The sequence below is a fragment of the Pongo pygmaeus genome, chromosome 4, assembly GCF_028885625.2.
Source record: "Pongo pygmaeus isolate AG05252 chromosome 4, NHGRI_mPonPyg2-v2.0_pri, whole genome shotgun sequence".
NCBI classification, from domain to species: domain Eukaryota; kingdom Metazoa; phylum Chordata; class Mammalia; order Primates; family Hominidae; genus Pongo; species Pongo pygmaeus.
Window position 1 is genome coordinate 154891544 of NC_072377.2, and position 103502 is coordinate 154995045.

The 103502-nt window shown below is 54.1% G+C and overlaps 3 protein-coding genes across 5 annotated transcripts; 2 read left to right on the plus strand and 1 right to left on the minus strand.

Moving 5' to 3' along the window:
* Positions 1 to 677: 677 nt before the first annotated feature.
* Positions 678 to 42614, minus strand: PDGFRB (platelet derived growth factor receptor beta). Of its 3 annotated transcripts, none has more exons than XM_054488417.2 (23): positions 41984 to 42614; positions 23690 to 23735; positions 22237 to 22560; positions 21432 to 21698; positions 20564 to 20691; positions 20269 to 20443; positions 19518 to 19710; positions 18746 to 18861; positions 17313 to 17436; positions 16529 to 16740; positions 13298 to 13392; positions 12224 to 12356; positions 11509 to 11613; positions 11032 to 11142; positions 9825 to 9984; positions 8700 to 8860; positions 8028 to 8146; positions 7712 to 7834; positions 6837 to 6948; positions 6292 to 6391; positions 5572 to 5677; positions 4439 to 4671; positions 678 to 2787 (listed from the first exon to the last, which is right to left on the minus strand). In XM_054488417.2, exons 2-23 carry the CDS (start codon positions 23727 to 23729, stop codon positions 2604 to 2606), a joined length of 3321 nt encoding a protein of 1106 aa, XP_054344392.1. In that variant the 5' UTR covers positions 23730 to 23735; positions 41984 to 42614; the 3' UTR covers positions 678 to 2603. The 3 variants fall into 3 exon arrangements, with proteins under 3 accessions (XP_054344392.1, XP_054344395.1, XP_054344396.1); XM_054488420.2 differs by having other exon boundaries at positions 21398 to 21505; positions 41984 to 42489; XM_054488421.2 differs by lacking the exons at positions 22237 to 22560; positions 23690 to 23735; positions 41984 to 42614 and having other exon boundaries at positions 21398 to 21692.
* Positions 42615 to 53355: 10741 nt separating this feature from the next.
* On the plus strand, positions 53356 to 71265 carry CDX1 (caudal type homeobox 1). Its single transcript, XM_054488422.2, has 3 exons — positions 53356 to 53899; positions 69454 to 69599; positions 70160 to 71265. Exons 1-3 carry the CDS (start codon positions 53455 to 53457, stop codon positions 70364 to 70366), a joined length of 798 nt encoding a protein of 265 aa, XP_054344397.1. The 5' UTR covers positions 53356 to 53454; the 3' UTR covers positions 70367 to 71265.
* A 5503-nt stretch (positions 71266 to 76768) lies between these two features.
* On the plus strand, positions 76769 to 97777 carry SLC6A7 (solute carrier family 6 member 7). The gene is made up of 14 exons (XM_054489190.1): positions 76769 to 77067; positions 81441 to 81624; positions 83428 to 83559; positions 83754 to 83988; positions 85957 to 86095; positions 87832 to 87966; positions 89090 to 89193; positions 89322 to 89446; positions 90358 to 90470; positions 90575 to 90706; positions 91196 to 91295; positions 91491 to 91591; positions 92124 to 92291; positions 96102 to 97777. The coding sequence occupies exons 1-14, from the start codon at positions 77035 to 77037 to the stop codon at positions 96309 to 96311; spliced, it is 1911 nt and encodes a 636-aa protein (XP_054345165.1). The 5' UTR covers positions 76769 to 77034; the 3' UTR covers positions 96312 to 97777.
* The last annotated feature ends 5725 nt before the right edge of the window (positions 97778 to 103502 follow it).

Sequence of the window (103502 nt, forward strand, 5' to 3'; positions counted from 1 at the left end):
CCTAGGCTGCTGCAACCGTGAGGGGTCTGGGTCCTGCCAGGTCTACACCCCTCTGCCCTCAAAGCCACAGCCTGGTCGCCACCCTATTCCCTCCCCTGTCCTTACCCTGGCCGCAGTTCCCTCCGCTTCCTCTCTTCCTCTTCCTCTTCTCTCTTCTCCACCTTCTCCTCACTTCGTGCTCTCACGCTTTTGGACACTCTGTCTGCCCTTCTCCTACCTGGGGCCTGATCATGACTCACCTGGACCTGGAATCTGGGCTGTAGCAGCTGCCTGTCACAGAGCACACTGGCCTCAATCCGGGCCTGTGGGCGGAGTGGAGGGGAGGGTGTCCCAGCTGATAGCCAAAGCCAAAGCACATGGTGGGGGCAGTGAGGCGCCTCAGCACCAGAGCCTTGGAGCAGCCCTGCAGCCCCACACCCTCCTGCCCGACTCAAGGCCAGGCTCTGCAGAGCCAGAAAAGCCTGCTCGCTTTCCACCTTGGGAAACCAAGCCCAAGGTCTAGGCCCCCCAGCTTCCAGAGAGGGGTGGGAGAGCGAAAATCCCCACTTTACAGATGAATGAAATGAGACTCAGAGCTGAAGGGACCTGTCTGGGGGTCTGCGTCTGGGTGAGCCCCATGTGCCCCACTCCACACTCCCCACGGGCAGGAACCCAAACCCGAGAGAGACCACAAAGTCTGTGAGTGAGAAGCACCAGGTTTAATATTAAAATCTTTCCCTTAAAAAAAAGTACACAGATAGAAAAACTTAACAGCATACAAAATAGCACTTCTGCTGTATAAATGTGAGTTAACGTGAGTCCTAAAAATATTTGTAAACCTAGGTGATTATATCTTTGGTACCGTATTGAGAGCCCACTCTCCCTCCTTGGACCAACTCTGGGGATCCCAGGGAAGTAAGGTGCCAACCTGCAATGCAGGGCTGGTGCCCAGAAGGGTTGAGCTTCCTGCACCCCCTTCCCAACCCTCCCCGTGCTGGGGCGTCTTGGCTACAACCTTGACTCCCCTGGCACCTCCAATGCCCACTGGGCTAGGGACAATGAGATGTCACTCCTAGGTCTGGGCAGTGACAAAACCATACCCCCATGGAGCGCTGCCTCAGGGATGGGGCAGCTGGTGGGTGAGGAGCAAACCTCCAAAGCGCCCACCTCTCATATCCTTCTTGGGGTACCCATCTGAAGCTTCTTGTCTTTTACAAGACATAACTGTCCTCACTGTCCATTCTGTCTTCGACGCAGACCTCGGTGCAGGTGCTGGAGTGCTGGGCTGCAGGAGGTGATCTCATTTGCCCTCTTTGTCCCTTTTGCCCAGGATACCCCCAGAGGTCATCGTGGGTAGTGAAAGAGGTCCCGTGGTCTTCCCATGTCCCTGGGGCAGCTGCTGGGGGCTTTCCAGCACACCGGCTGTCACTCTAAGTCAAGGCCTGGGCAGCTGCGTTCTTGAGACTTGCTGGGGGCCTGGGGAAGGGGCGTGGTTCCTGAGTCCCCAGAGAGTGATGTGTGATCTGGAATCTCCCAGGAGCCCAGCTGACCCCCAGGATGGAAGTTTAGGATATATGGCCTTGCTTCATCTGGACAAATGTGCAACCACCTGGAATATTCTAGAATGTTAGTGCTGGCAAGGCACTGGGAGTTAATAAGTCCGACTTGTTCACTTTTTGAAGGGGAAAACTGAGGCCCAGAGAGGGTGAGGGATTCCTCCAAAGCCTCATAGCAGGTCCAACGCAGAGCCAGGGCCATATACTGGCACACACATGTGGCCACTCCACACTGGCACATTTACATTCTCATCACAGATGCAGGGCCCGTCTGGCCTTCCAGACTCTGGTGGATGGATTAAGACTGAGGGTGATAAAGAAAAAGCCCCAGGACTGATGAGCCTGAAGTACAGGGACACGGGCACTTGCTATGGCCACGTGTGCTCCAAGTACCCTGGGCAAGGGCTGCAGGCTGGGGGTGTCCTGTACTTGGCTCAGCCTCCAGCATTAATTAGGCTGCCTAGTGGCCCCAGACCAGCTCGGGCCAGGGAAAGCAGGGACTGGCATCATAGGGAGGAGACTGGCTTTCTTCTGGATGAGGCAACACTGCCCAAGGCTAGGTCCTAGCTCAGCCAGCAGCCAGGGATGCTAGGGTCTCTTCCCTAGCTCCTGGGTGGATAAAAGTGCGAGGAGAGAGCTATGATTCCTTGAGGGGTAGCTGGCTGAACAGAAAAAAGTTAATTTACCACCTCAATAACTCCAAGAATCTTCCCAGGGAGGGATTCAGCCTCCCCACCTGACAGCCAGGGAGAGAATCCTAGATTCTGGGTCATCAAGCCCAACTTTCCCATCTTACACATGGGAAAACTGAGTTCCCTGGGGGGAACCCTGGCTCAGAGTCAGTTGGCCTCCCTGGAGGCAGAGGACTGGTCATGGCCCCTGCAGTTTTCTTGCCTCCTAAGCCAGCCCCAGGGTTTGGGGCACAACAAGTCAGGAGCAGAAAGCTTCCAGAAGGGGACAGCTGATAAGGGCAGCCTGGCTGACAGGAAGCCCGGCCAGGCCAGGCCAGGAGATGCTGGGTGCTGGCAGAGGGGGAGCTTCGGGCAGGGCAGGGTAGGGGCCAGCCCCCTACAGGAAGCTGTCCTCTGCTTCCACCCGAGGCGCAGGGCACCCTGAATCCGGCAGCTGTTCCAGCTCCGGCTCTGGCTCCACCTGGAGCTCAAGCTGGGGCTCTGGCTCTGGTTCATCCTGGGGCTCCAGGGGGCTGTCACAGGAGATGGTTGAGGAGGTGTTGACTTCATTCAGGGTGGAGCTAGAGGAAAGAGGCAGTGAGTGAGGGGCTAGGAAGGAGCCCAGGAGGATTCCAGCAGCAGTCATGACGAGCCTTCGGTGTGTCCGCCCCTGCACCGTAGGCTTCACACACTCCGGCTCATTTAACTCCTGTGAAAACTATGCAAGGCCTGCACCGCAAGGGAAGTGTGGCTCAGAGAGGTTATATCACTGCCCCACTTCACACAGCAGAGAAGTGCAGGAGCTGGAACTTCGGAGCAGGGTCAGCTGGCTCCAAAGCTCATTTCTCACCCACCAGCATCTCCCTCCTCTGCACTCCTAAAGGTGTATGCTATCTCATTTAATCCTTGCAATGACCGCCTAATAGAAGTACTTTAACTGTTTGTATTTTACAGAAGAGGACACTGGCCGGGCGTGGTGGCTCACACCTGTAATCCCAGCACTTTGGGAGGCCGAGGCAGGCGGATCACCTGAGGTCAGGAGGTGGAGACCAGCCTCAACATGGAGAAACTCCATCTCTACTAAAAATACAAAATTAGCCAGGCGTGGTGCTGCATGCCTGTAATCCCAGCTACTCAGGAGGCTGAGGCAGGAGAATTGCTTGAACCTGGGAGGTGGAGGTTGCAGTGAGCCGAGATCGCGCCATTGCACTCCAGCCTGGGCAACAAGAGCGAAACTCCGTCTCCAAAAAATAAATAAATAAATAAAAATAATAAAAAAAAAGAAGAGGACACCAATGTTTAGACAGTGAAGCAGCTTGTCTGAGGGCACAAAACAGAGTGAGCATTCACACCTCAAGCTGTGCGAGCGCTGCACTTCACTCCTCTGCTCCATCCACTGGGACTCTTGGATGGTTCGCCTCTTCAACAGTTAGAGCAATGAGGGCCTTTGGAGCCTTCTAAGGCCTGTGTGCGCTCCTGGCACATATGGAGAAACTGAGGCTCGCAGAGGAGAAACCTTCCCAGGTCTCAGCGGCTAGTGGCAGAGTTGGGACAGTACCCCAGCCTGGGGCTCCAGCCACTTCACCTTGGGCTGGATCTTGCTTTGGAGGTGGGCGTGGCCTCATGGGGAGCCCTTCTCTCCAGTTAAGGGGAGATCCTGTGCGGACATCAAGTCTCCGCAACAGCAGGGTCCTCCTATAAAGCCCCCTCTGACCTGTAACTTCACCACTTCCCAAGGCAAAATAAAACCACGAATCTCCTTCCCAGTCTGAATTCTGTCCTGAATTCCTGTAGGCACCTCTGACTCCTACAACCCAGCAGGCTCTCTCTGGCCCCAGGGCAGGGTGCTGAAGAACAGAACATAGGCCTCAGGCTGGCCATGAGTAACAACTGAAGTGCTGGGGATGCTAAGTAGGTTTGCTTCTTCTCCTTGGGGCTAGGACAGGACCTAGAGATGAGAGAGTATAGATAACCTCCGAGGGCTCCCTTAAAGGAAATAGCTACCTTGCAAATAAGTCCCAGCCCATACTTTTGTTTTTACTAGCCTGCCCTTTCCACCTCAGGGCATCAAAGTTCAAATGAGTTCCATTCTCTCTTCTGTTCATTGGTAGGGATAAGTACTTACCCTAGGTAACTTACCTCTGAGGCAAACCTGACAGCACACACACACACACACACACACACACACACACACTGCACACAATTTCCTTGGCCCCAGGCCAGGGTGACTACCTGGCTAGGCTGGGGGAACCCTCCAGTGGGCCCTCGTCAGCAACCTCGGGTTTGGGGTCAGGCAGGGGGATGATATAGTCGTTGTCACCCTCATTGGGCTGCACGGCAGTATAGAGGACGGAGCTGGTGTCCAGGGGAGATCGGAGGCCATGGAACCCGGGCAAGCGGGCCTGGGACCGAAGGATGGCTGGGTGGTCACTCCTCAGAAACTCCTCATCCACCTGCTGGTACTTCTGCTCCCGGGGCAGGGAGAACCAAAGAAACAGGGATGGTCAGGCCAGAAATGCCTTCAGGGATCTTCTAACCGGGCCCATCCCCCTTTGTATAAATAAGACCCCCGCTGCTCAGAGGGGAAAGGGATTTGCCCAAGCCACACGGTTGAGCTGCCCTCCTACCTCACATAGAATCTTACAAGGCATGGTGAGCTCAGGACCACCCAGGGAGGGACAGTTATCAGACCAGCACCCAGGACTCTAACTGTTCCCCGACTTCAGAGAAGACAGGCACAGGCTCTCATGCTGCCTCAGCCTCCTTCCTCAGGGCCTCAGTTTCCTTTGCTGTGAAGTGGTGATGACCTTACTCCATCTCCCAGGTCCCTGGGACCATCCCCGGGGGGCAGTGAGGGTGAGAAATGGACCCAAAGAAGGAGCTGCCTCTGTGTCAAAGGCCATGTGTATTTCCTCCTCACTTGGACCCTTGTTGTTGGATGGGGCAGGGTTTCAGGGCCCTACTGGCTCTTTGGGCCTTGGATAGACAATCCTGTGGCAGGATCCAAGTGGTCAGGCGGTTCACGGTCATGTAACCTGGGGTTATTCACACTTCTGAAGGAGCCCCACGGTTCGGTATGGATGTAAAGGCCTGAGGGAGGCAGCAGGACAGACAGGGCTCTAGGCCCCCTCCCTGCATCTAATCGATCAGCTTCCATGTAGGATTCCATTTCATAAAGCTCTGTGCTGCTAAAATAAACTCATAGCGCCAGCCCATCCCCTCCTAGAATCAGCAGGGAAACTGAGGCCCAGAGAGGACAAAGGGTGGTCCCCTAAATGCCAGCCCATCACACAGAACCTTGTACTCAGTGTCTGACTTCTGTACCAGAGCTCTCTGTGCTCCACCCCTACCCTGCCTCAACATACCTTTTTGTAACCTTCGCCCAACAGTCTCTCGAGAAGCAGCACCAGCTGGGAGAAGGGGGGCCGAATCTCAAACTTCTCTTCCCAGCACTTCTGCATGATCTCATAGCTGGGGATGAGGAGAAGGGTCAGGGTCTCTGGCCCAGGGTTTAGGGGACAAGGCAGGGCTGGGGGAGCAGGAGGCTGCTGCCTCTCAGAACAAGGTGAGCCGTGGAAAGGAGCTGGAGGGAAGTGGTGGCTGGGTGTATCCAGAGGTCCTGCCTCTGGATATTCCCTTGGGAGGCCCTCTGAGAGCCCCCATTCCACATGGTTCCACAGGTTGACTACGCCCGGGTGAGCACAGGACCCAAGCTTGGCTAATAGTTTTCAGCCCTGCAGCTTCCGCGGTTGGTTCTTGATGGCATGTGACCCCACCTGAGCCCTTGAAGGTCAGCTCTGGGACTTTTGCTGGCACTATGGAGCAAGCAGTAGGACATGAGGCTGGCACTGCTGGTAGCCATTTTGGCAATGCTGGCCTGAAAATGAGGCCACACAGAGCAAAGCAGAGCTCAGGGCTAGAACAAAAGTTTCCTGATGCCATCCTTTGAATGGCTGGATCCAGTTACACCAAGGCTTTCTAGATCTCTGAGCTAACAAATCTCTCATCTTTGGCTTAAGCCAGTAGAGTTGGATATCTATTGTTTGCAGCACAAAATCCTCCCAAATGCACGAGGCTCCACTCACATCTCATCGGAGGCATGGGCAGGCTGGGCCATGCGGTAACCCCGTTTGATGGCATTGTAGAACTGTTCATTCATGGGCAGCTCTGGGTAAGGGGTGCCACCTGTTGGGGAGCAGAGACAAGAGATATACAGGCTCAGGGGTGGAAAAGTGGCAGGGCACCCTCTTCTACAGGACAAGGAGAGCCATGCTGGCCCTGGTATGGGTAAGGGGACAGTGCCCCTGGCATCTGGAAGTGTGGGCTCCTTCATGGGCTCTGAACAGAGACCGCAACCCTCCCCAGGATAGACAGCCAGAATGTGAGAGCCAAGCAGGCTTTCTGATGTCACTGTTCAAACCTGTCAATACTCAGACAGGGAGATAAAGAGACCCAGAGAGGGCAAAGAATTTTCTAACATCACACAGCAGGGAGAAGGTAGCAGAGCTGGGACCTGAACCAGGATCCCCGTATCAGGGCTCATCCCATAGCCCCACCAGGCCAGAGGCGTGAGTGGTCGAGGTAGACACCAGGCCAGGATGCTGAGGGCTAGAGGAGGAAGCAAGCGTACCCAAGGTGAAGATCTCCCAGAGCAGGATCCCGAAGGACCACACGTCGCTCAGGGTGGTGTAGAGGCTGTTGAAGATGCTCTCCGGAGCCATCCACTTCAAAGGCAAAAAGGTCTGTAGGGAGGTTAGGACAGGTGCTGAGTGCAAGGAAGGACCTCAGCCCCACTCTGCACCTGGGACGGGAGGAGGGTACCTGGCAGCTCCCACCCACAACCACTTCTCCCTCCCATTCCCTGTGAGGGCCCTGGTCTCTGCACAGCACAGTTCCCATGTCCATCCCAGTGCTGGCCAGAGGACCAGAGGCTGTTTCTTTTCTCACTAGCTGGGGACAAGGCAGCCCCTGTCCCTGGGGAAAAGCCCCAGGGTCTGAGTAGTGAAGTCTGGGAGCCAGGGACTTGTCAAGGCACCCCCTCAAACTCTTATCCTGGCTGCCTTTGATCTCTGGGCCTAGCGTCCCTCCATCTGGGGTTTGCTAAAAAGTGGGGAGATGAGAGACAGGCAGGATGATCACGTTTTAACCAGACCAATCCCTGCTACCGCGTGTGACCTGCTCATCTTTCTTGCCCTGTCACCTGGGCTTCTTCTTCTGCCCACCACCGCTGGAACAACATTTGGCCTGTTCCCCCTTCCCCCACCCTGGACCCATTACAGCCAGCCCTCCCTGCTGCTATACTTGCTCCATGCACTCCTGGGCGGCTCCCGTTCCTGTCCCTGCACACATAGCTGGGCAGGCACAGCCCATCACCGCTGTTAGGGCAGGCCACGAGGAGCCCCACACAGATTTCCTATGAGCTGCAGCCACACTGGTCAGGGGGGAATCTGTTCCTGCGGTCACAGGCACTGTGACTGCCCTGCAGGGACCAGGGAAGGTACTCACGCTGCCTTTGGAGATGTAATTCGAGTCCCGCATGATGTCTCGAGCCAGGCCAAAGTCACAGATCTTGACCAGCTTGCCTTCACAGATGAGCACGTTCCTAGCCGCCAGGTCTCTGTGGACACACTGGGTTTGGAGAGAGGGGAGCTGAGGCCTTGGGGACAATTGTGGGGAAAGACCCTCCATGTCAAGGGCTTTGGGAAAATACAACACTGGCCACATGCGAGAGGCCACCCTGGTGTGCTCTTGGAGGATGCTGGCTAGCTGGGTGACCCACCTCCCCACAGCCCCCACTCTGCCCCACCAAAACCACACGTACGTTCTTGGAGGCCAGAAACTCCATGCCATTGGCCACCTGGTAGCTGAAGCCCACGAGGTCCATGTAGCTTAGCACTGGAGACTCGTTGATCAAAGTTGCCCGACAGGTCCTCTCAGGGGCTAGAGGAGAAGCAGAGGGTCACCTGCTATCTTATGTCTCCTTCTGGCCCACAGGACCCCTGCCCTTTGGCTCCTGGGAGACTGAATGTCTAAGACAAGTGGCTACTGATCGTCTAGGTCTCCCCTAAAAGGGGAATGATTTCTTAATATCAAACTCAAAGTTCTCCTGCTTTATCGGTGCCCTCATTGGCCTTTTGGCATTAGCCCTTGGGCCACTTTTGCCCAGCCTGGCCTGCCTGCCTCTCAGGGACACTAGACCAGCCTGGGGCTGAAGCTGAGTAGATCACTTTCCCTAGCACGACAAAAGGCCAGGTCCTCCCACATCCCTGCTCTCTCCCTCCCTGAGGGTTCTATGCATGTTTCCGGATCCATAAACAGGGCTTCCGTTTAGGGGTCCACTACAGATCAGTTTTGGCCAGGTGGCTGGCCTCAATTTCTACATCTATGAAATGGGCACTAAGCTCCCTTCTTCTCAGGGTTTTTGGCAAGGCTAGGCATGTGAAGAGCATCAGCCTGTGTGGGTGTGGGGTACTATGTCACTGTGTCCACCCACCAGAGGGAACGTAGTTATCGTAAGGGGCCATGTAATTGGAGGACTCGATGTCTGCATATTTGACGTCTCCTTTCATGTCCAGCATGGGTACGTAGTCCACCGACTCGTCCTTGCTCATGTCCATGTAGCCACCGTCGCTCTCCCCAGTCAAGGACACATGGCTGGGGGTAAAGGAGCATCACAGGAGAGCCTGCAGGCTTTGCCTTCCCCTCCCCTCCTGAATTTCTTCTCTCACTCACACACTCACTCATCTTCCTTCAGTCTATCCCCGTAGGAAAGCCCGTGCATCGAGCCTTTTCAACCAACCTGCTGGGCCAAGCTGGGCACTGAGGCTACCAAAATGACAGTTAGAACCCAGAGAGCTCACACCCAGAGGCAATTACAGCACCCCAGGGAAAAGGTCACAAGATGGGTGTGTTCAGAGGCGCCTTTCTGTGTCCTCCCCAGCGCCACCTGGCCATGGGAGTGCCTGGCTGCAATCCAGCATAGGCAGCCAGGATTCACCCCGATACCTATGCCTGTAGCATCAGCTCCCCAAAGAGCTGTGGGGCTCTACACACATCTGTCTCTATGGGCAGGAAAAAGATGGGAAGGAAATTGATCAAAACATCGGAGAGGGCAGGAGTGAGTTTTAGGTCTTTTACGCTTTTCTGAAGCTACTCTTGTCTTTGTTTTTGTAATCAGCAAAAGAACTAAGAAATGTTCTTTTTGGAAAAGAGGAAGACAGGAGTTGAGCTCCCTGAGAGGCAGTGTGGAGGCTGATGTGTAGAGGCTGCAGAGAGGAACACAGCCTGGAGCACCACTGTGCAAATTGGGAGGCTTGGCTCTCGTCTCACCACAGCCTCTGACCCCTCCTCCATCACTGCATGCCCTGGACTGAAGGGCAAACACCCACGACACACAGATGGCATGTCACATCTGTAGAGGGCTTAGCAGCACAGGGCCTGGCATTACTGTTATTCCCTCATCTGGGGTGGACCATCTTGTGGAACAGCCCTAGCTCCAGGAGTGATTCTGTCCCCTGCCCTGTCACAGCCTCAGCTTCTCCTCCTGGACAAAAGGAGGGGAAGGAGCAGTGCTCCTCAGGTATCCCAAAGATTCAGTCCCTGGCCTCCCTCCTGGTACCTGGGCAGGGGGAGCCCAACGGGCAGTGCATTGCTGTAGAGCTCCGCGCTGGGCGGGCGGCGCTTGTCAGAGTGGTGCTGCAGGAAGGTGTGTTTGTTGCGGTGCAGGTAGTCCACCAGGTCTCCGTAGCGGCAGTACTCAGTGATGATATAGATGGGTCCTGCGGAGGGACAGGCTCAGGGACAGTCCCTACAGAGGCCTCAGGCGTCCCCTCAAGGCCACGAGGCTAATCAGGGGCTGGATGTGGGAGAGACTTTGGCATGACAGCTAGGAGGCTTTAGTGCCTTGCAAATCCGGATTCTTTTCCTGCCTGTGTGGTGGAGAGCAAGGTGCTTAGTCTCCCTGAGCCTTACCTTCCCCAGCTGTTAAGTGGGGCTAATTAAACCCACCACAAAGCGCTGTCATGAGGATTAATGGATGATGTCTTTACTGGCTGGGCACGTGGCAAGCCCGCAGTGTTGGCTCTTATTGATATGTTTTCAAACTAAAGCTTACTTTGGAGCTCAGTATAGAAAGCAGATAAAGGCCACTGTTTACAATGATCACTTTAGTAGTTAAATTCAACTACAATGCATTTACTTAAAGTTAATCAGTGAGAACTCGAAGATATCTACGAAAACGAAAATGTTGAAATGAGTGATCATTGCAAACGTGAATAAGTCTATGTACCCAACATACTTCCGTATTTTATTTTGGTTGCATAATGCTGAGGAAAATCCCAAATCTCACAATAAGCAGCTGCAAATGGTGATAACATTTTTTTTTTCAGCCTAACTGGTAATCAGAGCTTCAAATAGACCCAGCTGGCCACAGAGACTTTCTTCTATGATCAAATGAAGGTAGCTCCCAAGTAGCAAGCTGGTGGTCTCCAATGGCGGGCGTATAACTCATCTTAATGTCATGTGAGCTGTTATTTATTGGTTTTCAAAATGTATTGGGAAAATAAAAAAGTGTCAGGCAACACCATGGTCTGGAAGCTGCTGGGACTGGTGACCTGACTAATCCTTCAGCCGTGAAGGTATTGTGATTTTGTGAGTTTCTAAACCCCACCGCCCTCTGGGACAGTGCGGTGAGGGCGCTGGAGCGGGTGGGCACAGACCCTCCAGCAGGAGTGTGCTGTTGTGCGAGGCCTGAGGAAGGGGTAGGCGGGGCCTGGCCTTGGTGGTGGGCACTTTCCCTGAGTCCTCTGGGGCAGTGGGTTTGGTACCTCCTTTGGTGCAGGCCCCCAACAGGTTGACCACGTTCAGGTGGGGCCCAAGGTGACTCATGATCTTCAGCTCCGACATAAGGGCTTGCTTCTCACTGCTGCGGGCTGTGGCTGAGGAAAATGGGGGCCCCAGGCCAGGTCCAGTCATGGAGGCTCCATGGAGACCCCACCACAGGAGCCTACTCTGACTCTTCTGCCCCGTCCTGTGCTGCAAGACCCAGGCAGCCCAGCGGGGGTGAGCACCCACACTCTGAGGAGGGGAAGAGGCCAGGGCAGGGGAAGGCAGGCTGAGGAGGCCAGGGTGAGGAACCCTTTTTCCCAAACCAGACCCAGACTCGGGAGCAGTGCCTGCTGCAGTGTGATGGCCCCTCTAGTGCCTGCAAATCAGCATCAGGCCACCCTGGGAGAGGCTAAGTGTGTGGGGAGGGGCAGGGAGAGGTGAGGGCCCAGATGTGGAGGGCTCCAAGGACTACTCACATTTAAGCATCTTGACGGCCACTTTCATCGTGGCCTGAGAATGGCTCAGGCCATGAGCCGTGGCCTCCACCACCTGCCCAAAGGCCCCAGAGCCGAGGGTGCGTCCTGGTGCAGAGATGATCCATTAGCTCCTGGCCTACCAGGAAGCTGTACCGCTCCCCCAGCTGCCCCCCTCCCCCCACTCTCCTCCCCCTGGCCGCTATCACCCTTCCTGCCCAGTGAGAGGAAAGAGCCACTCTCTTAGGTCAACCTAGACATTACTTAAACCACCTTGGACTCAGGGTATTCCCTAAACACACTCCTGCAACCACAATGCCTCCCTGTCTTTCTTGGTATCTCATCTAAGTCCTGCCTGCTTTCTGCCCCATCTTTAATCTCTGGAAAGTTTCTTCCCTCCCCAAGGGAGCTCGCTTCTCTGTACCTCCTCAGCTTCCCCAGCCAGACCAGGCCTGCTACTCAGCCTGTCCTCAATCCTTCCGCTTTTGCCACATAGGGATCCCGTCTCACAGGGTCACAGGATCATAGAGCCTCAATGCTAGGCAGTTCCTGGGGGATGATCTTGCTCTTATTGTACATAGTAGGAGATGGAGGGCCAGAGAAGGCAAGACACCAGCCCTAGGTCTCATAGCTAGTCATGGCAAGGCTGGGACCAGACCTCAGTCTTCCCACCCAACTTGAGTCCCCACACTGCCACATGAGGCCTCCCAGGACTGACCCAGCACAAGCTGGTCCCGCGGCAGCTCCCACGTGGAGTCATAGGGCAGCTGCATGGGGTCCACGTAGATGTACTCATGGCCGTCAGAGCTCACAGACTCAATCACCTTCCATCGGATCTCGTAACGTGGCTTCTGGAGGACCAACCCGAGGAGTTAGTTATCAGAGGGAGTCTCAGGCCTTGAGGCCCGTTAGCTTCATCCGTCTAGGACACATGGGGCAGGAGACCCTGAAGCCCAGAGAAGGGCAGGGGCATATTTGAAGTCACACAGCAAGTGCTCAACTGAGCCAAGGTCTTCATGGGCTCGGAGGGAACAGGGACCAAGGGGCCCCAGAGGAGGCTTCAAGACTTGGCAGACTGAGGAGCAACTGGCAGCTGAGGGCCTGGCTCATGAGAACCTCCTCTCTAGCTTCTCTCCCAGCCTTAGCTGCTCCTCAGATGGAAGTGGTAGAGCAGATGACCCCAGAAAGTGACACCAGGTAGGGTACTCGGCTGGATGCGGATGGCCATCCCAATGCTGGGCAAGTCAGAAAGATGTAAGCTTAGAATGTTGACATCTTAAGATGTAGGAACCACAGGACTGGAATTTTAGAATGATGGGATCATGAGGTGCTGCAATCCTGATTCACGAAGCTTAAAATGTTGGAATCACAGAATGGTAAAATCTCAAAGCAGAACACTGAAATTACAGACTAATGGGATCAGAATGCATTTCAGTAGAATCACAGGTTCTCCATGGGTGAGAGCTGGAAGAATCCTGGAGCCCATGCAGTCCACCTCAAAGGTCCCACGCTCCATGGCTAGGATGAGAGGAATGGTGTCTCAGCAGGACCCGGGGACTTAGTGACACAGTAGGGGAAGGGAATCCTGGATAGCTCGGGCCAGGCTCAGGTTGGCCCAGACTGCTGGGGGTGGAGGAAGCTCGGACAGCCAGCGTCACAAGTCCCCACCTGAGTTCCATGCTGAGCTCTGCATGTGGTCAGATCACGCAGCATTCAAGGAGGGCAGAGGGGTGGAATTCATGCAAAATAATGATGTGCCAGTCTTCACCCACTGGGCCAGGGAGGGGCTTACCTTCTGCCAAAGCATGATGAGGATGATAAGGGAGATGATGGTGAGCACCACCAGGGCCAGGATGGCTGAGATCACCACCACCTTAAAGGGCAAGGCTGGAGGCAGAGATGAGAGCAGGCCATGAGCAAACTGGGCAGCTGCCCTCCCCTCACCCCATCTCTGGCATCATAGATCCCTCCGTACACATCCTGTCCAGAATAGAAGCGCCCACCTCCCCATCAGCCTGCAGTGTCAGACCCTCAGCCTCTCACTCTAGGCCACTTGTTCTGACTGTCCTGTAAATACCCCATCCCCTCAGTAACTATCCCCACTCAGATCACTGCTGGCCTCCATGTCCCTTCAGCCCTGCCAGTCAGTCTGGCTTTGCTGCCAGAGCTCTGGACGGGGTACAAATCCTGTTCTGGGTTCCTGTCCATTGCCTGGACCTCCCATTAGCCCTGGAGCCCCTGAGGGCTGGGTTGTGGCTTACCTCTCCCCTGAGTCCACACCCTTGCTGGGGATGCCACAGCTCCGTCAGACTCCAAGCTCCATGCCTGACCGAGTGGCCAGTGGACTGAGTGAGTGGCCACTGAGGGAGCAATGGCTGAGACCCCCAGCCTGATGAATCCAGACCTCAGCATGGAGGCTGCTTCCTCCCCACTTCACCCAAAGGGCCCAGCTGGGGTTGGGGTGGTGACGGTAGTTAACAAAGTGGGGCTCACACTGGCCCTTACAAGCCTCGAGTCTCCTCCACCCTCAAGGCCTCAGCCTCTTCGCTGTACAGCTTCCCACTCTCCCCATCCAGCCCTGCCAGACCTGTTTCTCCCCTGCCCTGCCCTGCTGGCCACCTATGAGGTCCCAAGGAACTCATTCCCTCCTCTTCTGTCCCCAGTCTGTGCTTCTTTGCTCCCCAGGAAGTCCTGTCCCACCTCCTCCTCCCCATCCATTGCTATAACCTTAGCCCCTAAAACCACACCTGGCACATAGTAGGTACCCGGTACTATTTGTTGAATTACTAAGTGAATGCCATTCTTATGCTTAAGATCTTTGAATGCAGGCTGGGCATGGTGGCTCATGCCTGTAATCCCAGCACTTTGAGAGGCCGAGGTGAGCGGATCACGAGGTCAGGAGTTCAAGACCAGCCTGGCCAATATGGTGAAACCCTGTCTCTACTAAAAATACAAAAAATAGCTGGGCATGGTGGTGGACTCCTGTCATCCCAGCTATTCGGGAGGCTGAGGCAGGAGAATTGTTTGAACCCGGGAGGCGGAGCTTGCAGTGAGCCAAGATCACACCACTGCACTCCAGCCTGGGCAACAGAGCCAGACTCCATCTCAAGAAAAAAAAAAAAAAAAACTTTGGATGGTTCCCCATGTTATCAGTAAAGGAAAAAGGCCAAACTCCTAAAATGGCACGTAAGGCAGAGGCTTCATGACTCTACCTCTGCTTCCCTCTCCAACTTCGTCTCTCACCCCTTATCCATTCTCCCTTACCCTTACCCATCCTCACCATGCCTTCCTCCTCAGGGTCCCAGACCAACATCCCTCTTCTCCTCCCTCCTCCCGCTCATCACACATCTCGGTCCTGGGAAGGAAGCCTGCATCTTCTAGGCAGCCATTGCTGGAGGCATGAAGGAGCCCTCTTGCAGCCATCCTAGGCCCTGTGTGCTGGTGCTCAGCTTCCCGCTCAGGCTTTAGTCACACAAAAGTGTCACATCTGCCTTGGCTCAGAGCTGGTCTTCCACTCAGGCTGTCCACACTGTCTGCCCAGATACCCACTTGCTCAGAGAATGTGTATGCATGTGTGGGAGCACGGGTGAAATGAGGGGATGAAAGAAGCCCACCCATCCACCACAGGGCAGGGGACAGGAGGCAGCTCTAGACAGGCACGTGCATTAACACGCCCAAGGACCTGCATACACAGAGACCAAGACGCCTCACATGGCCTTTGGAGCCCTGCCTGCTCTAGATCTGCCGACCCCTGTAGCTCCATCCCACAGCACTTCCTTCCCCTTTATCTGCCGCCCTTCCAGCCCCTAAGTGTCCACACACTCAATCCTCCAGCCAGATTGAGTTGAATTCTTTTCATTTCTAGGAACTCATTTTGCCTCTGGGCTTTTACACAGGCCATTCCCTCTGAGTGGGACACCATTCCTTACCAGGCTAACTCCTAGTCATTTTTTAGGTTTTCACCTAAAGGTACCTTTTCTAGAATACTTTCCTGAATCCCATAGCTGGGCATGGGACCCCTTTTCCCTCCAGGCTTTGCCCCTAATGTGGTGATCCCAGGGGGAATTGCCAAGTTCCTTGTCTGCCTTCTCTCTCTGGACTATGGGTACTAGGAGGTCCAGGCAGGGCTGAGCCCTTTGACCTTTATACTTCAATGAGAAATTGGGTCCTCATATTTAAGGAATGAAGAAGAAAGGTGAATAAATGAAGCACACTCATACAGGTGCATGTATGCTTAAGGGTGGGCAGGTAGATACACAAAAGCATCAAGACACTGGTAGGCATTGCTCATACACACAGAAATTACACATGTATGTGTACCTGCTAACAGATGTACATTGTACAGCAGGCACATGTGTATGGGAATTATGCTTGTACACTTTTCTAGAAAGGTATGCTCCAATTATATGCTTACTGACATGCACTATGCCAGTTTGCATGCATGCAAAGGAATTGTACATGCATTGCTTGTACACATGTATAGGAATTGTGTACCCACAGGTACATGCATACAGACATACACTGTGAGTTTAAACAGATGTCTGGGGATTAGGCATGCTCATGTACATGGCTTACAAACACGTGGTGGGTTTACACACATGGACAGGCATAGTGCACATGTGTATGCTTATATACATACACTCTAGCTTTACAGGAGTGACTGGAGATTGGGCATTCTTTAGTACATGATTTACATATCTACACACAGAGGATTTGCACCTATGTTCAAGGAACAAGCATGCTCATGTACATGGCTTACAATATACATGTAGTATATGTACACCACACTGAAGGGTATTCATATCCATGGTTTATAGACTTGTGTTTGTACACGTGTGTACCCATATTGTGTATGCTGGAACGTGTTCCTATGCATGTACACAACAGGGTTTCACAATGCTCCTGTCTGCCCCTGGGCATGCTAACTCCTTTGGCCTGCTGTGGGTACATGGGCACAGTACCAATCAGGCAGGGTTAAGGTAGGGGTTGGGATCGTCAGGGGCCACCGAGGCTGAGGACTCACAGTGTGGCACCACGATGACCTCCTGCGTGTCCTGGCCCACAGCGTTGCGCAGCGTGCAGCGCACCGACAGCGGCCGATCCACGTGCTGCAGACGCAGTGTGCTCACCACCTCAAACTCCTGCTCCTCCTCCCAGTACGTCACGTTCGTCTCCAGCTGGCTCTCCTCTTCGGAACTGTTCCCCAGCAGCGTGGGCGGCAGCTCGCGTGGACACCTGCCAGGAGAGCCGGTAGGGTTGGCTGCCAGCCCCTTCCCCTTGCAGACCGCGAAACTGAGGAGAAACTGGTGGAAGGAGGCAGGACGTGTCCAGTTCCTATGTCCCACTGCCTGTTTCCGAGCGGGCTCCTCCTGTGCTCCCTCTACTGGTCAGCAGGGGGTGCTCCCACCCCAGAACTGACAAGGCTGATGGCAAAATCCATTCTTATTTGACCCACGGGGTCACACAGTGTATGCGGTAGAGGCAGAACCTGCACTGAATCCTGCCTCTGTCCACTACATTAGAATCAACCTGGCCAGGAGTGCAGAACTGATCTACAGGGCGGGTAAGGTCTCTGGGGCTCAGACCCTGCAATTTGCTGGGCCAAACTGCCCAGGGGTAAAGGTAAGGAAAAGGGACCATTTAGGTCATACAGAGTAGGACCAAGGAGGTGGTGACCTGGCCTCCTAGGATGCAACTCTATGCCTGGAACAATATGCCAAGAAGTACGGGCGGGACTAGATAACCTTCACGAGCTTTTTCTAGCCAGCTGGGGGGACACTGGGAGACTGAGGCCCGGGTCTGCTCACCTTTTGAGGTCTCTGCAGGCGGACCAGATGATGTTCGGCTGGGGCATGCCCCGGCCACGACAGCGGACTGTCTGTTCCCCGCTGTCAGGGTGGCTCTCACTTAGCTCCAGCACTCGGACAGGGACTGCATGGAGAGGGCACTGGGTCAGGAGGCAGGAGGGTCAGGACAGTTAACAGGACAGGTCCTCAGGGAGGACCTGGCGCAGAGTCTCTCTTGGGGGAGGAGGGCTGTAGACTGCAGGTGAACATTAAATACCAGGAATCGGTGTGAAAACCAATGGCTTCCCTTCTGGGTACTTCAAAGGGAACGCCTCAGCAGGGGGCTAGTCTGTCTTTAACACCTCTCTGAGACTTGCTAATCTTCCCTTTTAACAAAGGGAGGCCTCAAGCTCAGAGCCCTGGGCCACCAAGCTCGTGAAGCCAGCATTTAATAGCATTGTTTGGTCTTCTCTGAGTTTATTTTAGTGGCTGCTTTATATTTATGACATGTGATGCTGATTTTCCACCTACAATAGAGAGGTTACATTTTGTCTTTCAAAATGAATTTGTTTTTAGAAAGTCAATTGACAAAACATTAAGTCATTATCATGTCATTCCTCTGCTCAAAACCCTGCCATGGCTCTTCACTTCGGTTATAGTAAAAGCCAAAGTCTGCACCAGGCCCACAAAGACCTATGGGATTTGCCCTTCTCCCAGCCCCCACTGCCCTATCCCCTTTCTGACTTCGTCTCCCACCACTCTCGCCACCAGCCCTGTTCCAACCACACAAGCCTTTCAGCGATTGCTCTGGCCTTTGCACTGCCCGAGGTACCCTTTCCCCAAATATCCACCGAGCTAATGTCCTCACCTTCTTCAAGTCTTCATGCAAATGTCGCTTCTTCAGCCCTGATCACTGTATCAAAAATGCAACTCTCACCATCACTCTGCGCCCAGCACTCTCAACTTCCCTACCGGGCCCCTGTTTTTCCTCTCCCGAAGTGTTAGTTACCTTCTAACCTATGTAATTCGCTGGGGTTTTCCTCCCTACTGTTAGTGTTTGTCTTCCCCTACTCGGATGCAAGCTGCACAAAGGCAGGGAGGGAAGTTCAAGAACCTTGAATAGACAGGCATATGGTAGTTGCTCAATAAATACCTATCGAGTTAATAGTACAGTATAAGTGGAATGTGAGAAGGGAAAATCATGGCCTTGGTACCTAAGTGCCTGAAGTTTTGGAAACACCAATCTAGCCAGATGGCCTCCTTATACGGCTGGGGAAACTGAGGCCCAGAGGCCAGGTTCACACGGCAGTGGGTCAGTGGCCTAGAATCCACCTCCTGAGCTGCAGGCTCCCTCTCCCACTCCTCCCATGGAAGGGTGGACAGTGCAGGAAGGGAGAGGGGATGGGGGCAGGGAGGGGAAGGAGAAGGGACATGGGGAGGGGCGTGCTCATCACCATTGATCTGTAGCTGGAAGGAGAGCTGGACCTCAGCGTCCTCATGGAAGGCCCGCATGGTGTAGTGGCCAGCCTCTGCCACCTTCACGCGAACCAGTGTCAGCTCTGACACATACCTGGGGAGCAGGAAAGGCAGCAGTCAGAGTCGGAAGGACTCTTACAGTTCTCCCCACCCTCCTAGTATAAACAGGAACAAGGCCCAGGGAGGGGAAGGGCTTGCCAAGGTCATCTCGGCATTGGTAGCAGAGCCAGGACTCAAACCAGGTCTCGTAAATCCTCACCCATAGGCAGTTCCCCTAGGCCAAGAGGGAGGGTTGAGATGAACTGTTGGTGGGGGTGGGGGGCATTGAAGGGAAAGTCCTATTTCTCTCCCCTTCAGAAAGGTGGACACTGCTCCATCCTAACCTATCACAGTCTCTGTCAGCCAGCAAATCTCCAGCCTCAGGGATATCGCAGGCCACGAGTGGCCTGCCTGGCACCCTCTTCCCCAGTCATCTGCCCGTTTACTTCTTGGCTGCTACTGCTGGCCCCACCCATCACAAGGACAACTAAACATCTGGGTGATCATCTGACCGGCGTCTGTTTCCTCCACTAGACTAGAAACTCTAGGAGGGATGAACTGTCAGCTCTGGTCGCTGCAGCATCCCCAGCACCTGGCATCTAATATGCTCTCAGAAAGCTGGGCCTAGGTTTGTGGCTGAAAGCCAAGGGCTGCCTGGCGGCTGCAAAGAAAAATAACTTCAAGAATGGGGTGGGAGAGCGAGCTGCTCACCGGGTCTCCGACACGTTGCGCGTGGACAGGGCGATCTCGCCAGCGCTGGAGTCGCCCAGGGTGCGGTTGTCTTTAAACCACAGGACGGTGGGCGGTGGGTAGGCCTCGAATACTACCTGCAGTGTCCGGCTCCGATGCAGCTCAGCAAATTGCAGTGTGCCCACTTCTCCCAGGAGCCGCACGTAGCCGCTCTCTGCAAGGGGTGACCGTCAGGGGCGGGGCCCTGGGGGCAGGGCACCAACTGCATCCCAAAGGAGGCCAGCTGTGGGGTGGGGCTTCAGCCTGGGGATGCTGCCGGCCATGGAGTTTCTGGAGCTGAGGTTGAAATTGGGCTGGGGACGGGGCCTGGAGAAGGGGCCAAATTTGGGGCTAATGTGGATGTTGGGGCCGGCTCCCAGGTTGGGACCAGAGTTGTACTAACAGTTCTCTGTTCTAGGTCAGTATTGTGGCTGATTCTGGGACTAGTGATAAGGTTGAATTTGGGGATGGGGCTTCCCGGACCTGGGATGGCAGTTGGGCTTGGAAGTCAGGTTGGGGCTGGGGCTCTGGCTAGTCAGAAAGTCTAGGTTGAGATAGGGTTGGATTTGGGGCTGACACTGCATTTTGGTTTGGGTTTATCCTGGAATTGGGGTTTTGGTTGGCACAGAGGCTAGCTAGGGCTGCACTGGAGTGTGGCTGACTATACCCCGGGGCTGTGACAGGCACTGGGTCCATCTCAGACTGGGGATTGGGCTGAGCCCAAGGCACGCACCAACCACGGTGATGTTGATGGCCTTTTCATCCTGATGGTCATTCACACTCTCCGTCACATTGCAGGTGTAGGTCCCCGAGTCTTCTAACTCGGCACTGGGGATGTGCAGGATGGAGCGGATGTGGTAAGGCATATCCAAGAGGAAGTCGGTCACCGGCTCCACCAGCCGCCCACTCTGCAGCAACAGGTTGGGCAGGCCCCCCGAATCAGGAGGGGCCGGGGAGAAATCAGTCTGCAAGCCAGATATCCACCCATTCCTGGCCCCTCCTCCGACCCCTGCCTGGCCCCACATTACTTCTTTGCGGGGGTATGTCCACTCGAAGTTGACCACCTCATTCCCGATCACAATGCACATGAGGGTGATGTTCTCACCCTGGCGGACCACAGTCTGCACTGCGTTCACAGAGACGTTGATAGATGACACTGGTAGAGAGAGATTGGCTTAGGTCTGGGGAAGTCACCACCAGACACTAGCACTTCAGCTTGGGGATAGGGTAGGGGGCTAGAGAGGGAAAGGATGACTGATGTAGAAGATTCATTCATTCAACAAATATTTACTGAATACCTACTACATGCCAAGTACTATTCTGGACACTGGAGCAACAGTAGTGAACAAAGTGGACAAAATCTCTGTTCTTATGGAGCTGACGTTCTAGAAGGGATAACAGTCTGGAAATCAAAGTACCCTCTGGAGATCTATGTACGGGAGAAATGTATTGAGCACATACCATGTGCCAGGTACTCTCCATCTTTTATTTAATCTTCACAATTGATCCTATGAGGTAGGCAGCCATTGTTATCCCCACATCACAAGAGGGGAAGCAGGCTCAGAGAGATTATGTGCTTTGTGTAAAGTCTCTCAGACAGGAAATAGCAAAGCTGGGATTTCGACCCAGCTGGCGCTGAAGCTCGTGCCCTCACCGACCATGTTACACAGGCCAGCTCTGCCACTATCGAATTCTGCGACAGGGGACAAACTCCATCCTCTCTCTGCGTCTGAGTTTCCTCATCTGTAACATGGGGAAAACACTATCTTCCTTCGAAGGCTGTGGTGAGAATCCACTGGGAAGTGGAGTCGCACACTTTGTAAATTGTAAAGGGCTATTCCTCTGTGGAGGGTTATACTTGCCTCTGCTGAGCATCAGGCCAGAAAGGGGGCTCACCCTGGAGTCTGTAGACATAGTAGGCATCGGAATCCACCTCCCTGTCCCCAATGGTGGTTTTGCAGATGTAGCTTCTGTCCTCAAAGATACCAGAAAAGCCACGTTGGTGATCATAGGGGACAGGCAGTGCAATGTCCCCTTTCTTCTCGTGCAGTGTCACCACCAGCTGTGGGTCTGTTACTCGGCATGGAATGGTGATCTCAGTTATTTCCGTGAGAAAGATGAATAGTTCCTCGGCATCATTAGGGAGGAAGCCCATAGTGGGATCTGCCAGGAGTGGAGCCGTGAATGAGTCAGGGGAACTGGGTTTCTGGCCATCCCCTGAATTGCTGTGTGGCAAGTCATTTGCCATCTCTGGCCCTCTGTCTCCCCATTACAGAATAGGGATGCTCCCAGAAGGGCACAAATCAAATGTTAGAGCTGGTCTCTTCCAGCTCTAATGTCTGATATTGACAGTGCCAGGATAAGAAAGCAGGCAAGTCACAAGTTGAAATGCAGCTGATATCTGGAGCTTGGAGAATGGGGAAGACGGGATGTGGGGTCAAGAGGGAGCAGATTGGAAGCAGCTGAGAATATAGAGTTCTTGGGAGGCAGGAATAGGGGGACTGGCAGGGAGCAGGCAGATCATCCAGACCAAGGCGTGGGGGAGAACACACTCCCGGACTGAGCCAGGCTGGTTCCATGATTGTCTGCTTTTCTAGGATGGCTGCATTTCACAATAAACTAAAGCACTCTCTGGACTTCCCCTGATGCCTCCAGTTGACAAGAGGGGTAAGGAGTGGGCACACAGGCTGGGGGCCTTTACCTGGCACAAAGATGTAGAGCCGTTTCCGCTCATCGGGCTCCAGTCCACGGGAGTCATTGTGGGTGCAAAAGTATTCTCCCGTGTCTAGCCCAGTGAGGTTGGTCAGTGTCAGCACGCTGGAGAAGGTGCCATCCTGGGCCTTGGCCATTTCCTGTGGGGGCTCCTGGGACATCCGTTCCCACACCACCGGAGCTGAACCCGAGCAGGTCAGAACGAAGGTGCTGGAGACATTGAGGACAAGCTCTGGCCCTGGGGGTGTGATGACCAGGCCCTGAGAGACCTGTGGTTCCAGCAGTAACAGGAGGGGCAGCAACAGCAGCTGGCCTTTGGGAGAGGAGGTATCAGACATCAGGGAACAGGGGCTTCAGCACCTCTCCCAAGGCTGAGCCTGCGAGGAGGCCACGTATGCACAGCCCTCAAGTCCTTGAGGAGCACAGCTCCTTTATCCGACAGACTGGGGCTCTCCAGCCATGGCTCTGAGGACCACTCGCTCAGCTCCAGGACCCCAGGGATTCCTCCGGACTGCCTATGTCAGTCCCTTTAGACCCCAGCCTCTGAGTCCTTCAGCAGTGCTGTGTGTAGGCAGTAGGCACCAGAAGGGGCCAGGAAATCCTCGGGAAGCAATTCCCTGGCCTCCAGTTCCTGCATTGCTTCCCAGGTCACTTTCTGAGCCTCTTCCCTACAGCTCCCTGCCCCCTCCCTCGACTGTCCAGGTTCTGCCCAAGGCCCAGAGGTGGCTCTGGGTGGGAGAGAGATGGGAGGGAGGGGCTCAGGTAGCTCAGAGTGGGGCCAGAAAAGATGCTGAGGCCCCTTTTGGCTGGAGGGAACTGGGGTTGGGAGTGTGTGTGTGTCAAGTGATTGGTCCCCCTCCATGACATCCCCTGGAGAAGGATTTTGCAGGCCACACCCTCCATGCCCCCTGGTGATAAAGATCAGGAGGGGAGGTGGGCGGTCAGGCAGCCAGTCCATCTTACAGCCAGCTGCCGGGCAGGCTGCTGGCTGGTCATTAATTGCTGGGTCAGCCGCTCAGCCCCTGCAGAGCTGAAGACATGTCAACGGGCAGGAGTGAGGGGTGGGGTGTGCTGAGAAGCCCAGCAGTGACTTGGAAGCTCCCAGCCAATGAGGGGTCCAAGCCGGGTGCCACAGATCCACCAGACCGAGGATAGGAGGCCAGGGGTGTGTGCCAGAAGGTGGGATGGGGTCTGGAGGGCCAATCAAAGGATTTGAGCTGATGGTTCTGGACAAGCAGGGGCCCACTGACGCTTTCTGAGCTGAAGGGCTGGCAGCTGGAGGCCTCCACAGAGCCCACCGGAAATCCTGGAAACTAAAGCCAAAGAGCAGGGCAGTGTGCCTGGTGCTTCACGCCCTGCCACCAGCACACATCACCCCTGCCAGCTCCAGGGTTCCACTCCGCAGCCCCCCGGCTCCCCTACCTTATCTCCCATCTACCTACCTTTGAGGGCCAGAGCTGGCATCGCACCCAGAAGCCGCATGGTGTCCTGCAGAGTTAAACAGGAGTCAGGGCCCAGGGCAAGTGGAGGCAGCGACAGGGGCTATCTCACCACCTGGCTCCTGCAGAATGAGCCCCAGCTTGGGCCACCCAGCCTTCATGTCCGAGGGGCTGAAGCCAAAAGCCACCACATCCCAAGCCTGAAAGGGCACTCATGACCACAGGCTGTCTCCTCTCCATCCTGGACTCAGCCTTGGGGTCCTGGCCTTTGCTTTGGCTCTGCTTGTGACTCTCATGTGGCCTCGGCTGCGTCCCCAGCCTCTCTCCGGGCCTTAGTTTCCCCATCTGTACAGTGAGGGAGGGGAAGTTGGGCTGGATGGTGTCCAGTAGCCTACCAGCTCTGACAGCCTGTCCTCCGGGTGACAGTTCCAATACCAGGCTCTTATCTGCCAGGACAAATATTTGGGAAAGTGTGATGAAAGGCATGGGAGGAGGAGGGGGGAGGCCAGAACCCAGAGAACTCCCGCAGCTCCACAAGCACAACAGGAAATGGAGGAGGCTGTGGGCTGTGGGAAGGGAAGTGGGGGAGCCGGAGCTGTGGAATGTGGGAGGTGGGCCTGGACACCTTTACTCAGCCCAGAGCATACAGGGAGGCCCAGGGGACAGCGGCTAGGGGCTGGGCCCAAGAGAGGTCCCATCGAGCAGCCAGGCCTCACAGGTCCTTGGAGACCAGTGAAGCCAGGCTCCCCACCCCCACCCCCAGGGTGCAGATGGGGAAACTGAGACTCTGAGAAGGTGAGAAGTTTACCCAAGATTCCACAGCAGAGCCTGTCTGAGAGGGAGACAGAGAGAGAGAGACCTGGAATGATAGAAGTAGAAAGAGACAAAGACACAGAGACAGAGAGGAGGTGCCCAGAGAGACAGCACCAGAGGCACTAAGAGACAGAAGCAAGGACAAAGACAGAGACAGACTGAATGGGGTGGCCCTTGCTCTCCTCTATCTTGGAAGACACACTTCAGGTCCCAAGAGACCACCAGGAGCCAGGTATGCCAAGAGTCTGCCTGCAGCATTGGCAGAAAGGACGCCAGAGGACAGGGGTCGCAAAGCACGAGCTTTGGGAGGTGATGGCGTGATGAGGCAACAAGGATCCTCCTCTGGCTGTGGGGCTGCCCAACCTGGCCTGCCTCTGGAGGCCATGCCCAGCTTGCCCCCACCTCCCCATCTCACCCCTTTTAGTTTTCAGTTTAGGGCTGCGGACCAGGTTCAGGCCCCAGCATCCCAGCTCTTGTGCCATCGCTCTCCCTGTGTCCTAAGTCCCCAGCTCTGGAAGTGGATGATGGTGAGTACCTCACCTACCAGGGCTGCATTCACATGTCAGGGGTGGGACAGAGGCAAGGCTCCTCCCGCCTATGGACCCCCAGTCTTAGCTCTGCCCAACACCCCAAGAAACAGTCTGAGCAAATCAGCTCTTCTCCTCCCTCCTCCCTTTCAGACTGCCTGCCTGAAGGTCTCCTCGTTTCTTCCTCTCCCCTCTCTGAACTGCTCCTGACTCAAAGCCCAGCCCTTCTGACGCCCCCTCCAGCCTCTGCTCCCCACCATCCCTCTGCCCCAGCCCCTCCAGCTGGATGCCAGGCCTCCTTGGTCAGGAGGGAGCAGCGCCAAGGCGGAGCCAGCAGCCCCCACAGAGGCCCATCTGCCCCTCCGTCGGTGCCCCTCTGGCTGCCCCCTTCCTGCTAGAGATCTCAGCCAAAGAAAATCATTAGCAGAGGCTGGGGGAGGGGGTCACTTCAGCCTCCCTGCCCCTCCTCTCCCAGTCTCCCTGGCTGGCCACACTGTTTATTATTCTAAAGGAGGAATTTGGCCGGCTGGCCAGGAGAAGGGAGGTCACTGCAGCGGGGCTGGCCTGGCTCTGGAAGGCTGGGCTGGCCATGTGGGCTGGGCCCTCATGGCATGCAGCCCCCGACCCTCCTCCCATGTGGCACTCCATCCTCTCCCCTTCAGGCTCTCTTCTGCTGGGCCTGGGGCTGGGGGTGGCTTAGAGACTCTGAGCTAGGGCGTATGTGTTTTGAATGGGCAGCAGAGGCCCAGAGAAGGACAGAAGCATGCCCCAGTCACACAGCAAAAAGGCAGATTCAAGCTGTGGGGAGAGGACAGGCAGACAGTGTGGATGCTGTAGGGAGGGTGTAGGCACCCCAGGGATCTCAGACGGGCTTCACTATGAATAGAGCGAACAGCTCCCCTCATAAGTGCCCTGGGACTCACTGTGAGACTAAGCGAGTCTCCAGCCTCTCTGGACTCTGCGTCCCCATCCATACAGAGAGGTTGGCAGGTGTCATCTCAAAGAGCTGTCCCTATGGTGAAGCTCTGCCTTTCTGACAGGCCAAAGAGAAGATTCTAGTCACCATGAATCTTACCGGGGTGTTTTGAGGAGGTGGGGGCTAGTAAGCAGGAGGGGGCTACATTCCTGAGGCTAGAGTCACATAAGAATCCACCAGCCATCTCGCTCCATGAATGGAATTTCCATGACTATTCAGCCACAGACTTGCTGTGCGGGCTTTGATAAGTTGTTTCCCTCTCTGGGCCTCAGTTTCCCCATCTATACAATTAAGAGTTAGACAACAGGCTGGGCACAGTGGCTTGCGCCTGTAATCCCAGCACTTTGGGAGGCCGAGGCAGGCGGATCACGAGGTTGAGAGATCGAGACCATCCTGGCCAACATGGTGAAACCCCGTCTCTACTAAAAATACAAAAATTAGCTGGGCGTGGTGGTGGGCACCTGTAGTCCCAGCTACTCGGAAGGCCGAGGCAGGAGAATTGCTTGAACCCGGGAGGCGGAGGTTGCAGTGAGCTGAGATCGCACCACTACACTCCAGCCTGGTGACAGAGTAAGACTCTGTCTCAAAAAAAAGAGTTAGACAACAGTGTTTCAACAATGTTTCACGGGACTTTCCGCTGGTGATGTGGAACCCCAGGAGGTGGCAAGGAAAGACTGGTAGGGACAAGAGGCTGGAGGGCCAGGGAGGGCAGAGTAGGGCTTAGGGCACCCAGACATGACCTCCCAGGCCATCTTGGATGACTCCCTGATACCCCTCATTGTCCACCCAATGTGTTAGGCCTCTTTGTGCTTCCCAGAGGCTGCTCTGGTTCCAGCCAATCCCAGGGAGGCCCAGGCAGCTGACTTGGTGGTAGTGGGCTTGCCTGTGACAACTTCCCCTCTTTAGGAGGACTGTACTCTAGGGAAGGGCCACCTAGGACAACCTGGATGTCACAGTCAGAGAGCAGGCACTCCCCCCATCTGCTGTACTCTCCTGCCCAGGGAGGCCTCTAGAGCAGAGAGAGGGAGGGGACCCCTAGGTGTCCCCCTTTTGCCCATGAAGAGAGTGCTGTGTGCCAGGAACCCCTCCTGATTCCTCCTATTCTGGCCAGGTGGTAGGCTCAGAGGCCCAAAGTGGAGATCATGCCCAGCTCCTCACGTGACTCAGAGGGACCCCTTAGGGGAGCAGAGTGAGGACCCCAAGTCCAGGGGAGAGGAGTGGGGGGCCCCAAGTCTAGGGGAGCGGAGTAAGGACCCCAAGTCCAGAGGAGCAGACTGGGAACTCCAAGTCAAAAGGAAGCAGAGTGGGGACCCCAAGTCCAAAGGAGCAGAGTAACGACCCCAAGTCCAGGGGAGAGGAGTGGGTGCCCCAAGTCCAGGAGAGCAAGTATGCTTGGGGAGTCATTCTCAGAGCCCCAGACTTCCCTCCTCCCAGCACGTACAATTCTCCACTCCTTTCCCACCGCCTTAATCTAAATAAATCCAGCCCATCTTGGCCACATCCGCCAGCAACGGCTTCCCTCCCTCAGGGTCCTGAGGCTCCCACGACACAGGCAGGCCAGGGAGGGGGCCCTGCATTGCTGCGGGGGTTGATGGGGGGAGCCTGCACATGGTCAGCACATACACACAGCACAGATGCACAGATGCCTGCCTACGCACTTCCTCGCACGCTCCTCTGAAACACATACGTATGCAACAGGCCATGTGGGTGCCAAGCCCTCATGCAAGCACTAAACACGTACACACCCACACAAAACACATGTGCGCAGCTCCCACTGTGCCCAGCACCCGTGGAGATGCACCCGTGTGCAACAGTTCACATGTGTATGCAGCACATACAACATGCACAGAACATGTGCACACAGAACCCCAAATTCACCTGAACACACAGCCATATACATGAACAGACAAGCCAGAAAGCCCGTGTTACTGCACCAGGAACTATTCTGAGCATTTGGCACGTATTGGCTCACTTGATCTTCCGTCAACTCTACGAGGTAGATACAGTGATCATTTCCATTTTACAGTGGGGAAACTGAGGCAGAGAGCATTTAATAACTGGGCCAGGAACGCAGACCCAGAAGGGGTAGAGCAGAGATTATAGTGAAGTGGTGTGACTCCGTGCTCTATGCCACCAGCTCCACCGCATCTCTGACCAACGTGCATGTTTGGTTGGGTCTGGAGAGAAGGCAGTGGGGACTGATAAAAACAGATGGATTTGAGAGTTAACTTAGCTGAGAATCGACAGGACTGGGTGACTTAATATTGAGGGGCTGGAGAGGGAGGTATGCACCTCTGTATCTGGCTTGGAATACTGGGAGGCAGAAGTGTATGTGTGTGTGTGTGTGTGTGTATACACACGCACATGCTGAAGGGACGATGCCGTTTTCTGAGATGAGAATGAGGTCAAAGAGCAGGAGTGAGAGCTGCGACTGAGCAGGTTTAGGATAGGGAGGGTCTGTGGGCACTGAGGGGACAGTGGGATGTTCAGTCTGGAGGCCGGGAACAGGCTGGGTAGAAACAGCAGTGAGATGAGAGAGAGAGGCCGTGCTGCAGGGAGAGGGGGATGCTGGGGGCAGGCAGTCTCAGGCCCGGGATGCTCTGAATAAACCAAATGCCTGAGGGAGGAGGAGGCCTGGCCATGGGGTTATGGGGTCAGAATCTTGGAATGTCAGCACGCCAGAGCCCTCAGGGATCATCTATCTGATCTAACTGCCTTCCTGTGCTCCACTGTGCTCGTGGGGAAACTGAGGCTTAGGGAAGGAAAGCAAGAGGGCCCATTGTTTGGCCTAGACAAGATGAGCTCGGGTGGTCAGTGGGGCTGAAGTTCACCTGCCTGCGCAGCTCCCTGCCTCCAGCCCCTGCTAGGATGTGAGGCTGGTGGCTTAAGGCCCCAAGCTTCAGGCTATAGCTGCCCCTGCCCTCTCCACAGCACACCGCTGTCCTGTCACACATTGACCTTTGTTTCAAAGTCACATTCTCTGCACGGGCCCAGCCAGGCAGGGATTGGCGACTGAGACTCAGAGGAGGTAATTTGCTAAGTTGTTGGGAGAAGTGAGCTATAGACTCCAGGCTCCTGACCCAGTCCAGTCTTTTGTCCTCCGTACCGGGGCACTTTACAGGCCTGGGACAGACTTTGGAGGGGGATTGGGGTGGGAAGTAAGAAGACCTGGCTCTAGTCTCGGCTGTGACACCCACTTATAGGATAGTGGTCCCCCCTATCTGCAGGGAATACATTCCAAGGCCCCAGTAGATGCCTGAAACTTTGGATAAAACCAAACCCCATACATACTATGTTCTTTTCCCTACAAATACATACCTATTATAAAGTTTTATTTATAAATAAGGCACAGTAAGAGATGAACAACAATAATAATAAAATAGAACAATGATAAAAATATACTGTAATAAAAGTCATGTGACTGTGTTCTCTCTCTTAAAATATCTTACTGTATCGTATCACTCTTCTTCTTGTGAAGACATGGAATGACACGGTGCCTACATGATAAGAGGAAGTGAGGTGATGGCGTAGGCATTGTGAAGTAGCATTAGGCTACTACTGACCTCCAGACATTATCAGAAGGATCAGGTCATCTGCTCCAAGTGATCCTGGACCACCGAGCCATGATGGTGTTGATGGCTGGATGTCAGAAGTAGACTTTGTTGATGACTAACAGGAGGGTAGCATATGCGGACAAAGGGATGATTCACTCCTGGGCGGGACAGAGAGGACAGTGCAAGATTTCATCACACTACTCGGAACAGCACAAAATTTAAAGCTTGTAAGTTGTTTATTTCTGGAATTTTCCATTTAATGTTTTTGGACCACAGTTGATCTGGGGTAACTGAAACTTCAGAAAGTGAAACTGCAGCTAAGGGTGAGTACTGTACAGTCCTGACCCTCTCTGAGCCTCAGTTTCCTTATCTGTGCAAAAGGGTGGGCAAGACTGTCTTGGGAGCACTTTCAGGGCTGACAGGCTGTGGCCCTCAGGGCTCCACTCTGGGAAGGCAGCTGTGCTGAGCTGGAATGCTGGGCTCGGGATGGGGGTGCTGGGGAGGGACCCATGTCATGACTCAGCTCGGAGAAGGCTGCCAGTTCCAGGCCTGGGAGTCTGTGGGGGCAAGAGGCATCTGGAGCTGGGGATGGAGTCCTCCCGCCAGCAGCTAAAGAGTAGGAAAGAGATAGCAGCACAGCCTGGGGCTGGCGGTGAGTCTGGCCCATGTGGCTGTCCCCAAGCAGGCTGAGATGTGGGTGTGATCGGGTCATGTGATCAGGGAGCCCCATCCTGGGAGCCAGAGAAGAGAGCAGGATCGGAGGGTGAGGAGACAGTTACAGGCGGAGGGGAGAAACTGAGGAAGTGGCCGAGGCTCCCACCCGCCCCCTTCAATCCTATGCTCGCTCCACTTCCAGTTGTTGGAGAAGGCTCAGTGCTCCACCCCTGCACCATGAACCTTCCCACCAGCCTGGGGATCACTCTAAGGGCTACAGAGAGAGAGCAGCCTAGCGCAGGCCACTCGGTGTTGGAGCCATTCTCTGTGCCACGCTGCTTCTAGGCCCGGGGTCGTCTTTATGTTTCCAGGTACCTACAAAGTCCCCTGAACAAAGCAGCAGAAATCGACTAAGATGGGGCCCGGTGTGTGCTCCCACTGCTCTGGAAGTCCAAACTGGATGGAAATACAGCGCTGGTTCCCTGGAAGGCTGCTAAGCCCCCTGCACCCACCCCTCCAGCACCGGCTCGGCTGCCTCTGGCTGTCCCACCGCCAATCTCCTCACCTCCAATCTGTCCCCTCCACCTGTTCTCACACCCCAGCCAGAGGGACCTTTCTGAAATACCTATGTGACCTCTCCGGCCCTCCTCTGCTCTCCAACCCCCTCAGGCAAAAGCTGGCTTCTCTGCCCAGCCTTTCAGAATCTTCCGGCCCTGGCCCTGACAGCTCCCTCACAACTGAGGGAGGAAGGCGGCTGCCCCTCCAGCTCCCCAGGGCCCAAGCCAGGCCCTCACACTCGTCACTCTCTGCGTGCTCCTCTCCCCATGAGGCCTCCCCAGGGATCACGATGGAAAGAAATGACCTATTTTCTGGAAGTCCAAAATAAGATGAAACATCTGTCTGGAAAGGAGCCAGGCTGATAAAGAACGGGCTGATCTCCCCAGCCCGAGCCCCGCTCTCCTGCAGCAAACACCCCCTCACCCGTCAGAGTGCGTGTGCTTGGGGGTGGGGGCAGCGATGCGGCTGGCTACTTGGAACGGTGCGTGGGAAAGCGCTCAGTGTGTGCCTCACGGCTGCTGGGGGCCCAAGGGAGGGGGCCTGGGTCCCCAGGAAGGCTGGGAAGCAGCCTGAGAAGGAGGTCAGTGAGGGAGCGAGGCCTGCTGCACACCCCTGCCCACCGGCTGCAGAGCAAGCGCTTCCTGCCTCCTGCGGTGCCTTGAGGGTTACCCCCAGGGCCCTGTGGATTCCTGACCCAGAGTCCCCCCACCCACCCCGGCCCCATTTGGGCCTCCAACAGCCTTAAAAATAACAATAATAATAATAGCTACCTCTGATTTAGTACAGTTGACCCTTGAACTACACAGGCTTGAACTGTGCAGGTCCAGTAACACATGAATGTTTCACACATGTGAAACATCCACATCCTTCCCACCCTTCCACTCCTCCACATCTTCCGCCTCTGCCACCCCTGAGAGCAAGGCCAACCCTTCCTCTTCCTCCTCCTTCCCAGTCTACTTAACGTGCAGACGAGGGTGAAGACTTTTTCAGTGATCTACTTCCACTTAATGAATATTGAATGTATTTTCTCTTCCTTGTGATTTTCTTTTATCTAGCTTACTTTATTATAAGAACATAGTATATAATATACATAACAGACCAAACATGTGTTAATTGACTTTACGTTATCAGTAAGTCCCACAGTAGGCTGGCTATTAGCAGTTAAGTTTTTGGGGAGTCAAAAGCTATACGTGAATTTTCGACTTTGCGGTTGGTGGCTGTCCCCAGCCCCCTCATTGTTCAAGGGTCTGCTGTACTTATCACCCACTTATCTATGCTAAGCTCCTTATATGAACGATCTCACTGAGTCCTCAGAACAATCCCATGACATCAGTAGTGCTTCCTCATTTTACAGATGTGGAAACTGAGGCACAGACTGTTTACATTGTTTGCCCAACAGCTTTCCAGTGGTGGCTCCAGTGTTTAATCCTGGGCAGACAGGCTCCAGAGCACACAGCCCAATGCCCAGGAGACAGCCCCTCTGTGGCAGGAGGCAAAGATGAGGAGCCCCGCAAAAAGGACAGCCCAGTACCTGGCACAGAGCAAGCTCAAATAAAAAAAAAGAAAAGTTAATTAGCCGGGCATGGTGGTGGGCGCCTGTAATCCCAGCTACTCGGGAGGCTGAGGCAGGAGAATTGCTTGAACCCGAGATCGCGCCACTGCACTCCAGCCTGGGCAACAAGGGTGAAACTCCATCTCAAAAAAATAAATTAAAAAATAAAGTCGTCAGCCTCATCTTTTTGCCTTCTTTGTCCCAACTTCTCCTTTCACTCCTTCACGCTGTCTTTTGAGCTGGGTAAAGCTGAAGCTGACAGTTTGAGTGGGAAACAGTCACTCCATTTTTCACAGAGCCCTACAATCTTAGTACATTTCCCCTATTCACATCTCCCCCACCTTCTCTGCAATTGCACACCTCCCATGACAGGGCTCTCACCACCTCACCCGTGGCCCATTTCCTTCTTAGCCAGCTTAGAATCTTCAGAGGGTAGACTATTGAGAATTGTTAATTACACTGAGTACAGTTTATCTCACTGTATTCTCTGCTTATTGGTCCTGCTTCTATCCACCAACCACCCTCTCCCCAAACACAGGACATCTTTCTAGTTATTGTTCTGATCCCCCACAATCTGGAAACAAACAAAAGCCCCTACTAATTTAGAGCCAGGCACTCTGCTAAATGAGATGATCTGGAGATTTTGTTTCATCCTCATGACCACCCTGTGAGGGGGGGTACACTCATTATTCCCATTTTACAGAGGAGAATACTGAGTCTCAGAGACTTTTGGTAACTTTCCCAAGGTCACACAATAAGTAAGATGCAAAGGAACTGGAATGCAAACTCAGGTCGGCCTGACTCCAAAGCCTATATTCTTTCTTTTTCTAGAGACAGGGTCTCGCTCTGTTGCCCAGGCTGGAGTACAGTGGTGTGGTGGCATGATCATAGCTCACAGCTCACTATAGCCTCAAACTCCTGGGCTAAAGTGATCCTCCTGCCTCAGCCTCCTGAGTAGCTGGGACTACAGGTGCGTGTCACCACAACTGCCAAAACCTGAATTCTCTTGCCCGTCATGCCAGACTGTCTATCTCCTGACCAGAAACAGTTCTGTCCATCTGTCCACAGAGAAACGTTCTCCCTCTAATGGCATCCATACGGAATCCAGGATCTCAGGGATGAGAAGATCCTCAGGGATCTGGGTCCCGCCTCTGCTCTGACTGAGGGGCAGTGTATGCGGGGGGCCTGCCCCGGGTCACCAATAATTTTAAAGTCAAGCTAGGGATAGAACTCAGGACTAGGGATAGAACTCCACAACTTTGCTGCAGAGGCTGAGGGTGAGCACACAAGGCTGAGGAGAGGGTCTTTGCTTAGGAAAGCCAGGGACTGGCAGGGGCAGTGCTCCTGTGGGATAGAGCATCCAGGCAATCAGCCCAGGTGTGTGGCCGGCTCTGCCACAGGCCTGCTGTGCTCAGGGTTCAGGCCTGCCCCTGTGGGGGCCCCAGCACCCCCTTCCACTGTTTGCAGAGGGCCAGGGCCTCTGTAGCTGCAGAGTTCCAGGCCTCCACCATCCTGAGGCTGCCCTCCCCGCCCCCATCCCCTAGAGCCTCATCTCTGGCCGGTGCCATGGCAACAGCGAGTGCCAGGCCCTGGCAGCCAAAGGAGCCCCTGAGAGGGGTCCCAGGCTGAGACTGAGGAGGGGGGTACGGCAGGCTCAGACAAGCAAACCTTCTGTTCCCCGGGCTGCTGCCAGCCCAGAGCAGCCATGGGCTGGGGTGGGGGCCGCAAATAGAATGGGTTCTCAGAGCCAAGTGGGCAGGGGACAGGCAGGGCTTGGGCCATTCACACTGACCCACCAGCACACAGCCTTCCCCCACAGGCCCAGAGCCTGCAAATAGGGGAGGGGTAGCTAGCTAATGAGTAAACCCTTCACTTATCAGTGCCAATTACCGAACATTGAGATTCCCCTCAGAGCCCTCCTGGGCGGCAGAGCAGGAGGGCAGAGAACCCCCGTGTTTCACTGACCCTCTCACTGTCTCAGCATCTGTCCTCCCACCCCTGTCTTCGGTCATTCACTTAACCTCGCCTCTGTGCCTCAGTTTTCTCATCTGTAGATTGGGGCTCATCACTGGGTTGTCAGGGCTATTGAAGGAGTTAACACAAGCAAAATGCTTAGAACAGGGCCTGGCACACAGCCGTCTGCTAAGTTGGTGGCCACATTATTATTATTCATTCACTCGAGGGAGAAGAAGTCACTCACTCACTCGGCCTTGCGCGCACAGCCAAGACTCCACGGGACTAGGCTTTTCAGCAAAGGGATGCTTGTGATAAATGAGACGGTGCAAGAAGGCCTCTCCCAAAAAAGGCTCCTCAGGAAGAGGTAGCTGCTGATTATTGGTACAATCAGTAGCAACAGCCCTTTTCAGTGTCCTGAAGCTCAGTGAGGAGTGTCTAATCCTAGCACACTCAGGGATACGGTGGCCAACCTAAGGCCAGACCTGTCTAATCACCTTGAGTCCACTGTCTGTCAATTACTTCTTTCCTGAATCTTTGTCTTAGTCCTTTAATATGACTTCCCACAAATCAGGATACCTACCTAACAATGGTCTGGACTCTCTCCAAGTTCCTAATATGGGATTAGGCCTACAGTAGGTGCTCAATAAATGCTTACACGATATGAGAGATTAAATGGCTCTGTAGGGTCAGCTCTTCAGTCCTGGGCCCTCGGCTGCCTCCTAATAACACAGGATTCACTAGGCTAGGGAACTGGCATGGGTAGGCAATGGTGAGTCTTTACTTCCAGGGAGGTGATGGAGATGAACTGGTGAGGGCAGAACAGACATACGGCACTCTGAAGCCAACAGGCTGCGCCTGATGCCATCCAGGGCAGGGATGGGAGCCCCGCCAGGCTGGGAGCAGTGGTTCCAGCTGGAAGCCACTTACTCCTGGGTCCAAGCCCCAGTTCTCTGAGTTTAACTTATCTGAGTCTCAATTTCCTGGGTAATGGCACGGGAGACCTCCTTTTCCATTTCTGGGAGGGCCAGAGATGATGACGTACAGCACTTGGCACATCATAGGTGCCCAGTAAATGGTAACTAATAAGAGTATATGATTACTCCAGTGGGGAGAGCGGGTATGGCTTCTTGAGGGAGGTGGCCTTGAGCTAGGCCTCCAGGGTTTCTTGAGTTTTTTGGCAGATGATGCCAGGGAAAGGTATTGCCAGGGCTCTGTGAGAGATGGCAAGGCATCTGGGAGAAATGGCAGGGAGAGATCTGTTGGGCTAGAAACTGGGGCTCTTCAGCAAACAGGTAGGTGATGGCCAGGGAAGGAGGCAGCAGGAGGCCAGGGAAGGAGTCAGGGAGACTTCAGGAAAGGTCTGCGGTGCTGTGTGAGGATTTGCTCTGGACCACCAACTTTTCAAGGCATTGATAGTGATGGCGGGTAGTAGCTGCTGGCTGGGCAGGGCAATGCTGTAACTCCAGGCACTGTGGGGAGGGGGCCTCCATGCAAGAGGATGACACCAGCAGGCTGGCATTTAGTGGGAGGCTGTGGATTAGGATGGGGACAGTGGAGGCTGCAAGGCCGGTGTTGGGGATGAAGCCGTCCCAAACTCAGCCTGAACTCCCTGGCAGGACAAGCTACATAATTTGTGGGGCAAGCACAAAATGGAAATGCAGGGCTCTTTGTTAAAAATTATTAACAATTTCAAGATGATGACTGCAGAGCATTAAACCAAGCATAGGCCCTTCTAAGCATGGGGCCCTCAGAAGGATGAGTGCTCATGAAGCCATCTCTGTGCCCTGGACTAAAGGGGAGGCCATCTGTCTGTCTCCATCGATTTATCCATCCATCCATCCATCCATCCATCCACCCACCCACCCACCAATCCATTTATGCATCTCTACATGCATTTATTTATCTAATGACTATTTCACTATCCATTCAGCAGATAGGCCCTGGGTTGGACACTGATAAGGACACAAATACAGGTGAGATGGGAGCCACCCACAGTCCATCAGGTCAAACCTGCACCTTTACCTTCAATGCTCTGGGCCAGGAGGGGCCAGGGCTTCTGTGACATGTTTAGAAAGCTGAGCCCTGCCCCTCTAGGGCTAACTGGAAACCCCGCCCCACCCTATACCCACTGAGGCTCAGCCTCAGAAGTGGAGAAGCTGGTGGTGTCACTGCCCTTGGGTTTCCACTTCTCAGAAGGGAAGGTAACAGAGCAGCAGCAATGAGGATGTGGTAAAGCAGTCACAAGAAGCATGGTAGGAACTCTCAGGGGCTAAGGGCAGAGCTGGATGGACCTCTGGGGGTCACTAAGCTTCTCCCTTGGCTTCTCCCCACTTTATTATAAGAGGAAACTATGATTAGAATGAAGAAGTGGTATGGCCGAAGGCTCGGGGGTCCAGCAAACCACCCAGGAAGATTCCCATTTCTTGTTGGGACGGCTTTGCTCCTTTTCAGCCCATAGCCCAGACAGACCTGGAAGCTGAGCCCTGAACCACAGAGGTGGAGCTGGGTCTCTCCAGGCCTTCAGAGAGATGGTAAAGACCCAGCACCTGTGGTGGAACAAAGGCGAGCCCAGGTCCCAGGCTCAGCGTCATCACCAATGATCTGTACGGACCTTAGGTGCAACCCTTCCCCTCTCTGGACCTTAGTTCCCATCCATACAATAAAGCAGCTGAATCAGGTGACCCCCAAAAGTCCTTTTCATCTCTGACATTCAGGAGCTTTCAGACCCCCTGACCCTCCCAAGGGACAGCCCTCTCCATCACAGGGCGGAGAAGCTGGTACCTCTGGCAGATAAAAGGTTTTGGGCACCTGAGACATCAAATAGCCCTGATCTGAACTGAACTGAGGAGAGGAGGGGATTTTAATGTGGTTAAAGCAATACACTTTGATTTTCAGCCTCCTGCACCAGGCTGGGGGTGGGCTACCCCAGGAAGCATCTGGTGGATGTAGGGGGCAGGGGCAGGGTGGGCTCTGGGGCCAGGGCTTGGAGGTTCAGGAAGACTTTATCCTTAGGATCTGGGCCTGAGGGCTCAGGAGGGATGTGAGGTGGGCTTCCACACTGGAAGCAACAAGTATGTGAATTTCACACCCACTCCCAGCAGAGGTAGGTCCCTGTGTCCATTCCTCCCCTCACCTCTGGATCCCATCACTCATCTGGGCCAAAGCCTTGCTTCCTCTTGAAATTAGAGCATATAAGTTTCGAAAACTCAGCACTGGAAGAGACCTAAAGGGTTACAGCATCCACACACAGCCCCTAGTGAGCCTACCTCCCCGACCCTCCCTGCTCAGTATCCCAGGAAAATGGGCATGTGGGAACTGTGGGAGCCCTCTGAGCTCCTCAAGAAACTGAGCATGTTAAGGGGCCAAACTAATTGTCAGAAAGTTCCTCCTTGTTATTGCAGGTTAAAGTTTTCCATTAGTGGTCATCGATCCTGACCTCTTTCTGTAATGTGTAGAGAAAGGGTAAGAAAAAAACCCTTTCATTGTGAAGTTAAATATGCATGATCCCTGAGTACACAGCAAGGCTTGTGCAGCTGCCAATCTGGGCTGGCATGGCTTGGAATCCTGAAATTGTTTTAGGGCTGGAAGAAAGTTTTACCATCATCTGGGTCAACCTCCTTGTTTGACTGATGGGAAAACTGAGGCCCCAGGAGGGAACGACTTGTGCACAGTCCCATAGGGTTCTAGGGTCTGATGACTACCTCTGGAATGCTGAGGGCCCCCACAGCTGAGGCACATTCTCGGGGTTTACACTGGATCCCCAGGGGCATCCCAGGCCCCATCCAGCCTCTCATCAAGGGGATCTGGAGGCAGAAACACCCAGGTGCAAATCCTAGCTCTGCCACTTCCGAGCTGTGGGACTTTAGGCAACTGACTCTGTGCACTTTCTCACCTGTAAAATGGGGAGAGTTTAGCCGGGTGCGGTGGCTCACGCCTGTAATCCCAGCACTTTGGGAGTCTGAGGCAGGCGGATCACTTGAGGTCAGGTAGTTAGAGACCAGCCTGGCCAACACGGTGAAACCCCATCTCTACTAAAAATATAAAAATTAGCTGGGCATGGTGGCGCACACGCCTGTAATCCCAGCTACTTGGGAGGCTGAGGCAGGAGAATCACTTGAGCTTGGGAAGTGGAGGTTGCGGTGAGCCAAGATCATACCATCGCACTCCAGCCTGGGCAACAGAGTGAGACTCCATCTCCAGAAAAAAAAAAAAAAAGTGGGGAGAGTTTATATATCTAATTTTGAGGTTGCTGTGATGGTTTTTTTTATTTTTTATTTTTTTTGAGACAGTCTTGCCCTGTCGCTCAGGCTCACTGCAATCTCCGCCTCCTGGATTCAAGCAATTCTAGTGCCTCAGTCTCCTGAGTAGCTGGGATACAGGTGCGCGTCACCACGTCCGGCTAATTTTTGTATTTTTAGTAGAGACAGGGTTTCACCATGTTGGCCAGTCTGGTCTCAAACTCCTGACCTTGGGTGATCCACCCGCCTCGGCCTCCCAAAGTGCTGTGATTACAAGTGTGAGCCACCGTGCCCAGCCTCGATGGTTAAATTAATCCAGTAAATATTTATTAAGAATGTCCTGAATGCCTAGCATGTTCCAAGCGCTGAGGAATACAGCAGCAACTTTGAGGTAACAGATGTAAAGCACAGTTGAAGTAGACACAGAAAGTGCTAAGAACGAGTTGGTTCCTGTTATATCATCATGCTCACACTGCTTCCCAGCTGAGGTGCTACACGCCCTGACCCTGGGAAGGGGCCCAACACCCGTTCCCTTCCCTCCTAACGCTCTGGGTCAGAAGACAGGGGGCACTGAAAAGATTCCCATTCCAAGAACCCACTGCCCACTGGGTTCTGAATCAAATGCAAGAAATGGGTGGGCATTTCAGAAGACCTTTTCATCCCTTTCTCCCTTCCCACTGCATTCAGCAGCAGCCTGTCCTGAGCCAATGCCCAGAGCACCCTCCTTTAGCCTAGAAGGCAGCTGGTCTCAGAGTCAGACTGTGGCCTGTGCCTGGAGGATGGACACGGATCTTTGGAACATACATGGTGTCCAGGTCCATGGGCAGAGCCTTTTGCAGGTTGCAGATTAATTTCATAGCCAAGTGTTCCAATGCAGGAGGCCAGGAGAGCAGTGGTTCTCTCAGCCAGTGGCTGGAAGTCCACCTGTGAAGTGCAGGAACTGTGGTAAGCACCTTGCCAATGGTGTTGTCTCATGGAGCCCACACACGGTCCTGCTGTTCACAGAGAAGGAGATTGAGGCCCAGAGAGGCAAGGTGCTGCCCAGGGGTCACACAGTCAGCCAGAAACTGACTCGGGGTCAATGCATAGTCATCTGATGCCCAAGCCTGGTGCTGGTTACCCACAGAGCTCACTGCCTCCCAGCTGTGGAAGGAGCCCAGAGATGGGATGTGGGGGGTCTGAGGTTGGCCACACGGTGGATTTAAATCAAGCCAGGACAAGCACTGGGTCTCCTGACTCTGGATCCACGGTGCTTTCCACTGCCTGCCCCACATCTGTGGGCAATTATAAGTCCCGGCTCTTCTTCCCACAGAGGAGGGGGGCTGCTGATAACTGCTGTCTGGGAGGAGGGTGCTGACCAGATGGCCTCTTTCCTCTCTCAAGACCAAGCCAGGGCCCGGGCAGACCTTGGAGCAGTCAGACCTGAGGCTGCACTTTCTGCTGGGGAAGGTGCTGAAGCCAGGAGCAGGCTCTGCAGGAGGATGGAGATTCTTCCCTCTGAGTGGGAGCTTCCCGGGGAGCATGAGGTAAGCCTTTAGAGTCAGGTAGACTTCAGCCTAAACACTACCTCAACTCACCGTATGGCCCTGGGAAACTCACTTAGCCTCTCTAGACCTCAGCTTCCTCATCTACAAAAAGTAGGTAATAACATTGATTTCAAAAACTTGCCATGAGGACTCCAAGGTGTGTGAAGTACCAGGCTCTATGCCTGCATGAGGTAGGTGTTCAGGGACTGTATGTCCCTGAAGGCTGTGGATTCAGGGTCTCCTGCTTGGAGACAGGGGAGGACTGCATGACTTCAGAACTTGTCACTAGAGGCCTCTGTGCAATCAGGAGGTCACAGAGGGAAGCAGAGATGCTCCTCCCTGCTTGCAATGGAGAAATGCTGCCTGGAGGAGCCACACGATGTCCTGGAAGGGCACCCGTGAGAAGGCTGGAGGCCTGGGTTCTAGTCTCACACTTGGGAGCAGAAGGTCTTCAGTGAGCTCCTCCTCCCTTTCACCAGGACATTTTCTCAGCCACACTGCCTATCCAGGGCTGGGTACTGGGGGCAGAGCACAGAATGGGGAAACCTTAAACCTTTCCCCAGCAGAAAGTGCGGCCTCAGGTCTGACTGCTGGGGCCTGAACAATCTCTGATGAACAAACAGAACATAAACAGATCACCAACAGGGGAAGGCCAAGTAACATGGCTTCAGCACAAAGTGCATGGCTAGCACTTGGAAGACAGGAAGAACCTAGGAAGGCTGCCTGGAAGAGGTGGAGTACGGAATATCCCTGAAAGAAAAGTGATGAGGAAGGGCATTCCAGGAAGGGGGAAGAGGGAGGGCAAATGCCCACAAGCAGGATGGTGCACATTCCTTCTGGGAATTCTGGGATCTGACTGGCGGGAACAAAAGGCCCAAGTTTGGAGTAATGGGCACAGGGAGATTCCAACCTCTCCAGGCTGTGCCACTTACTAGCTGTGTGGCTACAGTTATGTGGCTGCGTGAGCCTCAAGTTCCTCATGTATAAAACGGAGATAAAAACAGTGGCTGCCTCTGGGGTTGCTGGTGAGCATTACATGAGATCAGTCTCATAAAGCACTCAGCACAGTGGCGGCGTGCAGTAAGTGTCAAGCAGTGGCAGCCTCTGTTAGGAGCTGGGACTTTCTCCATGAACTGGGGAGCCATAGGCGGATCCTGGGCAGGGAGGTGGTGTGATTGGATTTATGCTTTAGAATGGCATGGAGAAGGGGTAGAGTCCAGAAGGAGGGAGACAACGAGGAGGCCTGAGCAGCTGCCTGGGACCAAAGGAAATGGCCCCGTGGCTGACCCTTTCTTCACAGAGGAGCCCCCAGATCTGACAGCCAGGTCCCAGCCCCCAGACCCAGCAGCATGACCGCTAGGGGGTTGCCATGGCCGCCCATCACCCTCGAACTTTCCTAGCTCTCAAACTTTTCTAGCTGCTGGGGGTTTAGAAGGATATCTTAGGAATCTAGAAAATTTGCAAATCCATTTAAATCCCCAAAGGTTGCCTGGCGGCTGACTGGCCTAAAGCCAGACTGATTCTTAGAAACAAGGCTTGGGCCAAGGAACAGTGGCTATGGTCCTGAGGTCCCCAGTCCCCTGCTTTCTGTGTACCCTGCCTACCTTCTCCCAATTCCCCTCTCCCGCTCTTCCCGGCTCTCCCCACTCCCCATTGACTGTGCTGTGCTTTGGAGGCCCCCAGCCAGCACCCAGAAACCCCTGAGGGTTGTTTGATGAAGGCAGGAGCAGCAGGGATGATGAGGTGGAGGCCACTCACCCCAGAGCAGGGGAAAGGAGAAAACTGGCTCCTCCAGCCCTGACATCACCCACAGTCTCCCAGCCTCCTCTCATCTGGTTTTGTTAAAAATATCTTTTTTTTTTTTTTTACCTACTCAAAGAGATGCAGGTTAGGGCAAAGGGACAGGGCATGGGGCTGGGGTTCCCACTTTTTCCAGCACTTACCTTGCTGCCGATGGCTTCTGGTGTGGGCACAGTTCCAGGCTCTGGACAGTCACCCCCTCCAGGAAGTCCTCCTTACTGCCCTCTCCCCGTTATCAGAAAGACTGCTGGTCCCAGAGTGGGTAACAGCTAGGTAGAAGGAGAGGCAGGACCGGTGCAGGTTCCTGAAGGCTCAGGAGAACAGACGGATGGAGGAAGGGGGCTGCTGCAGGGGAGAGGAGCGGCCCAGCTTCGCCTCACTCCCCAAGCATCCTTCGGGAGGAGCAGAGCCGCCAGAGGGGCCGCCCTGGGTCTGGCTGTCTGCGTTGGGCAGGGCGAGCGCAGGCTGCTGCTGGGCAGCAGGGCTGAGGGGCCGGCTCTCTCCTCCTCCTTGTTGATCTCCTCTCTGGCTCCAAGTTGCTCACAGAGCTGTCCTGGGTCCCAGATAGGGCGGGCAGTCACTGCTGGCTGCTGGCAGCCTCAGGAGCTCACACCACTGTGGGCTTCCATGCCCCCCCACTTCCCCCGCCACTTTGGGGGAAAGGCTGCAGGGTGGCTTCTGATTGGCCCAGCTGGGAGAAGGGGGGGGCGGTGGGGCAGGGAGGGTGGACGCGTGCGTCTGTTTTCAATTTCAGTTTTTTCCCCCTCTCTCTTTCTTTTCCCCCAAGTTTCTTGTTTTTCTTCTTTTCCCTCTGCTTACTCCCTCCCGTCGCCCGTTCTCTCAGGATGTGAGGGGATGCTTAGAAATTCCACAGCCCACGCCAGCCGCCAGCTGCTGAGTCACTTTTGTCAAAGAGTGGCCTGGGCCCCACTTTCCCGATGCCCATGTCGGGTGGCGGCCTCCCCTTGCCATGGCACCCAGGGAGATCATTTCTCAGTGCCTCAGTTTCCCCATCTGTAAAGGAGACTCTGATCATCTCTGTGGTTGATTCGGTCAACCTTCATTCATTGAACAAGCATACTGAGAACTTACTACATTCTAACACTGTACTGAGTGCGGGGGACAGTAGCAAGACATGGTCCTGACCTCAGAAGCACCCAGGCTAGTGAGCGAGATATTCATTAGGCAAGCAGGTGCCCGATGGGCAGACAGGAGGCTGAGAGTGCATTTAGAAGGGCCCCTAACGGAAGCCTGAGAGAATCAGAGAGCACTGCTGAGAAGAGGTGACGTGGAGGAGATGGAAAGATCCTCCAAGATGATCGGCCATTTTTCAGAAGGACAAACCAAGGCCCAGGGGTGAATTGGCACAGAGAGGGAACGTGATTTGGTCAAGGTCATCCAGCACAGATCGGATATCTCTGGATATTGACAGATACATTCCTTTTCACGTCTCAAAGCCCCTGGGGTGCAAGGAGAGGATTATTTGCCCCATTTTATACATGGGGACACTGAGGCCCAGAGGAGCAAAATAAGCTTCCCAAGCTTACACAGCAATGGCAGAGCTGGGGCAGAACTGGGTCTCATGAGACACATGATGGAAGAGACACAAGTCATCTGACCCCCACCCGAGACCCCTATTCCAGTGTAGATGAACCCCCTGCCCTGCTTTCTTCCTAGGTTCCCCCTGTGGCTCTTTCATTCAGTCACCCAACAAGATACTTTCTTTCTTTTTTTTTTGAGACGGAGTCTTGCTCTGTCTCCCAGGTTGGAGTGCAATGGCGCAGTCTAGGCTCACTGCAACCTCCGCCTCCCAGGTTCAAGTGATTCTCCTGCCTCAGACTCCCGAGTAGATGGGATTACAGGGGCACACCACCACAACCGACTATTTTTGTATTTTTTGTAGAGACGGGGTTTCACTATGTTGGCCAGGCTGGTCTCAAACCCCTGACTTCATGATCCACCCACCTCGGCCTCCCAAAATGCTGGGATTACAGGCTTGAACCACCGCGCCAGGCCTCAACAACATACTTTCAAGTATCTGTTTTGTTCCATTTCCATTCTCTGGCTCTCCTTTCCCATCAGGGTCTGCCAAGACTCCTCCAGTTCCCCCAGCTGGGTCTCTTCTTCCACCCTCAGCTTCTCAGATCAGAAGACATCTCCAGTTACAGACTCCTAGCCCTCAGATGGCAAAGGGCATTATTTTAGAAGGGCATATAGAGTGGGCTTACCACCCCTGCTCCCACTACTGCACACAAGGGGCAACTGAATTCCAGACAGTGAAGAAAGGTGTCCCAGGTGACACAGGTAGAGGCTGGCTCTGCCCTCCTTCCACTCTTCCCTCTGCGCCGCTAAGTCTTTCTCCTCAGCTTCCCCCAGGCCCATGTTCACAGAGCAGAGGATTTGTCTGAGCTGGGATTCCATGCCCACCACAGTCAACCATCTTGCAATCATTTCTTGGTCTAGTCCCAATCGGGATTGCCCAGCAGAGCATCTGGGCTGGATGACATGGAAGGAGAAGTGTTCTCAGACTGGCTCCCTCCCACGGGTTGGGGACCATAAGAGTACCCCGAGAGAGGGGGCCTGGCCAGGTCTTTGTGGCAGCAGGGAAATAGGGGAATGGGAAAAGATCCCACAGGCCACAAGGTCAGGCTTGCACAGGGATTTCTTGTGCCCAAAGACTCCGTCAGAAATTTCCGACTCCCCTCCTAGCATCTGCCTGGGCCATTCACCTCTGAATCCTTGGCTGATCCTCTGCAGCCAGGCCAGCCTGGGGGAAGCCAGGAGACACACCAACCCCCTAGTCCCCAAAGAAGCTAGTCTGGGAGTCAGAAGACCCAGCCACACACTTATCAGGAGACCTTGAATAGGTCCCTTGCCCTGCCTGAGCCTCAGTTTCCCTATCTGTACATAACAGTTGTGGATTCACTGTGCTACAAGGCCCTTGGGATGGTCTGTCTGCAATTTCCCTTAGAGCTGGACTCTAGCAAGGGAGAGGAGGCTGGTGGGCCCTAGGGCAGGGGTACAGCTGGGGGCCAGAGATGCAGCACAGAGGGGAGGGGCAGTTGGCGGTGGCTCCCCTGGGAAGCTGGCGGCCTCCGGTTTCCGGCCAGCCCAGCCGTCCTGAGGCCCATCTGGAGTTACTTAGCCCCTACCACCATTAACCCTTGGTGGGCACCAGGACTGTCGCTCCTCCTCTCAACTGAGATATGGGTGGGAGGCGCAGAGCTACAGGGAGCACCCCAGGGCACTCGCCAAGGGGCAAAATTGTCATGATTGACAGAGGAGGTTGGAGAGCTAGAGATAGAGCTGGGTTCGAATCCCAGCTGCTCCAGTTTCAAGCTACCTGAGCTTAGGCAAGTCACTTAAACTCCTGGGCCTTGGCTTCCTCCTCTGGAAAATGGAGATAAGTCAAAGACTGATTCATAAGACTCTTCGGTTTGTACAAAGGACTTAGTACATTGCCTCGAAGTGTACTAAGTGTACACTATTACTGAAATAGTGAGTTTCCTCATTCAAGCAGCATTCCATCACTGTGTCTTCCTGGGCGGAGCCCTCCCTTTTCTGGGTCTTGGAGTCCCCTTGTGCACTCTGCCTTCAGCGGCAATGGACGGGGCACATGGGCGGTGCAGCACCATCACCCTGGGGTGGACAGGACAAGCTATGAACATCCTCACACCTACACAGATACTGGGAACCCAGTCCAGCCTTGGACAATGCTGTCTTGGGGAAGCCTGGGCTGAGAGTAGGTGGGCAGAGCATGGAATGTGGGGAGCCCTGCCTGAGGTGGAGTGGGATGGGGTACAGTGGGAGAGGGGGGCTCTGGGCCTTAGGATTCCACACCGCCTTCCCCCACAGCACGATGGCACACTCAAGAGTTAAATGTCTGGACTCTGATGTTGGCAGCTCCAACTCAGCTCCACCACTTCCCAGCCATGTGACGCTGGGCGATGATATGACCTGAGCTCTCTGAGCCTCAGTACCTTCAACTGTGAAATGGGGACACATGTGCCTACCTCACAGGGTTGTGGAGAGACCTGAATAAGCCATGCCCACAGGCATTTTGTCAAGCAAGCCCTCGAGCAAAACAAGGAAGTGCCACAAAAGGTGACTGATCCAGGGGGGCGCGGTGGCTCACGCCTGTAATCCCAACACTTTGGGAGGCCAAGGTGGGTGGATCACCTGAGGTCAGGAGTTTGAGACCAGCCTGGCCAACATGGAGAAACCCCGTCTCCACTAAAAATACAAAATTAGCTAGGTATGGTGGCGCACGCCTGTAATCCCAGCTACTCAGGAGGCTGAGGCCAGAGAATTGCTTGAACCCGGGAGGCAGACGTTGTGGTGAGCTGAGATGGTGCCATTGCACTCCAGTCTGGGCAACAAGAGCAAAACTCCGTCTCAAAAAAAAAAAAAAAAAAGGTGACTGATCCTCAGGTGTTACCAAGAGCTGCTGTCATAGAAGTCCACCATCAGGGCTGGAGGGAAGCTCATCAACATGCTCATTTCACAGCCAGTATGACTGAGGCCAGTGATGGAAAGGAACTTGTGCAAGGCCTTGTGATGTGTCAGCCACAGACTGGGACTGGAACCGAGGCTTTCTGTCTAGACTCATAGGCCCATGCTCTTCCCCAGAGGAGGGAACCAGGCTGAACAGACCCCTGTGCTAAGACCCCCCCTCCCCCACCCACGCTTGTCAGAGCCGGAAGTTGCTGCTCTCAGTGGGGCAGGGGGAGGGAACCGGAAAGGGAGCCTGAGTGGGAGAATTCCCAGGAGGCTGCTCAGCCCTCACTCAGGCAGGCCAGCGGCCACCACATCTGGCTCTCCCACGCTCCCGGCTCTGCCCCCACTCCCAGGCTCCCCAGGCAGGGTTGTGGGGTGGGGGTGGGGGGTGATGAGGAAGCAGCACACATACCCCAGGCGCTGACACAGTCATCTTAGACGTCAGGACCCTAAGATGTGTCCCTTCTGCTGGCATGGAAACTGAGGCCCAGAGAGTGGAGGGGACTCATCTGAGGTTCACGGTGGGGCTGAGGGAAGCTAGAATACAAGACTCCTGATCCCCAGCTCAGTGTGCTTCCACCCATGCGTGCTCTGAGCAGAGTACGTAGATCCTTGTGCCTGTGGCTGGGGAGACAGAGAGGCACAGAGTGGGAACTGTCCCCCTACCTCCTGGATACTCAGTGTAGTGGCTTTCTGAGTGGGCAAAGGACCAGTGGGGGCCTTGGGCCACATTCCCTTCCTAGATTCTTAGGACTGTCTTACTGAGCCAGACTGTAGCCACCGAGGTCTGCCAGGATCCCAGGAGATAAAGGCTTCAAGACACTGCCCATTCAGCCTCTCCTCGCCCCCTTGCTGGCCTCCCTCTCAGTGCCCCAAGACTGTGGGCAACTTGAGTGTGTCCGTCTGGTACACGCAGACGGCTCACAGATCCCCAGAAGAGCAGGGCCCTCACCCTCACTGAATACACTGGCTCCTAAGGTCCAGAGAGCACCAGAACTTTTTTGAGGGCACACAGCAGGCCTAGGGTGGGGCTCTCCGTCTAACACCCAGTTATCACTAAGATAACTGCTCCTCCAACCATCCATCCATGCGATAGAAGTTAATTGAGGACCTACTATGTGCCCTGTCCTCCCGTCCTCACAGAGTTCACAAGCAAACACCGAGGAAACCACAAATTAATAATATCAAATTGTGATGAGTGTGATGAAAGAGACAGAGAGAATAATGAGCTGGGTGGATGGGAGTTCTTGTTCAGGTACAATAGGGCTTCTGTGGGGAGGAAGCAGGCCTGTGAAGCCACACACATTCAGGAGTAGGAACAGTGTTCGAGGCAGGGGGAAAAGCATCCGCAAAAGCCTGGAGGTCAGAGAGATCTTGATGGGTTCGAACGAAGAGAAAAGAATGGTTGAGGCAGAGAGCGGGCAGTGGGATGGAAGATTGGAGAGGTGGTCAGTGGCCAGGCATCAGGGCTTTGTGGGCCCGAGGGAGTCTGACTTTTATCCTGAGGGTCAGTAGGGGCCACTGCAGGATTTTAAACAGGGGACTGATGAGACCAGGTCACCCAGGTGCACTGTGGAGGATGGACTAAAGGGGGCAGGAGGGAGGCATGGGACGAGTGTGGAGGCTGCAGTGGCCGATCATGGACTGAACGCTGCACACACACACACCCCTACTCCGTGCTGCCCCCAACTCTTTATCTCCCTGAGAGGCTGCAGGAATGCATCTCAACAGGGAGTTTGGGCTTCTGTGTCCCAGCCTGTGCCTGGCCACTTGACTCACGGTTTGGCCTTTTCCCTTCCCTGGCCTCTGTATCCTCCTCCGCACGGTGGGTCAGACACAGTGCTTCTCTGATAAGGACATCTATGCCCTGGGCCTCTGGTTCTAGCATCCCCTCTACTACCTAAGTGTCTGTGTCCTGGGGACTGCCAACCTTCCCTACACCTCTGTTTCCCCAGGATAATCAGTGGCATCCGGGCATTACTGAGACAAGGCACCAGTATGGCGAGTCCTCCAGCAGTACCCAGGAGGGCCAGCAGGTGGCGCCCCCAGCCCCTGGAGGGGTAGGAGGAGAAGAAAGGTGTTGGGAGGAGAGAGGCTTCTGGAAGGCAAAGATGCCTCACAGGAGTCCCCCGCATCTGTCCCTACCTGGAGGTAGGCAGAGCAGGAATTAAGATCCCCGATTCTGAGGTGGAAGCAAGGACTCAGAGAGGGGAGTTAATGTGTCCATGGTCACAGAGCGAGACTAAGGCTTGGCTGGGATGGGCCCCCAGTCCAAAGCCCTTGGACTACAGTCCAGAGAGAGCTTCAAGAGTCTGGCAGTGCAGTGGGCCTAACACTGGCCCTGGTGCCCACCAGCTTCTCTTAGGCAAACTATTTGCAACAGAAAGCTGAGCCCAGAAACTTTTCTCTTCTAGGGCCATAAACCTGATTGAAAAACCAAGTTATCACTAAGATCTTTATGAGGCCATCAGCTCTGTGCCCCACCCCAGGAGGCCCTGGCTGGGTGTGGGAGAGCAGCCTGGAGGGAGGGCTTCCAGGGGGAAGAGGGGCCTACCCAGGAGCCAGAGGAAGGAGGGGTCCAATAAACAGCCACTCCCAGGGGCAGGCGATATCAGAGAGGAAGAGGCTGCCCACAGGACAGGATAGACAGGGCCTTCTCCACGCACAGAGCCATGCTGGACTGCTATCCCAGTCCCAGTGAGCACAGGGGGAGACTGAGGCCCAGGGGCTCAGGGTCACAAAGCGAGTCAGAAGCCAAGGTGGGAAGACCTGCAATTTCAGACTCCCAGCCTGGGTCATTTAAACAAGGTTACAGTGTCCTGGTTGAGGGGAAACTGGGGATGCCACATCAGGGCTGACCCAGGACTTCTACAGGGGGTCCACCTAGGGTTGAGGGCGAAGGGAGAGCAGAGGCTTTTTTGCATGAAGAAGTCAGAGGAGGAAGAGGAACCAGCTATTTGTTTAAGCAAAATCCCAACTAACAAACTAGGTGACAGGGAGGCACACACAGCTCGCTATCCTGGCAGTGGGGGCCAGATGTAGAAGAAAGAAAAACTTTGGCCCGTCACAGTGGCTCACGCCTGTAATCCCAGCACTTTGGGAGGCCAAGGTGGGTGGATCACCTGAGGTCAGGAGTTGGAGACCAGCCTGACCAACATGGAGAAACCCCATCTCTACTAAAAACACAAAATTAGCCGGGCATGGTGGCAGGCACCTGTAATCCCAGCTACTCAGGAGGCTGAGGCAGGACAATCACTTGAACCCGGGAAGCGGAGGCTGCAGTGAGCCAAGATTGCTCCACTGCACTCCAGCCTGGGCAACAATAGCAAAACTCTGTCTCAAAAAAAAAAAAAAAAAAAAAAAGAAAGAAAGAAAAAAAAAGAAAAACTTCCAGCTAGGATATTGACTTCTGTGTGACTTCAGACAGATGACTTTGCTTCTCGGAGCTCCAGCTTCCTCTCCTGCAAAATGGGGCTAACAATCAACCCCACCTCGTTGTGCTGCTGTGAGGAGGAACTGAGATAACCATGCAAAGGGCTTGGCATGATGCCTGGCACTTAGTAAATGCTTAATACCCAGCAGCACTATTGTTGTTATTATTACTCCAGCAAAATGTCAAGGGCCAAACCCTGAAATCTCAGAGAGAACTGAGCTAGGAGTCAGAAAGCCTAGTACAGGGGAATCCACAGGAAGGGTGGGGGCCCAATCCAGGATGTGTCCATGGAGTGGGAGGGACATCCACCCTGGGAGGGCACACTACTAATGGGACCACAGAGCAGCTGGAGGGGCTCCCTAGGTCGTGCAGGTCCCTGGCTCTGCCCTCTGCCTGATCTGGAAAACAGTCTTTGCTCTGCTGGGAAAGGACTGCCGCTTTGGCCCCCATCTCTCAGCCACCACCTAGTCCTGGCCACCATCTCCACCACTCCTGGACCCCTTCCCGGCTTCCTGCTGCTCTCTTGCGCCCCACCTCTCCTCTGGTTCATTCTCCATACACCAGCCACAGCTGTCTTCCCACCACTGCCCTCCACCACTCTAACCCCTAGATAATACCCTTCCACACCCTCATCAGGCTTGTACCACCAGGGCCTGCTCTGCCCCTTGCTGGATTCCTCTCCTGCCCCTACCACTCCAGACTGGCCTTTCAGTGATAGGGGAACAAGTGTCCCCTTGGGCCTCAGGGCCTCTGTTCATACTGACCCTTGACCCCTGCCGCCCTTCCCCACTCCCCAGGGTCTTGACTCACGTGTCACTTCCTCCTGCAAGTCTTCCCTGACTCCTGCCTCTGGATCAAATCTCCCTATTCCTGGCCCTTGCCAAGATGTAACTTTACCTTTATTTGTGATTATCTGATTCATACCTGTCCACCCCCGCTAGACCCCAACTGTAAGTACTGCAAGGGCAGGGCCTCACTCAGTACCTAACATAGTGTCAGCACAAAGGAGGTATGTTAATATATATTTTTCAAATGAATAAATACATAAAGAAATGAATTTGTATGCCTATTTCCAACCTTTAAGCCTACCATTTAGGCCTGACAGAGCATACTCTTGAAATTAGAGGGCACCTAGAGAGCACCCTTCCCCCAGGATAGGCATCCTTTCCCCAGCATCCCTAATGTGAGACTGACCTCCAGCACTCACTTACATACCTCCTGTGATGATGAGCTCACTCTCTCTCATGACAGCCCATTTCCTGACAGATGGCCCCTTACAGAGCACTTTCTTACGTATGGGTGGGCTGAAATCCACATCTGTAGCCTGCAGTTTCCTCCCTGAGGTCCCAAGTCTGCCCTGTCTTCCTCCCCAGACTCAGACCCCACTCCAGGTTTTCTCTTCCTTCAGTCCAAGCAGTCCCAGCTCTCTCAGCTCAGAAAGCGGAGTTCAGTCCTCTTGGGCTTCTTCTCCCTCCTCTGTGTACTTGCCAATTTCCCAGCAATCCCTTGAAAACTTGAGTCCTAAGCAGAGCTCAAAGCTCCAGAGAAACATTTCAGCACCACATCCACTTCCTGACCTGGGAAAGTGGGATCTTCCCTGCTGAGGCAGCCATGTGCTCATCTGTGTCATGTGCTGATCCACACACATGTGGACAGCCATGTGCTCCTGCAAGGTAGCCAAGGGCTCCGCCCGGTCAGCAACAGCCAGGATCTCCCTTCCCCTCTCCTACAAGTAGCCTTCATTTTGCTGCAAACACTGGGCACTACTCCTTTCCTTTCTGAGACTCAATGCTTCTACCTGTGCAATGGAAAGGGTTCCTCTGAGCAGGAAGTGGAGGGAGCCCTGTGCTGGCTGAGTCTCTGGCTCTATCACATATCAGAGCTCCAGAAGAGCAAGAGTCTCACCAGGGCCAGCTTCCCGGGCGGGTCACCATTGCAGTCACACAGAGCCCAGTGTCTGGAAGGGCCCCAGACTCAGGTGAATGCTCTGCTGCTACCATCCTGAAATCCTTAATCATTTTTGAACAAGGGACCTTATATTTTTTATTTTGCTCCGGGCCTTGCAAATTATGTCCTGATCCCAAAACATCTGCCCAGCCCTGAGATGATACTGACCAGCCCCCAGCTAATATGGTGACCCAAGAGAGAGACGGGTTGAACAGATAAGACCCTGATTCTGACCTTCTTCTGGGGACCACACATCCCTGCACAATGAGAGGAACCCAGGAAATGTGGGCCCATCCAATCCCACAGGGTGCTTCTGCACAGCTCCCTGGCACAAAGCCCTTGTAGGGAGGGACCCCACCTGACTTCCTGACCCAGAGCCCTGTCCTTCATGCACCCTTCCCCAAATCCCTCAGCCTTGTCCCCACTCCCAGTTCACTGACACCCCCTCAAGTGTTCCCAGCCCCGACTCCCCCTTAGGAAATGTTTGCCAGTCCTTAATATGGGGTGGAGGAACACGTGATGCATTTAAAATCCCAAAGGGGCTCCAGCCATAATAAATGGATCAGGGCTTTTGGATCCCGATTCACACAAACCAACTGCTAAAAAGACATTTTTGAATCAATTGGAGTACTTTGAATACGAACTGTGTGTTAGGTAATACCCAGGAATTTGTGTTAATTTTGCTAGATGTGATAATGGCATATTATGTAAGAAAATGTCCATGTGTTTTAGAGATGCGTGCTGAAGTATGTAGGGGTAAAATGACATGATGTCTGGAATTTGTTTTAAAATACTTCAGAAAAGCGGGGAGTAGGTGAAATAAGTGTGACAAAACCTTAATAGTTGTTGAAGCGGGGTGATGGGTACACAGCAGTTCATTATACAATTCTACTTTTGTGTATGCTTGAAACTTCTCAAATAAAAAAAGAGGGTAGAGAGTCATCAAGATAATTTACTAAAAGTTTCCTGTAATGTCCCCAGAAGACCCCCCTAACTCACACACACACACACACCCACACACACACTGCCTTTTGAGAACTTTCTCTAGAAGGCCAACCCAGGCAGTCCCCTAACTGTAAGGAAGACTCGTGTATGTATGTGCATATGTGCATTTCCCCAGGGAAAAACATCCACAGCTTCCATGACGAGAGGGGTCGTGACCCCTCCCTGCCAAAAGATTAAGGACCTGCGATCCTACAGACCGGAGCCCTGTTTGAAGTCTGCGTTGCCCCTCACCTCAAGCTGGTCACTGTGTGAAGTTGGCCTACAATTCCCCTGGCCCCTGGGAGCTTGTTCCTCCACCTGTAAAATGGGGCTGCAGGACCGTCCACGCAGCCACCGGAAGGACAAGGTTTTTCAGGCCGCTAGGCCGCTCCCTGGCAAGCGATTCCCACTCGCAGCGCGGCCTCGACCCTCGCCCAAAACGCGCCCTCCGCGCCCCCACCCCCTCCAGGCCCTGGCCAGTCCACCTCCCGCTTGGGGCGGCAATTTGTCTCCTTTTGAACCCCCCGCCCCCGACGGGTTTCCCCCTTTGATTCGCGGCCCGGAGGCTTCCCCCCGCTTTGAAATGCAAACCCGCCTCGGCTGGGGCCGCGGGCGGCCCGGAGCTATAAAAGGCCTGGGTGGGGCGGGCGCGGCGGCAGGACAGGCGAGTTCAGGTGAGCGGTTGCTGGTCGTCGGGGCGGCCGGCAGCGGCGGCTCCAGGACCCAGCATGCGCGGGGGGCCCCGCGGCCACCATGTATGTGGGCTATGTGCTGGACAAGGATTCGCCCGTGTACCCCGGCCCAGCCAGGCCCGCCAGCCTCGGCCTGGGCCCGCAAGCCTACGGCCCCCCGGCCCCGCCTCCGGCGCCCCCGCAGTACCCCGACTTCCCCAGCTACTCTCACGTGGAGCCGGCCCCCGCGCCCCCGACGGCCTGGGGGGCGCCCTTCCCTGCGCCCAAGGACGACTGGGCCGCCGCCTACGGCCCGGGCCCCGCGGCCCCTGCCGCCAGCCCAGCTTCGCTAGCATTCGGGCCCCCTCCGGACTTTAGCCCGGTGCCTGCGCCCCCGGGGCCCGGCCCGGGCCTCCTGGCGCAGCCCCTCGGGGGCCCGGGCACACCGTCCTCGCCCGGAGCGCAGAGGCGGACGCCCTACGAGTGGATGCGGCGCAGCGTGGCGGCCGGAGGCGGCGGTGTCAGCGGTAAGGACCCTTCCCTCGCTCTGCGCCTCTGGACCTGCAGGTGCTCAGGCGCGGCCCAGGCCGCCCCCTGTCTGACCTCTGCTCCGGCCCTGCTCGGGTTCCCGGGAGTGTGGCCCTCCTGTCCACTCTCGCCCTGGGGGGCTGCTCTTTGGCTCCCTCTCCTGAGTCTCAGGCTATCGGAGCCTTCAGCAGCACAGCCTAACCCTCTCTCTGTACAGACAGGGAAACCGAGACCCCCTGCGAAGTACGGAAATGCGCCTGCGGCCGCGGAGCAAGGCCCGAACTAGAACGCAGGCTCCCAGACTCGTGTCCCACACTCATTTAGCAACACCGACTCCGTGCTCTTCATCTGCTTCTTCCACTCCTAACCCAGCCCTAGGCAAAGGCGGCAAGTTCGCCCCAGAAGGGACGATTAACTAACTGTGTGAACAGGGCAGGTGACTTTCCTGGCCAGAGCTGGGTCTCCCCATCACAGTCAAGAGATTGCTGGATCATATCCTTCAGGCTGAAAAAGAGCCCTCTTTGGCCAGATTGGGGCAGGGGGTCTGTACCTTACCTTCCCAGGGTCCTCCCTGAACTCTTGACCCCGGGGGAGGGGAAGCGGGAGCAGTGGGAAGGGGGGCTACTGTTTGGCTCCTGAGCCTGTGAACCTCCTGCCCCCAGGCAGGCCTCTCTGATCCTCCCTCTTCAAAGGCAGGGGAGGGGGCAGGACAAAGGGCCCAACTTTAATGAGGGGCGGCTTGACCTCCGTTATGGGTCCCCCCTTTGTCATGTAACTGGCTCTGCCTTGGCTCGGTAGTGACTCCTGTTGGCCGGAAAGTGAACACGACGTTCCATTGTCCGGACTGTGTCCGGCCTGTCCTGACAAAGGCCACCTAGCCTTGGGGGCGGGAAGCTGGCCTGCCCACCCTTTGATGTCCAGCCCCTCCTCCCCTTCCCCCAGCTGCGAATAAGCCTGGGACTTCCCCCACCTCCTCGCACTCTTCACCCCCATCTCCCCACACATACCCAGCTTGCCTCGGGGCAGATGCTGGGTTGGCCTTGATCAGGAGCTACAGGTTCTGGCCATAATCATATCCCCTTCTTGGAAGTCCCAGGGATACAGAACCTCCTATCTGCCTCCAGGGAGATACAGGGAACCAGACTCTGCCACTTGCTTCTGTGGACTTGATTAAATAACAGCTAATGTTTTGGAACACTTAACTAACGGGCCAGGCATGACCTAAGTAAGATCTTGCATGCATTAACTCCTTTAACTCTTAAAACATCATTGTAGCTACTATTATCACCCCCATTTTAAGATGAAGAAACTATGGCATAGAGAGTTTAAGTACTTGCCCAAGGCCATGTAACCTGTAACTAGTGGGGCTGGGATTTGAACCCAGGCAGACTAACCACTAAGTCTGTGCTCTAATTCTCTACACAACAGCTCCTCTTAAATCAGTCGTCTTTTCTGGGTTTCAGTTCTACTGTCTGTGAAATTAGAGAGAAGGGAGGTTACGCAGTGGTTTGTACCCTTGTTTAAGTTACAAAAGGACTCCTTTGAAAAATCTGCTGAAAGGTACAAATGTTACATCAGTGGGCAATTTCAGGAGTTCTGGAAGCTACCAGAAGCTTTATCCATAAATCCGGGATTAAGAACCCTGTGTTATGTGAGAGGAGGTGGTGGCAGCACCAGTGCTCAGGATCCTGCAGTTCCCAGTCTGTGAGGCTTTGGAGAAGGAAGCCTGTGTTTCCTGCTCCTCTGTTCCACTTTCTGCTTCCTGCTCATGGGGTGACTTTGGAGATGAATGGGGAGATTCCCTATGGGTAGGGACTTGGAGAGAGGTCATCACTGTGTAAGGGAAAAGGAGTGTGTCAATGGGGGTCAGAGGACTGGGGTATCCTGGAGGAGATTCCAGGAGCTTCCATACAAATCACCTCGTGTCTCTGGGCACGAGAGCTACTGAACCCGGCTCATCCTCTGGTCTCAAAAGTTGCTTGAAAACTGTTGTCTGCAGGCAGATGAGTCTACCCCAGACAAAAAAGCATTCCCTCCCTTGCTCTCCAAGAGTAGAGGGAAAGGCAGAAGGAGGTCTGGGGGTTCCCAAGGCTCCAGGAAAGGGACTTCCCAGGAGCCAGGTTAGCCCTCTTCTGCAGAGGATGCAGGAACTCTGACCTTCTTGAAGCCAGAAGGTGCTGCCTGTCTTCCCGGGGCATCTGACTGTCTATTCAGTGCTCCTGAAATGGGGACAGAATTGGGTTGGCACTGTGGACTCTCCCTGAGAGAGAGGCCAAGCCCCTCCTGTCTTTGGCCTCAATTTCTCCTTCTGGGCAATGAAGGCATAGGGTTTCCAGGGGCAGTTCCTGTGCAATGCTGCCGTCCAGGACAGCTGAAGGAGGATCAGTGCATGCCACTGCCCTCCTAATCCCCATTGGCACTGGCCACCAGGTCTTCAGCCTGCCACCAATCCTGGCTAGCCCCCTTTTCCCCCACTTCTGAGCCTCCAGCATTCGAGAGTGGACAAACTGGACAGTTAGAGACCACACATGTAGATGAGGGAACCAAGGTACAGAGACTGTGAAGAATGTTCCAGTTTCACACAAGCGGGGCTGAGCTGGGCTAGATGTCAGAAGAATTGGTTTAGAATTTTCCTATGGTTTCCCATCATATGTAGGATAAACCCCACATTCCTTCCTGAGGTCTACAAGACTACAGCATTTGCACCTGCCTGCCTCCCTGACCTCATCCCCAGCTGCTCTCACCTTGGCTTCCAAGCTCTAGCCATTCCAGACTTCTTTTGGTTCCTCAGACCTGCCAAGTCCTACTGCAGGTCTTGTGCACATGCTGTTTTCTCTTCCAGGAAAGCTCTTTCCCCTGATTCTTTGCAAGAGTGGATCCTTCTTACCCTTCAGATCTTAGTTTAATCGTCACCTCCTCCGTGAAGCCCTCCATCATTTCGCAAAGTGGACTCCCCACTACACCCATCACGAATCTTTGCTGTGTTTCCTTCAGAGCACTAATTCCAATCTACTCAGTTCCTTACACTTGTTTGTATGTTGTACATTCCCATGAGGTACAGAGCTATGTCTGCTTAACCCACCACTGCATCCTGGCACCCAGCTCAGTGCATGGCATTTAGTAGGTGCTCAATATATTTTGTTGAGTGAATGAACAGGGCAAGTGTGAGGGACAAAAGGCATCTCTGGGGAACAGGGGAGTGAGTGAGATCTTGGCTTTCACACAGGTTTCTGAGGTCCCAGCCCTAGGACTGGGACCTGTGACTGTCCAGCCAAGCAGTTCAGGTCAATGGAAACCTGGCTGCCTCTGTCTCTCCACTTGGATGGCACCCCAACTCACCTGGGGAAGTGGGGTTGCTGAGGCTGGGACTAAGACTTCAGTTTCTTCTAAGGAGGGGGCAGTGACAATGGGAAAGATGAGAGAGAGGCTGTTTGGCTTCAATCAGTCTCCGATTCCAAAAGACAATATTAATCAGTTCTGAGTGATCAGCATCATTTGACTGAGGCCAGGATAGGAAATGACTACAAGACGTTCTTTTTTTTCCTTTTCTCTTTGCATTTTCATGAGGAGGGCTTTAAATATCAACATTTTCATGAGGAGGGTTACACATCATCCTTCCGTGGAAGGCTCAGCCTCCAATTCCTTTGAATAAACCTGCTCCACAGGTTAATGGCCCATTGGGGTGGCTGAGGTCTCACGACTAGGGAGATGTTCACACGGATGAGACTGTGAGAGTAAGGTTTAGATCTTGGTCCAACTCCGTCAACTTTCAGATGGGGAAACTGAGGCCCATGAAGGGTATGAATGCTCCCCTCCCCCCACATTGCAGGCCCTCTCCCTTGGCCCCTTGCCACAGCCACCAACCTGCTGTCTCACTTTCAGCCTTTCTGTACTGCTCCAGCTGTCTTCTAAAACCATTGCCATATTTACCTTCTCAAGGCACATGCCCTGCTCAAGAGCGTTCTGTGGCTTCCTACTGACATGGAATTGCCATTTCATTTTATGCCATTTCTTTTTTCTTTTTTCTTTTCTTTTTTTTTTTTTGAGATGGAGTCTTCCTATGTCACCCAGGCTGGAGTACAGTGGTGCGATCTCGGCTCACTGCAAGCTCCACCTCCCGGGTTCACGCCATTCTGCTGCCTCAGCTTCCCCAGCAGCTGGGACTACAAGCGCACGCTGCCACGCCCGGCTAATTTTTTTGTATTTTTAGTAGAGACGGGGTTTCACCGTGTTAGCCAGGATGGTCTCGATCTGCTGACCTCGTGATCCGCCCGCCTCGGCCTCCCGAAGTGCTGGGATTACAGGCGTGAGCCACCACATCCGGCCTTTTATGCCATTTCTTTGTTGTAAAATCCAGCTCCATTTCTGTGGCAATGAGAGCCTTCTTGAGAATGGCCTCAACCATCTATTGAAGCCATTCTCCTGCTACTTTGCCTAGATAAGGCAAGTTAAGAGCCAGGGCTTGGGAGTCTCAGACCTGGGATTGCATTTCCATAAGAAGCTGTATAGCTTCGGGCAAGTTAATTTGGATCATTTCTCGGAGCCTGGGCTGCTTCTGCTGTAACAGGATAATAATAGGATTGCATCTCAGAAGAGATGCCTGTAAAGCACCGCCCTGCAGCTGGCACACAGTAGGTGCTTAGGGCATCGGTGCCTGTGACCACCTCTACCAGTCCTCAGCAGGTGCACTGGAGCACACACCTCACACTCACAGCCTCTCTAGTCTGGTCCCTCGACCTGCATTGCCCTCCCTTCCCTCTCCTGCATCTTCACCAGCTCAAATGTTGCTCCTTCTCCGAGGCTGTCTCCTGTAGGAAGCCCTCCCTGGTTCCTCCCTCCCAAGCACTGTATCAGGCCCTTGTTTTCATGACACTTACCACTGCCTGTCTACTTTCATTGTCTTGTTTATCCCTGCCACTGACCATCTGTAGTCCCTCAAGGACCAGTCCTAATCAGTCCCATCCTCACCCTGCCTTGCACATAGTAAGAGCTTGTGATAAAGCAAATAACTGTGGCATTGGCTAAATCTTTACTGTGTGCCAGGCACTGTGCCAAGAACTTTGCGTGGGTGATCTCACTTAAGTCTCATGATAGCCCTGAGTGGTGTCAGGATCTAGTATACTCATTTTATAGATCAGGATAATGAGGCTCAGAGAGGGTAAGGTGGCCGGCCCAAGCTCACACAGCTAGGACATGGCAGCACAGTGTTTACACCCAGTCTACAGCCCAGCAATCGTCTGTGAAATAAAGACACACTCACGAAGGGGAGCCTGAGACCCCCCTTCCCCATGGGCATCCCAGCCAGGTTGGGGGGAAAGGAGGCCAGGCAGGGGATGTACTATAAGAGGCTGGGGGAGGAGGGGGCCCAGCAGGGGCCTGGCTGTTTAGAACTGATTCTCCAGGCAGAAGCTACATTTGACACCTCATCGCTCAGATGTAGCTGGGAAAGGGAATGACCCAGTTAGAAGGTGGCAGAAGGCTTTTTTTTGGTTGGGTGTTTTCTCCCTGCTGCTTTGGCAGATATTGCTGCTTAGAGCTTAGGGAATCATTGTGAAGGTCCAAAATGGTTTGTTAGCAGCAGGGTCTCGTCTGTCCATAGGAAGTTATCTTAACGGGCCGGCCTCTCAGGTTTTTGTGTTGGAGCTCCCGGGATATGGAAATAACATTCACTTCTGGAGTCAAGGCCGTCACCATGTTAGCATGCCAGACGCTCCCCATGCCATGCTCACCCCTCAGACTTGTGGGGGCACCCCACATGGATCCCCCACCACCAACAGAAGGAAGGAGCAAGCTAGGCTCCACACCCTCCCATGGCTTCCTTTTGTTCTTGAAACCAAATCCAAATCCCTCTCCTACAGAATCTGCTGGCCTCTCCAGCCCCATCTTGTGCCTCTCTCATTCATTCATTCATTCAAGCAGGCAAGCAGTAATATTCTCTGAATGAGTGTCTTCTGTCCTGAATTTGCTCCAAGGCATTGGAGGTGATGGCCTGAACAAGGCAGACGGGTCCACCTGCGTGCAGAGAGCTGCCCTCTCTGCCCTCACTCTGCTTCTCCCTGCCTGGGGGCCTTTGCACCTGCTGCTCACTCTCCCTGGAATGTCTTTCCCTGTTCATGACATGGAAGCCTCCTTCTCAACCTCAGGTCTTGGCTTAAATGTGGCCTGTTCCTGGAGACCTCCCCCAGCTAAGTAAAGTAGAGTTCTTCCCCCCACCTCACCACTTGGTTTAGCTCATTGCTCGCTTTCCTTCCCACTACTAATCCCAGTTTGTCATTATTTCATTTGTTTGTTTTTAATCTACCTCCCCTGCCATGAAGGAGATAATGAACTATTTATCAAATAAGTACTGAGCAGTTATTATGGTAATCATAATGCGAACCAGCATCTATTGGGTGCTCGGTGTGTTCAGCATTTTTTCAAATGCAAGATTTCTGTGCCCGGAACAGCACGTTTCTTCTCCATCAAATGAGTGGCTCGGACTAAGCTTTAGGAGCAATGGAGATGGACAGAAGAGTGTACTTTGGAAGCTGAGCCACCAGCTGCTGGAGTGGACCTGGGGAGCGAGGGAGACAGGACTCAGAGGTGCCACCTTGGCTTTTGATCTGAATGGCTGGAGGATGGAGGTGCTGTTTATTGAGTTAAGGAAGCAGAGGAAGTAGCAGGTTTGTTTTATGTATTCAGCAAGGATTCATCAAGTACTCACTGTGTGTGTCAGGCACGTGATAGGTGCTGGTGAGCTAAATGGCATGGCCCTACCCTCAAAGAGCATTCAGGGAGCCAAGGCCTAAGGGGAGGGTCTTTACCAAGGTCACATAGCCAGCTAGGGGTAGGAAGGGGCTGGAGGCAGAGCCCCTCACTGCAGCCCCGCCTCGAATGTGAGACTTCGGGAGCCACACCTACAGTGGAGTAGTAAGGGCTTCACTCTCAGACTAGACTAGTGGAAGATGGCCAGCGGGGCAGTGGCCTGGAAACTCCACCAGGAAACAGTTCAGAGAGGCCTCAAGTTCTTCAGCCTAGGAGAAGATCTGAAGGGATGCAGTTGCTGTTTGTAAATCTTAAATGGCTGTCTTGGGCTCAGGGTGCCCCTGTGGAAAAGCTCAGGAAGGATATAAATGGGTGGCAGATGCAAGAACTGGCTGCTTTGCAGCTAGTAGGCGTGTGCTACAGTGTGGGCGTCCGGACCCTGGTAGGAGTTTGATCTAGCAGCGTTTGTCCAGTAGGACTTTCCGCCAGGATGGAAATGCTTTGTATCTGTGCTGTCCAGTAGGCAGCCACCAGCTGCACGTGGCTGTTGAACACTTGAAATACAGCTAGTGTGACTGAGAAACAGAATTTTACATTTTATTTAATTAATGTGGCTAGTTGCTGTCATATTGGACAGTGCAGAAAAATCCCTCTCAAGAGTTCCCAGAATGGAAATCCATTCTGCATAAGCTCCTTGTTCTTGCATTGAGGAATCTCTCCTGCCTTTTTTTTTTTTTTTTCCTGAGATGGAGTTTTGCTCTTGTCGCCCAGGCTGGACTGCAATGGCGCAATCTCAGCTCACTGCAACGTCCGCCTCCTGGATTCAAGCGATTCTCCTGCCTCAGCCTCCGGAGTAGCTGGGATTACAGGCACACGCCACCACGCCCAGCTAATTATTGTATTTTTAGTAGAGACAGTTTCATCATGTTGGTCAGGCTGGTCTCGAACTCCTGACCTCAGGTGATCCACCCACCTCAGCCTCCCAAAGTGCTGGGATTACAGGCATGAGTCACCCCACCTGGCCTCTCTCCCGCCTCTTTCAGCTTCTTTGTCTCTGTAGTATCATCATCATCATCATAGTTTTTATTAATAAGTACTTTGTTAAGTAGGTTATTACTTTGGTCTCCATAACTACCATATAAAGAAAGTATTCATGTCTTCATTTTAAAGATAAATAAACTGAAACTCAAAGAGGTCCAGCAACTTGCCCAGGGACATACCACTGGCACGTGGCCAGACTGGGGGAGAGCCACCGGTCTCTGTCTGACTCTAAAGTCCCTTCCTCTTTGCTATCTCCCAAAGCCAGGTCAGATTGTGGACCTTGATGAAGAAGATAGGGCAGCAGATGATGCAAAGGTGGCTCTGGAGGAGGAGGTGCAGAGATGATGAAGAACTCTAGGAAGGAGGGTGACAGTGGGGAGGAGAATCTGGCTAAGGGTGCAGAGATGATGAAGAACTCTAACTAGGAAGGAGGGTGACAGTGGGGAGGAGAATCTGGCTAAGGCTGCAGGACTCCCAAAATGGCTAGCCTGGCCATTGTCCCCCTTTCCCCACCCCCATGCCAGCTTCATCCCTGCTCAGGGCTTGAGTGAGGAACCATGATATTAGCATCCTGGGACTGCCAGATCAGCCAAGACAAGGTCCCAATTGAGGGTCAGGCAGAAAGCCTGATGTCCCAGGAAGGGCATCCATCCATTGTAGAGCTGGTGAGGTTAGGGCAAGTGGAGAGCCCTCCCCCTGGTGGTACAGATCGGGAAACAGGCCCAAATAAGTGATCACATGTCCAGCTGGTGGGCCAGCCAGATCTCCCCACTCCCAGGCCAATGTGTTCTTGGCCCTATGGCTCCCCATTAGGTGACATTCCTCTCTCTCACGAGGGACTCCACCAACATGCCCACTTCTGCAAATAGCTCTGTTTTCTCCTTTTTGTCTCCATAGCTTTTTACCCTTTCCAAACTGCTCTCACAGCCATTCTGTTCCCCAGGCAGGGGAAGGAAAGCCCAGGGAAATTCAGTCACTTGTCAAGTCCTTCAACTAAGATGACCAGGCTGGACCACAGCCCAGGTCTCTGCCACCAGGCAAGGTCTGGAAGCTCGCCCCAAACACCCAGCCTTTCCCAAACCTCAGTAGAGTGTGACGCTGCTACAATTTAGGCCCGTCACCAGAAGTGCCACCACCTCTGAGCTGGCCCACAGCCTGCCACCCTTGCAGCGCTCCTACAAGTATTATCCGGGGTGAGATCAGTCCTCCTGAGCCCCTCTTTCCCACCCTTTCCTTTGCCTATCAGCCTTGCAGTCATCCACGGCAAGTGACCTATAAGCTCTCTGGACTTGCTTCCTTATCTTGGAAAAGGGGGCTCTCTGCAGTAGCGTTCTATGACTACCCTATTCCCACCTCCCCGACCCCCCTCCTGCCAAAAGCCCTGTGCCCTTCCGTTTGTCATTCCTAGGCTGGCATCACAGACACGGGTGAGCTCCCCATCGCCTGTTGCTGCATGCAGTGTGGGTCTCTGAGTGACTTGGCTGGAGGGCGTGTGGGGCATGTGCTCCCGGTGGGGGTTGCCTGGGGTGGCAGGCAGCAAGGTGGCAGGGGGGGCCAGGAGGTCTGATCTTTAAGGGAAGGTTCAAAGCTGCACAGAGGGCTCAAAGCTGCAGAGTCTTGAGGGCACTTGGACTGGTGCACAGGCTAAACCAAGGCCCAGAGGAGAGGAGGAACTAATTCTGGGCACACAGATGGCATGGAACTGGGACCAGGACCCACTGACTTTAGCTGGTGGTTCAGAATCCACAGGGGCCTCGTTAAAGATGACAGAGAAATTAGGATGCAGTAGGTCTGGAGTGGGGCCTGGGAATCTGTATTTTTAGCAAGCCCTTGTGTGTACAGACATGCAAGCCTGTGTGCATGTGTGTGTTGGGGTTAGGATCTTGAAGCACAGCCAGCTGGGGCTGGACCACCCAGGGAAGAGTCACAAAGGTTTTCGGGGCTGGATTTGTGGTCCAGGCCTAGGGGGCCAAAGCTGGTCATCCCCCAGGGCCACACACCCAGCAGGAAGAGGGCAAAGGAAGTGCTGACCTAGGGGCCATTTGATTGTACTGGAGCAGAGGCCACAGTCTGTCCTTGCCTGGACCAGGCTGGATGGGGAGCCCCCACTGCAGGCCACCGTGGCTCCTGTCCTCATCCTCCCCCTGGGCAGGCCCAGTGTCTAGACTCTCAGACTGTGAAACTGGTCTTAGAATTCTTTCAGCTACAATAACAAACACAATCAGAGAATCAACAAACATTGGGAGGTTCACGTTTCCAAGTTGGAAGGGACCTTATAAGTAAACGGTCATTTCTAGCAGACCGCCCATTGCACAGATCCATTTCCTGGCATTCCTGCCAGATGGTCATCCCACAGCTGTTGGAAATGAGTAAGATCTGCCCTTCCCCATGCACCTCCTGCATGCCAGGTACTGTGCTAGACATTGTCCATCCATCTCAAGTGAGCCCCTGTATGCCGCAGGGTTGGAGAGAGCTACAAGAAACCTTGTACCATTTGATTGATAGGTTCTACTGCTGTTTCTGAGGCCAGATAGACCTGGTTTTGAATCCCACCTACCTGATGCGTGGTCCTCCCTGACCCTGAGTTTTCTCGTCTGTAAAATAGAGTGATAGTTGCCCAACTCCATGGGTCATTGAGAGATGTATACAAAGGGCCCAGCTCATGGACGTGTTGGCTATTATTAGAATATTAATTTTCCCCATTTTACAAATACAGAAAACGAGGCTCAGAGAAGTGGGGAGACTGTCTTAGGTTACCCAGCCAGTGAGAAGCTGCACTCCACAACCCCAGAGGTTTAGTTTTAATGACATCCAGGAGCTCTGGGCTGGAACTCCTGACTGCCCCAAGACACCTCTGGAGTCACAGAGTGTACCTCTGTTGGGCTCCACAGCCCCTCTCCAGAGCCCAGAGAAGGGTGACAAGGTCTGTGGGCCAGGTCTTCACCGGCAGCCTTGCCAGGACAGAGAGGAGTAATTATGGAGCTAAAGCCCAACCAACCACATGTTAGGGTCACCTGGAAAACTATTCAAGTACCAAATTTTGAGACCCATTTTAGCGCCACGAAATTTGAATTTCTGGGGCCAGAATCTGCACTGTGAAAAAGCTTCCCAGGCAGTTCCAAGGCTGCTGGTCAGGCACTGGGAGCCATTGGCCTGTACTGTGCATGCGTTAGGGGACGGGAGTTTGCTACCTCTCATGGTGGCCTGATCCACGTGGATGGGACATTCTGCGCATCCCAAAACTGGAGAGAGAAAGCCTCCCGTTTCGGTGAGTTGCCCAAGGCTCTTCCCCTCTGTGCTCACCCCTGAAGAGCTGAGGGGGCTCCCCATTCTCCCTCCCAGCCATTCACACTGGCATCTGGCCCAGAGGATTACTCATGAGGTGGCTGGGAGTGGCCAGCCCCTCAGCAGACACCTGTTATAGGAGCCCGGACTTCCCCCTTAGCTCCAGCGTCCCAGGGGCCTGTAAATAATTCATCCCGGGCCCTCTCCCCACCCCACTGCTCTCACACACCTCCCTGCCCCCTCCTTCCCAGGCTCCAGAGGTGTCTTGGGGCAGTTGGGAGTTCCAGCCCAGAGCTGGGACTGGAGCCCAGGGCTCCTGGCTGTCATTAAAAATACAAATTAACACATACACTTGGTAAAGATTTAAAAAACCCAAAGTCTCCCTCTTACCTGTGGCTTTCCAACCTCCAGTGCTCTCCCCAGGGGCAGCCCCTATTACTGGCTTCTTGTATATTCTTTCAGAAAGAACTATATGGGTGCAAAGATGTTTGGGTATGTGTGTGTCTCCCCCGTTTTTATACACAAATGGTAACATACTATTTACACTATTCTGTCTTGCTTTTGTTTTCACACGTCTTAGAAATTGCTCCATACTGGGACATACGGGGTTTTGAAATTTCTTTTTAATGACTGCATAATGCTCCTTTCCACGAATGCACCATCCCTTCTCTCACCAGCTCCCTGCTTGTACACATGTACATTGTTTTTCGTCTTGTGTTATCAGAAACAGATGGAGCTTTGGGCAGCTCTTGGTGGGATCAGTTGCTGGAAGTGGGATTCTTGGGTCAAAGGGTATGTGCCTGTTAAATGAGCTAGATATCGCCAAGTTGGGCGCTAAGGAGGATGTTTCAGTTCTCACTCCTGGAACAGCATATGGGATTCCCTGGTTTCTGAGCTACACGGTGTGATAGCAAACATTTTGTTCTTTGGCAGAGCCATTTTCTTGCACTAAAATTGTGTTTCAAGCAGCTCCACCAGAGAGAAGTTGGCCAATGGGTTCCTGAGCCCACCAGCTCCTATCCAGAGCCCAGAGAGGAGTGACAAGGCCTGTGGGCCAGGTCTTCACTGGCAGCCTTGCCAGGAGAGAGAGGAGTAATTGTGCAGCTAAACCCTGTCTCCATCTGGTCTCACTCCTGACCCCTTCCCTTGTGGAAGAGCTGGGCCTGAGGTCAGGACACCTGAGTCCTGGTTCACACCATGACCCGTCAGGATGGCCCTCTGCAAGTGCCGTTTCTCAGCCCATTTCCCCCCACCTGTGAAATGGCTGTCATGGGTCTGGGCTTGCTCATCAGAAGAGGCAGAAGTGGGTGCTAGGACTCTAAGGAAAAAGCACCTTCAGGACCACTGCCTGTGATCTCTAGGTGAAGGTCTGGGTGGGCAGGGAGCCTCATGCCCTACCTCAAGCCCGTCCTCCTGGGGGTGGCTGTGAGTCCTCTGGGCATTTTAAGGGCCCCCAGCCTGGGGCTCTCAGCGGCCTTCCCTCACCATGGTCTGGGCTCTCCTTTCCCAGAAGTAGCAATGGAGGGGTGGTCTGCTATTTAAGCTTCTGTTACCAACACTTTGGGGGCTCCATGGCAGGCTCAGGGGGCCCTAGATATGGCAGCATGCGGAGTTGTACCCTGGAGAGGCAGCAAGAGCTCTAGAGCACGGGGCATGGCCTTGGGCAGGCCCATGCCTGCCTGGGCCTCAGTGACTCTGACTACACAGGGAGGTAGGACTAGAAGGGCTCACCAGGCCTCTTCTTTGGCCCTCCAGCTGCCATGCAACCATTGTGAACCCCGATCTCTTCCTCAGTAAAGTGCGAGGAGACTAAACTCTCACAACCGCTTCCAGCTTTAGCCCAGTGAACCCAATGGGTCTGTGGATTCAGAGCCATGTTGGCCTCCAGTGCTGGTGGCATTAGGCAGAACTGTTTTTGAGCCGGCGTTGCATTTTCTAGGCCAAGGAGGGGCCCAATCTGGAGCCAAGGCCTGGGCAGCCACTCCCTTATCCCTTTCCTGGGGCCAAGCCTGGCTGAAGGCCGAGGCTATCCCATGCTATGCTGGGCAGCGGACTGAGGTCAGTGGACATGGAAGCGTCCGGTGTGGTTCCTCTGCTCTGGCAGGAAACCCAGGGAAAAGCTGCCCAGGAACATCTGCTGTCTCCCATTCTCCACAAAGCCATTTGGCTCACGGAGAGCCCAGTGGCTGTCCTGCCAAGCTGCGTGGGCTTGGTGGAGGGGGACAGGCGTCAGAATGGGGGCGGATGGGTGGTTAGTACAGGGGTGCTGAGGGACAGGCAGGGCCAGGGCTGAAACCCAAGAAGGTGAAGGCTGGGCTGTGGTGGGGGCACTTGCGAGAGGCAGGAGGGGTTGATGGTCTTTCAGAGACCCACCATGCCCTGGTGGGAGCGTGTGTGGGTCTGGAAGTGCTTGCGTGCGCCTCCTATTTATAGCCACGTGCTCAGCTTCTTGTAAAGGAAACTGGTGCTTAGCCAGGCCCCACACAAGCCCAGGCCAAGCATGACTCTTAGTATTCTCTCCAGACAGACCTCTGATCCCAGTCCCAAAGAAAGTCCTGACATTAACCTCAGCTGGTCCTCAAATCCAGCTCTGGGCCCCAGGCTGAGCCTCATAAAGAAGCCAAGGCACCGCCCTCTCTCCTGGGTTATGGCAGCTCTCCCTTCACTTCCCCTTCCTCTTGCAAATCTGTTCTCCATGCAGTAGCCAGAGTAATATTAAAACCTACATCAGACTTCATGTCTCCTCTGCTCAGAATCCTGCAATGGCTCCTGTCCCAGGCAGAGGAAAACCCAGAGTCCCTCCCCTTGTCTCCTGTCCCGTCCCCCTTCTCACTGCACCTCGGCTCCACCAGCTTCCTCACAGCTCCTCACTGTCAGACAGCAGGCAGACAGCAGGCAGACAGCAGGCATGCCCCACCTTGGGGCCTTTGCACTTGCTGTTCCCTCTGCCTAGAAGCCTCTCCCCAGATGTCTGCATGACTCTTTTTTTTTTTTTTCTTGAGACGGAGTCTCACTCGGTCACCCAGGCTAGAGTGCAGTGGTGTAATCTTGGCTCACCGCAACCTCCACCTCCCAGGTTCAAGCAATTCTCCTATTTTCCTGCCTCAGCCTCCCGGGTAACTGGGATCACAGATGTATGCCACCGCGCCCGGCTAATTTTTGTATTTTTTAGTACAGATGGGGTTTCACCATGTTGGCCAGGCTGGTCTTGAACTCCTGACCTCAGGTGATCCACCTTCCTCAGCCTCCCATAAAGTGCTGGGATTACAGGTGTGAGCCACTGCGCCTGGCCCTGCATGACTCTTTCCTGTACCTCCTTTACACCTTTGCTGAAATTCCCCTTCTCAGGAAGGCCTTCACGGCCCATTCTATTGAAAATCACAGCCCGCCTCCTCCCTAAATTCCCAATCCTCCTTCCCTGCCTCCTTTTCTTCTGAAACACTTATCAACTAGTGTATCAAATATTTTATATGTTTATTTTTCTTTTCATCATCTCCCTCCCCTAGAACCTAAGCATCGTGAGGGCAGGGGTTTCATTTTGCTCAGTGCTGTAGCCCAGTGCTTGGCTCACAGCAAGAGCTCAGTGAGGATCTGTGGGATGAGCTGCATCTCTCCTGCCCGGTGCCTGGACACAGGGGGATATGTGGACGGCTTGGGCAGACCAGCCTCCGGCCCCTGGTGCAGGCCCAGCTCAGGGCTTGGTATGATGAGCCAGAGCCTTTGAGGTAACTGGCAGGTCCTAGGGGTCCATCAGCAGCCCCAGTCCTCCCTGTCTGATGTTGAGGCCATCCCCAGGCATTCGGCAGGAACTAGGGAGCCCACAGCTGGGACAGTTCCAGATTCTTTCTGCTTCCACCTCTGCCTGTGGCGGCTCTTCCCTTCTCTCTTCTCTTGCACAGGAGGAAGGAGCAGCTGCCATCTCATTAGTCTTGATCACCCTTGCCTGCCCGGTATCCCCTATGTGTCTCCAGCATTCAAACCTATCTGATATCTGACCACAGAGTGGAGAGTTTGTTAAAAATGCAGATTCCACCCCCAGGCTTTCTGACTAACTGGTCAGGGATGCCCCGAACCTGTGTTTTTCACAAGCTCCTGGAGAATGGCTGCTGTGCAGCCACATCTGGAAGCTGCTGGTTTAAAGCTGTTGGAGCTGGCCTTCAGAATAGGGCTCTGGGTCAGGAGACCTGGGTTGAGGCTGCAGCTGCGTCAGCAGCCTGCTGTGTAACCCTGAGCTAGTTGCTTTCCCTACCTCACTGCCTCCCTGATGGGCATGGGAGGAGTACTTGCCTCCCAGACTGTGAGTCTGTGGATCTGAGTCTGGGAAATGACTGTTTCCCCCAAACCTGGAGTGGATGTCTCTCTCCACCTCAGGGTCCTACTTCAGGGAGCCTGAATTGTCTTCCTCCTGGGGGTCCTGCCTGGGCCTTTTTTGCAGCCTCCTCCTCTCAACTCACCTTCCTTCCCGGCTCCTTCTGCTTCTCAGGTAAGACTCGGACCAAGGACAAGTACCGCGTGGTCTACACTGACCACCAACGCCTGGAGCTGGAGAAGGAGTTTCATTACAGCCGTTACATCACAATCCGGCGGAAATCAGAGCTGGCTGCCAATCTGGGGCTCACTGAACGGCAGGTGTGTCTGTCTTCCTATCTCAGCCATAGGAGCAGTGCAAGGACTCTGGTCTCCAGGCTGCCAGGCAGATTACAGAGCTCAGTAGAAGGAAAACAGAGAGGTTGAGTCTCCAGGCCATAGTCACACAGCACAGCAGAAACGGAGGTGCTACCAGCACCCTCCCTTAACAAAACCCAATATCCTTGCCCCCAAAGGCAGGGGTAAGGGGATCTGATTAGCCACAGGCTACAGCAGGCTATGATTAGTGCTGTAGGAGGTGCACGTGCTATTTACATTAGGCGAGCAGTCACAGGGATAACAAGGAAGCCTCCCTGGAAGAAGCGTGGCCTGGGAAGATGGAGAGGGGGAAGGTTACAGAGAAGGGCATCTCCAGGGTAGGGGTGCAAGGTCTAGAGGGGGAGAATGAATTCAGGGTCCATGTGGTCTGTGAGGCTGGAGAGGAGATAAGCCACAAAGCCACATGGAGAAATAGGGGCTCACTGTCCTCATCTCTCCTTCTTGCACTCTCTCTTTCACTCTGTCCCCGCTGCCCACTCCATCTCTGTCCTTCAACCCCACAGGTGAAGATCTGGTTCCAAAACCGGCGGGCCAAGGAGCGCAAAGTGAACAAAAAGAAACAGCAGCAGCAACAGCCCCCACAGCCGCCGACGGCCCACGACATCACGGCCACCCCAGCCAGGCCATCCCTGGGGGGCCTGTGTCCCAGCAACACCAGCCTCCTGGCCACCTCCTCTCCAATGCCTGTGAAAGAGGAGTTTCTGCCATAGCCTCATGCCCAGCCTGTGTGCCGGGGACCTGGGGACTCGGGTGCTGGGAGTGTGGCTCCTGTGGGCCCAGGAGGCCTGGTCTGAGTCTCAGCCCTGACCTTCTGGGACATGGTGGACAGTCACCTAACCACCCTCTGCATCCCCTTGGCCTATCTGTGCAGTAAGCCTGTTGGATAAAGACCTTCCAGCTCCTGTGTTCTAGACCTCTGGGGGATAAGGAAGTCCAGGGTGGATGATCTCAATCTCCCATGGGCATCTCAAGCCCCAAATGGTTAGGGGAGGGGCCTAGACAAGGCTCCAGGCCCCACCTCCTCCTCCATACGTTCAGAGGTGCAGCTGGAGGCTGCTGTGGGGACCACACTGATCCTGGAGAAAAGGGATGGAGCTAAAAAAGATGGAATGCTTGCAGAGCACGACCTGAGGAGGGAGGAACGTGGTCAATTCACACCTGCCTCTTCCTGCAGCCTCACCTCTATCTGCCCTGATTATAAGGGCGCTGAGCCCTCCCCAGGCTGGATACTAAGCACAAAGCCCATAGTAGCACTGGGCTCTGATGGCTGTTCCACTGGGTTGCAGAATCACAGCCCTCATGATCATTCTCAGTGAGGCCTCTGGATTGAGAGGGAGGCCCTGGGAGGAGAGAAGGGGGCAGAGTCTTCCCTACCAGGTTTCTATACCCCCACCAGGCTGTCCATCAGGGCCCAAGGACCCCTCAGAGGACTTTATCCAGACCAAGCAGAGCTCACAGCTGGACAGGTGTTGTATATAGAGTGGAATCTCTTGGATGCAGCTTCAAGAATAAATTTTTCTTCTCTTTTCAAAAATGTATAAAAATCATTATACTTAGCATTAAAGAAACATTTTTGAGAAGTACAAATCATCCTCACCTTCCCCAGCAACTGTGTATTCCTTTCCCGTTTGTTTAGGCCCACAACAAGGGCACCTTTAAAATACATTTGAAAGATCAAAACAGAACATTATTCGCATAGGTCTATGAGACTACGTAAAAATATTAGTCCATTTGTAAGCAGAATCATCAGACTCAACATATCAGTCTTTTGAATTTTTCAGATATGTTCAGTTCAGGTTTTTCTTTCAATAATGACATTCATTGCTCACCCCCATGTGCCACGCGTGGCTGGGCCTGGGAAGCACACAGTCCTTGTACCCTAGACTGGAGGAGGGGTGTGAGATCATGTCCTGGGAAGATGTGGAGGGGGAAGGTTATGGAGAAGGGCATCTCCAGGGTAGGGGAGCAAGATCTAGAGGGGGAGAATGCATTCAGGGTCCATGTATTCTGGGCAGCTGGAGCAGGAGAGAAGCCACAAAGCCCCCCTCAGGGTCTGACTTCAGGGGTCCTGAATTGCTCTTCAGAAGTCCCCAGTCCAGTGGGGAAGACTACCATGCACACAGATGACACTAATATAACAGGATAAGGGCCAATCAGAGCTATGCTCTGAGCATCAGGGGAGCCAGAGCATCCAACGAGAGCAGAGCACATGCCTAGCTTATCCTGGAAGGCTTCCTGGAGGAGGTAATGTTTGAACTGAGACTGAAAAGGACTAGCAAGTGTGGATCAGGCCAAGAAGGGAATAAAGGAGAAAAGGAACTTGAGCAATATGAACTGAAAGTATAATTTTTTTGAACTCGGGAGTCTACTACCTGGGGCCTTCTCTCCCCTGGGGCTCTGGTGCCAGCTGCCTGCCCCTCTGTTTACTGTTCTGGGAGGTGGCCAGGCCATAAAAAGTGTGCACAGCCTGCCTGCCATCGCCCTTTGCTCCCATGATAACAGTGCACAAGGTGGATCCTGGCCTGGCACAGGCCCCTGAAGTGCAGCAGGCACTTCTCTCTCCTCCTACCAGTGGCCTGGGAGACAGTGGGCCTTCATTAGTAATGGTGGACACCTGAGGCTTGGGAAAGAACCAGGGTTCCAAGAGCAGAGGGAGAGGGGCTGGTGAAAAGGTGGCTGGCACGGACTGAATAGAGTTTTCTCATCTTCAAAAAAATATGCTCTGTGACCCTAGGGTAACTGCTTCCCCTCTTTGGGCCTGCATTGCCCCATCTGTAAACTTGGGGAAGTTGTCTACCAAAAAGAAATAACTCTGGTCAAGTAAGTTTGGGAAATCCTGCCGAAGCTACTTCTCTGATAGAGTCACAGTGAGTCATTAGCACATCAAAGTCTCTGACAAGCCCCACAGCAAAGAAACCCCTTGAATTTTCTTTCATCTGGCCTTCCCCCATGCTTTGCTACCTAGGAGGCCCCCACTCACACCTCCCAGCATCCCACTGAACTCCACACACTCTGCCATGCTGGGATGTTCAGGCTGGAGGGTCACACCTTCTCTGTGTCTCAGTATTTAGCAGCAGGTTTTGTCGTCAAATGGCCTGGATTTCAGCATGATTACTTCCAAGCTGCAAGACTTCAGGCAAGTTACTTAGCTTCTTGGAGCCTCGGCCTCCTCATGTGTCAAATGGAAATAAAATAGTCTAACTGAGCTTAGAATTGTGTTTCGCTCAGGGCCAGCACATAAGAAGTGCCTGTTTTTGAGCCACCTGCTCACAGGGCTGCTGCTGCATCCCAGTGTGAGAGGCTGGCAGACCTGGCTGATGTTCTACCCACCTGAAGGAGGACAAGCCTGTCTCCGCATTAGGAAGACCTCTGCCTGGCAGGAGGTCAGTGGCCACTCCTCTGATAGAGTCACAGTGGCGCATTACCACATCAAAGGGTGAGCTGCAGCAGTTGCCCACATGGGAGGTCAGGAGGTTGGATGCGACCCCACAGGTTGGGCTGGTGATCACCTACCAATGGGTGTTTAGCCCCATGAGAAATGAAACTCATCTAAGACAACTTCCAAGCAGTGCAACTTGCTGCCTTGTGCCTGGTGAGTTCCCTGTCACCCAGAGTTCCACCAGAGATTGGGGTGCTATAATGGCTTAGGAAAGAGACCCTTCAAGTCTAGTCAAATCTTACAGCCACCCCAGGGGTAAGAGGTGTTCAGCTCTCCTATCAGGAATGGCCCATGCTGCTTTGCGTACAGTGACTTTGTGCTGGCCCTCCAAGGCCCACAGACTGCTTATGTCTTCTAGCAAATCAGAATTGCGCATGTCAACACTGTTTACATACAATTTCAGGGAGTCCATAGACTCCTAACCCTGCGCTGAGAACCTGTCTTATGGAAAAGCCAATCCCATCACTGATTGCCAAGAGACTGGTGTGGACTAAGCAGAACAGTTGCAGCGCTACTCTAGGGAGGGACTCGGGGTGGGGAATGGAGTATTCTGAGAGAGGAGGGCTCCAGCAGTCAAGGGGGTTTGTGTGTGTGTGTGTGTGTGTGTAATGGGCTGTGATAGGGGTACAGGGATTAGAACAGGAGGACTGTGGAGCTCTGAGGAAATCAGCCCGGCTCTGAGTGTTTGAGATGATCTGCCAGGGGGATGCAGAGCTGGGGAGCACAGCCAGCCTCGGCCAGGGCAGCTTTGGAGGGCAATCCCATCCCAGTCAGGCAGCTCTGGGATCACTTCCTCTGAACCACTCCAGATGGACTAGCAGCCTGGAACCTTGTTTTTCACAGTCGTCACTCCCTGGTGTGACAAAACACATGCTCTACAGTGATAAAATCTGAATATTTAAGCAAATTAAAAATGTTTATTTATATACATTTAAAAATATCTCCCTATATAATAAAAGGAAGTATTTCATCTGACACTTTCATTAAATCACACACACCCATCTCCATTGCACTTCTGGTTTGATATAAGACCAGAACAGGGAGAAAAGGGGGAAAGGGAGAGTGAATATTTACCATTTGGATTCCTAAGCAGTCATTTTGCCAAGAATCAGTCAAACCCCCTCTGGAATGGGGGAGAGGAGATGGTGGTGACAGCAATTGTCAAATGTGCTTGGTTGCCAGACTCCTGGCCAGTTGTATGATCATAAAATTGGAGCTTCAGTGGGTAGATTGATTTATGTGGATAATGTCTTTTAGAAAATCTTGGAGTTTTGGCTGGGCACAGTGGCTCATGCCTGTAATCCCAGCACTTTGGGAGGTGGAGGCAGGCAGATCCCTTGAGCTCAGGAGTTCAAGATCAGCCTGGGTAATATAGCAAGACCCTGTCTCTACAAAAAAATACAAAAGTTAGCCAGTCATGGTGGCACACACCTGTAGTTCCACTTACTTGGGAGGCTGAGGTGGGAGGGTTGCTTGAGTTCAGGAAGCGAAGGTTGTGGTGAGCCGAGATGGAGCCACTGCACATCAGCCTGGGTAATAGAGCAAGACTCTGTCTCAAAAAAATAAAGAAAAGAAAATCTTTGAGTTTTGTTTGTTTTATGAAAGGGCAGACTTTCCCCACCAGGGCTGTGGGGATGGAGGAGACGGTGGCAGAGAGGTATGAGCTAGAGGGCAGAGCGTGGATGAGGTCAGACTCCTAGGTTATAGACATGATCCTGTCTTTACTGAATCACTGAGTGATTTTGCAAATCCTGCCCCTCTGGGTCTCAGTTTCCCCATCTGAAAGGCATGGGCCTAGATCCATTTGCACCTCACAGCCCCAGTGACTGCCACAGTGGCTCAGTGGTCACCCCCTGATGTGTCTGCTCAAGGGAAGCTAAAGTCCTGGCCCACTCCCTTCTTCTCCCCCAGGGCTGGGTCCGTGAAGTGGGAGGAGCAGGTGCTGCTAGGAAGGGTCATAAAGAGGCCAGTCTTCTCAGCTCCTGAGCCAACTGCCTCATCCCTGCTTGCTGTCCCTGTGGCTCTCTGTGCCTTCCAAAGGGTCTCATAAAACCCAAGTGCCAATGGGAGGGAGTGGTTGAGCAAGGCTGAGCCTCTTTTGTACAAAATGCATTGACAAGCCCTGGGCGAGGGATGGGGAAGTTTCCTGCCTGGGCCTCCTTGGATTCAGGAGCCCTTGGCTTCTGCCTCTTCCAGCCATGACCCACAGCTTTCCTGGCTTCATCCCCAACGCCCAGTGCATGACTTCACTCCTCTGGGACAGTTTCCTCAGGTGTAAAATGAGATGCACAAACATGTCTTCCCAGACAGTTGGAAAGAATTAAAAATTAGATGTTGGATGCAAAAATCCTTCATAATGCACACAGTAGGGCTCCATAAATGCTCCTTCTCTTCACACTCACAGCCACTCTTGGCCCCATATGGGTCAGCAGGCAGGGGGCAGAGGAGACACCTTCCTCCTGGGTCTGGAGAGCCCCTGGTCTGCCCTTTGTGGCCAGGCTCAAAGGGGAGAGCAGTTTGATAGGACCTGGGCAGGGGGAGGGGTGGACTGGAGCCTGGCCAGGCCTTTACCCAAGTCCATGCTTTGACTTAGACCCCTCCAACCTTTTTTCAAGCTCCAGAGGTGGGAGAGAGCAGACCCTTATTCTCATCTCTCCCCAAAGGCCTCCTACCATGTCAACTGATAGTAAGCCAAACAGATGTATGGTTAATGTTTGAACTGGAACACTTGTGAGGGTGAAAAGGACACAATTTGTAATGTATATACTGGTCCACTAGTGTATATCAGTCAGTCCCAGCAAACCAATGTGTGCCATTGCTCCAGGTCATCATTTCCCATCCTAGCCACAGGCTCACTGGACCCTCAGAACATTCTGAGGCAGCAATGCATGGGCGGCTCATGGCCCATTTTACGGATATGAAATTAGAACTTTCCAGAAGCCATACTGCTGCTGGACAGGAAACCAGTTACTAATGATCTAAGTCACAGATCACAGTGTCACTGTGTCACTTGCCTGTCCCTTCTGCTCACCCAAACCTCCCCATTTTGCTTTCATCTTAAGGAAAGGAGGAGAGTTGAAGACCCTACTAGCCTAAAGGTCCACGAAGCCTGACTCTGTCCCTGGTGTCACTCATTAGCCCCATGACTTTGAGTAAGTAACTTAACTTCCCTGTCCCTCAGCTTCCTCATCTGTAGAATAGGAGTAACAACACCTGTCTCTCCAGGTTGAGAAAATAGGACACCTAGTTCAAGACCTGGCACATTTTAGGTGCTCAATAAATACTGATAGAATGAATAATTGGACTAACGGTGGCGTGGGCAACCCACAGTCAGTGAATAAATGTTAACTGAGCACCTACTAAGTGTCAGGCTCTTTGTGCTAGATGTTTTCTATGCGCCATCTTCCTGAATTGCTCACACTCCTGTAAGGGAGGAGAGATTCTTATCCCCTAAGGTCGCACAGCAAAGAAGAAGCAGGGGGGTGGGCTGTTAGTGGCTGGCCTCCCTCCTTGCCCAACTGTGGAAAGGGAGTCCCAGAGAGGGCAGGTCGCTTGCCCAAGGTCACGCAGAAAGCCGAGGGTTTCCGTCGCGAACCCCCCTCCCCACTCGCTCAGGGCTCTCCAATCCGCAGCTCTGCGTGCGGGGGCGCACGCATCCCCCCACCGTCCGTCCGTCAGCTGTCTGTCTGTGTGTCTACGCGGGCGCAGCCGTGCACCCTTCCCCAGCCTCGGGCGCTGCGCAGGGACAGACAGGGCGTTCGCAGCGCCCTGCCCGCGCTCCACGCCCGCAGCCGCCAGACGGCAGCGCCTGCGTCCGTGCCCGCCCCAGCTGGTGCGCGGGAGCCGCGGGGGCAAAGGCACAGTGGCCAGCGGACCATCTCTCGTGCCCTAGCTCTCTGCCCTCCGGGGCAGCTGAGCCCCGGCCACCCGCTCTCCAAGATGAAGAAGCTCCAGGGAGCTCACCTCCGCAAGGTAGGGCACGAGGGCGGGGGCTCGGGGGGCGCACCTGGAGGAGGGTTGGAGAGACCCGCCCCCATCAAGGACCCTGGGGAAGGTCTGAGGACGCACCCAGACCAGCTTCGGGCTCTGCGGAAGGCCCGACTCAGCTGGATAACAGGGAGGGTCAGGGTCACTGTCTGCGCCCCCACCTCTGCCCCTGCCATCTGGGGTTCGGGATGTAGTATGAGGGGAGTCCTGGTTCACTGGGCCAGGCCTATGAACAGGTGTCTGCAGTCCCCGGAGGCGCGGGGTAGGGGCGGCCGGGGCCAGGCACCCACCTCTCCCTAGTCCCCAATTCCACCCTTCTGCTCCTCCCCAGGAACTGATTGCCGTGTGTGGGGGGTATTGGAATACCTGAGCGTTGAGCTGGACTCATCTGAGGGGTGGGGAGTGGGAGGCGGTCATCCGTACTGAAGCCGGCTCCCTGAGCCTGCGGGAAGACTCTCCTCTTTCCTGCCTGCTCCCTCCCCGCCCCCTTAGCTTCCCTGCTGAGACCCCAGGCTGCCCCTCAGCAGGGCTGAAGGGAGGCAAAGACAGGGAGGGGGCTATCAGACGCCGTAGGATATGGTCAATGAAGATGGAAGCTGGTATGGGAGAGTGGCCGTGGGCCCAGACCTCAGGCTCTCCCCATCTTGCCTTGTGGGATTGGACCTCTCAGCCAAGCTGTCAGCATATGGGCAGGGGGAATACTGGGGGAAGTTTTCTGGCTTGTACCGGTCCTAACTAAGGAGTCAGATCTCCTGAGTACTATTTCTGCAGCTGCCACTTGCCTGGTGACTTTGGACAAGTTCATTCTCTAACCTAAACCTCCTCTGGCTCAGCCCCAGCCTAGAGGCACCAAAACAGGCCCCACTGGGTGTGTGAGGTGTGGGGAAGAATGCTAAAGGGCTGATAGATGTGAGAAGACTGTTCTCAGGGGCTGGTTTTATCAACCTCCCTACATACACACACATTCACACTCACACTCACTCACACACACACTCATTCATTCAAGTTCTGTGCTCTGGGGCAGCTGGGCTTGGAACCACTGTGGTGTGTCTTTTTTTTTTTTTGAGACGGAGTCTCGCTCTGTCGCCCAGGTCGGAGTACAGTGGTGCGATCTCGGCTCACTGCAAGCTCTGTCTCCCGGGTTCACGCCATTCTCCTGCCTCAGCCTCCTGAGTAGCTGGGACTACAGGCGCCCGCCACCACGCCCGGCTAATTTTTGTATTTTTAGTAGAGACGGGGTTTCACCGAGTTAGCCAGGATGGTCTTGATCTCCTGACCTCGTGATCCGCCCGCCTCGGCCTCCCAAAGTGCTGGGATTACAGATGTGAGCCACCGCACCCAGCTGGTATGTCTTTTTTATTCACTGACATGAGTGACTTCTTGGGACCATTTGTGAGTCTCTTGGGTCCTGTTTCCATTCTTTTCCACTCTCCTTCTCTTCCCTCTCTGCCCTCCCTCCCCCACAAGAGGCCCTGTCCCTCTTGCTGGGTGCTGGGCTGGGGGGTTAGCAAGCTTTATCTCATTTAATCCTTTAACACTTCCAGGGGCTAGGTCTTAGTAGCCCCACTTCATAAATAAGGCAACTGAGGCACAGAGGGGTGAGACTCACTGCTTACCTGCTGGCAGGCTAGGCAACCTAGAGCCAACAGGGCAGAGGGTTGGTTCTAGGTTGCTACCTCCTCTCAGGGTCCTTTCCCTTTTCTCAAGCAGAATTGGGTGGGAATGAGAAAATGCCAGATTTCCGTAAAGGAGCAGCATTGCTCAGAGATGAGCACTGGACTTCGAGTCAGGGCATCTAGGTCCAAGTCTTGCTGCGCCTTTAACTTGCTGTTTGACCTTGGGCTCATCCCTTCTTCCTGAAACTCAGTTTCCTAATCCGCACAATGATGAAGTTGGACTCCAGATTCCTATTGTCTCTCTCTGTCCTGAAGAGTCTTGGCTTGGGCAGTCTTGAGTCTCCCAGCCCCCTGCTGTGAGTCCCTAAAGGCGAGCATGCAGGTCTGACAAACTCAGCTGTGTGTTACTGCATGCCCCTGGGGTAGGGAGTGGGAGATTCAGGAGTGGGAGCCTTACACCCAGGAAGAAGTATGAAGCAACTCATTCAGCTTCCAACCCTGCCCCAGCTATTTGATTGCTTTCTTCCATCTCCCAACCAGCCCCATCCTCACTGTGCCAGCCTCCTGGGATTCACCCCATGGTGGGGTTGGGGACTCCAGTTGGGCTCCTGATTGGCTCAGCTTTGGAGGACCCCATCTCCTGCCCCTGGAGCAGAAGCAGGCTTCCCTCTGATTGGGGGAGGAGGGGGACGAGCTGGCAACATCCTGCTCTTGGAACTCTTGTCACCATGGAAACAGAGAACCGGGACTGCTCCGTGAGCATGGAAAGGGCAGCTTCTCTGGAGGGATCAGAGGAGCCTCATTACTGGGACCTCCTGCTAACTGGCCTGAATGGTGCTAGGATGGGCGGGAGGTGTCTCAGGGTAACAGGCCTGCTCACCACCCAACACCAGGAACAGTGTCAACTGGCTGCCACTCCATTCCTCCCGGAGCTCACCTAGGAGTGAGAGGTTGCTGAAGGCTGATGCTCACCCAGCTGGAGAGGCAGCCTCAGGGAAAGGGGCATTGGAGGGGAAGGGCGGGTTTCACGTAATTCTGGGATCTGCTGCTCCTGTCACCTCGGCATGTCCATGATCACAGCTAAAGAACTGTCAGGCATGTATTTGTTTCATCCCTTGCAACCTAGTTACTTTAAAAACAGCTCTTCATGCTCTGTCATTGTCATCGTCACCCATAATAATGCCTGGGTGTTCCTGTCACCACGGCCCCTGTGGCCAATAGCCAGTTTCTGGCAAAATCACCACTGTGTTCACCATCACTGAGGGTCTCCTAAGGGAGAATGCCCCATTGACCTCTCACCCACTTTGAAGCATGAAAGGAGACCTTAGGAACAGCTGGCCTCCACTCCCCTCTGGGCATGCATCTCCTCTCCAGGGACAGCAAGATTATGATTTTCTGAGACAGATCACGGCTTAAGTACCTTCTTCCTGCTCATGAGCCAAAATTCACAAAATTCACCCAGACCTCAGGCTCTCCCTACCTTGCCTGGTGGGGTTGGACCCCCCAGCCAAGCTGTCCGCACGTAGGGAGGGGGAGTATTGGGGGAAGTTTTCTGGCTTGTGACTGAAAAGTACCAGTCCTAACCAAGGAGTCGGATCTCCTTGGTTCTTAGTAGGCCCCATCTGAGCCACGGAGCATAAGTGGACTCCCTCTCTCAGGGTAACCCCAGGTCCCTCCAAGTCCTCTCCTTTCTATGCTGAGAGCTCCCAGCTTCTTCTTGTTGTCCTCCTGTCACCTCTTTTCCTGAACACCCTCCAGCCTGGCCACCTGCCCTTTGGACATGCTCCATATTGTCTGCATCTTTCTTAAAATCCGGTGCCCGGAATGGAGGAACAAAACTCCAGCACTGGTGGGTGAAGGAGACCTGGCTTTCGCATCAGGAAGCCTTGGGCTCCAGACCTAGTTCTTCCACTCACCAACCTGGTAGAAACCTTGGGTATGTCATGACACCTCTTTGAGCCTCAGTTTTCCTCATGATGAAAATGGAGCTTAGATGAATACTGAGCTCAAAAAGCTGTTCTGAGAATGAAATCAGGTAATGTGAGTGAGATGTCTAGTGCAGTGGGCACATAGTAAGTGCTCAATATACAGTAACTTACTAAGATCATCATCATCCTCTTCATCTTCATCATCCTCATCCTCATCAAAATAGGACCATCCAGCCGGCCACGGTGGCTCATGCCTGTAATCCCAGAACTTTGGGAGGCCCAGGCAGGTGGATCACGAGGTCAGGAGACCAAGACCATCCTGGCTAACACGGTGAAACCCTATCTCTACTAAAAATACAAAACATTAGCTGGGCTTGGTGGTGGGCGCCTGTAGTCCCTGCTACTCGGGAAGCTGAGACAGGAGAATTGCTTGAACCCGGGAGGTGGAGGTTGCAGTGTGCCGAGGTCATACCACTGCACTCCAGGCTGGGCAACAGAGGGAGACTCTTTCTCAAAAAAAACAAAAAAAAAAAATAGGACCATCCCTTGATTTGACCTCTGTGTTAGCCAGACTAAGGTCAGGGTAGCTTTGTTAGTGCCTAAGCTACCCTGCTGGCTCAGTAAGTTTTGGTCGCCTAAAATCCTGAGGCTCTCCTGCATATGACAAGGTTAGTCCAGTTGAGAGCACTTGATTATCTGGACAGAGAATGTCTTTTCATTTAGCCCTGTTCAATTCCAGAGTCTTGTCTTGAGGTCACATTTCTGGCCTGGCCTTAGTCTTCTCCCCAACCTCTTTTGTCTCTCTCATTGGCAGCCTGTCACCCCAGACCTGCTGATGACCCCCAGTGACCAGGGCGATGTCGACCTGGATGTGGACTTTGCTGCAGACCGGGGGAACTGGACAGGCAAGCTGGACTTCCTGCTGTCCTGCATTGGCTACTGTGTAGGCCTGGGGAATGTCTGGCGCTTCCCCTATCGAGCGTACACCAACGGAGGAGGTATGGGCCTGAGGTCCTGTTGGAGGGTGTCTGGGGTGATGGGCCAAGGCCCTGGGGTAGAGTGAGCTTTTAGGTGGCCTCAGCCACTGTCTCCTAGGCAACCTTGGGCAGAATTCATTGAAAGTGGTTTATAGTAATTTGAGGCTGGGCGGAAGGAGTTTACCCTGTCTTGTCCTTCTCATCACCCAAGCCCTTCCTGCCTCCCTCTCATCCCCAGGAAGGATACCCACATGGTTGCCTCTCTAAGGCTGGCCATGCCACGCCCTGCACGGTGGGCAGAGGAAGCTGCCTCTGCTTCGTGATAAAGAGCTGTATCTGCCTGCCGATGATCACTGCACTTTCAGTGTTCTCCGCACCCCCTCCTTCCTCCACCTCCTCCTGCGCTGTGCTCCATCAATCACTCCCTCTCTTGAGTCTCCAATCTTTCCTCCTCTCTTGGTTCCTTCCATTCAGGCTGCAAACACAAAGTCTCTCCCATCTTAAACAAATTTGCTTTTGTCCCTGCTTCTCCATCAAGTGACGGTTCCAAGTCTCATTAGCAAAAGCTGGGGCTGAGCGCTTACCACCTGTCAGGCCCTGGGCTTGGTGCTTTCTGCGCCCATCTCATTTAACCCTGGTGATGACCCTATTGATTAGGCACCATGGATATGATGAGGTAGCTGAAACTTGAAGAGACCAGCGTCCTTGCCCAAGGTCACAGGGTAGCAGACCCAACATTCCAACCCAGGACTATCTCCTCCCTAGCCAGTGTGCTCTCACCAGTACTCTGTATCTCCTTCTGTCTCTAGCAAACTCTGAAGGAAGCATATATTGAGAAAGTGAGAGAAATCCAAATAAAGCTAGATGAAGCAAAGAAAGGATAAATTTACATGACTAGGATGTGTGGGACTGGAGCTGGCCTCTGAAGCTCTAGGACCTTGATGACACCCATGGTGTCTCTCGGCAAGCACTCTCCCCATGTCCCTACTCTTCCTCTCTGTGTGCTGGCCTCATTTTGTCCTGAGACAGGCTTCCTCCCCACAGTTGGTGGGGGGCAGGCCTTGGGGGGAGGTGGCCACAGGCAACTCTGCAATGACTTCATCCTCAAATGGGTTTAGCAACCCAAGAGCTTTGCAGAGCTGCTCTGTCTGAATGAATCTATACAGAATTGTAGGGAAGATCTCTGATAGGCCTGGCTTTGGATAGGTGCCCACTGGGGAAGGAGGAGAGGGCGGTGAACTCCCTCCTCCCAGGCCCAGGTTATGATAAACCACTTCCAACTAATTCTGCCCAAGGTCGCCTAGGAGGGGGTTGGTTGATGTGACTGGCAGCCCTTCCAGAGCCATATGGTGGTGGGCAGTTCTCTAAAGAAGTGACTGCCAATATAAGAACCAAAGGGGAAGGGCTATTGGCCCACGGAACCACAGGTGGCAGTCACAGTATCTGAGGCGGTGTTGTGGTGAGGGGCAGGCAGATAGAGTGGAGCCAGATTCTGAAGGGTGCTGGTTTCTGTACTGAGGAGTCTGCACTTTCTTCAGTAGGAAATTCACACGTTCTCTCCCTCATTCATTCATTCACTCCCTCAGCAGGCGTTTCTCAGCGTCTGCGCTGAGCCCAGCACTGTTCTGGGCACTGGGGCTCCAGAGGTGAGTAAATCCCTGCTGGCCACTCTGGCCCTCAGCAGTCTGGTGTAGAAGAGAAGAAACCTACAGTGTTTCATCAGGTCTGAGGGGGCATCTGCAGGCCAGGGGAGGGGCGGGGCTAGAGCTGGGCTTTTGGGGGAGCTGCCCCCAAGGCCCTTGCTGACCACCCCGCTCCCGGCAGGCGCCTTCCTCGTGCCCTACTTCCTCATGCTGGCCATCTGTGGCATCCCCCTCTTCTTCCTGGAGCTCTCCCTGGGCCAGTTCTCCAGCCTAGGGCCCCTGGCTGTCTGGAAAATCAGCCCCCTCTTCAAAGGTGAGGCCTCAGTGGTCCCCAGGGTGGGAAGGGCTCAGGGTCTGGGGGAGGCAGGGAGGTTGCCCCCAGAACCCCCGCAAGCTCCAGGCAGAGATGGAAGTGAAGCCCAGATAGCTGCCAGCTCCCCGGAAGCCACTCCACCCGGCTGGCAGAAGGCTTGGCCTGGGCAGCGCAGCAGCCTCTCCCCACACCAGGCGCCGGCGCAGCCATGCTGCTCATCGTGGGCTTGGTGGCCATCTACTACAACATGATCATCGCCTACGTGCTCTTCTACCTCTTCGCCTCCCTCACCAGCGACCTACCCTGGGAGCACTGTGGCAACTGGTGGAACACAGAACTCTGCCTGGAGCACAGAGGCTCCAAGGACGGCAACGGGGCCCTGCCCCTCAACCTCACCTGCACCGTCAGCCCCAGCGAGGAGTACTGGAGGTCAGGCAGCTGCTGGTCCCGCAGCATCTGAGGGGACCCTGCACTGCTGAGGGTGGCCAGAGGGCATCCCCAACGGGCTCAGCATGCACCACCAAGATGAGCTCAGGTGCTGATGGCAGGTGGACTCTGGCTTCTAATTCCAGCTCTTCACCTGACCAGCTGTGTGGCCTTGAACAATTTATTTGGCTTCTGTTGCTTTATCTGTAGCATGAGGGCAATAATACTCGGTATCTCAGAAAGGCTGTTGTGAAGATTAAAGGAGAGAAAGCATATATTAATAAATTGTGCAGTCCAGTCTGGTGGATAGTAAGTGCTCAATAAATACTAGCTGAGAATGGTGATGATGATGATAACAGTAATAGTAACATTATGGAGTCTCAGTTTCCTCCTCTGTAACAGGGGTTGGTAGCAGTACCTGCTTCATAAGATGTTATCCAGTTAGTCATTTACCCACTCATTCATTCTTTTAATAAATATTTATTGAGCAACTGCTATATCATAGGTAAAGCACTTAGCATAAGGCCAGGACTGTACATAGTAAGGACCATCTCAGACTCCTCTAATAGAGATAGGACTATAATAGAGTAAGGGAGTGTCATCAGAATTAAACAACATAATGCAGGTGAAACTATTACCACGGTGCCAGGCACACGGTGGGTCCTGGGAATGGTGGGTGTCAGAAGGACGTTGCACTCATCAGCCTATTCCAATGCCCCATTTTATGGTCAATAAAACAAAGCCTTGTCACTGCACTCTGCCTTTAAAAGAAGAAAGAAAAAGGAAAGAAAGAAAGAAAGAAAGAAAGAAAGAAAGAAAGAAAGAAAGAAAGAAAGAAAGAAAGAAAGAAAGAAAGAGAAAGAAAGAAAGAAAGAAAAAAGAAAGAAAGAAAGAGAAAGAAAGAAAGAAAGAAAAGCCCAGAGGCTTGCTCAGTATTGCTTACTAATTAGTGACAGAGATGGTATTGACACTAAGGACTCCTGAGTCCTGATCCTGTTCTGGAACATTCTAAAATAGCCTGGTCCCTAGGTGGGACTGTTGGCTGGCCAGAGAATACAGACCCTATAACCCCATCCCTTCACCTACAAAAGACTGCTGTTAGGAGATTTCTCCCAGATAGGCTCCGTGTCTTGAAATGTTTTGGTCTTTAACCTGCATGTAGTACATAGTTCATTCATTTGTCCACTTCAAGTCCATCTGAAGTGTCCGCACCTGCTGAAGAGTTTATCTGACCAGTGGGAAAGAATTGGCCTGAGTTTGCAGCTTAAAGCCAAAGGATTTGATACAGTCACTGGCAGCTGCCAGTGACTCCATGGCCATGCCACGGCCGACTGCATCCGTCAGGATGCAGGCAGGAGGCCGATGGATTGTCAGAGGGTTTCACTGAAGGGAGTTTAGTGAAGGGACTTTTCAGAGGGTCATGGAAGCCACAGCGAAAAGTGAAGCATCAGTGACTAGCAACAGGGACAGCTGTCACCACCCCTGAACGTAGGAGGCAATGGAAGGGAACCAGGAGAGAATCAGAGCCTTGGAAGAGGGGCTGCCTAAAGAACACAGTCATGGCCAGGCCCTAGATGGTGTGTGTGTGTGTGTGTGTGTATGTGTGTGGTGTACACATGTATATGCAAATACCCAGACCCCTCATTCCTCCCCGCACTCCAGTCTCCCTCTGTTGCCTCCCATTAGCCAAACCCACACGGAAGCTGAAGAGGAAGGAAGAAGAGGAAGGATGGTCTCAAACTCCTATCCTCAAGTGATCTTCCTTCCTCAGCCTCCCAAAGTTGAGGAAGGGGTAAGGTCTGGTGAGGCCAGCCTCCTGGGTCAGAGTTGGTCGGAGAAGGATGGAGAGGGATCAAGAGGGCGTCAAGTGGAGAACAGCAGTAGAGCTTTGTGGGCTGGACATGGCTTGACTCCATGTCTGTGGAGCCTGGCGGGGTGACCAGGGGACACTGAGACCTTTGTCTCCCACAGCCGCTACGTCCTCCACATCCAAGGCAGCCAGGGCATTGGCAGCCCTGGGGAGATCCGCTGGAACCTCTGCCTCTGCCTGCTGCTGGCCTGGGTCATCGTGTTCCTCTGTATCCTCAAGGGTGTGAAGTCTTCGGGCAAGGTGAAGCCTGGGAGGCCCTGGAGGCCTGGGGGGCTGGATGGGGTGAAGGCTTCCTGGAGAAGGCAGGGCATGGACTGAGCATGAGAAGATGAAGAGACTTCAGCTGGGAAGAGGGGAAGGGAGAGAGCCTTGAGACTGGGGGATGAGGGCTGCTTGAAGAGAGACATGGAGGTGAGGACGCATGGGGGCAAGGCTGCTTTACTAGACTGGAAGCTCACCAAGGCAGGGTCTACATTCAGCTGTATCCTGACCCAGTGCTCGGCACTTTGAATGAGCTCAGCAAGAGTTTGTTGAACACTTGGAGTGTGAGTACGAGTTAGGGGGCTCTTTGAAATGCAGGTGACCAGAACCCAGTTATCACACTCAATTGGAAAGTCCAGAGGGTGTGCTTCAGGCACAGCTGGGTCTAGGGGTTCAATCAGTGTCATCAGGAAGCTGGTTCTCTGGGTCTGTCAGTAGTGCTTCCTTCCAGGTTGGCTTCCTTCTGAGGCTTCATTCTTCGTGAGGTCACCCTAGCAGCTCTAGGCATACATCTAAGCTTGGTAAAGGGTTGTCTTTCCCCAGTTTGCAAATATTTTAGAATTGAGTCTCATTGGATGAGTAGGGCTGTGCATCCATCCCTAAATTAATCCCTGTGGCCAGGAGGATGGAATGCTTTTCTTGGCTGGGCGTGGGTCATGTATCCACCCGTGGAGCTGGGAATGGAGTCAGCTCCATGGTGGGAAAGTCAGGTACTGTTATCTGAAAAAGGCAAACTAGAGACTGGAAGACAAAGCCACGGATGTCTACTTTAGGTGATGAAGGGGTGGAAAGGACAATAAAGCCATTTTGAAAAAACTCGGGGCCGGAGGTGGTGGCTCAAGCCTGTAATCCTAGCACTTTGGGAAGCCTAGGTGGGTGGATCACCTGAGGTCAGGAATTCAAGGCCGGCCTGGCCAACATGGTGAAACCCTGTCTCTACTAAAAATACAAAAATTAGCCAGGCATGATGGCAGGTGCCTGTAATCCCAGCTGCTTGGGAGGCTGAGACGGGAGAATCGATTGAACCCGGGAGACGGTAGTTGCAGTGAGCCAAGATTGTGCCACTGCACTCCAGCCTGGGAGGCTGAGCAAGACTCTGTCTCAAAAAAAAAAAAAAAAAAGAAAAGAAAAGAAAAGAAAAAACTCAGAAACCTTCAGGATGGCTTGCCCAATCATTGATAAATCAGAACTTGTTTCCTCTGCAAGGTGCAGACGATACCAGAAGTATCGTTTACAAGGAACAGAGCCATTTAAGACAAAAAAGGAAGGGTAGAAACCATATAGAAAGAGAGGTGAGGTTATGGTAAAAGCCAAGGCAGTTAGGATGCCGAGACTTGATGGTGTTTGCTGAAGGGGTGGCTGGAGGTTTGGGAAAAGAAGAGAGGGAGAAGTGAGTTTGGGAATGTTGAATGTCTGAGGATGATGCAGAGTAAGTTTGCAGGGGCAGGGAGTGGACACTGGGAGGAGGAGGCTTTTATAACCAACAATGGCGGACTGGACCAGGGGCTCCAAGTGGACATGGCCTTGGGAAGCAAGGTGGTAGTGCTTTGCCGATGCTGGGTGTGTGAAGGGAGGAGGGAAGCCTCATGGATGAGGGCTGGTTCCTGGCTTGGGCTACCCAAAGGCTGGGGAGGCAAGTGACACAGATGAGTTTACAAGGAGTGGCACTGAGTGAAGGTCCCGATGCCATCAGCTCCTCACTTATGGTCTCTCAGGTGGTGTATTTCACGGCCACATTCCCCTACCTCATCCTGCTCATGCTGCTGGTCCGCGGAGTCACCCTCCCAGGGGCCTGGAAGGGCATCCAGTTCTATCTCACCCCCCAGTTCCACCACCTGTTGTCTTCCAAGGTGAGCCCCTCAGGGTGGGGTGCAGAGGGAGGGGCCAGGCCTGAGCTGGAAAGTGGAAAGAGGGCTCCCTGGGACATCGCAGTACCAGGCACTCTGCTCAGCCCTTCTTGTGTCTTTTTTATTTATTATTATTTTTATTTTTTTCTATTTTTAAATTGATAGGTAAAATTTTATGTACTTATCATGTACAACATGATGTTTTGAAGCATATGTACCTGGGGGAACTGTTAAATCTAGCTAATTAGCATATGTATTAGCTCACATAGTTATCACTTTTGTAGTGAGAACACTTAACATCCACTCTCTTAGCATTCTCCAAGAATACAATATGTTGTCACTAACTGCATATTATACTTCATTTATTATTATTAACAATCCTGTAAACACTATCCTCATTTTACAGAGGAATAAACTGAGGCTCAAAAGGGTTCTTAATAAGCTTAAGGTCATACAGCTAGGGGATCGCAGAACAAGGATCCCAGCCCAGATTTGTGTGACTGTAAACCCCAAGGAGGGCATTAGTGATGATGGAGATAACAATGGTACTGACAGCTAATGTTAATATTTATTGACTGGTGACTGTGCCTGACCTTGCCCTAGTGTTTTACATGCATGTGTGCAGTGATTTAACCCGCCCTCCTCCCATGAAGTAGGCACTATTCTTATCCCCTCATTACAGATGGGGATCCTGCGGTCCAGAGGGGTGACCTGGCTTGCTCAGGCTGCACAGCTAGAAAATGGTGAAGCTGGGGTCCAAATCCAGGTGCCAGGATTCCAGAAAGGAAGTAAAGGGGTTATGCAGGCTTACTGCCAATACAAATCTCCTGCACACTTTACATTAGGCTCTGTGTCCTTCAGAACTGGACCAAGCTTAGAGACCATCTTCTAGATCCTGGGTGGGAAACTGAAGCCTGCAGAGGGGAAGGGACTTGCCCATGTCCCACGGTGTAAGTGTTGGGGTAGGCTTTGCTCCTGGTCCACGTCACTTGTGAGCCAGGCTCATGACCACGCCATCCCTTGTGACCATGCCATCCCTGGAGCTGTCACACCATCTTCATTCACTGCCTTCCTTCTCTGTCCTTGACCTTCCGTACACCCTCCCTTTCCATCCTTCCCGGCACAGGTGTGGATTGAAGCTGCTCTTCAGATCTTCTATTCCCTGGGTGTGGGCTTCGGGGGGCTCCTCACCTTTGCCTCCTACAACACGTTTCACCAGAACATCTATAGGTCAGTGTCCCACAGCCTCCCAGACCCTGGGGTCCAAAGCAGGGAGGAGAGTGGCTGGCCAGGGAGGGCCTCAGAGGCTGAAAGGAAGGCCCACTCACCCTGGCCCGCACCTGGACTTCTTCTGGTAGAGACACTTTCATCGTCACTCTGGGCAACGCCATCACCAGCATCCTGGCTGGCTTTGCCATCTTCTCCGTGCTGGGCTACATGTCTCAGGAGCTGGGCGTGCCTGTGGACCAAGTAGCCAAAGCAGGTGGGCAGGCTGCCAGGCCTCAGTGGGGTGAGCATGTGTGTTGGGTAGAGATGGGGCTGGGCCAGTGGACCAGCAAGATTATAGATGAGGGCCAGGCGTGGGGGCTCACGCCTGTGATCCCAGCACTTTGGGAGGCCAAGGTGGGCGGATAGCTTGAGGTCAGGAGTTCGAGACCAGCCTGGTCAACCTGGTGAGTCCCAGCGTCTACTAAAAATACAAAAAGTAGCTGGGTGTGGTGGCACATGCCTGTAATCCCGGTACTCAGGAGGCTGAGGCAGGAGAATCGCTTGAACCCGGGAGGTGGAGGTTGCAATGAGCCAAGATTGGGTCACTGCACTCTAGCGTGGGCAACAGAGCAAGACTCTGCCTCAAAAAAAAAAAAAAAAAGATTGTGGATGGGTGTGTCTCTGGTGGCCCACGTGCAAGGGGATGGGTGAGCAAACGAGTGTGCATTAACCCATGTCTGGAGGCAAATGAGTTTCTGTGCAAGATTGTCATGTTTTGTGCTTTGGTTGCACAAATAAGTCATATAGTGTGTGGAGGTGTCTATGTGCAAGTGAAAAGGGTGAGAATGATCTTGTGAATCACTGTGTCTTTTGCCAATGGATGCATGTAAATGTGTGTGTTAATGGGGTTATTTGTACCAATAATTGTGTATATAAGCGTATTTCAATGAGGTTTTATATTGGGGTCTTGTGTTTGTTTATCAACCTATGTTTATCGAGCGCCTACAATGTGCTGGCGTAGGTCCTGGGAGTTAAGGAAGTGTCAGAGGGTGCATTTAAGTGGGCATCTCTGGGTTAGGCGAAACAAGTGGCGCAAGTGAGTGTAAGTGGCCGTGTGTGTCTGAGTGTGCATATGGGAGCCCACCGCATGACCCAAGCTGCTGACCCCGTGTGCCCCTGGCCCAGGCCCTGGCCTGGCCTTTGTCGTCTACCCACAGGCCATGACCATGCTGCCTCTGTCACCCTTCTGGTCCTTCCTCTTCTTCTTCATGCTTCTGACTCTCGGCCTAGACAGCCAGGTGAGTCTCGTCTGTGGCAGCAGGCACCCCGTGTGTGTGTGTGTGTGTGTGTGTGTGTATGGTGGGGATAGAACTCTGACCCCCAGCCCCGCCTCTCTCCCCAGTTTGCTTTTCTGGAGACCATTGTGACAGCTGTGACAGATGAGTTCCCGTACTACCTGCGGCCCAAGAAGGTGGTGTTCTCAGGGCTCATCTGCGTGGCCATGTACCTGATGGGGCTGATCCTCACCACTGATGTGAGTGGCGCTGCAGGGAGGATGGCAGGTGGGCGGGACAAGGGCAGACGCCTGCAACGAGATCTCTGGCCCAGCTGAGCAGTTGCTGGGCCCCCTCCATCTTCCTCTTTGCAAGGAACCCAGTCCCTTCCCGGCCCAAGGGAGGCAGTTTGGCCTTGTGATCCAGAGTCCTGGCTGTGGAGATTTAGTCTGCAAGATCTGGGTTCAAACCTTACTCTTGCACTTGCTGAGGGGGCTTCAGGATAAATGATTTTCCCTCCCTGAGACTGTTTTTCCTCATCAGTAAAAGGAGGGTTCTATAATAGACGGCTGTCATGGGACTCAGATAAGACGAGGCCTAGAAGGGCTGGGCTGGCAGCCAGTGGTCACCCTGTTATCTTGTGCTCCCCGTCAGCATGGCTGCTTCCTGCTCACTTCTTGCCAGGAGAAGGGGCTGCAGCAGAGAGCGAGGCCCAGGAAGGGGACACCAGAACTGTGCTTGTGTTTTAGGGGGGCATGTACTGGCTGGTCCTTCTGGATGACTACAGCGCCAGCTTCGGGCTGATGGTGGTGGTTATCACCACGTGCCTTGCCGTGACACGGGTGTATGGTGAGAAGAGCTATGGGAGGCGGAGTCGAGCTCTCCGCAGTGGGAGAATGGGAGTCTACCCTGGGGACCCCCAGTACCTGGGTCCCTGGTCCCAAGGGCCAGGGTTTCCAGTGGGGGCAGCTGGGGTAGAGGAGGGGCTGCTGGCGCTTGTGGGGCCGGCAGGTGGGGCCATTCCTCCTCCCCTCCCCTGTGCAGGCATTCAGAGGTTCTGCCGAGACATCCACATGATGCTGGGCTTCAAGCCGGGCCTCTACTTCAGGGCCTGCTGGCTGTTCCTGTCCCCAGCCACGCTCTTGGTAACTGGGGAGGGCAGGAGGGTTGCTGGCTGGGGCCCCAGAACTGACAGCAGGAGTCCCCTCTGCACATTCAGTCTGGTAGGGCCACCCTGGTCCACAGTGGAGGGCTGTGGGGTGGCCACCAGAATCCTAGTCCATGCCCTCCCCTGATGTTCCCAGCTTCTGTAGCTGTGCTGGGCCTGGCCCTAGTTCAGTTGGTTAAATGGGTGGGTCTTTCCCAGGCCCCAGGGCCTCAGGATTGGAGACTTTAGGCTGTGATTTCTGTCTTGGGGTTAGAGCAGCTAAGGGTTTGGGATGCTTCAGAACTGGGCTGCTGCAGGCCTTGGTGTTGGGTCAGCTTTGAGCTGGGCTGGCTTAAGCCCTGCAAAGGCTCCAGAGATGGACCACTTCAGGTTGCTGTACAGCTTAGGATCCTGGGTAGCTGTGGGCTGGACTGTCTCAGGCCTTGGGCTGGCACTAGGCTGGGCTACCTCGGGCCTTAAGGCAGTTTAGACAAAAGCCTGCAGTGATGCTTGGAGTCCCCACTCTGCAGGCCCTGCTGGTGTATAGCATCGTCAAGTACCAGCCCTCGGAGTATGGCAGCTACCGCTTCCCGCCCTGGGCTGAGCTGCTGGGCATCCTGATGGGCCTGCTGTCCTGCCTCATGATCCCAGCTGGCATGCTGGTGGCTGTGCTTCGAGAAGAGGGCTCACTCTGGGAGGTGAGTCTGCCCACCCTGTCTACTCTCAGCCTTCCTGACCTGTGGCCTGACCCTAGGTCCCCCTGCTAGAACAGAAAACATATGCACCCACCCCTTATCCAGCTTCTTTTAGCCTGAGGAGACTTGCCTGGGCTGAGGCAGATTCAGGGGCTGGAGTCCTGCCCTGTGGCACTTTGTACCACATGAAGCCTTAGGGGAGGGGGTGGCACAATCTAAAGACCACTGTTAACCAGGGACTGGCCCCAGGTCCCACCACGGGTTGGGGGTGTGTCAGGTCTTGAACTCAGGTCACCAGCCCAGAGCTTGCTTCTGGAACTCAGGGTCAAATGATGACAGTGAGGGACCCCAGAGGGCAGGCTATCACCCTACTCCTGTGCCCAGGAGTCCTGCTGTGTCCCACTGGTGGCCCAGGATAGAATGACGGTGTGAGCCCTGCCCACGCCTAGGGTTTTGGGGAGGGACTCAGACAAACATAGAGAGTGCACTCTGCCACGGGGTCTGAGGCCTTGGAAGAGAGGAGTAGTGACCCTTTGTGGGCCAGCAGAAGTGGTGTGGTCTGAGCCTCACTGCCCCCTCTGACCACTGAGGCCAGCATTCTGCCGCCGCTGGTGTGGAGTCCTCTGGTGGCAAGAGGCCACCATCACGAATGCAGCTTTAGTGAAACCGATGGATGGCATCCAGAGAGAGCCTGGAGGCACCCACAACATACACATCCCACCAGAAGTGTGCTGGAGCCAGCTAGCACTGGTTCATGAGAGCTAATCCTTAAGTATTCGGGAATGTGTGAGCTAGGTGTTCAACCTTTGGTAGCTAGGAATTGGCAATGGTGGAGATATTTACACCGCAGAAAATGGCTACAAAGCGGGCCTCCCTTGCACCCCACCCCACAATCTGCTTACCAGCACACTACTGCCTCTCCTCCACTTCCCCCATGTAGCTCCTGCCCCTCAGCTGCCCCCACCACAAGGCTCCACCTGCAGGGGTTGCTCAGGAGGCAGAAGTGGTTTATGCCTCCCCCATCCTGCTGCCAGACCACAGGGGCACCCTGGAGTCTAGCCTCTGCACTGCCTCCAATTGCTGTGTGACTTGGGGCAAACTCCTTCCCTTCTTTGAACCTCAGGAGCTCCACCTCTGCTCCTTGCTTGAATGCCAGGGTACCTGCAAAGGGAAGGAAGAGAGGCGAGTTGCTCAGGGTGGAGGCTTCAGCTCCCAGGAAGCTCATGGTCCCCAAGCCTTGCCAATGAGCCACTAGGAATGCTGGGCTCTCCAGCAGTCACCACCGCCCTGCTGCCCTGCTGCCCTGCTGCCCTGCTGCCCTGCTGCCCTGTCCCACAGCCAGGTGGAAGGGGCATGTTTTGGGGGGCTCGAGAGGCATGGTGAGCACTGCAGAGGAGGCGTTCCCCAGCTCAGGAGTGCCAGCTTCAGAGGCCAGGGCTTCCAGCACTGACCTAGGATCAGAATCCTGCCTCTGCCATTTGCCAGCCTCATGGCCCTAAGCAAGTTACTGCACTTCGCTGAACCTCAGCTTCTCTGTCTTTGTTTTTTATTTTAATTTTATTTATTTATTTTTTTTGAGACAGAGTCTTGCTCTGTCACCCAGGCTGGAGTGCAGTGCAGTGGAGACAGTGAGCATAGTATCCAATAGGCAGTTTTTTTGGTCTTTTTTGTCTGTTTTTTGAGACAGAGTTTCACTTTGTCACCCAGGCTGGAGTGCAGTGATGCCGTCTTGGCTCACTGCAACCTCCGCCTTCTGGGTTCAAGTGATTCTCCTGCCTCAGCCTCCCAAGTAGCTGGGATGACAAGCACCTGCCACCATGTCCAGCCAATTTCTGTATTTTTAGTAGAGACGGGACCAGGCTGGTCTTAAACTCCTGGCCTCAAGTGATCCGTGCGCTTCGGCCTCCCAAAGTGCTGGGATTAACTGTCTTTGTCTTTAAAATGGAGAGAGTGAAACCTACTTTTAGGCCTGCTATGAGAAGAAAAGAAGCTTATCAATATAGTCTGCATTGTGAAAGGCAGAAAAGCAAAATATTTTAAAGGTTCAGGATGGGGTCAGGACGGGTTCAAATCCCAACGCCACCACTTCCCACCTGTGTGACCTTGGCCAACTTAACTGATCTCTCTGAGCTTTAATACTCAGATAATATCAGTGCGGGCGGATGGTAAAAGTACTAATACCCCTCTCATTAGGACACTGTAAAGATTAAATTAGCCAATGCTTAGCACAGAGCTGGAGTGCACTGGGTGCTCAATTTTAGGCCAGGAGTTCTCACAGGGGGTGATTTTGCCCTTGGGGGACATTTGGCAATGTCTGGAGACATTGTTGGTTGTCGTGGAGGGGAGAGGGGTACAAGGAGGAGTGCTCCTGTCATCTAGTGGGCAGAGTTCAGGGATGCTGCTAAACAACCTTCCATGCACAGGACAGCCCCCATAACAGAGAATTCTCTAGACCAAAATGTCAGCAGCACTCAGGTTAAGAAGCTGGTCTGATCACCCCCGTTTTCAGCTGGAAATAAATGTAAGTCCTTGTTCTCAGGGAGCTTGTATTTTATTGTGGGGGGCAGGCAATAAAGAAATACGTAAAGGTAAGTTCTGCACTTAAAAAAAAAAAAAGGAGTACAGGAATAAATGGAGAGTGGTACTTTGGCCAGGATGGTCAGAGAAGACCTCTCTGAGGAGGTGACACCTAACTAACTGGACAGGGTGATCCATATAGGTATCTAGGGTAAGAGCATTCCAGGCAGAAAGGCAACACGTGCAAAGGCCCTGAGGCAGGGGACTGGCATGTTTGAGAACAGCATGGAGGCCAGTGCTGCAGCTGGAGCAGAGGGGGTGGAGAGAACTGGTGGAGCTGGTATCAGGGAGGTAGGCAGGGGCCAGGAGCTGGAGGCCCTGGTGCACACTTTGGATTTCATGTCCAGAGAGATGTGCAGCCATTGGCAGGCTTCTGAGCAGTGGGGTAGCATGCTCTCAACACATCTTCCTAAGTATCACTGTGCTATGAGTACCGAGCTGTGGGAGACCCCGGCTAACCACATCACACATGGTATCTCCCTTGGAGCCTGCCCAGTAGGCTGCCCAAATGTTAATTGCCTCCTTTATTTAAGGACACAGGGGCTCTCTCTTCTCCCTGGCAGGACAGGCAGAGGGATTTGGGAATGTGGTTGAGGAAGAAGGAACTGGAATCTCCAGGCTTAGTCATCATCTTAGTCACCCCGACTCCATCCATGGAAACTGGGGCTCCATGAGGGAAAGGTCAGAGGCAGAAGGAGGCAGGTCGGGGCTGGAAGAAACCGGGAAAGCCAGCTGCAAGCCCACCGCAGTTCTCCTGGTTCATGGCTCTTTTCCAAAAGCCCCCAGCTCCTTAAGATTCAGCATTTAGGGGAAGGCTCCTGGATCGGCATTCAGACACTCTGAGGAGGGGCCTGCCACGTAATTATAGCAACAGCCGCCACTTCCCAGGCCTTACCCTCTTCCCAGCACCCCGCTAAGTGCGTCATCTCAGTGCCTTCACAACAACCCTGTGACAGGACTGGGATTCCCAAATTACAGACCAGGAAGCAGAGCACCCAGAGCCGAGTGGCATTGCCAAGAGCCATCCAGCTTGCGAGTGGTAGAACAGGATTCTCACCCAAGCAGGTGGATCCCTCCCCTGGGGAAGTCATAGTGCCCCTCCCTTCCCTGCCAGGGGGCTGTGGCCAGGACTCGCCCAGTGATGTGGTCAGGTCTTTGCTGGGTGCCTGGCCACAGTGAACCCTCCACCAGCGCTGCCTGTTTCCTGTTTTCACTGCTCTCGTTGCTTTGCTGCAGCGGCTCCAACAGGCCAGCCGGCCGGCCATGGACTGGGGACCATCACTGGAGGAGAACCGGACGGGCATGTATGTGGCCACGCTGGCTGGGAGCCAGTCACCAAAGCCACTGATGGTGCACATGCGCAAGTACGGCGGCATCACCAGCTTCGAGAACACGGCCATCGAGGTGGACCGTGAGATTGCAGAGGAGGAGGAGTCAATGATGTGAGGCAGGAGGCAGGTGGGCAGAAGGCCCTGCCCGGGACCTCACAGTCCCTTCTTAGAAGCCTGCAAAGGTCAGCTGTGCCCTCTGGGATTCTGAGAGGCTATGGGGGGCCTGCCAGAGGGATGCCAGTCCCCCAATGGGGGTCCCTCCTGCAGCCTCTGCCTCTCCTGAAACCTCTGACAACCCCCTACACACACACAGGCATACTCAGACCCACTCAAAGCTGAGAATGATCCAACTCAGCCCTACTTTGCGGATGGACATATTGATGCCAGGAGGGGAGGGACTTGCCCCAGGTTGCATGGCAGGGGGGACTTGACCCCACGCCTCCTGACCAGCCAGCTCCCTTTCCCATGGGGCAGCCGGCACCACCTTCTCATCTCTATTCAGGGCCTACACCCCTCTTTTTTGGGGGAGCCTGTCCCCACACACCTCAGCACAAGCAGAATCTTGAGTTGGGCAGGGAGGGTCAGGGCTACAGAGGCTCTTGAGGCTCCGAGGCCCTGGGGATCAAGGGTCGATGAGTTAGGTGGGGAGAAAGATCCCTGGGGGCTCCTGTGTGCAGGACTCCTGAAGGAGGTGGGAGCTGAGGGCCCTGGAGGATGGGGAAGGTTTGCAGAGAGAGGAAGAAGAGGGCAGGGTGGGGAGGAGCTCTGGGCCAGAGGATGCTGAGCTGCCTGGGCAGAGACCAAGAGGGTTGGAGACACTAGTTTTGCCAGGTTACAGGAGGGTTCAAGACAGAAGGAAAACTAACACAGTGGGAGCCTGGGATGATGGGGAGGGCAGGGGATTTGCATGATGGAGAATATCATTCCGGATCTGTGCAGAGCAGATCGGAGGGCACAGGGTGGAGCGGGGAGGCCTGTGCAAAATGCGAAAGAGCTGCCGGTGGCCTGAGCCAGGGTGCTGGGGCTGTGGGTGGGGAAAGGAGGCCCCAGCACTTCAGACAAAGGCCACCCCTTCACCCACTGGACCCCAAGCCACAAAAGCTGGGGAGGTAGGAAGGGTCACTGTGAGGGCCCAGGGCCCCTCTCTTCCCATCTCCCTTGTCCTGGTGGCCTTCAGTGTCTCTTCCAGTTCCAGGAGCTGCTGGGAAGCTGGCCTTCATTGTTGGTGACAGGGCAACCATGGGACTAGGAGGTGGCCCATACACATGGCTGGCTGGTCCCGAGGCCACCCACCCTGTTCCAGGACATGGGCCCTGGGTCCGGTGTGGGGGTAGATGCAGAGGGCAGAGGGTAGCCCTTGGTACTGTGGGTCTCTCAAAGAGGAGAGTGGGGTGCAGAAATGCCTCAGCATGGCTCATGCACACAGCATTCTCCCATGGGGCAGGGCTCCCTCGTGCAACAGGCCTCCCTGTGGCCAGCCTCTATGCCTGTCTCTCGCTGTGTCCCCCCATCCCCTTGTGTTCCATTGGTTCATTGTTAATAAATATCAAATGAGGTCATGCTCCTTACCCCGTCTCCTTACTGCTGAGAGCCATGAGGCGGGCAGCACAGGGCTCTCCAGCTCCCACTGGACAGGGGAGGAAACAGGATCTGCCCCTCCTTCCCCGGCTCTTCTGGCTTCTGCCCTGGGTCTGAGATTTCCCTGTGGCAGTTGGGGGTAGGTGGGGCTCAGAAAGGAAGACAACTCCAGGCCCTTAGAGACTGCTTAGTTCCCTGTTACACAGACAGACAAACCGAGGCCCACGGAGGGGAGGAGGCTTGCTCAAGTTTACCCAGCCAAGCCGGGCAGAGCCTGGGGCAGCGGGGGCAGCGGGGCCCAGCAAAGCGGAGCCCATGAGCCCTCTGCCTCCTTCCCTCTCCCACTCCTCCTCAGCCCTGCCTGCAGGTGAAGGCTGGAGCTGAAGACCAGGGCTAGGAGGAGCCAAGAGTTTCCCAGGCCGGAAGAATCTCCGGGTTCCACCCACCCCCTCCTGGCAGGGCCTTGTCATATAAAAGAGCCCCAGGGCCTTTCAAATGCGAGGCCCAGGTGTTTGCAAAGGCTTTGATTGGGGGTGGAAAGGAAGCGCGGCTGCATATTTCAGATATTAATAAATTCCCCCTAACAAAGGGCCAGGCCCCCCTCCTACTCCTCTTTGTTTGGGGCTCTGGGTGAGGGGAAAGAGATGAATTTGCTAATTTGCAAAGCGTGTGAGAATGGTCTTCAGAATTCAGGTGCTTCTTCCCACGGGGCAGGCTCCAGCCCTGCTGGCAGTGCCTTGGTACTGAGCCTTCTCAGCGTGCCCTGTCTGGGGAGGAGGTGCTCTCTGCCTGGGCACGGGGCCGTGGACTTTCAAATATTCCTCACCAGCCTCTCGGCTGCAGCCAGGTGTCCTGGGAGTCAGGAACGGAGCATCTTGGGAGTCTAGGCTTCCTTTCTCCTAAGATTCCAAGTGTGAGATTGGAGGGTTGTAGGAGTCCATGGGTCCCACCAGCTTCACTTCCTTCTGCCTCCCCAACCCCTGCCCACTCCTGCCACCGGGCCTGTGGTCCCTGTCCTGCCCTCCCTGGCACAGTCTTCCAGTTTCTCCTGCTTTTTCCATTTCCTCTGCTCTCAGGCAGCTTTTCCTGCTGCGCCACCTTCTCCTCCCTCTGTCACCGGCAACATCTCCCAACTGCTCCGGTCCTGATCCCTGTATTGACTTTAGGTCTCCCTGGCTCAGAACAGGCCCCAGCCTGGCCCTGATTACAGTGGGAACTGACTGGGGAGCAGGGAGCTCCAGCTGGGGGAACCCACGACAGCATAGCAGGCAGCTCAGAGAAAACATCAGCCCTGTCTGGAGTAGGATCCCACCCTGCAAACCTCGAATGTCCCACCCGGCGGCAAACTCACATGCCTACAGGCCAGCCAGGAACCTGGGTGAGCAAAGCTGTTGGTATGAGCGGGAGAATATGTGGCAACTGACCCTCCGTGAGTGCTGGAGAGGCAAGAGGGAGTGGTGGGGACTGTGGTGAACTAAAGAAGAAAGCACGCCTATCTTAAGAGGGAGGTTACCTCTCAGAAGTGTGGGCCCAGGCTGCCAGATCTCTGGGCTTTTTAAGGGCAGCTGGAAATCTGGATTTTTATGAGAAATTTCCCAATGTGCAACGTGGATGACTGATTTAAAAGTTGTAAGCATGGGCCCAGGCGGGTAGGCTCACGCCTGTAATCCCAGCACTTTGGGAGGCCAAGGCAGGCGGATCACGAGGTCAGGAGATCGAGACCATCCTGGCCAACACGGTGAAACCCCGTCTACTAAAAATACAAAAAATTAGCCAGGCATGGTGGCGGGCGCCTGTAGTCCCAGCTACTAGGGAGTCTGAGGCAGGAGAATCGCTTGAACCCAGGAGGCAGAGGTTGCAGTGAGCTGAGATCGTGCCACTGCACTCCAGCCTGGGAGACAGAGAGAGACTCCGTCTCAAAAAAAAAAAAAAAAAAAAAAAAAAAAAAAAAAGTTGTAAGCGCAGCTCAGTTAGGGCCTCCTGTCAGCCTCTCTGCAGGCTGACTGTTCTGCAGTCTCCAGGGATGAGCAGCCTAGAGGGTTTACCCAGGTCCCATGGGGAGAATGTTCTGGAGCTGAGGCCAGACCCAGGGCTCTCCACCCTCACTCAGTCCTCTAATGTCTTGTCTCATGTGATCTGTGTGTCCATGGACCCCTGAACTTGGGAGGCTGGTGTGGAGCCTTGGGAGGCATCGTATGTGCCTGGCTGGAGTGTGGGGTAGGGTGCCCCGGGGCCCTTCATTCCTGTTCTGGGGCTTGTTAGAGGGTGCCCTTGGGCACCAGGAAATGCTGAGATGAGAAGCCTGGCCATGCACAGCCACTGCCAACGTGTGGTCTCTGTGGCGGGGAAGGAGGGAAGGCAGTGGAGGGGCAGGGGCTCCTACCCACACCATTAGGTCAGCCATATTCCCGAGGCCAAGTGAGGGTCAACAGGCTCCAGGGGTCACACTGGTTACCTGAGTGTTCAGTCCTCAGTGGGCCCTGAGCCCTGTGTTCCTGTCCATCACCCCAGCCCAGCTCATGCTCCTGAGCAGGCCCCGGCTGTCCTGCCTTCCAACCTTGGCTTAGGCCGGGCCTTCCGCCTTGATCCAGTGTCTTCTTGCCCACCCGTTGGGATCCTAGCCATCCTTTAAGTCCCTCCTAAATATACCCTCCCCTGTAAGCCTTCCTCAATTCCCCAACCAGATGTGGATGCCTAGAATCTTCAGGGGGTCTGACTCAGCCCTACATCTGGTGAGTCCTGACAGCCCAGCCCTGCCTGCCCAGGGCACTCATGTCCTTTTGAGACAATGCATTTTGTTTCCACATAGTGAAGACTCTCCTTGGACCCCAGAGTGCTTTGGGGCCACAGCAGGGCACGGTGCAGAGGCCTCAGGCTGCTCAGCCACACTGATCTGGATTTATTTCCAGCCCTGCTCCTCCCTGGCTGTGTGGTCTTGGGGAAGTCACTTAACCTCTCTAAGCTCTCATTCTTTTACCTGTAAAATGTGGGTAACGACAACTCCTACCTTGTAGCAGCATCACGCATTGGCTTGGTGGGCGTGTGATACACAGTTACTGATTGGAGGAACACACTTGTGTCTACCATCTCTGTCCCACTACCAACTCCTCCAGGACAGAGACTGGACCCTCCTCATCTCTCAGTCGCCCCAGTGACTCCACAAGGCTGGTTCACAGCTTTGCACCATGAAGTATCAAACTGAACACAGTTCTTGGGTGGCTCTGGGGATATCCAGCAAAGAGTTAAAACAGTCGAAGGCCCCTCAGAATCCCACGTGACCCTTAGTTGCTGAGCCCCAGGATCTGCGGTAGACAGGCTCCTCCAGACTCATTTTTTGCTGGTGGCTCATGGAAAGTTTGGTTCTCTGAGCTCCAGGCCACTCCCTCTGGGACCTGAGTCCTCGCTGAAGCTGGTCCTGCCCTGGAAGGGCGTCCAGGGCTGGCTGCCCGTCTGCGGATCCTTGGCCAACAGTCCCCCCTGCTCTGTCTCCGCCTGACTTCCTGCTGCCTTGGCCTTCTCCCCCAGGACAGAGCAGCAGCCCGCCCCCTCTGGTCACAGGGAGGCCTTTTCTCAGCACCCCCATTCAGAATCACTTTTTGTTTTGGGAAAGAAAGCCTTTTCCTGCTCAAGTCCATAGGCTCTGTGAGCAGCAACCCTGGAAAATTGCGGCCAGGGTGCCAGGTTCAGTGGCTGGTGCCTGTAATCCCAGCTGCTCAGGAGGCGGAGACCATAGGACCACTTGAGGCCAAGAGTTCGAGACTAGTTTGGGCAATGTACCAAGACCTCATCTCTACATTTTTTAGAAGCCAGGCTTAGTGGTTTGTGCCTGTAGTCTCAGCTACTCAGGAGGCTGAGGTGGGAGGATTGCTTTTGTTGTTGTTGTTGTTTTGTGGAGTGTTTTTGAGACAGGCTCTCCTTCTATCACCAGGCTGGAGTGCAATGGCACAATCACAGCTCACTGCAGCCTTGACCTCCTAGGCTCAAGCCATCCTCCCACCTCAGCCTCCCTACTAGCTAGGATCACAGGTGTACACCACCACGCCCAGCTATATATTTTTTTTAATGTAGAGACAGGGTCTCACTTTGTTGTCCAGGCTGGTCTGGAACTCCTGGACTCAAGCAATCTTCCTGTCTCAGCCTCCAAAGTGTTAGGATTACAGGTTTAAGCCACCTTACCCAGCTGGGAGGATCTCTTGAGCGACAGGGTAAGAACCCTTCTCTAAAAAGAAAAGAAAACTGTGGGCAGTAGGAGCCAAGGAGGCTTTAGGCATCTGCTGGTCAGAGTGGAACCCTGGCTCCATGGCCCCTCTGAATCTGCTGCTTCACCTCTCTGAACCCCGGTGTTCTCAGATGTGAAAAGGGGAGAATAGCTTTCCCTTCGCAGAGGATTAAATAAGATAAATTAGATGCTCAATACATATTTTTAAAATGTGATCAAAGTGCTTAGCACAAAATGTGGCATGCAGGAACACTCTATATGGGATGCATCTCATTAGCCAGCTCTCCCTTGTACAGATAAGGAAACTGAGGCTCAGCTCCCACCTCCAACCAGCCTGGGGAGAAAGAGGCTGGGAGTTGGTGTGCCTGGAGCCAGGGACAGGCTAAGCTGGAGGCCCAAGCTTGCCAGCACCATCTGTGTGCCCTGAGGACCCAGCCTCAGTGTCCCCATCTATGAAACAAATGGGTTGAACAAGAACAGAGGTCTCTGCAGAGGTGCCTTGGTGGAGGCAGGTGAGCAAAGGTGAGCTCTCTGCCCCCACCCACTCCATGCAGCCTTCTGCTGGGGACCACGCCACAGGAGCTAGGGAGGGGAGCAGCACCCCTCTTCAGAGATGGATTGGGATTGGCTCTGCCTAGTGGGAAGGAAGTCTCATTTCTCCTGCAGGATGAGTTTAAGGATTCAGAGCCCTGAAGGTTTCTCCAGTGAGCCAAATGCCCTGCCCAATCACTAGGAATAGGGGGATACAGGCTGAGCGTGGGCACAGCAATAAAATCATCACAGTTCCAAGCCTGGCTTGACCTTGATTCTGCTGATCCAAGGTCAGGGTCTCAGAGAGCTTTGGGGCTTAGGGTGGTAGGACTTAGAGGCAGGGGAGGGGCCTATGGTCAATATTGATCTAGCTGAGTCAGGGGAGGACAGGGAAGTGGGGAGCCTGGGGTGGGGCTCCCTGATAACTGCATCTTCAGGCTGCCATTGTGACTGTGGAAACGGGGTGGGGACAATGGGGGGAGGGGGAAGGGATGCGCCATGCAAATTCCCAAACCTGGGCTCTTACTAAAACTACAGCTGCCTGGACCCCTGCCCAGAAGAATGGCTCTTATTCTCTGAGGGTGGGGCCCAAAACATCTGTATGTTTAGCAAACTCCCTGGTGAATCTGCAGCAGCCAGCTCAGTTCTCACATATGGGGCCCACAGGTTCAGTGTCGTTGTAATATGAGGAAACTGAGGCCCAGGGAGGGGATGTGACTCCTCCAAGGTCACTTTGGGAGAGGATGCTGACACTCCTGCCTTTTCTCCTGGAAGGAAGGAATCATCCTCCTCCAGCTCCCTCCACCTCCATTTGAGGCCCTGGGTCTGGGAAGGAATGGCTGGGCCAGGGTGTCCTGAGGGAAGTGGCCTCTGAGACGTTGGTAGCCCTGGGTGGAGAAGGGAGGGCAGGGCTGTTCCCAGGAGGAAGGACAAGGAGAGGGCATTTCCACAGGACTGGACCTGCCCCACCTTGCCCTA

Excerpts from the sequence above, each read along its gene's own strand:
- PDGFRB (XM_054488417.2), bottom strand. The coding sequence starts at position 23,729 with ATGCGGCTTCTGGGTGCGATGCCAGCTCTGGCCCTCAAAG. Across the intron at positions 21,699-22,236 it reads GCTCTACATCTTTGTGCCAG|ATCCCACTATGGGCTTCCTC; the intron begins GTAAAGGCCCCC and ends CACTCCTGGCAG. Across the intron at positions 18,862-19,517 it reads CGCAACGTGTCGGAGACCCG|GTATGTGTCAGAGCTGACAC; the intron begins GTGAGCAGCTCG and ends CCTGCTCCCCAG.
- CDX1 (XM_054488422.2), top strand. The coding sequence starts at position 53,455 with ATGTATGTGGGCTATGTGCTGGACAAGGATTCGCCCGTGTACCCCGGC. Across the intron at positions 53,900-69,453 it reads CGGAGGCGGCGGTGTCAGCG|GTAAGACTCGGACCAAGGAC; the intron begins GTAAGGACCCTT and ends TCTGCTTCTCAG. Across the intron at positions 69,600-70,159 it reads TGGGGCTCACTGAACGGCAG|GTGAAGATCTGGTTCCAAAA; the intron begins GTGTGTCTGTCT and ends TCAACCCCACAG.
- SLC6A7 (XM_054489190.1), top strand. The coding sequence starts at position 77,035 with ATGAAGAAGCTCCAGGGAGCTCACCTCCGCAAG. Across the intron at positions 90,707-91,195 it reads GGCTGATCCTCACCACTGAT|GGGGGCATGTACTGGCTGGT; the intron begins GTGAGTGGCGCT and ends CTTGTGTTTTAG. Across the intron at positions 91,592-92,123 it reads TGTCCCCAGCCACGCTCTTG|GCCCTGCTGGTGTATAGCAT; the intron begins GTAACTGGGGAG and ends CCCACTCTGCAG.